Here is a 144,179-nt window from a genome sequence, read left to right as displayed (position 1 = left end):
GTAAAATAAAACAAATTGGAGCTGAAGTAAATTTTTTGTGAAAAAAAGTTAAATGCTCATTTTTATTTAAACATTCCAAAAATTCCTGTGAAGCACCAGAAGGGTTAATAAACTTCTTGAATATGGTTTTGAGCACCTTGAGGGGTGCAGTTTTTAGAATGGTGTCACACATGGGTATTTTCTATCATATAGACCCCTCAAAATGACTTCAAATGAGATGTGGTCCCTAAAAAAAAATGGTGTTGTAAAAATGAGAAATTGCTGGTGAACTTTTAACCCTTATAACTCCCTAACAAAAAAAAATTTTGGTTCCAAAATTGTGCTGATGTAAAGTAGGCATGTGGGAAATGTTACTTATTAAGTATTTTGCATGACATATCTCTGTGATTTAAGGGCATAAAAATTCAAATTTGGAAAATTGCAAAATTTTCAAAATTTTTGCCAAATTTCCATTTTTTCTGCAAATAAACGCAGGTAATATCAAAGAAATTTTACCACTATCATGAAGTACAATATGTTACGAGAAAACAATGTCAGAATCGCCAAGATCCGTTGAAGCGTTCCAGAGTTATAACCTCATAAAGGGACAGTGGTCAGAATTGTAAAAATTGGCCCGGTCATTAACGTGCAAACCACCCTTGGGGGTGAAGGGGTTAAAGAGGATCTTTTTTGGATTTTTAACATAAACTTGAATACCAAAGGGGCAACGAAGAAAAAGAAAAAGAAAAAGAAGAATAAAACTGTTCCAGAATGAGTGAAAAAGTGGCAATTTAAGGATGTATTCAGTTTAATAAAAAAATCCAGTGAAAAGTCATCTTTAATTCTTCAATCTTCTACCTCTAGAATACGCAATCTTATAGCCATATACAGTGGGGCAAAAAAGTATTTAGTCAGTCAGCAATAGTGCAAGTTCCACCACTTAAAAAGATGAGAGGCGTCTGTAATTTACATCATAGGTAGACCTCAACTATGGGAGACAAACTGAGAAAAAAAAATCCCGAAAATCACATTGTCTGTTTTTTTATCATTTTATTTGCATATTATGGTGGAAAATAAGTATTTGGTCAGAAACAAAATTTCATCTCAATACTTTGTAATATATCCTTTGTTGGCAATGACAGAGGTCAAACGTTTTCTGTAAGTCTTCACAAGGTTGCCACACACTGTTGTTGGTATGTTGGCCCATTCCTCCATGCAGATCTCCTCTAGAGCAGTGAAGTTTTTGGCTTTTCGCTTGGCAACACGGACTTTCAACTCCCTCCAAAGGTTTTCTATAGGGTTGAGATCTGGAGACTGGCTAGGCCACTCCAGGACCTTGAAATGCTTCTTACGAAGCCACTCCTTCATTGCCCTGGCGGTGTGCTTTGGATCATTGTCATGTTGAAGGACCCAGCCACGTTTCATCTTCAATGCCCTTGCTGATGGAAGGAGGTTTGCACTCAAAATCTCACGATACATGGCCCCATTCATTCTTTCATGTACCCGAATCAGTCGTCCTGGCCCCTATGCAGAGAAACAGCCCCAAAGCATGATGTTTCCACCACCATGCTTTACAGTAGGTATGGTGTTTGATGGATGCAACTCAGTATTCTTTTTCCTCCAAACACGACAAGTTGTGTTTCTACCAAACAGTTCCAGTTTGGTTTCATCAGACCATAGGACATTCTCCCAAAACTCCTCTGGATCATCCAAATGCTCTCTAGCAAACTTCAAACGGGCCCGGACATGTACTGGCTTAAGCAGTGGGACACGTCTGGCACTGCAGGATCTGAGTCCATGGTGGCGTAGTGTGTTACTTATGGTAGGCCTTGTTACATTGGTCCCAGCTCTCTGCAGTTCATTCACTAGGTCCCCCCGCGTGGTTCTGGGATTTTTGCTCACCGTTCTTGTGATCATTCTGACCCCACGGGGTGGGATTTTGCATAGAGCCCCAGATCGAGGGAGATTATCAGTGGTCTTGAATGTCTTCCATTTTCTAATTATTGCTCCCACTGTTGATTTCTTCACTCCAAGCTGGTTGGCTATTGCAGATTCAGTATTCCCAGCCTGGTGCAGGGCTACAATTTTGTTTCTGGTGTCCTTTGACAGCTCTTTGGTCTTCACCATAGTGGAGTTTGGAGTCAGACTGTTTGAGGGTGTGCACAGGTGTCTTTTTATACTGATAACAAGTTTAAACAGGTGCCATTACTACAGGTAATGAGTGGAGGAAAGAGGAGCCTCTTAAAGAAGAAGTTACAGGTCTGTGAGAGCCAGAAATCTTGATTGTTTGTTTCTGACCAAATACTTATTTTCCACCATAATATGCAAATAAAATGATAAAAAAAACAGACAATGTGATTTTCTGGATTTTTTTTTCTCAGTTTGTCTCCCATAGTTGAGGTCTACCTATGATGTAAATTACAGACGCCTCTCATCTTTTTAAGTGGTGGAACTTGCACTATTGCTGACTGACTAAATACTTTTTTGCCCCACTGTATATATACACTGCTCAAAAAAATCAAGGGAATACAAAGAACAGAATATAACTTCAAGTAAATCAAACTTCTGTGAAATCAAACTGTCCACTTAGGAAGCAACTCTGTTTGACAATCAATTTCACATGCTGTTGTGCAAAAGGAATAGACAACAGATGGAAATGATTGGCAATTATCAAGACACACTCAATAAAGGAGTGGTTCTGCAGGTAGGGACCACAGACCACATCTCAATACCAATGCTTTCTGGCTGATGTTTTGGTCACTTTTGAATGTTGGTTGTGCTTTCACACTCGTGGTAGCATGAGACAGACTCTACAATCCACACAGTGCAGCTCATCCAGTATGGCACATGAATGCAAGCTGTGGCAAGAAGGTTTGCTGTGTCTGTCAGCGTAGTGTCCAGAGGCTGGAGGTGTGACCAGGAGACAGGCCAGTACACCAGGAGATGTGGAGGGGGCCGTAGGAGGGCAACAACCCAGCAGCAGGACCGCTACCTCAGCCTTTGTGAAAGGAGGAACAGGAGGAACACTGCCAGAGCCCTGCAAAATGACCTCCAGCAGGCCATAAATGTGCATATGTCTGCAGAAATGGTTAGAAACCGACTCCATGAGGATGGTCTGAGTACCCGACATCCACAGATGAGGGTTGTGATTTCAGCCCAACACTGTGCAGGATGCTTGGAATTTGCCAGAGAACACCAGGATTGGCAAATTCACCACTGGCACCCTGTGCTCTTCACAGATGAAAGCAGGTTCATACTGAGCACATGTGACAGACGTGACAGAGTCTGGAGACGCCGTCGAGAGCGATCTGTAGCCTGCAACATCCTTCAGCATGACCGGTTTGGCAGTAGGTCAGTAATGGTGTGGGGTGACATTTCTTTGGAGAGCCGCACAGCCATGTGCTCACCAGAGGTAGCCTGGCTGCCATTAGGTACCGAGATGAGATCTTCAGACCCCTTGTGAGACCATATGCTGGTGTAGTTGCCCTGGGTTCCTTTTACTACATGACAATGCCAGACCTCATGTGGCTGGAGTGTGTCAGCAGTTCCTGCAAAATGAAGCCATTGAAGCTATGGACTGGCCCTCCTGTTCCCTAGACCTGGATCCGATTGAACACATCTGGGACATCATGTCTCGCACCATCCACCAACATCACATTTCACCACAGACTGTCCAGGAGTTGATACACTAGCATATCTGTCCTGGGCCTCCAGGGCGAGGGGGAGGGGACAGCTTAAGGAATAACAAGAGAACAGTAAGGCTGGTGGCCCAAACCTCCTCATCTTTAGAGTTACCTTTTGAAGCAGGTATAGATAGGGCCCCAGTCCTAGGGATTATTCAGAACCCCTTTCCCTAATCACGTACAGTCACTGTATGACACCAATGTCACATTGCACCACAGACTGTACAGGAGTTGACTGATTCTTTAATCCAGGTCTGGAAGGAGATCCCTCAGGAGAACATCCACAGCCTCATCAGGAACATGCCCAGGCATTGTAGGGATATCATACAGGCACGTAGAGGCCACACACACAAAAACAGAACATCATTTCCTTGTCTTGAGGCATTTCCACTGAAGTTGGACCGGCCTGTAATTTGATTTTCCACTTTGATTTTGAGTATTATTCCAAATCCAGACATCCATGGAATATTAATTTTGATTTCCATTGATCATTTTTATGTTTTATTGTTCTCAACACATTCCACTATATGATGAATAAAAATTTGCAACTGAAATATTTCATTCAGTGATATCTAGGATGTGGTATTTTAGTGTTCCCTTTATTTTTTTGAGCAGTGTATATAAATATGTAACATGTTACACAACTCCAATGATGACAGATGTAAAAGTTTAGGTATTTAGAAGGTTCTACAAACATTTCTATGTCCATCTTGGGATATTTTTGCTGTCGCAACCTTTACATTCACAGACATCAGTGAATATACAGTAACTATGAAGTTGACAGATTTTATCTGCCAAATTATGCAAAGTTTGCCCTGCGCCATCAGTGAGACAGATGTTTCATTTAATGCTCCTCACGATATAATGTTGTGTATTGGGTTATATTTTCTGAGCCGGGGAAAAAAAGTGACTTGCTAGTGATATGGACACTCGCAGCCAGCCAGATGGACAGAAACGCAGAATTGTTTATAAGAAACAAGGAATCGTCTTACAGCGAAGAAAGAAGTCCTAGTCTAATTATTTATGACTGCAAGGTAAACATGAGATGGTGAATAAAGAAGAAGTCTCTGAACTTCAGAAAGCTTCTCATGATGAAGTGTTTACCTATGTAATACATCTGGAGACAAAGAATCCCTCATTTCAGTAGTCTGTGTTTGGGGTGATATTGAACGCATCTCAAATACTGCAGCTGCCTTTCAAAAGCACTTCTCTGAGAAGCATTAATGCGAAGAAACGCTTTTTACACACAACTTAATGTGACTCATAACTATTTTTGCATTTTAGAAAAAGCTGTTGAGCCAAGTGGTATTTGCAGTGTGAAATATATTCAGTATAAAAACACTAAAAAAAAGTCTGTAATACCAGAACTGGACCATATATATACAGGCACTATTTCTAAAAATCTATATGTGGTAGGCATACCTCCCAACTTTTGAAGAAGGCAAAGAGGGACAAAGGTAGGTATTGAGCATCATGTGTGGCCATTAGGGTTGAGCGAAACGGATCAGACAAATTCAAAAATCGCCGACTTTCGGCAAAGTCGGGTTTCTTTGAAACCCGACCCGATCCTAGTGTGGGATCAGCCATGCGGTCGGCGATCTTCGCGCTAAAGTCGCGTTTCGTATGACGCGTTCAGCGCCATTTCTCAGCCAATGAAGGAGGACGCAGAGTGTGGGCAGCGTGATGACATAGGTCTCGGTCCCCACCATCTTAGAGAAGGGCATGACAGTGATTGGCTTGCTTTCTGCGGCGTCACAGGGGGTATAAAGGGGCGTGCACGCCGCCATCTTACTTCTGCCGATCTTAGCATAGGGAGAGATTGCTGCAGCTTCGTCAGAAGAAGGGCTATAGTTAGGGAGGGAAGATTAACCCCCAAACCACTTGTGCTGTAGCGATTTCCACTGTCCAACACCACCTTTTTTTGCAGGGACAGTGGAGGCTATTTTTTTGTGCATCAGCTCTGTAGCTTATTAGGCTGCCTTATAAGGCGCCCTGATACCTGCATTGCTGTTTGCACGCTGCTGTGCAAACCAACTGCTTTTTAAAAAGCAAAAATCCTGTTGCTCCTTTCTGCAGTTATCTTGTTTATTTGTCCACACTTTTGTGTGCAGCAGTCCTTTTTGTTGCTGCCATACTTGTCCTGAGATCATTGTAGGGAGATTGAAATTGTACTACAGTCCTTGGATTTTTTCAGATATCTTCCAGCCACTTTCTGCCACTTACAATGTGTTGTGTTACACACTGGGCCTGAGTTGTGGTGCTGTCTCCCCCCCAAAAAAGGGAGATTCAAATTGTCACAAAGTGGATATACGTCAGTTCTGTTAGTTTGTCGTATATCAGCCAGCCACGTTCTGCCACTTACATTGTGTTGTAAAATACACTGGGCCTGAGTTTGGGTTCAGTCTCCCCCCCAAAAAAGTGAGATTCAAATTCTCACAAAGTGGATATACCTCAGTCCTCTTAGTTTCTCGTGTTTCAGCCAGCCACTTGCTGCCACTCACATTGCGTTGTAAAATACACTGGGCCTGAGTTTGGGTTCAGTCTCCCCCCAAAAAAGTAAGATTCAAATTCTCACAAAGTGAATATACTAGAGTCCTGTTAGTTTGTGGTATATCAGCCAGCCACTTTCTGCCACGTACATTGTGGTGTTTTACGCACAGGGCCTTTTTTTTTGGTGCAGTCTCCTCAAAAAAAGGAGATTCAAATTCTCACAAAGTGGATATACTAGAGTCCTGTTAGTTTGTGGTATATCAGCCAGCCACTTTCTGCCACGTACATTGTGTAGTGTAATACATTGGGCCTGAGTTTTGGTGCAGTCTCCCCCCAAAAAAAGGGAGATTTAAATTGCCACTAAGTGGATCTACGTCAGTTCTGTTAGTTTGTCGTATATCTTCCAGCCACGTTCTGCCACTTACATTGTGTAGTGTGATACACTGGGCCTGAGTTTTGGTGCAGTCTCCCCCCCAAAAAAGGGAGATTTAAATTGCCACTAAGTGGATCTACGTCTGTTCTGTTAGTTTGTCGTATATCTTCCAGCCACATTCTGCCACTTACATTGTGTAGTGTAATACACTGGGCCTGAGTTTTGGTGCAGTCTCCACCCCAAAAAAGGGAGATTTAAATTCTCAACGAGTTTATATACACCTTCTACCTTGTTTTACAGTACCATATAACGGTTGTTATTTTGGTTACACTTTCCCAAAAATGAGGAAGTCTGGTGGAAGAGGCCGTGGGCGGTCGTTGCCAGCTGGTAATGATGGTGGTGGTGGTGGTGGTGGTGCATCTGGTGGTAGTGGGAAAAGCAAAATAGCACCTAAGTCTCGAGGTGTTGAGCCAGCGTCATCGTCTGGCTACACAACGCCTCGAAGGCTCCCTTTTCTGGGAGTAGGAAAACCGCTTTTAAAGCCGGAGCAGCAGGAAAAAGTTTTGGCTTTCCTTGCTGACTCAGCCTCTAGCTCTTTCGCATCCTCTTCCGAAAGTTTGAAATATAAAAGCAGCATGTCGTCAGTGGATGCTTCCGGTCAGGAACAAGTCGCTTCCTTGTGTCCTTCACCCAAACCAAAAGTGAAGGATGCGGCAGGCAACACTGCAGTTTACTCCATGGAGCTCTTTACACATACCGTGCCTGGGTTAGAAAGGGAAATTAACAGCCCATTACAAAATGAATCGGACATGGAGTGCTCAGATGCACAGCCACAGCTAGATTATTATGCTGTTCCATTAACTTAGATCACTACATTGCCCTCGCAGTGTACTGAGCCAGAATCTGACCCTGATGAGACTATGGTGCCCCGTCCCGAACGCTATAGCACCTTACACGGTGACACAAAGGAAGCTGCACATGACATTGAAGAGGAGGTGATAGATGACCCAGTTGTTGACCCAGATTGGCAGCCATTGGGGGAAGAGGGTGCCGCTGCCAGTAGCTCAGAAGCGGAGGAGGATGATCCGCACCAGCCATCTACATCGCAACAGCTGTCATCTGGCAGGCCCATATCAGGCCAAACACGTTTTGTCAAAAACAAAAACAGTTTTAGGACAGCGTGGCCATCCGGTGAAAGTAGCACAGCGTGCAATGCCTGAAAATATTATCCATAGTAGGAAGAGTGCAGTGTGGCAATTTTTTAACCAAGATCCGAATGATCACTCAAAAGTTATCTGTAAGAAATGCTCAAAGACCTGTAGCAGAGGGAAGAATCCCCAAAATTTAAAAACAACGTGCATGCATAGACATTTAACCAGCATGCACTTGGAAGCCTGGACTAACTACCAAACATCCCGTACCATTGGTGCACCCGCTCAGAATGAAAGTAGTCAGCAATGCTACATTGCTTCCCTCACTGTAAGCCCACCTGTTAGGACACCACCAGCAGCAAATGTGGAGGTATCATCGCAAGGCCAAATCAGTCAGGGAATCACAAGGTTCTTGGTAGGAAACACTGTATGTAGGCCAACATCAAGAATACCATCACCAACCCTCTCTCAATCTGCCATGTCCACCACTACCCCTGCTAGTTCCACCATATGCAGCTCTCCAGTCCAGTTCACCCTACAAGAGACTCTTGTTAGGAAAAGGAAGTACTCATCCTCTCATCCGCGTACACAGGGTTTGAAAGCCCACATTGCTAGACTAATCTCGTTAGAGATGATGCCCTACCGGTTGGTTGAAAGCGAAGCTTTCAAAGCCCTGATGGCCTATGCTGTACCACTCTATGACCTACCCAGTCGACACTTCTTTGCGAGAAAAGCCATCCCAGCCCTCCACCAGCATGTCAAAGACCGCATTGTCCATGCACTGAGGCAATCAGTCAGTAGAAAGGTGCACCTCACAACAGATGCATGGACCAGTAGGCATGGCCAGGGACGTTACGTGTCCATCACGGCACACTGGGTTAATGTGGTGGATGCAGGGTCCACAGGGGACAGCCATAGAGGGACAGTTCTGCCTAGCCCGCGATCTAGGAAACAGTTGGCTGTAGGCGTTCGCCACCCCTCCTTCTCCTCCTCCTCCTCCAGAAGCGAAAGCTCGTCCACAGAGCGCAGTCTCACGACCACTCCATCCGCAGCTGCCAGTGTTGCACACAAGGTGTCCCATTATGGAACAGCTAGTGGTAAGCATCAGCAGGCTGTGTTGGAAATTAAGTGTTTGGGTGACAGCAGACACACCGCGGAAGTACTGGCCGAGTACTTGCAGCAAGAAACTCAGTCATGGCTGGGCAGTGTACATCTTGAGGCAGGTGTCATGAATCCCCAATGGCTAGGGATAGCACAGGACAAGCAAAGTACAAATAAATAACGGACGAGCTCTAGGGTGATGGAACCTGGGCTGACCGCTGCCCTACGCCTGACAAACGCAACTAGAGATAGCCAGGGAGCGTGCCTAAGTTGGTTCTAGACGCCACGCACCAGCCTAAGAGCTAACTAGTACTGCAGAGAAAATAAAGACCTCACTTGCCTCCAGAGGAATGAACCCCAAAAGATATAGTTGCCCCCTCACATGTATTGACGGTGAAATGAGAGGAAGGCACACACATAGAGATGATATATATAGATATAGCAAATTGAGGCCCGCTGTAAACTAGAAAGCAGAACGATACAAAAGGGGACTGAGCGGTCAGCAAAAAACCCTAATCAAAAAACCATCCTGAGATTACAAGAACCCATGTGCCAACTCATGGCACATGGGGAGAACCTCAGTCCACTAGAGCTACCAGCTAGCATAGAGACATAATAAGCAAGCTGGACAAAAAACCAAACAACTGAAAATCAGCACTTAGCTTATCCTGAAAGATCTGGGAGCAGGTAGGCAGGAACCAAACAGAGCACATCTGAATACATTGATAGCCGGCAAGGAAATGACAGAAAGGCCAGGTAAAATAGGAAACACCCAGCCTCTGATGGACAGGTGGAAACCAAAGGCCGCAACCCACCAAAGTCACCCAGTACCAGCAGTAACCACCAGAGGGAGCCCACAAACAGAATCCACAACAGGCAGGCAAGGTAGTCTGTGATAACGGAAGGAATTTTATGGCTGCCATAGCCCTTTCAGAACTGAAACACATACCTTGCCTGGCTCACACCTTGAACCTGGTGGTGCAGTGCTTCCTGAAAAATTATCCGTGGTTAACAGCCCTGCTCCTGAAGGTTCGAAGACTTTGCTCGCACATCCGCCGGTCGCCCGTACACTCCAGCTGCATGCTGAAACATCAGCGATCGCTGAATCTTCCCCAGCACGGCCTAATAATCGACGTTGCAACAAGGTGGAACTCCACACCGCCTATGCTTCAGAGGCTGTGTGAACAGAGGGGTGCAGTAATTTAGTTGTGGGAGGATACACATACACGGGCAGTCACTTGGATGGGAGACATGGAGTTGTCTGGTGTGCAGTGGCCGAAGCTACAAGACCTCTGTCAAGTCCTTCAGTGTTTTGAGGAATGCACACGGCTGGTAAGTGCAGACGACGCCATCATAAGCATGAGCATCCCACTAATGCGTCTGCTGATGCAAAGTTTGACGCACATTAAGGAGCAGGCGTCTGCAGCCGAGGCGGAGGGAAGCCTTGATGACAGTCAGCCATTGTCTGCTCAGGGAACTCTCCTGGACAAAGTGGCGGACGAAGAGGAGGAGGAGGAGGATGATGGGGATGAATATTTATGGGATGAGGATGCTTCTCAGGGGGCAATAGAAACTGGTGGCGTTGCAAGGTCAAGTACAGGGTTTTTGCGGGACACAAGTGATGTTGATTTGCAAGAAAGTGCTCCTCAACCCAGCTCAAGCAGTGCATTGACACCTGGAACATTGGCCCACATGGCTGAGTATGCCTTGCGTATCCTAAAAAGGGACCCCCGCATTATCAAAATGATGACCGATGACGATTACTGGTTGGCCTGCCTCCTGGATCCACGATATAAAGGAAAATTGCAAAATATCATGCCACATGAGAACCTTGAGCAAATATTGGCTACCAAACAAGCAACTCTTGTAGACCGTTTGGTTCAGGCATTCCCAGCACACAGCGGCGGTGATGGTTCTCACATGAGCTGTAGGGGGCAACATGGCAGCGGTGTTACATGTGCGCAAATACAAAGTGGCGTTGGACAGAGGGGTTTTATGACCAGGTTGTGGAGTGATTTCGCAATGACCGCAGACACGACAGGTACTGCTGCATCGATTCAAAGTGACAGGAGACAGCATTTGTCCAGTATGGTTATGAACTATTTTTCCTACCTTATCGATGTTCTCCCTCACAGGTCATTCCCTTTTGATTATTGGGCATCTAAAATAGACACCTGGCCTGAATTGGCAGAATATGCATTACAGGAGCTCTCTTGCCCAGCTGCTAGTGTGCTATCAGAAAGTCTTTAGTGCTGCTGGTTCAATACTGACCGAAAAAAGGACACGTCTGGCTACCCGAAATGTTGATGATCTAACCTTCATTAAAATGAACCAATCATGGATTTGAAATTATTTTGCCCCACCTTCCCCTGCTGACACGTAGCTTGCCTGAAAAATGTCTTGCTTTTGGCTTCCTCTTACTGACTGCTCCAATTCCACCATTTGCAGCTGCTGACTGTCCACCATAGGCCATTTTTATACCTCCCTAAATGGGCTGACTCCCCCCACAGGGCCGTGGTCACCATTTGGCGCAAGCACCCGTGCGAGTGCCATTTGCCTGGACAGGTGGGTGTGCCCACTCTTGGGTGACGGCACTGGCACAGGGTCCCTCATAGTACAATGAAGTATCTCTGACGGTGGTGGTGCACAACCAACGTCAGACAAACCATCGTAATATGAGGGGCCCTGTGCCAGTACCGCCGCCCATGAGAGTGTTCCCCCCAGCTCAAACAGTGCTCTACCACTTGCAAAACTTACTTCTCCCTGCTCCACCACTGTGTAGTCTGTGCAGTTAAATCCTTCAATGGCACTGCCAATACAAATTTGTTCAAATGATAGATGATAGTAAAAATATACAGGGGCCCTGGCCTCCATTTAGACCAGTTAATACTTTGCACCAACTACCACTGTCTGCTACTCAGCAGAGGAGCCCACCCCTGTACCTAGCTATGCCACCTGTTTATTTATGAACATTTTTTTGGCAGACATTTAGCCTACTTACTTATTTGGGCCTAGTAACTGTGTCAGCCAGTCCTTACAGTTGTCCTCCACTGAACAAAGCTATGCCACCTGTGTACTCCTGTTACCAATTTTGAACTGCATTTAGCCTATTTTTTTATTTTAGGCCTACTACCTGTGTCTGTCTGCACCAGTCCTTACAGTTGTCCTCCACTGAACAAAGCTATGCCACCTGTGTACTCCTGTTACCAATTTTGAACTGCATTTAGCCTAATTTTTATTTTAGGCCTACTACCTGTGTCTGTCTGCACCAGTCCTTAGGCTACGTTCACATTAGCGGCGGGCGCCGCAGCGGCGGGCGCCGCAGCGGCGCCGCATGCGTCATGCGCCCCTATATTTAACATGGGGGCGCATGGACATGCGTCGCACTTGCGTTTTGCGCCGCATGCGTCGCTGCGGCGCCCGCGTCCGGGCGCAGAGGACGCAGCAAGTTGCATTTTTGCTGCGTCCAAAATCAATTAAAAAAAGGACGCATGCGGCGCAAAACGCAGCGTTGTGCATGCGTTTTGCTGCGTTTTTGTTTGCGTTGTGCGCTGCGGCGCCGACGCTGCGGCGCACAACGCAAATGTGAACGTAGCCTTACAGTTGTCCTCCACTGAACAAAGCTATGCTGCCTGTGTACTCCTGTTACCAATTTTGAACTGCATTTAGCCTACTTACTTATTTGGGCCTAGTAACTGTGTCAGCCAGTCCTTACAGTTGTCCTCCGCTGAACAAAGCTATGCCGCCTGTGTACTCCTGTTACCAATTTTGAACTGCATTTAGCCTACTTTTTTGTTTTAGGCCTACTACCTGTGTCTGTCTGCGCCAGTCCTTACAGTTGTCCTCCACTGAACAAAGCTATGCTGCCTGTGTACTCCTGTTACCAATTTTGAACTGCATTTAGCCTACTTACTTATTTGGGCCTAGTAACTGTGTAAGCCAGTCCTTACAGTTGTCCTCCACTGAACAAAGCTATGCCGCCTGTGTACTCCTGTTACCAATTTTGAACTGCATTTAGCCTACTTTTTTATTTTAGGCCTACTACTTGTGTCTGTCTGTGCCAGTCCTTACAGTTGTCCTCCACTGAATAAAGGTATGCCGCCTGTGTACTCCTGTTACCAATTTTGAACTGAATTTAGCCTACTTTTTTATTTTAGGCCTACTACCTGTGTCTGTCTGCGCCAGTCCTTACAGTTGTCCTCCACTGAACAAAGCAATGCCGCCTGTGTACTCCTGTTACAAATTTTTAACTGCAGTTAGCCTACTTACTTATTTGGGCCTAGTAACTGTGTCAGCCAGTCCTTACAGTTGTCTTCCACTGAACAAAGCTATGCCGCCTGTGTACTCCTGTTACCAATTTTGAACTGCATTTAGCCTACTTTTTTATTTTAGGCCTACTACGTGTTTCTGTCTGCGCCAGTCCTTACAGTTGTCCTCCACTGAACAAAGCTATGCCGCCTGTGAACTCCTGTTACTAATTTTGAACTGCATTTAGCCTACTTTTTTATTTTAGGCCTACTACCTGTGTCTGTCTGCGCCAGTCCTTACAGTTGTCCTCCACTGAACAAAGCTAGGCCGCCTGTGTACTCCTGTTACCAATTTTGAACTGCATTTAGCCTACTTACTTATTTGGGCCTAGTAACTGTGTCAGCCAGTCCTTACAGTTGTCCTCCACTGAACAAAGCTATGCCGCCTGTGTACTCCTGTTACCAATTTTTAACTGCTTTTAGTCTACTTTTTATTTTGGACCTATATCTGTGTTTCCTCCTCATCCTGCCCATTGCCCAGCCACTGCTAGATGAGTCTGCTGGTACATTGACCCAGACCACTACATTCCCCTTGCACTCTACACAGCCAGAATCTGACCCTGCTGAAAGTCAGGTTCCCCTTCCCGCATACTATACCACCTTACATGGGGACAAAGAGGAAGGTGCAGATGAAAGTGCAGGTTCCTTCATCAGGTGGGGGGCATACTCGTTGGCACTTGCACAGGGCCCCTAATAGTACACAAATGTGTCTCTGGCAGTGGGAGGTGCCGCCCACCGTCAAACACACCGCCGTACTATGAGGGGCCCTGTGCCAGTGCCAACTAGTGATCCCCCCTGCTTGCTCAGGATCACAGCACTTGCAAAGATGAAATACTTACCTCTCCCTGCTCCTCCGCCGTGACGTATTCCGCATTTTCTGGGCCCAAGAAAATCTTGAGCCAGCGCTACCCCCCCACAACTTTAGCCAAATGTCCCCGTTTTCAATGCGTAACTATTATTATAAAGTAAATTAAGATTGACAAGCTTAAGTAATAAGAATTGATGTTTTTGGCATTAAAATGGGCACTGTAGGTGTTTTCCTATCCTCCACTCACTGACGACTTTGATTCCCCATTGACTTGCATTGGGTTTCGTGTTTCAGTTGGCCCCCGACTTTACGCAATAATCGGCCGATTTCACCCGACCCGACTTTTGAGAAAGTCGGGTTTCGTGAAACCCGACTCGATCCTAAAAAAGTAAAAGTCGCTCAACTCTAGTGGCCATTATATAGTATGGAGCACTGTGTGGCCATTATACAGTATTGAGCATCATGTGGGGCCATTATAGCACGGTAGCTCAGTGGTTAGCACTGCAGCCTTGCAGCGCTGGAGTCCTGGGTTCAAATCGCACCAAGGACAACATCTACAAGGAGTTTATATGTTCTCCCCGTGTTTGCATGGGTTTCCTCCGGGTACTCCGGTTTCCTCCCACATTCCAAAGACATACTGATTGGGAATTTAGATTGTGAGCCCCATTGGAGACAGTGATGATAGTGTGTGCAAAACTGTAAAGAGCTGCGGAATATGTTAGCGCTATATAAAAATAAAGATTATTATACAGTATGGAGCACTATGGGGCTATTACACAGTATTGAGCATCATGTGGGGCCATTATACAGTATGGAGCACTGTGTGGCCATTATACAGTATGGATGACAATAGTCAATTTTTGGAACAAAAAAATGTTGTGAACTGCAGCAGAGAAAGCAATTTTTAAAAATTGTAAACCACTGTAATTACACACAAAGCAGGTTAAACTGTATGGATGACAATAGTCAATTTTTTAGAACAAAAAATGTGAGATGTAGCATGCCATGAGGTTTTTAAAAAATTTAAACCACAATCATTTTACACAAAGAACGTTAAACTGAATGATTGACAATAGTCAGTATTTGGAACAAAAAATTGGTGCCCGTAGCAGGCCAAGCAGTTTTTAAAAATCAATTTGACACAAAGAATGTTAAACTGTATTTATGACAGTAGTCAATTTTTGTAACAAAAAAATGTTGTGAACTGTAGCAGACCAAGCAGTTTTTAAAAATTTTAAACCACCGTTATTTCACACAAAGCATGTTTAACCGTGTGGATAACAATAGTCATTTTTTCACATGCCCAAACAAATATGGTCACCAGCAGAAGCTATATATTTAGCAATGGACTGCAAAGCCTTAAGCCCTGCCTTGATTCTGTAGTCAGCCACTCTCCCTGCTCCAGCTGTCCCTATGCTAAATGCAGAATGTATAGCATAGAAACAGCAAAACACAAGATTAGCCCTAAGAAGGACTTTTAGTATAATGGTTCAGCAAAATATCATCTCTAGAAGACTGATTCCTAAAACCATGCACACAAGCCTGGACAACTACTCTCTCCCTTCACTAACAACTGCCCCGGAGCTGTGTACTGGTGTCAGTGTGCCGAGCGTGGCGGTACCAATCCTTTTACAACCTCTGATTAGGTAATGCAGGAAAAACAGTTGGAAATAGCATCTTCAATATCACCTAACATCACCCCCCCGAATTATGTTATAAATATCCAAATGGCCCCTGCTCTTCGTCTAGAGGAAAGTGTTACGGAACTGCAACACAAAACTAGGGTAGAAGGGGGAAAACTGACCCTGCACTAAGACTAGGCTGATACCCCACGATGGAGTGGGCGACCCATTCCTTGTGACTAGACACCGACGATCCTAGGTTAATCTTAGCGAAGACCTATATATAGGGGGAAGGAGGTCCCTGAAAGATCTAAGGACTGGGTATAAAAAACAGGTCACCTCCTAATAGAAATCACAGAGAAGGCTGCAGAAACCAACTGAAAACAGAAACTAAGGATAGCAGAACCAGAGATCCCAGAACTGCATAAAATCCAACACAGAAAGCTATCAAAGCACCTAGCCAGAACTCTAGCGGATTAACATTGTTGTCCAGCAAAGAATGGGAGGCAGGTGCTGGGTAATAAAGGGTGATACAATCACCTGACCTAAGACAATCCAGCATCAGGGGAAAAAGACCAGCAGGCAGAAAACCACAACAAGATGGCGGATGGTCAAAAAACAAAACAGATCCTAACAGAATGAAGGTTTAATCATAGACTGCAATTCTTTACTGTAAGATGAGTGAAACTATGGAACTCTCTACCACATGATGTTGGAATGGTTGATTCACTACTAAAATTCAAGAAAGGCAAGGGTGTCTTTCTTGAAAAATATAATATTACAGGTTATGGGCACTAGATTCTGTGATGGGGAGTTGATCCAGGGATCTAGTCTGATTGCTGTATGTGTAGTGGGGAAGACATTTTTCCCCTAATATGGAGCTATTAGTGTTTGCCTCATGTGGTTTTGCCTTCCTCTGGATCAACATGTTAGGCTATAGGTTGAACTTACCTCTCCCTGCTCCTCCGCCGTGACGTATTCCGCATTTTCTGGGCCCAAGAAAATCTTGAGCCAGCGCTACCCCCCCACAACTTTAGCCAAATGTCCCCGTTTTCAATGCGTAACTATTATTATAAAGTAAATTAAGATTGACAAGCTTAAGTAATAAGAATTTATGTTTTTGGCATTAAAATGGGCACTGTAGGTGTTTTTCTATCCTCCACTCACTGACGACTTTGATTCCCCATTGACTTGCATTGGGTTTCGTGTTTCAGTCGGCCCCCGACTTTACGCAATAATCGGCCGATTTCACCCGACCCGACTTTTGAGAAAGTCGGGTTTCGTGAAACCCGACTCGATCCTAAAAAAGTAAAAGTCGCTCAACTCTAGTGGCCATTATATAGTATGGAGTACTGTGTGGCCATTAAACAGTATTGAGCATCATGTGGGGCCATTATAGCACGGTAGCTCAGTGGTTAGCACTGCAGCCTTGCAGCGCTGGAGTCCTGGGTTCAAATCCCACCAAGGACAACATCTACAAGGAGTTTATATGTTCTCCCCGTGTTTGCGTGGGTTTCCTCCGGGTACTCCGGTTTCCTCCCACATTCCAAAGACATACTGATTGGGAATTTAGATTGTGAGCCCCATTGGAGACAGCGATGATAGTGTGTGCAAAACTGTAAAGAGCTACGGAATATGTTAGCGCTATATAAAAATAAAGATTATTATACAGTATGGAGCACTATGGGGCCATTATACAGTATGGAGCATCATGTGTGGCCATTACACAGTATTGAGCATCATGTGGGGCCATTATACAGTATGGAGCACTGTGTGGCCATTATACAGTATGGATGACAATAGTCAATGTTTGGAACAAAAAAATGTTGTGAACTGCAGCAGAGAAAGCAATTTTTAAAAATTGTAAACCACTGTAATTACACACAAAGCAGGTTAAACTGTATGGATGACAATAGTCAATTTTTTAGAACAAAAAATGTGAGATGTAGCATGCCATGAGGTTTTTAAAAAATTTAAACCACAATCATTTTACACAAAGAACGTTAAACTGAATGATTGACAATAGTCAGTATTTGGAACAAAACATTGGTGCCCGTAGCAGGCCAAGCAGTTTTTAAAAATCAATTTGACACAAAGAATGTTAAACTGTATTTATGACAGTAGTCAATTTTTGCAACAAAAAAATGTTGTGAACTGTAGCAGACCAAGCAGTTTTTAAAAATTTTAAACCACCGTTATTTCACACAAAGCATGTTTAACCGTGTGGATAACAATAGTCATTTTTTCACATACCCAAACAAATATGGTCACCAGCAGAAGCTATATATTTAGCAATGGACTGCAAAGCCTTAAGCCCTGCCTTGATTCTGTAGTCAGCCACTCTCCCTGCTCCAGCTGTCCCTATGCTAAATGCAGAATGTATAGCATAGAAACAGCAAAACACAAGATTAGCCCTAAGAAGGACTTTTAGTATAATGGTTCAGCAAAATATCATCTCTAGAAGACTGATTCCTAAAACCATGCACACAAGCCTGGACAACTACTCTCTCCCTTCACTAACAACTGCCCCGGAGCTGTGTACTGGTGTCAGTGTGCCGAGCGTGGCGGTACCAATCCTTTTACAACCTCTGATTAGGTAATGCAGGAAAAACAGTTGGAAATAGCATCTTCAATATCACCTAACATCACCCCCCCGAATTATGTTATAAATATCCAAATGGCCCCTGCTCTTCGTCTAGAGGAAAGTGTTACGGAACTGCAACACAAAACTAGGGTAGAAGGGGGAAAACTGACCCTGCACTAAGACTAGGCTGATACCCCACGATGGAGTGGGCGACCCATTCCTTGTGACTAGACACCGACGATCCTAGGTTAATCTCAGCGAAGACCTATATATAGGGGGAAGGAGGTCCCTGAAAGATCTAAGGACTGGGTATAAAAAACAGGTCACCTCCTAATAGAAATCACAGAGAAGGCTGCAGAAACCAACTGAAAACAGAAACTAAGGATAGCAGAACCAGAGATCCCAGAACTGCATAAAATCCAACACAGAAAGCTATCAAAGCACCTAGCCAGAACTCTAGCGGATTAACATTGTTGTCCAGCAAAGAATGGGAGGCAGGTGCTGGGTAATAAAGGGTGATACAATCACCTGACCTAAGACAATCCAGCATCAGGGGAAAAAGACCAGCAGGCAGAAAACCACAACAAGATGGCGGATGGTCAAAAAACAAAACAGATCCTAACAGAATGAAGGTTTAATCATAGACTGCAATTCTTTACTGTAAGATGAGTGAAACTATGGAACTCTCTACCACATGATGTTGGAATGGTTGATTCACTACTAAAATTCAAGAAAGGCAAGGGTGTCTTTCTTGAAAAATATAATATTACAGGTTATGGGCACTAGATTCTGTGATGGGGAGTTGATCCAGGGATCTAGTCTGATTACTGTATGTGTAGTGGGGAAGACATTTTTCCCCTAATATGGAGCTATTAGTGTTTGCCTCATGTGGTTTTGCCTTCCTCTGGATCAACATGTTAGGCTATAGGTTGAACTCGATGGATTTAAGTCTACCTTCAACCTTAAAAACTGTGAAACAAGTTTTGTTTTTTTTTTGCATTTTTTAATATACTGTATACACATTGTAAATATTTATAGCCTAAAAGTATATGATTGTTATAATGATATATTTGTGTTTTCCTATAAGATTTTGACATGATTTATTATTTCCAGATTAGTATTATACGTGTTGCCCTTTAGTGGCCTGTTCCCATCTTGTCACATCTTATACTTTGCACATTTATCACTGTTCAGCACAGACCTCTTCTTTTAAAAGGTCACATATAGTACTGGGGCATTATGTGATACAGTCAGGTAAAAGAGATCTATTACCGAGGTCAGTGTAAGTGACTCTATGTCCTAAATCAAAGTGAGTCTCAGTGGCACAATTTGTATGACATTGATCAATGTGTGAGGTTTGAAGTCTGACAGGTTTAGGACAAAGAAAATCTGATTTACAATATTTTTACCCATGCTTCCTTCCAACTGATACAATGCAGACTGGCTGGTACTGACATTCATACATTAGATTCAATTAATTTAAGGGAACAGGATGTTTTTTTCTTCATTGCAAACTTGATCTGTATTTTTTTTCCTCTTCTTACACAGGTACAGTTTGATTTTAAAAAATACTAGCAAAAAGGCAGAGGTGCTCACCTGCCCAGGCCTCCAAACAAATGCACTATCAGGATCCAGTAGACCCATGTAATTAAGATGGCGACAACACAGGTGCAGAAATACCGATGAGGCAACCACTCACAACCTACCAATCCCAATGGAGGGGGTGGCTGCTTGGTATATTACTGCACATAAAAGACTTGCATGTGGCGCCGTTCACACAATGGAAATGCACAGCATCCAGGTTAACAGTCTATTAGTGACGCCACTTCTATTAGATCAGGCGGGCTGCCCAGCGCTATCTAAATGCATCCCATGTGTGACATGACGTGGGTTACGGGCTTGTATATTTTGGCCAAAATATTAACTAATACCTCACATATTTTTATATGTGTCTTTTGCACTTTTTTCGGGGTGCAGTTGGGCCCATTTGGTCTTGTTAACTGTGGTGTCTGTTCACATGGGAAGCATTTGGATAGCGCTGGGTAGGTTATGAGTGGTTGCCTCATCAGTATTTCTGCACCTGTGTTGTCGCCATCTTAACTACATGGGTCTACTGCATCCTGATAGTGCATTTGTTTGGAGGCCTGGGCAGGTAAGGATCTCTGTCTTTTTGCTAATATTTGAATTTTTTTAAGATCTCTAAACCCTCATTTGTGCTATATTTTTTACAGTTTGATTTTATCCTGTTGTTTAACTCTTCTAATATTTGCATCATCATCTCTGCCAGCTTATTGTTATGGCTCAATTTCGGGATTTGATCCAATGACCTTTTGCTGTGTGGTCGGTTTCCATCATTGCTGGGCTACAGTCCTTTTCATCTCTGTCCAAATGCTGATGGTTTATTTTGTCTTATTTTCTTCATTGGCTTCTCTCCCGGTGTTTTCCATTTTCCCTTTTGGCTCTGTTGTAGCATATGTTCATACGAAAATACAAATTTGGGATGGGCTTTATATGTTCACCTTTCACTTATCTCACTTGCTGGCTATACTTTCATGTAGATTGGTGTTTGGAGTTCCAGCTCCTCAGCTCCTCAGCTAAGGGAGCTAAGGGATTACTGTTCCAGTAATCCCAAGTTGCTTTTCCTGATGTGAATCTGTGAGTTTTTCTCCCCAGCAACTTTACCTTCTTTTCCACATTTGTGGGTCTGGGAGGTTTCATTCATTCTGTTTGTTGTTTTTTTTTTTGGTTCTCCTTATTTATCCCTGTATATCCTATGTGAACATATTTAAGATACTCATCCTGGGTTCTCGTGTCTTGCTTTCCCCTACCTTTGTTGGATTTGTATTGTGGCTTCCCCTATGGTTGCTTAGGAGGTATGAGAAATCTCTCAAAGGCCTTATATGGAGTGAGGTAAGAGGTGCTGTATTTAGTTGTGTGGCTGGGGCCTTTTCTACCTGTACCAGGTAGACCAGTTGGGTATACGTGTGGCTTCTTTCTTTTGTAGTTATTTCCCTCTTTAGTTACCCGTGTGTGTGAGAGCATGATCATAATGTTTATATAAAAAATAGTACAGCATATCTTCATGTTAGTGTAATGAAGGAACAAAGTTGTTGTCTAGCACCAATTGAAATAAAAATAACGCTTTATTTCAATCTTCAATAAAAATTCATATAAAAACATTGAACTTGATACATATATTGGCTATGACTACAAAGTCTTTGGAATTTAAAATGTGTGCATCAGCCATGTGCATCGAGTCCATGTCTTTGTACATGAATTTTTAATGAAGATGGAGATAAAGTCTTTTTTTTTTAAAAGAGGAGCTGGAAAACACATTTTTTTCAATCACCATTTACTAAGAAGAAGCATAATATAGGTCACCATGCGCCTAATAAAAAAGATTTCGTATTTCTCTACTTTTCCAGTGAACCTATACATTTTTTACATATATTACTGTTTCAATGTTCCTAATTGCTCTAAGGTTATCTCATTCACTTTTGGAAGCTGCTTTATCTTCACCAAGTTTTATGGTTCATCTATTCATCTAGCTATACAAATCTGTTTATTTCTACATACTATTGCTTCCTTTAGTCTTAAATTAGTTGTTTATTGAGTTATAGAGAACCTGTCCACATGATTTTGTAATCTAAAGTACATCATGGCTATAAAGGCACTGTAATACAGATGAAATTGATACCTTTGGTGATGAAATCCACTTTGTGGTTCTTCTTTAATTACCATTTGAAGTTTTCTGCTAATTAGATTTCAGTGCACGGGGCTGGACTGTGCACTAGGTCTCCTCCCTGACTTTGATTCCGTGGCCCCTCTGCCTGCCTCTGGTCTTTGAATGACAGGTCCTTGCTGAGATTTCAAACAGAAGAGGCAGGTCATTCACAAGACCAGAGGTAGGCAGAGGGGCTGGAGTATCATAGACAGAAAAAAATTATCATTTTGCATTTGTATCGTGCTGACGGGTTCTCTTTCAATTAGTCCTGTATCCAAGAAAATACCATATTTTTCGAACTATAAGATGCACTTTTTTCCCAAAAATTTTTGGAGGAAAATGGGGGTGCATCTTATAGTTCGGATGTACTTACCAAGAGTCTCATCCCAGGCTGATACGCGGCAGTTTCACAGATGCTCGGTGGTGCGGGGCTCCACCATCATTTCGTGAAAGCCCGGAGCCCCCGCACTTGCATTGCTGTAATGTGCTGGTCTCCAGGAAAATCGCCACCAGAGGCGCCATATGTGTAGATTGAGATCTCGTGAGGCAAGATCTCGGCACCAAGATCTCGTTTCCCGAGATCTCATTCTGCGCATTCTCTGGGATTTCACAAAATGTCGGCTGAGCCCCCGCACCACTAAGCATCTGCGAAACTGCAGCGCATCAGCCTGGGATGGATGTGTGGGGGCTTTCACAAAATTGCGGAGCCCCCGCACCACCAAACCTACTGCACCAGCCTGGGATGAGTCAGATCAACGCCAGACCACCGCACACCTCCTGTGACCCTGCTCCACCAGTGCTCCCGGTCACACCCTACCCCCGGCATGAGGGCCCCCTGACAAAGGACACTGAAACGTGCATTGTGGTGATGCACCAGCCCTGTTGGCCTGAGTGTGCTACTCACTAGAGGTAATTTTTTAGATCTCAGCACCCATTGTATGGCATATCTATAGTATGGTACTATTTGTGGTCCAGCTAACACAGTGATCCTACCTGGCTCACTTGAACTTATTCTTGTGCGTATATGGCAGGGGATATAAAACCACTTAGGTATACCCACGACTTGATATGACACACATATTTGGTGGGTCTTTGTAGTTGTATCTGTGCAATAATTTGATTGTCTATTTTGATTAATGCCACATTGGCTCCTTGGGCTGGGCTAGAGCGCCTTGTTTCTACAGCCGCACGTCTTTTACAATGGCTGCACCATATGTTAACCATCCTTGTCGTTTATCTGTCTAATATTTAATGTTTCAATAAAGTACTACTTTTTATACAAATGGACTTTTTGGTTGTATTGGTGTTTGTGGTCTCCACATCCTCTTTCCATGTCTAGCCCTTGCAGAAACTTAATATAATTGTCAATAAAAGTTTAAAAACTTATGAAATGCTTATAATTTTATTTCAGTAGCCATATACATAGCTAACTAAAAGATCTACAAATACTGAAGTGGTAAACTGTGTGAAAACTAAAATTAGTATCAGTTTCAAAACTTTGCGCCATGAGTGTGTGATGGATCAATCCCTTTAAAATATGAGGGTTATTAACTTATAGTATGTAACTCTTGAAAGACTCACATGTACTGTCTTTTGAACATTTATTCTCTACATCATATTTTGAAAAACCCCTTGCTGTAAAAAAAAGTGCTTGGCACTTCTCTGAAATCTGTCCTGATGGAATACACGCCTAACTAGACCCTGTCCGATCAGAAGGCTGCAGATAATGATTTACGGAACAAAAAATCAGCCAAAACACTTCAAAAACTTTTCAAAACATCTTAAAAAAAAATTCGTCCAAAATTTCCTAGAAGGAACATTTCTTAGAGCAGTTTCCACTAAAAAAAGTGTTGCTTTTGACCACTTCAAAAAACTATATGTACACATAGCCTAATAACTCTGGTAGTTTAATTTTGTAGTAAGACATTGAAAATGGATTTTGATTTTATTTGCCAAACAGATTAGAGTGATGAAGAAATATATTATCCCGGCAGCCTCAAGTTTTCAGATATAGGGGTAGGCTGGAGCATCTTCAGTCACCGTTCAGTGCCTAGTGAACGATGGCTGAACCACTGCCTGGACCTGACTGACATCCAGCTCTAATGATGAGCCGGCTGTCAGGCAGGGCTGGGGCGTGACACACCGACTGCGCCTCTATAACAGAAAGCCCGAGGCGGCTGGAAGGAATAAAAGTAATTTCCTCCCGGCAGTGGGGCTCTAAAATCGGGCATCAGGCAGCTTCAGAATGCTATTAACCTGTAAATTAACCCCATATCTGCAAGCTAATAACTTTTTTTACATGACAGGTTCCCTTTAAATAGATAATGAAATAAAATGAATAGTACAGCTATCAAAGCAAGTACGTCAGCTTCATCTGGTCTGAGACATCCATTTCATAATGTACGCAGACTGTATGGTGAAAATCTGGAGACAGAGAGATGTTAAGGCTATGCATACTATCCTACTCTTACATTTTCATTGTTTTACCGGATTTTATCAATTAAAATATTTCACATATTGTGTATCATGTTCTATTTTCCAAAAAATAACTGGAAATGACAGACCTATATGAGTGTCCCATCCGTAGAATTGTTGTGCTTCCATATCAGAGAATATTATCATTAATAGAACATGGTAGAACAGACGGCTGTCCTGTGAAGAGCCCGCGTGCACATGGCACTTCCAACGTCTGCCTTTAAGGCATAAAATGTCAGCTTGTAAATAATGATCTTTTTGTGACATGCATTTGATCATTTGTTAAATGCTGCCATATAAAATATGGAATTTTATGTGTAAAGCTACAAATCCCCAATCTGCCTGGAAAGGTCATTTAAAGCCTAAAAGAACTTGGCATTTTCTCTTTAAACATCTGACTCCTTGGCCCAGAATTAACAAAGGCTCAGTGTAAATGACCTTCACAGTTCACACAAAAGAAATTCCTGTAGAATATATAAAACACAGAGATATTAGTCCACAGAAGCATAGAGGAAAAACATATTTTCAGCTTTTCTTCTTTTTTTTAACATATGATTATTTCCATTAGAATTAAATTCACTATATTGTTGTTTTAATAAAAAACTTCACATACAGCATCGCATTACACAATTATTAGCTGTCATAACCATTCCTGCTATATGGAAAGTGCTCAGCGCTAACATAACATAGAAAAGTAGCTCTAAGGAAACATACCTTGAATACATTCTTCATCCAAGATTGACCTATTGTTTAACTCAAGTTATGTTACATAAATTTTCAAGGATAATTTTCCTTGTATTTTACATTTTTCATATCATTTAAATAAAATCCTGAAATCCTTCAGTTTTCACTCTAATTAGTGATAGGCTAATATTTCCTGTTCTGTAGGGATCACTTTTCATCAGTTTCATTATCCTCACTGACAGGATTAAAATGAAATGTAAAATATCTATATAGATGACAAACCAAATCCAACATTGACAATAGGTCACAGCTCTCATCCTCCCCCTTCATTGCACCGTGACTGCTGCACAAGCCTTAGAGCATTCCCACAAAACCTTCCCATAGAAATCAACATTTTCAGATCATACAGCAAATCAACAGAAACTCAGGTAAGATTGCTGCTTCCAAAGTCATGCAAAGAAGAAAAAAGGATATTAGAAAAAAAATAGTTTTGGTACATGGTTTTAGTTAGTAACAATAAGTGACAATTCTTTTTAAAAATATATATTAGTTGAAAAATCTGACTGAGTAGCGTCACTGTTCTCTGTACACCAGGTATTCTTACAACATGCACTGACAGTGCGCTCAGTTGCTGGCTCTTTGCTACTAATTACACATGCACTGACAGTGCGCTCTGTTGCTTGCTCGTTACTACTAATCCAAGCCGGAGAGAGAGCACAGAGTCATTGTGCACATTTGACTAGCACAGCCCCTGGAATGAAAGTCACACATAAATATATATATATATATATATATATATATATATATATACAGTGCCTAAAAGTAGTATTCAACCCCCTGCAAATTTAGCAGGTTTAGTAAGATGCAAATAAGTTAGAGCCTTCAAACTTCAAACAAGAGCAGGATTTATTAACAGATGCATAAATCTTACAAACCAAAAAGTTTTGTTGCTCAGTTAAATTTTTATAAATTTTAAACATAAAAGTGTGGGTCAATTATTCTTCAACCCCTAGGTTTAATATTTTGTGGAATAACCTTTGTTTGCAATTACAGCTAATAATCGTCTTTTATAAGACCTGATCAGGCCGGCACAGGTCTCTGGAGTTATCTTGGCCCACTCCTCCATGCAGATCTTCTCCAAGTTCTTTAGGTTCTTTGGGTGTCTCATGTGGACTTTAATCTTGAGCTCCTTCCACAAGTTTTCAATTGGGTTAAGGTCAGGAGACTGACTAGGCCACTGCAACACCTTGATTTTTTGCCTCTTGAACCAGGCCTTGGTTTTCTTGGCTGTGTGCTTTGGGTCGTTGTCTTGTTGGAAGATGAAATGATGACCCATCTTAAGATCCTTGATGGAGGAGCTGAGGTTCTTGGCCAAAATCTCCAGGTAGGCCGTGCTATCCATCTTCCCATGGATGCGGACCAGATGGCCAGGCCCCTTGGCTGAGAAACAGCCCCACAGCATGATGCTGCCACCACCATGCTTGACTGTAGGGATGGTATTCTTGGGGTCGTATGCAGTGCCATCCAGTCTCCAAACGTCACGTGTGTGGTTGGCACCAAAGATCTCGATCTTGGTCACATCAGACCAGAGAACCTTGAACCAGTCAGTCTAAGAGTCCTCCAAGTGATCATGAGCAAACTGTAGACGAGCCTTGACATGATGCTTTGAAAGTAAAGGTACCTTACGGGCTCGTCTGGAACGGAGACCATTGCGGTGGAGTACGTTACTTATGGTATTGACTGAAACCAATGTCCCCACTGCCATGAGATCTTCCCGGAGCTCCTTCCTTGTTGTCCTTGGGTTAGCCTTGACTCTTCGGACAAGCCTGGCCTCGGCACGGGAGGAAACTTTCAAAGGCTGTCCAGGCCGTGGAAGGCTGTTGTGAATTCCGCTCTTGGGCTCCCTCCGGTGGTTGTAAGTGGCATTTTTGTGAATTCTGTTCTTGGGCTCCCTCCTGTGGTTTTGAGTGGTATGGCTGCTTCTGGGATTTAGCATCAGCAGCTGTTTTCACTGATCGTCTTTCTGGCTCGGCTATATTAGTCTGGCCTGTTCTCTCATTCAATGCCAGTTGTCAATTGTTCCAGCCTGGAGTCACGGCTCTTTGGATTTCCCTGACACTCTGACCAGTTCAGCAAAGCTAAGTCCTTGCTTGTCCTTTTGCAGTTCACTTGTTGTGGACTTTGTTGTTCAGCACTTTCTATGTTTTGCTCATTTGTCCAGCTTATCAGTATGAACCTATTCCGCTAAGCTGGAAGCTCTGGGCAGCAGAATTTGCCCTCCACACCTTTAGTCAGGTGTGGAGATTTTTGCATTTCTCTGCGGTGGACTTTTTCTAGTTTTTATTACTGACCGCACAGTGTTCTGTCCTGTACTAATTCTATCTAGCTAGAAGTGGCCTCCTTTGCTAAATCTTGTTTCATACTACGTATGTCATTTCCTTCTCCTCTCACAGTCATTATTTGTGGGGGGCTGTCTTATCCTTTGGGGATTTTCTCTGAGGCAAGATAGCTTTCCTGTTTCTACCTTTAGGGGTAGCTAGTTCTCCGGCTGTGACGAGGTGTCCAGGGAGTGACAGGAACATCCCACGGCTACTGCTAGTGTCTGTGTTAAGATCAGGAACGGCGGTCTGTATAGTTACCACCTGCTCAGAGCTAGTCGCATGTCGCTCCTACATCACCAGACCATAACAGTACAACTGGCCAAAAATGAGCTGAATGCATCTCAAAAGAAGGAAAAGAAAAAAGTTCTGAGCCATTTTTTTTTCTTTAGTCTGTTTTGTCTTTATCCTTCCTCTTAATCTCTGGGTGATTCAGGATTTGGATGCGGGCATGGATGTTCAGGGGTTGTTTTCTCGTGTGGATCAGCTTGCTACAAGAGTACAGAGTATCCAAGATTATGTTGTTCAGACTCCGGCCTTAGAGCCTAGAATTCCTACTCCGGATTTGTTTTACGGGGATAGATCTAAGTTTTTGAACTTTAAAAATAACTGCAAATTGTTTTTTGCTCTGAAACCCCGTTCCTCTGGTGACCCCATTCAGCAAGTTAAAATAGTTATTTCTCTGCTGCGTGGTGACCCTCAGGACTGGGCATTCTCCCTTGAGTCAGGGAATCCGGCATTGCTTAATGTAGATGCATTTTTTCAATCGCTCGGATTATTGTATGACGAACCTAACTCTGTAGAGCATGCTGAGAAAACACTTTTGGCACTGTGTCAGGGTCAGGAAGCGGCAGAATTATACTGCCAGAAATTTAGAAAATGGCCTGTGCTCACTAAATGGAATGAGGATGCTCTGGCAGCAATTTTCAGAAAGGGTCTTTCTGAAGCCCTTAAGGATGTTATGGTGGGGTTCCCCACGCCTGTTGGTTTGAGCGAGTCTATGTCTCTGGCCATTCAGATTGATCGGCGCCTGCGCGAACGCAAAGTGGTGCACCATATGGCAGCGTCCTCTGAGCAGAGACCTGAGCCTATGCAATGTGATAGGATTTTGACTAGAGCGGAACAGAGGGGATACAGACGTCAGAATGGGCTGTGTTTTTACTGTGGTGATTCTGCTCATGCTATTTCTGATTGCCCTAAGCGTATTAAGAGGGTCGCTAGATCTGTTACCATTAGTACTATACAGCCTAAGTTTCTCCTGTCTGTGACCCTGATTTGCTCATTGTCATCTTTTTCTGTCATGGCATTTGTGGATTCAGGCGCTGCTCTGAATTTAATGGACTTAGAATTCGCCAGGCGCTGTGGCTTTTCTTTGCAGCCTTTGCAGAGTCCTATTCCCTTGAGGGGTATTGATGCTACACCGTTGGCCAAGAATAAACCTCAGTATTGGACTCAGCTGACTATGTGCATGGCTCCAGCACATCAGGAAGATTGCCATTTTCTGGTGTTGCATAATTTACATGATGTTGTTGTACTGGGTTTTCCATGGTTACAGGTGCACAATCCTGTGCTGGATTGGAAATCGATGTCTGTGACTAGTTGGGGTTGTCAAGGGGTACATAGTGATGTTCCTTTGATGTCAATTTCCTCTTCCCCCTCTTCTGATGTTCCTGAATTTTTGTCAGATTTCCAGGATGTATTCGATGAGCCCAAGTCCAGTTCCCTTCCTCCACATAGGGACTGTGATTGTGCTATTGACTTGATTCCTGGCTGTAAGTTCCCTAAGGGCCGACTTTTCAATCTGTCTGTGCCAGAGCATGCCGCTATGCGGAGCTATGTCAAGGAGTCTTTAGAGAAGGGTCATATTCGGCCGTCTTCGTCACCATTGGGAGCGGGATTCTTTTTTGTTGCCAAGAAGGAGGGCTCCTTGAGACCCTGTATTGATTATCGCCTTCTTAATAAAATCACGGTCAAATTCCAATACCCTTTACATTTGCTCTCTGATTTGTTTGCTAGGATTAAGGGGGCTAGTTGGTTTACCAAGATTGACCTTCGAGGGGCATATAATCTTGTTCGTATTAAACAGGGTGACGAATGGAAAACTGCATTTAATACGCCCGAAGGCCATTTTGAATACCTGGTCATGCCTTTCGGGCTTTCTAATGCTCCTTCTGTATTTCAGTCCTTTATGCATGATATTTTCCGCAATTATCTTGATAAATTCTTGATTGTGTATTTGGATGATATTTTGATTTTTTCCAATGATTGGGAGTCTCATGTGAAGCAGGTCAGGATGGTATTACAGATCCTTCGTGATAATGCTCTATTTGTGAAGGGGTCTAAGTGCCTATTTGGAGTTCAGAAGGTCTCTTTTTTGGGGTTTATTTTTTCTCCTTCATCTATAGAAATGGATCCTGTTAAGGTCCAAGCCATTCATGACTGGATTCAACCCACATCTGTGAAGATCCTTCAGAAATTTTTGGGCTTTGCTAATTTTTATCGCCGTTTCATTGCCAACTTCTCTAGTGTGGTTAAACCCCTGACCGATTTGACAAAGAAAGGCGCTGATGTGACAAATTGGTTCTCTGAGGCTGTTGAGGCCTTTCAGGAGCTTAAACGCCGATTTACTTCTGCCCCTGTCTTGCGTCAGCCGGATGTTTCTCTTCCTTTTCAGGTTGAGGTTGATGCTTCTGAGATTGGGGCAGGGGCCGTTTTGTCACAGAGGAATTCTGATGGTTCCTTGATGAAGCCATGTGCCTTCTTTTCCCGAAAGTTTTCGCCTGCGGAACGCAGTTATGATGTCGGCAATCGGGAGTTGTTGGCTATGAAGTGGGCATTTGAGGAGTGGCGACATTGGCTTGAGGGAGCAAAGCACTGCATTGTGGTCTTGACCGATCATAAGAATCTGATTTACCTCGAGTCGGCCAAGCGGCTGAACCCTAGACAGGCTCGGTGGTCCCTGTTTTTCTCCCGTTTTGACTTTGTGGTCTCATATCTTCCGGGATCTAAGAATGTTAAGGCGGTTGCCCTCTCTAGGAGTTTTTTGCCTGATTCTCCTGGAGTTCTTGAGCCGGTTGGCATTCTTAGGGAAGGGGTGATTCTGTCTGCCATCTCCCCTGATTTGCGGCAGGCGCTTCAGGAATTTCAGGCTGATAAACCTGACCGCTGTCCTGTGGGGAAGCTGTTTGTTCCTGATAGATGGACAAGTAAGGTAATTTCTGAGGTTCATTGTTCTGTGTTGGCCGGTCATCCTGGGATTTTTGGTACCAGAGATTTGGTTGCTAGGTCCTTTTGGTGGCCTTCCTTGTCCGCGGGATGTGCGTTCTTTTGTGCAGTCCTGTGGGACTTGTGCCCGGGCTAAGCCTTGCTGTTCCCGCGCTAGTGGGTTGCTTTTGCCTTTGCCTGTCCCGGAGAGGCCTTGGACGCATATTTCCATGGATTTTATTTCGGACCTTCCTGTGTCCCAGAGGATGTCTGTTATCTGGGTGGTTTGTGACCGGTTTTCTAAAATGGTCCATTTGGTGCCTTTGCCTAAATTGCCTTCCTCTTCTTATTTGGTTCCATTGTTTTTTCAGCATGTGGTTCGTTTGCATGGCATTCCGGAGAATATTGTGTCTGACAGAGGTTCCCAGTTTGTTTCCAGGTTTTGGCGGGCCTTTTGTGCTAGGATGGGCATTAATTTGTCTTTTTCTTCGGCGTTCCATCCTCAGACAAATGGCCAAACTGAGCGAACTAATCAAACCTTGGAAACCTATTTGAGATGCTTTGTGTCTGCTGATCAGGATGATTGGGTGGCTTTCTTGCCGTTGGCCGAGTTTGCCCTTAATAATCGGGCCAGTTCGGCTACTTTGGTTTCGCCTTTCTTTTGTAATTTTGGTTTCCATCCTCGTTTTTCTTCAGGGCAGGTTGAGCCTTCTGATTGTCCTGGTGTAGATTCCGTGATGGACAGGTTACAGCAGATTTGGACTCATGTGGTAGACAATTTGACGTTGTCTCAGGAAAAGGCTCAGCGTTTTGCTAACCGCCGTCGGTGTGTTGGTCCTCGGCTTCGTGTGGGGGATTTGGTCTGGTTATCCTCTCATCATGTTCCTATGAAGGTTTCTTCCCCTAAGTTCAAGCCTTGGTTTATTGGTCCTTATAAGATTTCTGAGATTATCAATCCAGTGTCTTTTCGTTTGGCCCTTCCAGCCTCTTTTGCCATCCACAATGTTTTCCATAGATCTTTGTTGCGGAGATATGTGGTACCCGTTGTTCCATCTGTTGATCCTCCTGCCCCGGTGTTGGTTGAGGGGGAGTTGGAATATGTGGTTGAGAAAATTTTGGATTCTCGTTTTTCGAGGCGGAGGCTTCAGTATCTTGTCAAGTGGAAGGGTTATGGCCAAGAGGATAATACTTGGGTGGTTGCCTCCGATGTCCATGCCGCCAATTTGGTTCGTGCTTTTCATTTGGCTCATCCTGATCGGCCTGGGGGTTCTGGTGAGGGTTCGGTGACCCCTCCTCAAGGGGGGGTACTGTTGTGAATTCCGCTCTTGGGCTCCCTCCGGTGGTTGTAAGTGGCATTTTTGTGAATTCTGTTCTTGGGCTCCCTCCTGTGGATTTGAGTGGTATGGCTGCTTCTGGGATTTAGCATCAGCAGCTGTTTTCACTGATCGTCTTTCTGGCTCGGCTATATTAGTCTGGCCTGTTCTCTCATTCAATGCCAGTTGTCAATTGTTCCAGCCTGGAGTCACAGCTCTTTGGATTTCCCTGACACTCTGACCAGTTCAGCAAAGCTAAGTCCTTGCTTGTCCTTTTGCAGTTCACTTGTTGTGGACTTTGTTGTTCAGCACTTTCTATGTTTTGCTCATTTGTCCAGCTTATCAGTATGAACCTATTCCGCTAAGCTGGAAGCTCTGGGCAGCAGAGTTTGCCCTCCACACCTTTAGTCAGGTGTGGAGATTTTTGCATTTCTCTGCGGTAGACTTTTTCTAGTTTTTATTACTGACCGCACAGTGTTCTGTCCTGTACTAATTCTATCTAGCTAGAAGTGGCCTCCTTTGCTAAATCTTGTTTCATACTACGTATGTCATTTCCTTCTCCTCTCACAGTCATTATTTGTGGGGGGCTGTCCTATCCTTTGGGGATTTTCTCTGAGGCAAGATAGCTTTCCTGTTTCTACCTTTAGGGGTAGCTAGTTCTCCGGCTGTGACGAGGTGTCCAGGGAGTGACAGGAACATCCCACGGCTACTGCTAGTGTCTGTGTTAAGATCAGGAACTGCGGTCTGTATAGTTACCACCTGCTCAGAGCTAGTCGCATGTCGCTCCTACATCACCAGACCATAACAGAAGGCTAACAGTAGTTCCATAAGCCTTCCACTTCCGGATGATGCTCCCAACAGTGGAGACAGGTAGGCCCAACTCCTTGGAAAGGGTTTTGTACCCCTTGCCAGCCTTGTGACCCTCCACAATCTTGTCGCTGATGGCCTTGGAATGCTCCTTTGTCTTTCCCATGTTGACCATGTATGAGTGCTGTTCACAAGTTTGGGGAGGGTCTTAAATAGTCAGAAAAGGCTGGAAAAAGAGATAATTAATCCAAACATGTGAAGCTCATTGTTCTTTGTGCCTGAACTACTTCTTAATACTTTAGGGGAACCAAACAGAATTCTGGGGGGTTGAGGGGTTGAATAATAAATGACCCTCTGAAAAAACTTTTCACAATTTAAAAAAAAAAATAAACAAAGAAATAACATTCTTTTTTGCTGCAGTGCATTTCACACTTCCAGGCTGATCTACAGTCCAAATGTCACAATGCCAAGTTACTTCCAAATGTGTAAACCTGCTAAATCTGCAGGGGGTTGAATACTACTTGTAGGCACTGTATATATATATATACAGTATATTCCAGTCCAATAGAAAAAATGGAATGCACTCACCGATCCTGATAAAATCCATCCTTTATTGGGACATCTGTAGCCTTAGATCGGGAGAATGTGAAAAAAGGCAGACGATGGCCATTTTGCGCTACCACGCTTCCACGGCCATTGAGGACCCGTGGAAGCGCGGTAGTATGAAACAGCCGTCGTCCGTCTTTGTTCACTTTCTCCTGATCTAAGGCTACCGATGTCCCAATAAAGGATTGATTTTATCGGGATCGGTGAGTGCATTCCATTTTTCTATTGGACTGGACTATGTATGCAGCTACAGGATTTTGCACCCGAGTATCCCGAACTTTTTGGGCAATATTAACATCAGCAGCTGAGCATGGCTTAGTGCAGGAAGGTCATAGATATATACATATATATATATCTAGGGCAGCACAGTGGCTCAGGAGTTAGTATTGTACCCTGCAGCACTGGGGTCCTGGGTTCAAATCCCACCAAAGACAATATCTGCAAGGAGTTTGTATTGTTGTGAAATTGGATTCTGGGCTCCCCCGGTGGCCACTTGTGGAATTTAACTTGTGTGCATCATCCCCTCTGTTCACCTGCTCCTATCAGGATGTGGGAGTCGCTATATAACCTTGCTCCTCTGTCAGTTTCATGCCGGTCAACAATGTAATCAGTAGCCTTTCTGTGCATGTTCCTGCTACTAGACAACTCCCAGCTAAGTTGGACTTTTGTCCTTGTGTGTTTTTGCATTTTGTTCCTGTTCACAGCTGCTGTTTCGTTACTGTGTCTGGAAAGCTCTTGTGAGCGGAAATTGCCACTCTGGTGTTATGAGTTAATGCTAGAGTCTTAAAGTAATTTCTGGATGGTGTTTTGATAGGGTTTTCTGCTGACCATGAAAGTGCCCTTTCTGTCTTCATGCTATCTAGTAAGCGGACCTCGATTTTGCTAAACCTATTTTCATACTACGTTTGTCATTTCATCTAAAATCACCGCCAATATATGTGGGGGCCTCTGTCTGCCTTTTGGGAAAATTTCTCTAGAGGTGAGCCAGGACTGTCTTTTCCTCTGCTAGGATTAGGTAGTTCTCCGGCTGGCGCTGGGCATCTAGGGATAAAAAAACGTAGGCATGCTACCCGGCCACTTCTAGTTGTGCGGCAGGTTTAGTTCATGGTCAGTATAGTTTCCATCTTCCAAGAGCTAGTTCTCATATATGCTGGGCTATGTTCTCTCGCCATTGAGAATCATGACAGTTTGACCGGCCCAAAAAAGGGTTAAATTACTGGCTGAGAAAGGAGAGAAAAAAGAAGTCTGCTACAATTTTTTTTTTTTTTTCCCTCTAGTTCTGAGTGTGCTCTTAATTGAATCACTTGCTAGTCTGCCTATACTGCAGCCTTCCTCTCTTCCTCTCCTTCTAATCCTTGAATGGCCTTGATGTCCTTGTCTCAGGGGCAAGATGAAGCTGAAATATACTGCCAAAAATTCCGCAAATGGTCTGTGCTTACTCAGTGGAATGAGTGCGCCCTGGCGGCGATTTTCAGAGAAGGTCTCTCTGATGCCATTAACCCCTTCACCCCCAAGGGTGGTTTGCACGTTAATGACCGGGCCAATTTTTACAATTCTGACCACTGTCCCTTTATGAGGTTATAACTCTGGAACGCTTCAACGGATCTTGGCGATTCTGACATTGTTTTCTCGTGACATATTGTACTTCATGATAGTGGTAAAATTTCTTCGATATAACTTGCGTTTATTTGTGAAAAAAACGAATATTTGGCGAAAATTTTGAAAATTTCGCAATTTTCCAACTTTGAATTTTTATGCCCTTAAATCACAGACATATGTCACGCAAAATACTTAATAAGTAACATTTCCCACATGTCTACTTTACATCAGCACAATTTTGGAACCAAAATTTTTTTTTGTGACGGAGTTATAAGGGTTAAAAGTTGACCAGCAATTTCTCATTTTTACAACACCATTTTTTTTTAGGGACCACATCTCATTTGAAGTCATTTTGAGGGGTCTATATGATAGAAAATACCCAAGTGTGACACCATTCTAAAAACTGCACCCCTCAAGGTACTCAAAACCACTTTCAAGAAGTTTATTAACCCTTCAGGTGTTTCACAGGAATTTTTGGAATGTTTAAATAAAAATAAACATTTAACTTTTTTTCACACAAAATTTGTTTCAGCTCCAATTTGTTTTATTTTACCAAGGGTAACAGGAGAAAATAGACCCCAAAATTTGTTGTACAATTCATCCTGAGTACGCTGATACCCCATATGTGGGTGTAAACCATTGTTTGGGCGCAGGGCAGAGCTCGGAAGGAAAGGAGCGCCATTTGACTTTTCAATGCAAAATTGACTGGAATTGAGATGGGACGCCATGTTGCGTTTGGAGAGCCCCTGATGTGCCTAAGCATTGAAACCCCCCACAAGTGACACCATTTTGGAAAGTAGACCCCCTAAGGATCTTATCTAGATGTGTGGTGAGCACTTTGACCCAACAAGTGCTTCACAGAAGTTTATAATGCAGAGCCGTAAAAATAAAAAATCATATTTTTTCACAAAAATGATCTTTTCGCCCCCAATTTTTTATTTTCCCAAGGGTAAGAGAAGAAATTGGACCCCAAAAATTGTTGTGCAATTTGTCCTGAGTACGCTGATACCCCATATGTGGGTGTAAACCATTGTTTGGGCGCAGGGCAGAGCTCGGAAGGGAAGGAGCGCCATTTGACTTTTCAATGCAAAATTGACTGGAATTGAGATGGGACGCCATGTTGCGTTTGGAGAGCCCCTGATGTGCCTAAACATTGAAACCCCCCACAAGTGACACCATTTTGGAAAGTAGACCCCTTAAGGAACTTATCTAGATGTGTGTTGAGCACTTTGACCCAACAAGTGCTTCACAGAAGTTTATAATGCAGAGCCGTAAAAATAAAAATCATATTTTTTCACAAAAATGATCTTTTCGCCCCCATTTTTTTATTTCCCCACGGGTAAGAGAAGAAATTAGACCACAAAAGTTGTTGTGCAATTTGTCCTGAGTACGACGATACCCCATATGTGGGGGTAAACCACTGTTTGGGCGCATAGCAGAGCTCGGAAGGGAAGGAGCGCTATTTTACTTTTCAATGCAAAATTGACTGGAATTAAGATGGGATGCCATGTTGCGTTTGGAGAGCCCCTGATGTACCTAAACATTAAAAAACCCCACAAGTGACACCATTTTGGAAAGTAGACCCCCTAAGGAACTTATCTAGATGTGTTTTGATAGCTTTGAACCCCCAAGTGTTTCACTACAGTTTATAACGCAGAGCCATGAAAATAAAAATTATTTTTTTTTTTTTCACAAAAATGATTTTTAGCCCCCAGTTTTGTATTTTCACAAGGGTATCAGGATAAATTGGACCCCAAACTTTGTTGTCCAATTTGACCTGAGTACGCTGATACCCCATATGTGGGGGGGAACCACTGTTTGGGTGCATGACAGAGCTCGGAAGGGAAGGAGTGTCATTTGGAATGCAGACTAAAATGGATTGGTCTGCAGGCGTCACGTTGAATTTGCAGAGCCCCTGATGTACCCAAACAGTACAAACCCCCCACAAGTGACCCCATATTGGAAACTAGACCCCCCAAGGAACTTATCTAGATGTATTGTGAGAACTTTGAACCCCCAAGTGTTTCACTACAGTTTATAACGCAGAGCCGTGAAAATAAAAATTCTTTTTTTTTTTTCACAAAAATGATTTTTTAGCCCCCAGTTTTGTATTTTCACAAGGGTATCAGGATAAATTGGACCCCAAAAGTTGTTGATCAATTTGTCCTGAGTACGCTGATACTCCATATGTGGGGGAGAACCACTGTTTGGGCGCATGACAGAGCTCGGAAGGGAAGGAGCGCCATTTGGAATGCAGACTTAAATGGATTGGTCTGCAGGCGTCACGTTGCATTTGCAGAGCCCCTGATGTACCCAAACAGTACAAACCCCCCACAAGTGACCGCATATCGGAAACTAGACCCCCCAAGGAACTTATCTAGATGTGTTGTGAGAACTTTGAACCTCCAAGTGTTTCACTACAGTTTATAACGAAGAGCCGTGAAAATAAAAATTCTTTTTTTTTTCACAAAAATGATTTTTTAGCCCCCAGTTTTGTATTTTCACAAGGGTATCAGGATAAATTGGGCTCCAAAAGTTGTTGTCCAATTTGTCCTGAGTACGTTGATACCCCATATGTGGGGGGGAACCACTGTTTGGGTGCATGACAGAGCTCGGAAGGGAAGGAGCGTCATTTGGAATGCAGACTTAAATGGATTGGTCTGCAGGCGTCACGTTGCATTTGCAGAGCCCCTGATGTACCCAAACAGTACAAACCCCCCCCAAGTGACCCCATATTGGAAACTAGACCCCCAAAGTAACTTATCTAGATGTGTTGTGAGAACTTTGAACCCCCAAGTGTTTCACTACAGTTTACAACGCAGAGCCGTGAAAATAAAAAATCTTTTTTTTCCCACAAAACTTATTTTTTGGCCCCCAGTTTTGTATTTTCCCAAGGGTAGCAGGAGAAATTGGACCCCAAAAGATGATGTCCAATTTGTCCTGAGTACGCTGATACCCAATATGTTGGGGTAAACCCCTGTTTGGGCACACGGGAGAGCTCTGAAGGGAAGGAGCACTGTTTTCCTTTTTCAACGCAGAATTGGCTGGAATTCAGATCGGATGCCATGTCCCGTTTGGAGAGCCCCTGATGTGCCTAAACAGTGGAAACCCCCCAATTATAACTGAAACCCTAATCCAAACACATCCCTAACCCTAATCCCAACGGTAACCCTAACCACTCCTCTAACCCAGACACACCCAACCCTATTCCCAACCGTAAATGTAATCCAAACCCTAACCCTATCTTTAGCCCCAACTCTAACTGTAGCTCCAACCCTAACCCTAGCCCTAACCCTAGCAATAACCCTAGTCCTATCACTAGCCCTAACACTAGCCGTAACACTAGCCCTAACCCTAGCCCTAACCCTAGCCCTAACCCTATCCCCAACCCTAGTCCTAACCCTAGCCCTAACCCTATCCCCAACCCTAACCCTAGCCCTAACCCTAGCCCCAACCCTAGCCCTAACCCTAGCCCTAACCCTAGTCCTAACCCTTGCCCTAACCCTAGCCCTAACTCTAGTCCTAACTCTAGCCCTAACCCTAGCCCTAACCCTTGCCCTAACCCTAGTCCTAACTCTAGCCCTAACCCTAGCCCCAACCCTAGCCCTAACCCTAGCCCTAACCCTAACCCTAGCCCTAACCCTAGCCCTAACTCTAGTCCTAACTCTAGCCCTAACCCTAATGGGAAAATGGAAATAAATACATTTTTTAAATTTTTTTATTTTTCCCTAACTAAGCGGGTGATGAAGGGGGGTTTGATTTACTTTTATAGCGGGTTATTTAGCGGATTTTTATGATTGGCAGCTGTCACACACTGAAAGACGCTTTTCATTGCAAAAAATATTTTTTGCGTTACCACATTTTGAGAGCTGTAATTTTTCCATATTTGAGTCCACAGAGTCATGTGAGATCTTGTTTTTTGCGGGACGCGTTGACGTTTTTATTGGTAACATTTTCGGACACGTGACATTTTTTGATCGCTTTTTATTCCGATTTTTGTGAGGCAGAGTGATCAAAAACCAGCTATTCATGAATTTCTTTTGGGGGAGGCGTTTATACCGTTCCGTGTTTGGTAAAATTGATAAAGCAGTTTTATTCGTCGGGTCAGTACGATTACAGCGATATCTCATTTATATCATTTTTTTATGTTTTGGCGCTTTTATACGATAAAAACTATTTTATAGAAAAAATAATTATTTTGGTATCGCTTTATTCTCAGGACTATAACTTTTTTATTTTTTTGCTGATGATGCTATATGGCGGCTCGTTTTTTGCGGGACAAGATGACGTTTTCAGCGGTACCATGGTTATTTATATCCGTCTTTTTGATCGCGTGTTATTCCACTTTTTGTTCGGCGGTATGGTAATAAAGCGTTGTTTTTTGCCTCGTTTTTTTTTTTTTTTCCTTACGGTGTTTACTGAAGGGGTTAACTAGTGGGCCAGTTTTATAGGTCGGGTCGTTACGGACGCGGCGATACTAAATATGTGTACTTTTATTGTTTTTTTAATTTTATTTAGCTAAAGAAATGTATTTATGGGAATAATTTTTTTTTTTTTTTCTTTATTTAGGATATTTTTTTTATTTTTTTTTTATACACATGTGGGGAATTTTTTTTTTTACTTTTTTACTTTGTCCCAGGGGGGGACATCACAGATCATTGATCTGGCAGTGTGCACAGCACTCTGCCAGATCTGCGATCTGCTGTGCAGGGCTGCAGGCTTACCAAGCGTCTGCTCTGAGCAGACACTCGGTAAGCCACCTCCCTCCCTGCAGGACCCGGATGCCGCGGCCATCTTGGATCCGGGACCTGCGGCGAGGAGGGAGGTAGGAGACCCTCAGAGCAACGCGATCACATCGCGTTGCTCCGGGGGTCTCAGGGAAGCCCGCAGGGAGCCCCCTCCCTTCGCGATGCTTCCCTATACCGCCGGTACACCGCGATCATGTTTGATCGCGGTGTGCCGGGGGTTAATGTGCCGGGGGCGGTCCGTGACCGCTCCTGGCACATAGTGCCGGATGTCAGCTGCGATAGTCAGCTGACGCCCGGCCGCGATCGGCCGCGCTCCCCCCGTGAGCGCGGCCGATCGGCTATGACGTACTATCCCGTCGAGGGTCAGATAGGCCCAGGTCACCTCGACGGGATAGTACGTCCAAGGTCACAGAGGGGTTAAGGATGTTATGGTGGGGTTCCCTGTGCCTGCGAGTCTGAATGAGTCCATGACGATGGCTATTCAGATCGATAGGCGTCTGCGGGAGCGCAAACCTGTGCACCATTTGGCGGTGTCTACTGAGAAAACGCCAGAAAATATGCAATGTGATAGAATTCTGTCCAGAAGCGAGCGGCAGAATTTTAGACGAAAAAATGGGTTGTGCTTCTATTGTGGTGATTCAACTCATGTTATATCAGCATGCTTTAAGCGTACTAAGAAGCCTGACAAGTCTGTTTCAATTAGCACTTTACAGTCTAAGTTTATTCTATCTGTGACCCTGATTTGTTCTTTGTCATCTATTACCGCGGACGCCTATGTCGACTCTGGCGCTGCTTTGAGTCTTATGGATTGGTCCTTTGCCAAACGCTGTGGGTATGATTTGGAGCCATTGGAGGCTCCGATACCTCTGAAAGGGATTGACTCCACCCCATTGGCTAGTAATAAACCACAATACTGGACACAAGTGACTATGCGTGTTAATCCGGATCACCAGGAGGTTATTCGCTTTCTGGTGCTGTATAATCTACATGATGTTTTGGTGCTGGGATTGCCATGGCTGCAATCTCATAACCCAGTCCTCGACTGGAGAGCTATGTCTGTGTTAAGCTGGGGATGTAAAGGAACTCATGGGGACGTACCTTTGGTTTCCATTTCATCATCTATTCCCTCTGAGATTCCTGAATTCTTGTCTGACTTTCGTGACGTTTTTGAAGAACCCAAGGTTGGTTCACTACCTCCGCACCGGGAGTGCGATTGTGCCATAGACTTGATCCCGGGTAGTAAATACCCTAAGGGTCGTTTATTTAATCTGTCTGTGCCTGAACACGCTGCTATGCGAGAATATATAAAGGAGTCCTTGGAAAAGGGACATATTCGTCCTTCGTCATCTCCCTTAGGAGCCGGTTTTTTCTTTGTGTCTAAGAAAGACGGCTCTTTGAGGCCGTGTATTGATTATCGACTTTTGAATAAAATCACGGTTAAATATCAATATCCGTTACCACTGCTTACTGATTTGTTTGCTCGTATAAAGGGGGCCAAGTGGTTCTCTAAGATTGATCTCCGTGGGGCGTATAATTTGGTGCGAATCAAGCAGGGGGATGAGTGGAAAACCGCATTTAATACGCCCGAGGGCCATTTTGAGTATTTGGTGATGCCTTTTGGTCTTTCAAATGCCCCTTCAGTCTTCCAGTCCTTTATGCATGACATTTTCCGCGATTATTTGGATAAATTTATGATTGTGTATCTGGATGATATTCTGATTTTTTCAGATGACTGGGACTCTCATGTCCAGCAGGTCAGGAGGGTTTTTCAGGTTTTGCGGTCTAATTCCTTGTGTGTGAAGGGTTCTAAGTGTGTTTTTGGGGTTCAGAAGATTTCCTTCTTGGGATACATTTTTTCCCCCTCTTCCATCGAGATGGATCCTGTCAAGGTTCAGGCTATTGGTGATTGGACGCAACCCTCTTCTCTTAAGAGTCTTCAGAAATTTTTGGGCTTTGCTAACTTTTATCGTCGATTTATTGCTGGTTTTTCTGATGTTGTTAAACCATTGACTGATTTGACTAAGAAGGGTGCTGATGTTGCTGATTGGTCCCCTGATGCTGTGGAGGCCTTTCGGGAGCTCAAGCGCCGCTTTTCTTCCGCCCCAGTGTTGCGTCAGCCTGATGTTGCTCTTCCTTTTCAGGTTGAGGTCGACGCTTCTGAAATCGGAGCTGGGGCGGTGTTGTCGCAGAGAAGTTCCGACTGCTCCGTGATGAGACCTTGTGCTTTTTTTTCCCGTAAATTTTCGCCCGCCGAGCGGAATTATGATATTGGGAATCGGGAGCTTTTGGCCATGAAGTGGGCTTTTGAGGAGTGGCGTCACTGGCTTGAGGGGGCCAGACATCAGGTGGTGGTATTGACTGACCACAAAAATTTAATTTACCTTGAGTCTGCCAGGCGCCTGAATCCTAGACAAGCGCGCTGGTCGTTGTTTTTCTCTCGGTTTAATTTTGTGGTGTCTTACCTACCGGGTTCTAAGAATGTTAAGGCGGATGCCCTTTCTAGGAGTTTTGAGCCTGACTCCCCTGGTAATTCTGAGCCCACAGGTATCCTTAAAGATGGAGTGATATTGTCTGCCGTTTCTCCAGACCTGCGGCGGGCCTTGCAGGAGTTTCAGGCGGATAGACCTGATCGTTGCCCACCTGGTAGACTGTTTGTTCCTGATGATTGGACCAGTAGAGTCATCTCTGAGGTTCATTCTTCTGCGTTGGCAGGTCATCCTGGAATCTTTGGTACCAGGGATTTGGTGGCAAGGTCCTTCTGGTGGCCTTCCCTGTCACGAGATGTGCGAGGCTTTGTGCAGTTTTGTGACGTTTGTGCTCGGGCCAAGCCTTGTTGTTCTCGGGCTAGTGGATTGTTGTTACCCTTGCCTATCCCGAAGAGGCCTTGGACGCACATCTCGATGGATTTTATTTCGGATCTGCCTGTTTCTCAGAAGATGTCTGTCATCTGGGTGGTGTGTGACCGTTTCTCTAAGATGGTCCATCTGGTTCCCTTGCCTAAGTTGCCTTCTTCTTCCGAGTTGGTTCCTCTGTTTTTTCAAAATGTTGTTCGTTTGCATGGTATTCCGGAGAATATCGTTTCTGACAGAGGGACCCAATTCGTGTCTAGATTTTGGCGGGCATTCTGTGCTAGGATGGGCATAGATTTGTCTTTTTCGTCTGCTTTCCATCCTCAGACTAATGGCCAGACCGAGCGGACTAATCAGACCTTGGAGACATATTTGAGGTGTTTTGTGTCTGCGGATCAGGATGATTGGGTTGCTTTTTTGCCTTTGGCGGAGTTCGCCCTCAATAATCGGGCCAGCTCTGCCACCTTGGTGTCCCCGTTTTTCTGTAATTCGGGGTTTCATCCTCGATTTTCCTCCGGTCAAGTGGAATCTTCGGATTGTCCTGGAGTGGATGCTGTGGTGGAGAGGTTGCATCAGATTTGGGGGCAGGTGGTGGACAATTTGAAGTTGTCCCAGGAGAAGACTCAGCTTTTTGCCAACCGCCGTCGTCGTGTTGGTCCTCGGCTTTGTGTTGGGGACTTGGTGTGGTTGTCTTCTCGTTTTGTCCCTATGAGGGTTTCTTCTCCTAAGTTTAAGCCTCGGTTCATCGGCCCGTACAAGATATTGGAGATTCTTAACCCTGTGTCCTTCCGTTTGGACCTCCCTGCATCCTTTTTGATTCATAATGTTTTTCATCGGTCATTGTTGCGCAGGTATGAGGTACCAGCTGTGCCTTCCGTTGAGCCTCCTGCTCCGGTGTTGGTTGAGGGTGAGTTGGAGTACGTTGTGGAAAAGATCTTGGACTCTCGTGTTTCCAGACGGAAACTCCAGTATCTGGTCAAATGGAAGGGATACGGTCAGGAGGATAATTCTTGGGTCACTGCCTCTGATGTTCATGCCTCCGATCTTGTCCGTGCCTTTCATAGGGCTCATCCTGATCGCCCTGGTGGTTCTGGTGAGGGTTCGGTGCCCCCTCCTTGAGGGGGGGTACTGTTGTGAAATTGGATTCTGGGCTCCCCCGGTGGCCACTTGTGGAATTTAACTTGTGTGCATCATCCCCTCTGTTCACCTGCTCCTATCAGGATGTGGGAGTCGCTATATAACCTTGCTCCTCTGTCAGTTTCATGCCGGTCAACAATGTAATCAGTAGCCTTTCTGTGCATGTTCCTGCTACTAGACAACTCCCAGCTAAGTTGGACTTTTGTCCTTGTGTGTTTTTGCATTTTGTTCCTGTTCACAGCTGCTGTTTCGTTACTGTGTCTGGAAAGCTCTTGTGAGCGGAAATTGCCACTCTGGTGTTATGAGTTAATGCTAGAGTCTTAAAGTAATTTCTGGATGGTGTTTTGATAGGGTTTTCTGCTGACCATGAAAGTGCCCTTTCTGTCTTCATGCTATCTAGTAAGCGGACCTCGATTTTGCTAAACCTATTTTCATACTACGTTTGTCATTTCATCTAAAATCACCGCCAATATATGTGGGGGCCTCTGTCTGCCTTTTGGGAAAATTTCTCTAGAGGTGAGCCAGGACTGTCTTTTCCTCTGCTAGGATTAGGTAGTTCTCCGGCTGGCGCTGGGCATCTAGGGATAAAAAAACGTAGGCATGCTACCCGGCCACTTCTAGTTGTGCGGCAGGTTTAGTTCATGGTCAGTATAGTTTCCATCTTCCAAGAGCTAGTTCTCATATATGCTGGGCTATGTTCTCTCGCCATTGAGAATCATGACATTGTATGTTCTCCCCATGTTTGCGTAGGTTTTCTCTGGGTTTTTCAGTTTCCTCCCATACTCCAAATATATGATAGGGGATTTAGATTGCGAGCCACAATACAGACAGCAATGTACCGTATTTTTCGAACTATAAGATGCACCGGACCATAAGACGCACCTAGGTTTTAGAGGAGGAAATTAGGAAAAAAATGAAGCAAAAAATGTGGTTGATTCTGTACTTAATATCCCCTATCCTGGTATATATGGTCCCCTCATCCCCATCCTGATACACATGGTCTCCTCACCCCTACCCTGGTATGCATGGCCCCCTCATCCCTATCCTGGTATGCATAGCCCCTCATCCCTATCCTGGTATGCATAGCCCCCTCATTTCTATCCTGGTAGGAATGGTCCCCCTCATCCCTATCCTTGCAGGAATGATCGCCCTCATCCTAGGATAGTAGTATGCATGACCCCATCCCTATACTGGTATGCATGGCCCCCATCTTGTACTAGTATGCATGGCCCCCATCCTTATCCTGGTATGCAGAGCCCCCATCTTGTCCTAGTATGCATGGCCCCATCCCTATTCTGGTATCATTGGCCCCCATCCCGGTCCTAGTATGTATGACCACATCCTTATAATTGGCCCCCACCCCCATCCTGGTATACATGGCCCCATCCTTAAAATGGGCCCCACCCCATCCTGGTATGCATGGCCCCATCCTTATGAATGGCCCCCACCCCCATCCTGGTATGCGTGGCCCCATCAGAAAACATTAAAAAAAACAAATTATTAAACTTACCTTCCCTGCACTCCCCTGCAGCATCCTGCTCCATTGCCAGCATACTAGGACCAGGGTTGGGGGCCAATAATACCTAGACGCTATTAAAGAGAAATTAATATTCATTGCTCTCCACGCCCATGGGCGTGGAATGCAGTGAATATTCATTTCTCTTTAGCAGCGGGCACAGGAGTTAGCCACAGCTGTCGGCTCCAGCTTCTTGTGACCCGCTGCTTCGCCGATGCTGCTCCCTCACCTACCCAGCACAGCCAGCCAGAGCTAGCTGTTACATCTGCACTATAAGACACACTCCCCATTTTCCCCCACATCTTAGGAGAAAAAAGTGCATCTTATAGTCCAAAAAATACGGTATGTAAAACAATGCGGAATATGATAGCACTATATAAGCATAATAATATCTATATATCGATTTTATTGAGAGTATTTTCTATGACTTTATCTACAAGTCATGTGCACTATTTCCTATGTGCCAACATGATTACTTTTAATTTATTGTGTTTATAATTAAATGAGGTTTCTGCATTGCAGATAATAAATGTAAGAATAAATTAACATTTTAATGCTTGACACAATGATTTCAATTATTGTCAAAGGGCACAAGTCACGGATATTAAAAAATAATCATTGCACCTTTACAACTTGCATATTCTACTATTTGTAGCTTTCATGGACAGGAAGCAATAAATTGGTCTATTCCCTAAGTTGATTCTTTGATTGCCTTGCTGTTATCTTAGGAACTAGTCTTAATCAAATGAACACTGTGCTCCTTGTACTAATAGGTGTAGAAATGAAGTTTCAGACAGTGGAGTACATGGGGATTCAGATGAAATTAAAGCGAAGGTGAATTAAGGGGAGTATATTAAATGACCGTATCGCTTAAATATCAACTTGAGGGCCCCTGGGCTAAACTGGTTTATTAAGAAAGACAAACTAAAGTCCATGTCAAAAAGTTGTGTCAAATGCACGGTTGGCACATCGAGACCGAAGCTACAGTACAGACCAAAAGTTTGGACACACCTCATTTAAAGATTTTTCTTTATTTTCATGACTATGAAAATTGAACATTCACACTGAAGGCATCAAAACTATGAATTAACACATGTGGAATTATATACTTAACAAAAAAGTGTGAAACAACTGAAATTATGTCTTATATTCTAGGTTCTTCAAAGTAGCCACCTTTTGCTTTGATGACTGCTTTGCACACTTTTGGCATTCTCTTGATGAGCTTCAAGAGGTAGTCACCGGGAATGGTTTTCAATTCACAGGTGTGCCCTGTCAGGTTTAATAAGTGGGATTTCTTGCCTTATAAATGGGGTTGGGACCATCAGTTGTGTCGTGCAGAAGTCTGTTGGATACACAGCTGATAGTCCTACTGAATAGTCCTACTGAATAGACTGTTAGAATTTGTATTATGGCAAGAAAAAAGCAGCTAAGTAAAGAAAAACGAGTGGCCATCATTACTTTAAGAAATGAAGGTCAGTCAGTCCAAAAAATTGGGATAACTTTGAAAGTGTCCACAAGTGCAGTGGCAAAAACCATCAAGCACTACAAAGAAACTGGCTCACATGAGGACCGCCCCAGGAAAGGAAGACCAAGAGTCACCTCTGCTTCTGAGGATAAGTTTATCCGAGTCACTAGCCTCAGTAATAGCAGGCTAACAGCAGCTCAAATTAGAGACCAGGTCAATGCCACACAGAGTTCTAGCAGCAGACACATCTCTATAACAACTGTTAAGATGAGACTTTGTGCAGCACGCCTTCATGGTAAAATAGCTGCTAGGAAACCACTGCTAAGGACAGGCAACAAGCAGAAGAGATTTGTTTGGGCTAAAGAACACAAGGAATGTACATTAGACCAGTGGAAATCTGTGCTTTGGTCTAATGAGTCCAAATTTGAGATATTTAGTTCCAACCACCATGTCTTTGTGCGACGCAGAAAAGGTGAACGGATGGACTCTACATGCCTGGTTCCACCGTGAAGCATGGAGCAGGAGGTGTGATGGTGTAGGGGTGCTTTGCTGGTGACACTGTTGGGGATTTATTCAAAATTGAAGGCATACTGATACAGCATGGCTACCACAGCATCTTGCAGCAGCATGCTATTCCATCCGGATTGCATTTAGTTGGACCATCATTTATTTTTCAACAGGACAATGACCCCAAACACACCTCCAGTGTGTAAGGGCTATTTGACAAAGACAGAGACTGATGGGGTGCTACGCCAGATGAACTGGCCTCCACAGTCACCAGACCAGAACCCAATCGAGATGGTTTGGGGTGAGCTGGACCACAGAGTGAAGGCAAAAGGGCCAACAAGTGCTAAGCATCTCTGAGAACTCCTTCAAGATTGTTGGAAAACCATTCCCGGTGACTACCTCTTGAAGCTTATCAAGAGAATGCCAAGAGTGTGCAAAGCAGTCATCAAAGCAAAAGGTGGCTACTTTGAAGAACCTAGAATATAAGACATAATTTCAGTTGTTTCACACGAATTGGGAAGTATATAATTACACATGTGTTAATTCATAGTTTTGATGCCTTCAGTGTGAATGTTCAATTTTCATAATCATGAAAATAAAGAAAAATCTTTAAATGAGAAGGTGTGTCCAAACTTTTGGTCTGTACTGTAGCTTCGGTCTCGATGTGCCAACCGTGCATTTGACACAATTTTTTGACATGGACTTTAGTTTGTCTTTCTTAATAAACCAGTTTAGCCCAGGGGCCCTCAAGTTGATATTTAAGCGATACGGTCATTTAATATACTCCCCTTAATTCACTTTCGCTTTAATTTCATCTGAATCCCCATGTACTCCACTGTCTGAAACTTCATTTCTACACCTATTAGTACAAGGAGCACAGTGTTCATTTGATTAAGACTAGTTCCTAAGATAACAGCAAGGCAATCAAAGAATCAACTTAGGGAATAGACCTATTTATTGCTTCCTGTACATAGAACGTAACAGTAAGGCCATGTGCACACGTTGCGGATTTCTTGCAGAAATTTCCTGAAGAAAACCAGAAATTTTCTGCAAGAAATCCGCATTTTTTTTTTTGCGTTTTTTTTCCGTTTTTTTCGCGTTTTTTTAGCATTCTGCAAGCGTAATTAGCTTGCAGAATGCTAAAGTTTTCCAAGCGATCTGTAGCATCGCTTGGAAAACTGACTGACAAGTTGGTCACACTTGTCAAACATACTGTTTGACAAGTGTGACCAACTTTTTACTATAGATGCAGCTTATGCAGCATCTATAGTAAAAGATAGAATGTTTAAAAATAATAAAAAAAATAAAAAAATGCTTATACTCACCCAGACATCTCATCAGCGGCGTCCGTTCGTCTTCCTATAGCTGGTCTGTGCGCACAGGGCCTTCCGTGACGTCACGGTCACGTGAGCGGTCACATGACCGCTCATGACCAATCACAGGACAGTGACGTCATCGGCAAGGTCCTTCGCCGCACATCAGCTACAGGAACCGAACGGCAGCGTGCAGCGGTGAGGCGGGAACACTGCGCGGGACATCGAGGGTGAGTATAGGCCTATTTTTTATTTTATTTCTTATTTTTTGACCACTTATATGGTGCCCAGTGCGTGGAGGAGAGTCTCCTCTCCTCCACCCTGGGTACCAACCGCACATAATCTGCTTACTTCCCGCATGGTGTGCACAGCCCCGTGCGGGAAGTAAGCAGATCAATGGACTCCTAGGTGTGCGGAATCCCTGCAATTCCGCATTTGTAATGAACATGTTGCTTTTTTTTCCGCTATGCGATTTTTTCGCGGAAAAAATCGCAACATTTGCACAAAAAATGCGGAATACCTTGTAAATAATAGGAGGCATATGTTAGCGTTTTTTTCGCGTTTTTATCACGTTTTTATAGCGAAAAAACGTGAAAAAAACGCTAAAAATCCTGAACGTGTGCACATGGCCTAAACTAAGCTCAGTTCACAGAATGGTGTGAGCACCGCATTACAACTAAAGGAGACTACAGTAAGACCAGTACCATATACCGCAACATTGCCACATCTACAGTAGATCGAAATGCCGGGGCTAAATAGTGCATGCAAATGAAAAGATTTTAATCTTGAACAGTGTCGGACTGGGGTGCCAAGGGCCTACCAGTAACCCAACTACAGGGCTGTTATGATCCCAGTAGCAGAGGATCCGAAAACCTGACCTGCTAAGTACTAAACAATAGACCAGCTCTGGGGTGGTGGTAACTGGACTGACCGCATACCTGATCCTAACCACACACAACTATAGGTAGCCGTGGAATGTGCCTAAAATCCTAGACGTCTCGTCACGGCCTGAGAAACTGACTACTCCTAGAGAGAAAGCAAGACCTCCCTTGCCTCAGTGGAAATGATCCCCAAAGATAAAGAAAGGCCCCCCCACAGATAATAACGGTGAGTTAAGGGGAAAATACAAACACAGAGATTAATCAGATTTAGCAAAGGAGGCCCGCTAATACTAGATAGCAGAAAATAGAAAGGGATCTATGCGGTCAGTAAAAAACCCTCTAAAAAATCCACTCAGAGAATGCGCGAGCCCCTCACACCAGCTAACGGTGTGAGGGGAGCAAGTCTGAACCCCAGAGCTACCAGCAAGCAGGAAATCACATGTTAGCAAGCTGGATTAAACTCATCATACACAAAGCACATATTGATAACTGATGAGAGAACCAAACTGAAAAGCAAAACTTAACTTGACTTGGAAAGACTGAGACCAAACGTAGCCAGATGAAATCAGAATAGGTCTGAACACATTGACAGCAGGCAACAAGTGAAGTTGCAGCTGAGCTAAATAGAAAACCTCACTGGTGGATAACGAGACAGCTGATCCTGCCTCAAACCCGCAGGAAGATAAACAAAACCACCAGAGGGAGCCCAAAGAAAACACTCACACAGTACCAGTTGTGACCACAAGAGGGAGCCCACTAACAGAGTTCACAACAGTACCCCCCCCTTGAGGAGGGGTCACCGAACCCTCATCAAAACCCCCAGGGCGATCAGGATGAGCTACATGGAAGGCACGAACCAGATCGGCCGCATGAACATCAGAGGCGACAACCCAGGAATTATCTTCCTGACCATAGCCCTTCCACTTAACCAAATACTGAAGCCTCCGTCTTGAAATACGAGAATCCAAGATCTTCTCCACCACGTATTCCAATTCTCCCTCAACCAGCACCGGGGCAGGAGGCTCAACAGAAAGAACCACAGGCACCACATACCTCCGCAACAATGACCTATGGAACACATTATGAATGGCAAACGATACTGGGAGGTCCAAACGAAATGACACAGGGTTAATAACTTCCAAAATCTTATAAGGACCGATGAACCGAGGCTTGAACTTAGGAGAAGAAACCTTCATCGGGACAAAACAAGAAGACAACCACACCAAATCCCCAACACAAAGTCGGGGACCCACACAGCGACGGCGGTTTGCAAAGCGCTGAGCCTTCTCTTGTGACAACTTCAAGTTGTCCACCACATGGCTCCAAATCCGCTGCAACCTATCCACCACAGAATCCACCCCAGGGCAGTCAGAAGACTCCACCTGACCCAAGGAAAAACGAGGATGAAAACCAGAATTACAAAAAAAAGGCGAAACCAAAGTAGCAGAACTAGCCCGATTGTTAAGGGCAAACTCGGCCAATGGCAAAAAGGTCACCCAATCATCCTGATCAGCAGAAACAAAACATCTCAAATAGGTCTCCAAGGTCTGATTAGTTCGCTCAGTTTGGCCATTCGTCTGAGGATGGAAGGCTGACGAAAAAGACAAATCAATGCCCATCTTAGCACAAAAGGTCCGCCAAAACCTGGACACAAACTGGGATCCTCTGTCAGACACAATGTTTTCAGGAATCCCGTGCAAACGAACCACATTCTGAAAAAACAGCGGAACCAAATCAGAAGATGAAGGCAACTTAGGCAAGGGCACCAAATGGACCATTTTAGAGAAACGATCACAAACAACCCAGGTGACAGTCATTCTCTGAGAGACAGGAAGGTCCGAAATAAAATCCATGGAAATGTGCGTCCAAGGCCTCTTCGGAACAGGCAAGGGCAAAAGCAACCCACTGGCATGAGAACAGCAAGGCTTAGCCCGAGCACAAACCCCACAGGACTGCACAAAGGAACGCACATCCCGCGACAAAGAAGGCCACCAAAAGGACCTGGCCACCAACTCTCTGGTACCAACAATTCCAGGATGACCTGCCAAGACTGAGGAATGAACCTCGGAGATAACTCTGCCGGTCCATCTATCTGGGACAAACAGTCTTCCTGGTGGGCACCGGTCAGGTCTGTCTTCCTGAAATTTCTGCAGCACACGTCGTAAATCTGGGGAAATAGCAGACACAATCACCCCCTCTCTGAGAATACCAGCCGGCTCAGAATCTCCAGGGGAGTCAGACATAAAACTCCTAGAAAGAGCATCAGCCTTCACATTCTTCGAACCAGGCAGGTACGAGAACACAAAATTGAAGCGAGAGAAAAACAACGACCAGCGAGCCTGTCTAGGATTCAAGCGCTTGGCAGACTCAAGATAAATCAGATTCTTGTGATCAGTCAAGACCACCACACGATGCTTAGCTCCCTCGAGCCAATGTCTCCATTCCTCAAATGCCCACTTCATTGCCAACAACTCCCAATTACCAACATCGTAATTCCGCTCGGCAGGCGAAAACTTTCTTGAAAAGAAAGCACATGGCCTCATCACAGAGCCATCAGAGCTTCTCTGCGACAAAACAGCTCCTGCTCCAATCTCCGAAGCATCCACCTCGACCTGGAAAGGAAGAGAGATATCTGGCTGACACAAGACAGGAGCAGAAGAAAACCGGCGCTTCAGCTCCTGAAAAGCCTCCACAGCCGCAGGAGACCAATTAGTCACATCAGAACCCTTCTTGGTCAAATCCGTCAAAGGCTTAACAACACCAGAAAAATTGGCGATGAAGCGACGGTAAAAATTAGCAAAACCCAAGAACTTCTGAAGACTCTTAACAGATGTAGGCCGAGTCCAGTCATGAATAGCCTTGACCTTATCTGGGTCCATCTCAATAGCAGAAGGAGAAAAAATGAAACCCCCCAAAAAAACCTTCTGGACTCCAAAAAGACATTTTGAACCCTTCACAAATAAGGCATTAGCCCGCAGGACCTGAAATACCATCCTGACATGCTTCACATGGGACTCCCAATCATCAGAAAAGACCAAAATATCATCCAGATACACAATCATGAACTTATCCAGATATTCACGGAAGATGTCATGCATGAATGATTGAAACACAGAAGGAGCATTAGAGAGTCCAAAAGGCATCACCAAGTACTCAAAATGGCCTTCGGGCGTATTAAATGCTGTTTTCCATTCATCGCCCTGCTTGATACGCACAAGGTTATACGCACCACGAAGATCTATCTTGGTGAACCAACTAGAACCCCTAATCCGGGCAAACAAATCAGATAACAAAGGCAAAGGATACTGAAATTTGACCGTGATTTTATTTAGAAGGCGATAATCAATACAAGGTCTCAGCGAACCATCCTTCTTAGCCACAAAAAAGAACTCCGCACCAAGAGGAGAAGAGGACGGCCGAATAAGTCCCTTCTCAAGAGACTCCTTTATATAACTCCGCATGGCAGCATGTTCTGGCACAGACAAATTAAAAAGTCATCCCTTAGGGAACTTACTACCAGGAATCAAATTTATAGCACAATCACAATCCCTATGAGGAGGTAGGGAACTGAGTTTGGGCTCATCAAATACATCCTGGTAGTCTGACAAAAACGCAGGGACTTCAGAAGGAGTGGAAGAAGCAATTGACACCAAAGGAGCATCATCATGAATACCCTGGCAACCCCAACTTAACACAGACATTGCTTTCCAATCCAGTACTGGATTATGAGTCTGTAACCATGGCAGACCCAAAACTACAACATCATGCAGATTATGCAACACAAGAAAGCGAATCACCTCCTGATGCACAGGAGTCATGCACATGGTCACCTGAGTCCAGTACTGAGGTTTATTCTTGGCCAATGGTGTAGCATCAATTCCCCTCAGTGGAATAGGGAATTTTAATGGCTCCAAGACAAAACCACAGCGCTTGGCAAATGACAAATCCATTAGACTCAGGGCAGCACCTGAGTCCACAAAAGCCATAACCGGGTAGGAAGAAAGGGAACAAATCAAGGTAACAGACAAAATGAACTTAGACTGTAAAGTACCGATGGTGACAGATTTATCGATCTTTTTTGTGCGTTTAGAGCATGCTGAGATAACATGAGTAGAGTCACCACAGTAAAAACACAACCCATTCTGACGTCTATAATTTTGCCGTTCATTTCTGGTCAGAATTCTATCACATTGCATAGACTCAGGTCTTTCCTCAGAAAACACCGCCAAATGGTGCGCTGGTTTGCGCTCCCGCAAATGCCGATCAATCTAAACGGCCAAAGTCATGGAATCATTCAGACTAACAGGCGTGGGGAACCCCACCATGACATCTTTAATGGCTTCAGAAAGACCTTTTCTGAAATTTGCAGCCAGAGCACACTCATTCCATTGAGTATGCACCGACCACTTACGAAATTTCTGACAATACACCTCTACTTCATCTTGACCCTGAGAGAGAGCCAACAAAGCCTTTTCTGCCTGGTTCTCAAGATTAGGTTCCTCATAGAGCATTCCAAGCGCCAGAAAAAATGCATCCACATTAAGCAATGCAGGATCTCCTGGCGCCAGTGCGAAGGCCCAATCCTGAGGGTCGCCACGCAAGAAGGTAATAACAATTTTAACCTGCTGAGCGGAATCACCAGAGGAACGAGGTTTCAAAGAGAGAAACAACTTACAATTGTTCTTAAAATTCAGAAACTTAGATCTATCTCCAGAAAATAATTCAGGAATAGGTATTTTCGGCTCTGACATAGGACTGTGAACAACAAAATCCTGAATACTTTGTACCCTTGTAGAAAGATGATCAACACTAGAAGTCAAACTTTGAATATCCATGTCTGCAGCTGAACTCAAAGCCACACAAAGATTAAGGGGAGGAGAGAAGCTAGACAAGCTAGACACACTGCAGCAGAGGAGGAGGAAAAAAAACAAAAAAAACTCCAGGCTTCTCTTTATCCCGCTTCTGCAATGCATTAACACTTGGCCTGCTGTACTGTTATGATCCCAGTGGCAGAGGATCCGAAAACCTGACCTGCTAAGTACTAAACAATAGACCAGCTCTGGGGTGGTGGTAACTGGACTGACCGCATACCTGATCCTAACCACACACAGCTATAGATAGCCGTGGAACGTGCCTAAAATCCTAGACGTCTCGTCACGGCCTGAGAAACTGACTACTCCTAGAGAGAAAGCAAGACCTCCCTTGCCTCAGTGGAAATGATCCCCAAAGATATAGAAAGGCCCCCCACAGATAATAACGGTGAGTTAAGGGGAAAATACAAACACAGAGATGAATCAGATTTAGCAAAGGAGGCCCACTAATACTAGATAGCAGAAAATAGAAAGGGATCTATGCGGTCAGTAAAAAACCCTCTAAAAAATCCACTCAGAGAATGCGCGAGCCCCTCACACCAGCTAACGGTGTGAGGGGAGCAAGTCTGAACCCCAGAGCTACCAGCAAGCAGGAAATCACATGTTAGCAAGCTGGATTAAACTCATCATACACAAAGCACATATTGATAACTGATGAGAGAACCAAACTGAAAAGCAAAACTTAGCTTGACTTGGAAAGACTGAGACCAAATGTAGCCAGATGAAATCAGAATAGGTCTGAACACATTGACAGCAGGCAACAAGTGAAGTTGCAGCTGAGCTAAATAGAAAACCTCACTGGTGGATAACGAGACAGCTGATCCTGCCTCAAACCCGCAGGAAGATAAACAAAACCACCAGAGGGAGCCCAAAGAAAACACTCACACAGTACCAGTTGTGACCACAAGAGGGAGCCCACTAACAGAGTTCACAACACAGGGCCCTACTTTTCAGCTTCATACGTGGTAAAAATTGTTGGTAGCCCTCGTTTAATAACAGAAAAACACACAATGATCACAGAAATAACTTGAATCTGACAAAAGTAATAATAAATAAAAAATCTATGAAAATGAACAATTGAAAGTCAGACATTGCTTTTCAATCATGCTTCCACAGAATGAAAAAAAAAATAAAACTCATGAAATAGGCCTGGACAGAAATGATGGTACCCTTACCTTAGCATTTTGTTGTACAATCTTTTGAGGCCATCACTGCAATCAAACGACTCCTGTAACTGTCAATGAGACTTCTACACCTCTCGACAGGTATTTTGGCCCACTCCTCAAGAGCAAACTGCTCCAGTTGTCTCGTGTTTGAAGGTTACCTTTTCCAGATGGCATGTTTCAGCTCTTTCCAAAGGTGTTCAATAGGATTTAGGTCTCATAGAAGGCCACTTCATAATAGTCCAGTGTTTTCCTCTTAGCCATTCTTGGGTGTTTTAAGCTGTGTGTTTTGGGTCATTATCCTGTTGCAAGACCATGACCTGCAACAGAGACCAAGCTTTGTGACACTGGGCTTTACATTTCTCTCTAGAATCCCTTGATAGTCTTGAGATTTCATTGTACCCTGCACAGATTCTAGATATCCTGTGTCAGATGCAGCAAAGCAGCCACAGAACATAACAGAGCCTCCTTCTTGATTCACAGAATGGGCAGTGATCTTTTCTTGATATGCTTTATTTTTCCGTCTGTGAACATAGAGCTGATGTGCCTTGCCAAAAAGTTACATTTTTGTCTCATCTGTCCAAAGGACATTCTCCCTGAAGCAATGTGGCTTGTCAACATGAAGTTTGGCAAATTCCAGTTTGGCATTTTTATGATTTTTTTTTCAACAATGGTGTCTTCCTTGGTCATCTCCCATGAAGTCCACTTTGGCTCAGACAACGACAGATGGTGCAATCTGACACTGATATTCCTTGAGCTTGAAGTTCACCTTTAATCTGTTTAGAAGTGTAGGGTTTGTGGGACTCCTAGGGTGAACCCGGTGGACCACGGCAATGAACCTCCCTAGGGTGAGCTGGCCTGGAAAACCACCCCCTATTCAGGGAGCGTCAGGGGCAGGCCCAAAGGAGACTATTACCGCGGACGCTGATACCTGGGGACAGGACATAGGAGAAACACAAGAGGCAGGCGGGGAAAACAGGTAGCAGAGGCAGGAGATACCGGGAGGGATAGATGTGGCACAGAACGAGGAAGATGGATGGAGGATATTCAGGAGACACGAAAAATGGAAAACAAACAGGGAGAGGGCACGGACGGACGAAAGGCACAAAGGGGACATGCAGAGAGATAACAAAGCAGGAGAGAGCTGGATAGGAGATGCACAGAATACTGAACAGACTGGCCGAGAACAAGAGGAGCCAGGAAGTGAGGGACCTGATTCTAGTGCGGAGAACAATAGACAAACAGGCAAAGGAGAGAGGGAGAGGCTACCTGATAAAGGAAGCATCCAGTAGAACTTCTGGGTCAGGAAACCAGCAGCATCATGGAAAAGAGGAGCGGGACGAACAAAGGCCGGCCAGAGGGAGTGGGCGTGCGCCGCTGGAGCCGGAGAGAGGAGTGCACACGCCTCACCGCCGGGAACCAGGAGCCAGCGAGGAGACCGGAAGTGAGGAGGCCAGGTGGCGCGCGGACACACCGGGGACGCGCAGAGCCGGACAAGCGCGCCGGGAGCAGGAAGAAAACCCAGCCGGAGCGGCAGCAGCGGAAAAAGCGCGCCGGGAGAGGTAAGTGTACTGCAAACCAGGTAGAGGTGCGGCAGGCATCACAAGAAGTTTTTCTAGGTTCTTTTGTTACCATTCGTAAGATCCATTTCTTTGATTTGTCATCAATTTTCCTCCTGTGGCCACATCCAGGGAGGTTGGCTACAGTGCCATGGATCATAAATTTCTGAATAATATGTGCAACTGTAGTCACAGGAACATCAAACTGCTTGTAGATGGTCTTATAACTTTTGCCTTTAACATGTTTGTCTATACTTTTCTTTCTAAGCTCCTGACACAACTTTTTCTTTTGCTTCCTCTGGTCCATGTTGAGTGTGATACACACCATGTCACCAAACAGCACAGTGAGTATCTGTAGCCCTATATATAGGCCCACTCACTGATTCCAAGATTGTAGACACCTGTGATGCTAGTTAGTGGACACACCTTGATTTAACCTGTCCCTTTTGTCACATTATTTTCAGGGGTGGCATCATTTCTGTCCAGGCCTATTTCATGAGTTTTATTTTTTTCTTAAATTCTGTGGAAGCAAAGCATAGTTGAAAAGCAATGTCTGACTTTCATTTGTTCATTTTCATAGATCTTTTATTTATTATTACTTTTATGAGATTCAAGTTATTTCTGTGACCATTGGGGTTTTTTCTGTCATTAAACGAGGGGTACCAACAATTTTGACCACGTGTATACATGCAAATGTGACATTATCCTCAATCACAAATTTCTATAGAAATGATCTGGGTAGATTGTGAAATGAGTAAGATGCTGCCTGTGCAGTAAGTACTGCAGTGCGCTGGTGCTGGGAAAGGTCAGAGAGGCCCGGCACCTGCGCACTGCAGTACTTTGCTCTGCCTTCAACAGGGCAGACAAAGTACGCCTGCGCCGGAGCCGCAGCGTGAAGACCAGAAGAGGACGTCATCTGATGAAGACACCCATCGGACCAGACCGGGACCTCCCCTGGGTGAGTATAATCTAACCTCTTTTTCTTATCTTTCAGGATGCATTGGGGGCTTATCTACAGCATTCCAGAATGCTGTAGATAAGCCCCTGATGCTGGTGGGCTTAGCTCACCCTCGATTTTGGGGGTGACAGGTTCCCTTTAAACCCTGCTCCCTTTCAAAACATAAAATACTGTAAAACCTGGCCGTGGCCGCATTGGTGACTTGTATAAAAGCCTGGTCCCCGGAGGCTTTTCTGGCCTGCTACCAATCATTGACAGGTCTTGTTCTATACAGACACGCATGGAGAAGCTGCTAAGGACCAGCCTTTCCAAATAGTCTCCCATACGGGTCAGTAACCAGCGGCTTTTAAAGTATATTATTCTCTGAAACGTTGCAGAATTTCAGAATTAAACATATCTGGCTGAGATCAAGAAGCCGGCGCCTGATACATGCTGCCCGTGGTATGTGTTTAATAAAGATAGTTTTATTCACGAAAAATATATCAAAAAATGCTGTAAAAACGCAGCAAAACCTATTTTTGTCAGCATTTTAGCACATTTTTTATTGTTTTCTATGTGTGAAAAAACATTGCAAAAATGCTGAAAGAATTTACATGCTTCAGTCTGGAAAAAAAACAAGCATTTGTATGAGATTTCTGAAACTTCAATGCTTTGTAACTGTAAGGCCATGTGCACATGTTCAGTATTTTTCGCATTTTTTTCGCGTTTTTTCGCTATAAAAATGTGATACAAATGCGGAAAAAATGCGAAAAAAACGCTAACATATGCCTCCCATTATTTTCAGGGTATTCCGCATTTTTTGTGCAAATGTTGCATTTTTTTCTGCGAAAAAATCGCATCGCGGAAAAAAAAGCAACATGTTCATTAAATTTGCGGAATTGCGGGGTTCCGCACACCTAGGAATGCATTGATCTGCTTACTTCCCGCACGGGGCTGTGCACACCATGCGGGAAGTAAGCAGATTATGTGCGGTTGGTACCCAGGGTGGAGGAGAGGAGACTCTCCTCCACGGACTGGGCACCATATAATTGGTAAAAAAAAAAAAGAATTAAAATAAAAAATAGTGATATACTCACCCTCTGATGGCCCCGGAGTCTCAGCGGTGCATGCTGCCGCTTCGGTTCCTATAGCTGGTGTGTGGTGAAGGACCTGCAATGATGTCGCGGTCTTGTGATTGGTCGCGAGACCGGTCATGTGACCGCTCACGTGACCGCGACGTCATCGAAGGTCCTGCACACACACATCATCTATAGGAACGGACGCCGCTGAGGAGATCGGCTGTCTGCAGGTGAGTATAACCATTTTTTTTTTTTTTATTATTACTTTTAAACATTCTATCTTTTACTATTGATGCTGCATAGGCTGCATCTATAGTAAAAAGTTGGTCACACTTGTCAAACGCTATGTTTGACAAGTGCGACCAACCTGTCAGTCAGTTTTCCAAGCGATGCTACAGATCGCTTGGAAAACTTTAGCATTCTGCAAGCTAATTTCGCTTGCAAAATGCTAAAAAAAAAACGGGAAAAAAACGCAAAAAAAAAAATGCGGATTTCTTGCAGAAAATTTCCGGTTTTCTTCAGGAAATTTCTGCAAGAAATCCTGACGTGTGCACATACCCTAAAAAGCAGCTTCGTTTCTGCAGAAAAAAATGGAGCAAGAAAAAAGTAAACAAAAACGCTGCATATGAATATAACCTAAGGACTCCTTCACATGTCTGCTTAAAAAAACGCATGAGGGTCCGCTTTTACTATCTGTGTGGTTTTCTGTTGGCTGTGCCATCCATGTGTACCCTCCATAGGATATCAGTGTGCCCGCCGTGTGATATGTACCAGAATAAAATGCAGAATAGGAATTGCAGATTTTTATGTGTTAAAGATGCACAAAGATAAGAGATAGATAAATAGATATCCGTCATATATATATAATTAGTATCTTGTGTTTATAGCTAACTGTACATGTATTAACCTAATAAATAAAAAATGACAACCCTTCTCAGCCTAAAAATACAAGCCCACAAGCGACTCTGATAAGCGGTAATGTTACTGATGTCATCACTTTTCAGAATCTCCGGGTCTTGCACCGTGCTCAGTAACCTAGAAGTGGCTGTTTGCAGAGAATTTGTAGTGTCAGAATGAAGCTCTACAGGCTTTGTATGGAGCATTCACATCTTCAGATTCGTTTGGATTATGACAGATTTGGGGAACTACCTCGGACCTGTGATGGAACTTTTTTTTTTAGTGATGTGGTGAACGAGGGAAGGTATCTGTTTTATTTCTCTGGGTGTTGTGTGTTTATTCTTTTCAGGTTTCCATTCGCTGGACTACGTTGGATTCTGTGGTCTACAGTGGACCACTGAGGAATTTTTTCTGTAATAAAGTAGTGAACCCAGGAAAGTGTCGGGGAGTGTTTATATAAATAAAGTGTTTTTTTGTGTGCTATTCTTTTTTTTATGGCTTAGTAATGGAGAGGTGTTTATCAGACACCCTTATTACTAACACCAGGGCTTAATGTCAGCTGTGTTTTAGGACAATTCACAGCTGACATCAACCCCAAGCCCCATTACCCCAATTGCTAACGCACTAGAGCAGTCAGGAAGAGCAAAAGCGCCAGAATTGGAGTATGTCATATGATGCTCCACTTATGGGGTGGCCACAGGCTTGTATTTTTAGGCTGGGAAGGGCCCAATAACCAGCTGTCTGCTTTACCTTTGCTGGCTACAAAAAAGGGTTGGACTCCATGGCATTTATTCATGTATTTATTTATTTATTAGGTTAATACATGTACAGTAAGCTTTACATGCAAGGCACAAATTATATATGTGATGGATATCTATTTATCTATCTGTAGTATCTATCTATTTTATTTATCTATCTCATAGCTGTTGTGAATTTGGATTCTGGGCTCCCCCGGTGGCTACTGGTGGAATTGAACTGGTGTCTTCATCTTCCCTGTTCACCTGTTCCCATCAAGATGTGGGAGTCGCTATATAACCTTGCTGCTTTGTTAGTTGCTTGCCGGTCAACAATGTTATCAGAAGCCTCTCTGTGCTTGTTCCTGCTCCTAGACAACTACTAGATAAGTTGGACTCTTGTCCATGTTTGTTTTTGCATTTTTGTTCCAGTTCACAGCTGTAGTTTCGTTACTGTGTCTGGAAAGCTCTTGTGAACAGGAATTGCCACTCTGGTGTTATGAGTTAATGCCAGAGTTTTAAAGTAATTTCTGGATGGTGTTTTGATAGGGTTTTCAGCTGACCATGAAAGTGTTCTTTCTGTCTTCTGCTATGTAGTAAGTGGACCTCAAATTTGCTAAACCTATTTTCATACTACGTTTGTTATTTCATCTCAACTCACCGCCAATACATGTGGGGGGCCTCTGTCTCCTTTCGGGGTATTTCTCTAGAGGTGAGCTAGGACTAATATTTTCCTCTGCTAGCATTATTTAGTCCTCCGGCTGGTGCTGGGCATCTAGAATCAACGTAGGCATGCTACCCGGCCACTGCTAGTTGTGTGTTAGGTTTAGTTCATGGTCAGCTCAGTTCCCATCTTCCAAGAGCTAGTTCCTATATATGCTGATGCTATGTTCTCTTGCCATTGAGATCATGACAGTTTGACCGGCCCACAAAGTGTTAATTGTTTGGGCTGAAGCAGGAGATAGAGAAGTGTTAAGGGAAATTTTATTTTTTTTTATTTTTTTCCCTTCAGAGTTTTGCTGCCTAGCCCTTAATTGCTGTCTAGCTGCTTCTTACCTCCTCTTAACCCTTGAATGGCTCTGTGTCCACCTGTTTGTAATGGATCTTCAGAGTGTAACTGCAGGTTTGAATAATCTCGCCACGAAGGTACAAAATTTGCAAGATTTTGTTTGTCATGCACCTGTATCTGAGCCGAGAATTCCTTTGCCGGAATTTTTCTCGGGGAATAGATCTGGGTTTCAGAATTTTCGAAATAATTGCAAATTATTTTTGTCCCTGAAATCTCGCTCTGCCGGAGACCCTGCACAGCAGGTCAGGATTGTGATTTCCTTGCTCCGGGGCGACCCTCAAGACTGGGCTTTTTCATTGACACCAGGGGATCCTGCGTTGCTCAATGTGGATGCGTTTTTTCTGGCCTTGGGGTTGCTTTATGACGAACCTCATTTGGAGCTTCAGGCAGAAAAAACTTTGATGTCCCTATCTCAGGGGCAAGATGAAGCGGAAATTTACTGCCAAAGATTCCGTAAATGGTCTGTGCTTACTCAGTGGAATGAGTGCGCCCTGGCGGCGACTTTCAGAGAGGGTCTCTCTGATGCCATTAAGGATGTTATGGTGGGGTTCCCTGTGCCTGCGGGTCTGAATGAGTCCATGACAATGGCTATTCAGATCGATAGGCGTTTGCGGGAGCGCAAACCAGTGCACCATCTGACGGTGTCCACTGAGAAGTCGCCAGAGAGTATGCAGTGTGATAGAATTCTGTCCCGAAGCGAGCGGCAGAATTTTAGACGGAAAAATGGGTTGTGTTTCTATTGTGGTGATTCTACTCATGTTATATCAGCATGCTCTAAACGCACTAAAAAGCTTGGTAAATCTGTTTCCATTTGCACCTCACCGTCTAAGTTTATTCTATCTGTGACCCTGATTTGCTCTTTGTCATCTATTACCACGGACGCCTATGTCGACTCTGGCGCCGCTTTGAGTCTTATGGATTGGTCCTTTGCCAAACGCTGTGGGTATGATTTAGAGCCTTTGGAGACTCCTATTCCTCTGAAGGGGATTGACTCCACCCCATTGGCTAATAATAAACCACAATACTGGACACAAGTAACTATGCGTATTAATCCGGATCACCAGGAGATTATTCGCTTTCTGGTGCTGTATAATCTACATGATGATTTGGTGCTAGGATTGCCTTGGCTGCAATCTCACAACCCAGTCCTCGACTGGAGAGCTATGTCTGTGTTGAGCTGGGGATGTAAGGGGGCTCATGGGGATGTACCTGTGGTTTCCATTTCATCATCTATTCCCTCTGAAATTCCTGAGTTCCTGTCTGACTATCGTGACGTCTTTGAAGAATCCAAGCTTGGTTCGTTACCTCCGCACCGAGAGTGCGATTGTGCCATAGATTTAATCCCGGGTAGTAAATACCCAAAGGGTCGTTTATTTAATCTGTCTGTGCCTGAACATGCTGCTATGCGAGAATATATAAAGGAGTCCTTGGAAAAGGGACATATTCGTCCATCGTCATCTCCCTTAGGAGCCGGTTTTTTCTTTGTGTCAAAAAAAGACGGCTCTTTGAGACCATGTATTGATTATCGGCTTTTGAATAAAATCACTGTTAAATATCAATACCCATTGCCGTTGCTGACTGATTTGTTTGCTCGCATAAAGGGGGCCAAGTGGTTCTCTAAGATAGATCTCCGTGGGGCGTATAATTTGGTGCGAATCAGGCAGGGGGATGAGTGGAAAACCGCATTTAATACGCCCGAGGGCCACTTTGAGTATTTAGTGATGCCTTTTGGTCTTTCAAATGCTCCGTCAGTTTTCCAGTCCTTTATGCATGATATTTTTCGCGATTATTTGGATAAATTTATGATTGTGTATCTGGATGATATTCTGATTTTTTCGGATGACTGGGACTCTCATGTCCAGCAAGTCAGGAGGGTTTTTCAGGTTTTGCGGTCTAATTCTTTGTGTGTGAAGGGTTCTAAGTGTGTTTTTGGGGTACAGAGGATTTCCTTTTTGGGATATATTTTTTCCCCCTCTTCCATTGAAATGGATCCTGTCAAGGTTCAAGCTATTTGTGATTGGACGCAGCCCTCTTCTCTTAAGAGTCTTCAGAAATTTTTGGGCTTTGCTAACTTTTATCGTCGATTTGTTGCTGGTTTTTCGGATATTGCTAAGCCATTGACCGATTTGACTAAGAAGGGTGCTGATGTTGCTGATTGGTCCCCTGATGCTGTGGAGGCCTTTCGGGAGCTTAAGCGCCGTTTTTCCTCTGCCCCTGTGTTGCGTCAGCCTGATGTTGCTCTACCTTTTCAGGTTGAGGTCGATGCTTCTGAGATCGGAGCTGGGGCAGTGTTGTCGCAGAAAAGTTCTGACTGCTCCGTGATGAGGCCTTGTGCCTTCTTTTCCCGTAAATTTTCGCCCGCTGAGCGGAATTATGATGTTGGGAATTGGGAGCTTTTGGCCATGAAGTGGGCTTTTGAGGAGTGGCGCCATTGGCTTGAGGGGGCCAGACATCAGGTGGTGGTATTGACGGACCACAAAAATTTGATTTATCTTGAGACCGCCAGGCGCCTGAATCCTAGACAGGCGCGCTGGTCATTATTTTTCTCTCGGTTTAATTTTGTGGTGTCATACCTACCGGGTTCTAAGAATGTTAAGGCGGATGCCCTTTCTAGGAGTTTTGAGCCTGACTCGCCTGGTAACTCTGAGCCCACAGGTATCCTTAAGGATGGAGTGGTATTGTCAGCCGTTTCTCCAGACCTGCGGCGGGCCTTGCAGGAGTTTCAGGCGGATAGACCTGATCGTTGCCCACCTGATAAACTGTTTGTTCCTGATGATTGGACCAGTAGAGTAATCTCTGAGGTTCATTCTTCTGCGTTGGCAGGTCATCCTGGCATTTTTGGTACCAGGGATTTGGTGGCAAGGTCCTTCTGGTGGCCTTCCCTGTCACGAGATGTGCGAGGCTTTGTGCAGTCTTGTGACGTTTGTGCTCGGGCCAAGCCTTGTTGTTCTCGGGCTAGTGGATTATTGTTGCCCTTGCCTATTCCTAAGAGGCCTTGGACGCACATCTCGATGGATTTTATTTCAGATCTGCCTGTTTCTCAGAAGATGTCTGTCATCTGGGTGGTGTGTGACCGTTTCTCTAAGATGGTCCATTTGGTTCCTCTGCCCAAGTTGCCTTCTTCTTCCGAGTTGGTTCCTCTGTTTTTTCAAAATGTTGTTCGTTTGCATGGTATTCCTGAGAATATCGTTTCTGACAGAGGGACTCAATTCGTGTCTAGATTTTGGCGGGCATTCTGTGCTAGGATGGGCATAGATTTATCTTTTTCGTCCGCTTTCCATCCTCAGACGAATGGCCAGACCGAGCGGATTAATCAGACCCTGGAGACATATCTGAGGTGTTTTGTGTCTGCTGACCAGGATGATTGGGTTGCTTTTTTGCCATTGGCGGAGTTCGCTCTCAATAATCGGGCCAGCTCTGCCACTTTGGTGTCCCCGTTTTTCTGTAATTCGGGGTTTCATCCTCGATTTTCCTCTGGTCAGGTGGAATCTTCGGATTGTCCTGGAGTGGATGCTGTGGTGGACAGATTGCATCAGATCTGGGGGCAGGTGGTGGACAATTTGAGGTTGTCCCAGGAGAAGACTCAGCTTTTTGCCAACCGCCACCGTCGTGTTGGTCCTCGGCTTTGTGTTGGGGATTTGGTGTGGTTGTCTTCTCGTTTTGTCCCTATGAGGGTCTCTTCTCCTAAGTTTAAGCCTCGGTTCATCGGCCCGTATAAGATATTGGAGATTCTTAACCCTGTTTCCTTCCGTTTGGACCTCCCTGCATCCTTTTCTATTCATAACGTTTTTCATCGGTCATTATTGCGCAGGTATGAGGTACCGGTTGTGCCTTCCGTTGAGCCTCCTGCTCCGGTGTTGGTTGAGGGTGAGTTGGAGTACGTTGTGGAGAAAATCTTAGACTCTCGTGTTTCCAGACGGAGACTCCAGTATCTGGTCAAGTGGAAGGGATACGGCCAGGAGGATAATTCTTGGGTGAATGCATCTGATGTTCATGCCTCTGATCTGGTTCGTGCCTTTCATAGGGCTCATCCTGATCGCTCTGGTGGTTCTGGTGAGGGTTCGGTGCCCCCTCCTTGAGGGGGGGGTACTGTTGTGAATTTGGATTCTGGGCTCCCCCGGTGGCTACTGGTGGAATTGAACTGGTGTCTTCATCTTCCCTGTTCACCTGTTCCCATCAAGATGTGGGAGTCGCTATATAACCTTGCTGCTTTGTTAGTTGCTTGCCGGTCAACAATGTTATCAGAAGCCTCTCTGTGCTTGTTCCTGCTCCTAGACAACTACTAGATAAGTTGGACTCTTGTCCATGTTTGTTTTTGCATTTTTGTTCCAGTTCACAGCTGTAGTTTCGTTACTGTGTCTGGAAAGCTCTTGTGAACAGGAATTGCCACTCTGGTGTTATGAGTTAATGCCAGAGTTTTAAAGTAATTTCTGGATGGTGTTTTGATAGGGTTTTCAGCTGACCATGAAAGTGTTCTTTCTGTCTTCTGCTATGTAGTAAGTGGACCTCAAATTTGCTAAACCTATTTTCATACTACGTTTGTTATTTCATCTCAACTCACCGCCAATACATGTGGGGGGCCTCTGTCTCCTTTCGGGGTATTTCTCTAGAGGTGAGCTAGGACTAATATTTTCCTCTGCTAGCATTATTTAGTCCTCCGGCTGGTGCTGGGCATCTAGAATCAACGTAGGCATGCTACCCGGCCACTGCTAGTTGTGTGTTAGGTTTAGTTCATGGTCAGCTCAGTTCCCATCTTCCAAGAGCTAGTTCCTATATATGCTGATGCTATGTTCTCTTGCCATTGAGATCATGACACATAGCTATCTGTTGGGAATTCTGCTCTTGGGTTCCCTCCGGTGGTTGTTGGTAGTAATGCAGTTGTCCCTGGGTTGCAATCCTGGGCAGGTGTCCCTGCTGATTGCAGCTCTGACTGGGATATTTAGGTGTGCAGGATTCATTAGCCCTTGCCAGTTGTCCATTGTTCTTGGAGGTTTTGCATCTCTGTCTGGTTCCTCCTGCCCTTCTGCCAAATCAGCAAAGATAAGTGTCTGGTTTTGTTTCTACAGCACACATGCTGTGTGCTTTACAATTCAGTACTATTCAATGTTTTTTCTTGTCCAGCTTAGAGTGTGTTTGGATATTTCAGTCTAGTTGGATTCTCAGGAGATGCAAATATACATTCCATGTCTTTAGTTAGATGGTGGAATTTTTGTATTATCTGCTGTGGATATTTTTAGGGTTTTAATACTGACCGCTTAGTATTCTGTCCTATCCTTTCCTATTTAGCTAGTGTGGCCTCTTTTGCTAAATCCTGATTTCTGCCTGCGTGTGTCTTTCCTCTAATACTCACAGTCAATATTTGTGGGGGGCTGCCTATCCTTTGGGGTTCTGCTCTGAGGCAAGATAGAATTCCCATTTCCATCTATAGGGGTATTTAGTCCTCCGGCTGTGTCGAGGTGTCTAGGATGTGTTAGGTACACCCCACGGCTACTTCTAGTTGCGGTGTCAGTTTAGGGTTTGCGGTCAGTACAGGTTCCACCTACTCCTGAGAAATTCCATGCGGCTCCAAGGTCACCGGATCATAACAGTACAACTGGCCAACAATGAGTTAAATGCATCTCAGAAGAAGGGAAGAAAGAGCCATTTTTTTTTCTGTAGCCTGCTTTGTCTTTTCTTCCCTCTTTTTCTCTGGGTGGCTGAGGAGTCTTGTGCTAGCATGGATGTTCAGGGATTAGCTTCTCGTATAGACCAGCTTGCTGCTAGGGTACAGGGTATTTCTGATTATATTGCTCAGACTCCAGTTTTAGAGCCTAAGATTCCTACTCCTGATTTGTTTTTTGGGGACAGGTCCAAATTTTTGAGTTTTAAAAACAACTGTAAACTGATTTTTGCTCTGAGACCTCGATCCTCTGGTGATTCCATTCAGCAGGTTAAAATTGTCATCTCCCTGCTGCGTGGTGATCCTCAGGATTGGGCATTTCCCCTGGAATCTGGGAATCCGGCCTTGCTTAATGTAGACGCCTTTTTTCAGGCTTTAGGATTATTATATGATGAACCAAATTCTGTGGATCAAGCGGAGAAGACCTTGTTGGTCCTGTCTCAGGGTCAAGAAGCGGCAGAATTATATTGTCAGAAATTTAGAAAATGGTCTGTGTTGACTAAATGGAATGAGGATGCTTTGGCGGCAATTTTCAGAAAGGGTCTTTCTGAATCCATTAAAGATGTTATGGTGGGGTTTCCCACGCCTTTCGGTCTGAGTGATTCTATGTCTCTGGCCATTCAGATTGATCGGCGTTTGCGGGAGCGCAGAACTGTGCGCGCTGTGGCGTTGTCCTCAGAGCAGATGCCTGAGTCAATGCAGTGTGATAGGATTCTTTTTAGAACGGACCAACAGGGATTCAGACGTCAGAATAGGTTGTGTTTTTATTGTGGCGATGCTTCTCATGTCATTTCAGTCTGTCCTAGGCGTACAAAGAGAATCACTAGTTCAATTACCATCAGTACTGTACAACCTAAATTTTTATTATCTGTGTCCTTGATCTGCTCATTATCATCATTTTCTGTCATGGCGCTTGTGGATTCAGGCGCCGCCTTGAACTTAATGGACTTTGAGTTTGCCAGGCGTTGTGGTTTTCCCTTGCAGTCTTTGCAGAACCCTATTCCTTTAAGGGGCATTGATGCTACACCTTTGGCTAAAAATAAACCCCAGTTCTGGACACAGGTGACCATGTGTATGGCGCCAGGACATCAGGAAGATTCTCGATTTCTGGTGTTGCATAATTTACATGATGCTATCATGCAGGGTTTTCCGTGGTTGCAGGCACATAATCCTGTGTTGGATTGGAAGTCTATGTCTGTGACTAGTTGGGGATGTCAGGGGGTTCATAATGATGTTCCTTTGATGTCAATCTCCTCTTCTTCCACTTCTGAAATTCCAGAGTTTTTGTGTGATTTTCAGGATGTATTCGATGACCCAAGTCCAGTTCCCTTCCACCGCATAGGGACTGTGATTGTGCGATTGACTTGATTCCAGGCTGTAAGTTTCCTAAGGGCCGACTTTTTAACCTGCCTGTGCCTGAACATACCGCCATGCGGAGTTATGTTAAGGAGTCTTTGGAGAAAGGACATATTCGGCCATCTTCTTCACCGTTGGGAGCAGGTTTTTTTTTGTTGCTAAGAAGGATGGCTCCTTGAGACCCTGTATTGATTATCACTAGGGTTGAGCGAAACGGATCGGTCATTTTCATAAGTCGCTGACTTTTGGCAAAGTCGGCGTCTCATGAAACCCGACCCGATCCCTGTGTGGGGTCGGCCATGCGGTACGCGACTTTCGCGCCAAAGTCGCGTTTCAATGAAGCTCAAAGCGCCATTTCTCAGCCAATGAAGGTGGACGCAGAGTGTGGGCAGCGTGATGACATAGATCTCAGTCCCCACCATCTTAGAGAAGGGCATTGCAGTGATTGGCTTGCTTTCTGCGGCGTCACAGGGGCTATAAAGGGGCGTTCCCGCCGACCGCCATCTTACTGCTGCTGATCTGAGCATAGGGAGAGGTGCCGCTTCGTCAGAAGCAGGGATAGTGTTAGGCAGGGTACATTCACCCCCAAACCGCTTGTGCTGTAGCGATTTCCACTGTCCAACACCACCTTTTGTTTGCACGGACAGTGGAAGCTACATATTTTTTTCCTCAGCGCTGTAGCTCATTGGGCTGCCCTAGAAGGCTCCCTGATAGCTGCGTTGCTGTGTGTGTACGCCGCTGTGCAAACCAACTGCTTTTTTCAAAGCACAAATCCTGTTGTTCCTTCCTTTCTGCACAGCTATCTTGTTTGTTTGTCCACACTTTTGTGTGCAGCAGTCCTTTTTATAGCTGCCTGCCATACTTTTCTGAGATTACTGCAGGGAGATAAAGATTGGCAAGTCTGCCTCTGTGCCAGTGCTGTGTGTGGCATCTGTTTCTCATTGTGTGCCACAGAAAACCTAGTGTGTAATACTGGGCCATTTTTTTTTTTTATTCTCCCTGAAAAAAAAAATAGTGGGAGATAAAGATTGGCAAGTCTGCCTCTGTGCCAGTGCTGTGTGTGGCATCTGTCTCTCATTGTGTGCCACAGAAAACCTAGTGTGTAATACTGGGCCATTTTTTTTTTTTTATTCTCCCTGAAAAAAAAAAATAGTGGGAGATAAAGATTGGCAAGTCTGCCTCTGTGCCAGTGCTGTGTGTGGCATCTGTCTCTCATTGTGTGCCACAGAAAACCTAGTGTGTAATACTGGGCCATTTTTTTTTTATTCTCCCTGAAAAAAAATAAATAAATAGTGAGAGATAAAGATTGGCAAGTCTGCCTCTGTGCCAGTGCTGTGTGTGGCATCTGTCTCTCATTGTGTGCCACAGAAAACCTAGTATGTAATACTGGGCCATTTTTTTTTTATTCTCCCTGAAAAAAATAAATAAATAGTGGGAGATAAAGATTGGCAAGTCTGCCTCTGTGCCAGTGCTGTGTGTGGCATCTGTCTCTCATTGTGTGCCACAGAAAACCTAGTGTGTAATACTGGGCCATTTTTTTTAATTCTCCCTGAAAAATAAAATAAATAGTGGGAGATAAAGATTGGCAAGTCTGCCTCTGTGCCAGTGCTGTGTGTGGCATCTGTCTCTCATTGTGTGCCACAGAATACCTAGTGTGTAATACTGGGCCATTTTTTTTTTTTTATTCTCCCTGAAAAAAAAAATAGTGGGAGATAAAGACTGGCAAGTCTGCCTCTGTGCCAGTGCTGTGTGTGGCATCTGTCTCTCATTGTGTGCCACAGAAAACCTAGTGTGTAATACTGGGCCATTTTTTTTTTATTCTCCCTGAAAAAAATAAATAAATAGTGGGACATAAAGATTGGCAAGTCTGCCTCTGTGCCAGTGCTGTGTGTGGCATCTGTCTCTCATTGTGTGCCACAGAAAACCTAGTGTGTAATACTGGGCCATTTTTTTTTTTTATTCTCCCTGAAAAAAAAAAATAGTGGGAGATAAAGATTGGCAAGTCTGCCTCTGTGCCAGTGCTGTGTGTGGCATCTGTCTCTCATTGTGTGCCACAGAAAACCTAGTGTGTAATACTGGGCCATTTTTTTTTTATTCTCCCTGAAAAAAAATAAATAAATAGTGAGAGATAAAGATTGGCAAGTCTGCCTCTGTGCCAGTGCTGTGTGTGGCATCTGTCTCTCATTGTGTGCCACAGAAAACCTAGTATGTAATACTGGGCCATTTTTTTTTTATTCTCCCTGAAAAAAATAAATAAATAGTGGGAGATAAAGATTGGCAAGTCTGCCTCTGTGCCAGTGCTGTGTGTGGCATCTGTCTCTCATTGTGTGCCACAGAAAACCTAGTGTGTAATACTGGGCCATTTTTTTTTTATTCTCCCTGAAAAATAAAATAAATAGTGGGAGATAAAGATTGGCAAGTCTGCCTCTGTGCCAGTGCTGTGTGTTGCATCTGTCTCTCATTGTGTGCCACAGAATACCTAGTGTGTAATACTGGGCCATTTTTTTTTTTTTATTCTCCCTGAAAAAAAAAATAGTGGGAGATAAAGACTGGCAAGTCTGCCTCTGTGCCAGTGCTGTGTGTGGCATCTGTCTCTCATTGTGTGCCACAGAAAACCTAGTGTGTAATACTGGGCCATTTTTTTTTTTTATTCTCCCTGAAAAAAAAAAATAGTGGGAGATAAAGATTGGCAAGTCTGCCTCTGTGCCAGTGCTGTGTGTGGCATCTGTCTCTCATTGTGTGCCACAGAAAACCTAGTGTGTAATACTGGGCCATTTTTTTTTTTATTCTCCCTGAAAAAAATAAATAAATAATGGGACATAAAGATTGGCAAGTCTGCCTCTGTGCCAGTGCTGTGTGTGGCATCTGTCTCTCATTGTGTGCCACAGAAAACCTAGTGTGTAATACTGGGCCATTTTTTTTTTTTATTCTCCCTGAAAAAAATAAATAAATAGTGGGAGATAAAGATTGGCAAGTCTGCCTCTGTGCCAGTGCTGTGTGTGGCATCTGTCTCTCATTGTGTGCCACAGAAAACCTAGTGTGTAATACTGGGCCATTTTTTATTTTTTTTATTCTCCCTGAAAAAAATAAATAAATAGTGGGAGATAAAGATTGGCAAGTCTGCCTCTGTGCCAGTGCTGTGTGTGGCATCTGTCTCTCATTGTGTGCCACAGAAAACCTAGTGTGTAATACTGGGCCATTTTTTTTTTTTATTCTCCCTGAAAAAAAAAATAAATAGTGGGAGATAAAGATTGGCAAGTCTGCCTCTGTGCCAGTGCTGTGTGTGGCATCTGTCTCTCATTGTGTGCCACAGAAAGCCTAGTGTGTAATACTGGGCCATTTTTTTTTTTTATTCTCCCTGAAAAAAAAAAAATAAATAGTGAGAGATAAAAATTGGCAAGTCTGCCTCTGTGCCAGTGCTGTGTGTGGCATCTGTCTCTCATTGTGTGCCACAGAAAACCTAGTGTGTAATACTGGGCCTTTTTTTTTTTTATTCTCCCTGAAAAAAATAAATAAATAGTGGGACATAAAGATTGGCAAGTCTGCCTCTGTGCCAGTGCTGTGTGTGGCATCTGTCTCTCATTGTGTGCCACAGAAAACCTAGTGTGTAATACTGGGCCATTTTTTATTTATTTTTTTTTATTCTCCCTGAAAAAAAAAAAATTTTTGGGAGATAAAGATTGGCAAGTCTGCCTCTGTGCCACTGCTGTGTGTGGCATCTGTCTCTCATTGTGTGCCACAGAAAACCTAGTGTGTAATACTGGGCCATTTTTTTTTTAATTCTCCCTGAAAAAAAAAAATAAATAGTGGGAGATAAAGATTGGCAAGTCTGCCTCTGTGCCAGTGCTGTGTGTGGCATCTGTCTCAAATTATTGGGGCACAGAAAACCTAGTGTGTAATACTGGTCTATTTTTTTTTTTTAAATTCTCCCTGAAAAAAAAAAGTAGTGGAAGATTAAGATTGGCATTTCTGCTTGAGTGCCGGTCCTGTGTGTGCCATCTGTCTCAAATTATTGGGGCACAGAAAACCTAGTGTGTAACATTGGGCATGGTTTTCCTTTCAGTGTCAGCCACCTCTAAAGGTGTATATAAATCCTACAGAAGTTAGAGTTCACCTTATAAGTTGTTTTACAGTAACAAATACCGTTACTTTGGTTACGTTTTGCAAACAATGAGGAAGTCTGGTGGAAGAGGTCGTGGCCGTGGGCGGTCATTGTCAGCTGGTAATGATGGTAGTGGTGGTGGAGCATCAGGTGATCGTGGTAAAAGCAGTACAGCACCTAAGTCTCGAGTTGTTGAGCCAGGTTCGTCGTCTGGCTACACAAGGCCTCGAACGCTCCCTTTTCTGGGAGTAGGAAAACCGCTTTTAAAGCCGGAGCAGCAAGAACAAGTTTTGGCTTTCCTTGCTGACTCAGCCTCTAGCTCTTTTGCCTCCTCTTCTGAAAGTGCTAAATGTAAAAGCAGCACATCGTTAGTGGATGTTCACGGTCAGGAACAAGTCGATTCCTTGTCTTCTTCACCCAGAACAAGAGAGAAGGATGCGTCAGGAGACACAACGGGTTACTCCATGGAGCTCTTTACGCATACCGTTCCTGGGTTAGACAGTGAAACAGTTAACAGGCCATGCCCATTAGAAGTTGAATCGGACATGGAGTGCCCAGATGCACAGCCACAGCCAGATTACTATGCTGTTCCTTTGACTCAGACCAGAACATTGCCCTCGCAGTGTACTGAGCCAGAATCAAACCCAGCTGAGACTATGGTGCCCCGTCACGAACGCTATACCACCGGCTTACACGTTGACACAGACAAAGTTGCACACGAGATAGAAGAGGAGGTCACAGATGACCCAGTTGTTGACCCCGATTGGCAGCCATTGGGGGAACAGGGTGCAGGCGGCAGTAGTTCTGAAGTGGAGGAGGAGGAGGAGCTGCAGCAGGCATCAACATCACAACAGGTTCCATCTGCCGGGCCCGTATCTGGCCAAAAACGCGTGGCAAAACCAAAACCAGTTGGAGGACAGTGTGGCCATCCGGTTAAAGAAGCTCAGTCTGCAATGCCTGAAAAGGTATCCGATAGTAGAAAGAGTGCAGTCTGGCATTTTTTTAAACAACATCCAAATGATCAGCGCAAAGTCATCTGTCAAAAATGTTCAACTACCTTAAGCAGAGGTCAGAATCTTAAAAGTCTAAATACAAGTTGCATGCATAGACATCTAACCACCATGCATTTGCAAGCCTGGACTAACTACCAAACGTGCCTAAAGGTTGCAGCACCCTCGGCCAATGAAGCTAGTCAGCAACGCTACATCCCTTCCCTCACTGTAAGCCCACAATTTCCCGCACCACCTGCAGTATCTGTGCAGCTTTTGTCTCCAGGCCAAAGCAGTCAGGGAATCACCATGTTCGTAGTAGGAAACACTGCATGTAGGGCACCGGCAAGAATACCATCTCCAATCCTCTCTCAGTCCACCGGCACCACCGCTAGTTCCACGATCTCCAACTCTCCAGTCCAGCTCACCCTACATGAGACTCTTGTTAGGAAAAGGAAGTACTCATCCTCGCATCAGCGTACACAGGGTTTGAACGCCCACATTGCTAGACTAATCTCATTAGAGATGATGCCCTACCGGTTAGTTGAAAGCAAAGCTTTCAAAGCGCTGATGGACTACGCTGTACCACGCTACGAGCTACCCAGTCGACACTTCTTTTCTAGAAAAGCCATCCCAGCCCTCCAACAGCATGTTAAAGACCGCATCGTCCATGCACTCAGGCAGTCTGTGACTACAAAGGTGCACCTGACAACAGATGCATGGACCAGTAGGCATGGCCAGGGACGTTACATGTCCATCACGGCACACTGGGTGAATGTGGTGGATGCAGGGTCCACAGGGTACAGCAATATTGGGACAGTTCTGCCTAGCCCACGGTCAAGGAAACAGTTGGCTGTAGGCGTTCGCCCCCTTCTCCTCTTCCTCGTCCTCCTGCAGAAGCGAGAGCTCGTCCACAGACCGCAGTCGCACATCCACTCCATCCGCAGCTGCCACTGTTGCACACCAGGTGTGCCATTATGGGACAGCTAGTGGCAAGCATCAGCAGGCTGTATTGGCAATGAAATGTTTGGGCGACAACAGACACACTGCGGAAGTTCTGTCCGAGTTCTTGCAGAAAGAAACTCAGTCATGGCTGGGCACTGTACATCTTGAGGCAGGCAAGGTAGTGAGTGATAATGGAAGGAATTTCATGGCTGCCATAGCCCTTTCCCAACTGAAACACATTACTTGCCTGGCTCACACCTTAAACCTGGTGGTGCAGTGCTTCCTGAAAAGTTATCCAGGGTTACCCGACCTGCTCCTCAAAATGCGCAGACTTTGCTCGCATATCCGCCGTTCGCCCGTACTCTCCAGCCGTATGCAGAACTATCAGTGGTCTTTGAACATTCCCCAGCATCGCCTAATCATCGACGTTGCAACAAGGTGGAACTCCACACTGCACATGCTTCAGAGACTGTGCGAACAGAGGCGTGCTGTTATGTATTTGTGGGAGGATACACGGGCAGGCAGTTGGATGGCAGACATGGAGTTGTCAGGTGTGCAGTGGTCGAAGCTACAAGACCTGTGTCAAGTCCTTCAGTGTTTTGAGGAATGCACATGGCTGGTTAGTGCAGACAACGCCATAATAAGCATGAGCATCCCCCTAATGCGTCTGCTGATGCAAAGTTTAACGCACATAAAGGAGCAGGCGTCTGCAGCCGAGGAAGAGGAAAGCCTTGATGACAGTCAGCCATTGTCTGGTCAGGGCCATGTAGAGGACGCGGTAGCGGGCGAAGAGGATGAGGAGGACGAGGAGGATGATGGGGATGAGTACTTTTTTAATGAGGAAGCTTCTCCTGGGCCAACAGAAATTAGTGGCGTTGCAAGGCCGGGTTCTGGTTTTTTAAGGGAGACAAGTGACGTAGATTTGCCTGTAACTGCCCCTCAAACCAGCACAACCGCAGATTTGACAACTGGAACTTTGGCCCACATGGCGGATTATGCCTTACATATCCTCAAAAGGGACCCACGCATTATTAAAATGATGACCGATGACGATTACTGGTTGGCCTGCATCCTTGACCCTCGCTATAAAGGCAAATTGCAAAATATTATGCCACATGAGAACCTCGAACAAATATTAGCAACCAAACAAGCAACTCTTGTAGACCGTTTGATTCAGGCATTCCCAGCACACAGCGCCGGTGATGGTTCTCACACGAGCTGCAGGGGGCTACAGGGCAGAGGTGTTAGAGGTGCACAAATCAGAAGTGGCGTTGGACAGAGGGGTTTTCTGACCAGGTTGTGGAGTGATTTCGCAATGACCGCAGACAGGACAGGTACTGCAGCATCTATTCAAAGTGACAGGAGACAACATTTGTCGAGTATGGATACTAACTATTTTTCATCCCTTATCGATGTTCTCCCTCAACCGTCATTCCCATTTGATTACTGGGCATCCAAATTAGACACCTGGCCTGAATTGGCAGAATATGCATTGCAGGAACTTGCTTGCCCAGCAGCTAGTGTGCTATCAGAAAGAGTATTCAGTGCTGCTGGTTCAATATTAACCGAAAAAAGGACTCGTCTGGCTACCCAAAATGTGGATGATCTAACCTTCATTAAAATTAACCACTCCTGGATTTCAAATTATTTTGCCCCACCTTTCCCGGCTGACACCTAGCTTTCCTATAAAAAGGTCTTGCTTGTGGACTGGTCTTACTGAGTGTTCCAATCTCTTAATTTGCAGCAGCTGTTTGTCCAGCATACGACATGTTTACACCTCCCTCAATGGGAAAACTCCCCCCACGGGGCCGTGGTCTCGCCACTTGGCGCAAGCACCCGTTAGAGTGCCGTTTGTCTGAAGAGGTGGGTGTGCCCGCTTTTGGTCGACGGCACTGCCACTGGGTCCCTCATAGTACAATAAAGTTTCTCTGGCGGTGGTGGCACGCACCCAACGTCAGACACACCATTGTAACATGAGGGGCCCTGGGACGGTACCGCCGGCCACAAGAGAGTTCACCCCCCCCAGCTCAAACTGTGCTCTACCACGTGCAAAATTATCTCTCACAGCTCCACCAATGTTTAGTCTATGCGCTGACATCATTCAATGCCTGGCACTGACAATACCAATTTGTTGACATCTATGATGCTAGTTAAAATAGTCTGGGTCAGTGTCCTATATTGACACCAGTGAATACTTACTGCCAAATTACTATGTCAGAAACTCAGCAGATGAGCCCACCCCTGTACCTAAGTATGCCACACTTTTGTTTTTTTGTTTTGTTGTTTTGCGAGACCTTAACATCTATTTATTTTTTGGGAGTACTAACTGTGTCAGACACTCCTTGCAATCGTCCTCCGCTGACCACACCAATGCTGCCTGTGTACCCATGTAACCTATTTAAAGCTGCATAGAGCCTATTTATATTTATTTTAGGCCCAGTAAGCCTGTCTGCGGTCACCCCTTCCAATCCTCCTTCGCTGACCACAACAATGCTGCCTGTGTACCCCTGCGAGATAACTCTAAGTGCCTTGAGCCTATTTTTATTTATTTTAGGCCTAGTAAGCCTGTCTGCGGTCCCTCCTTGCAATCCTCCTCCACTGACCACAACAATGCTGCCTGTGTACCCCTGTGAGATAACTCTAAGTGCCTTGAGCCTATTTTCATTTATTTTAGGCCTAGTAAGCCTGTTGTGGATTCTGTTTGTGGGCTCCCTCTGGTGGTTACTGCTGGTACTGGGTGACTTTGGTGGGTTGCGGCCTTTGGTTTCCACCTGTCCATCAGAGGCTGGGTGTTTCCTATTTTACCTGGCCTTTCTGTCATTCCCTTGCCGGCTATCAATGTATTCAGATGTGCTCTGTTTGGTTCCTGCCTACCTGCTCCCAGATCTTTCAGGATAAGCTAAGTGCTGATTTTCAGTTGTTTGGTTTTTTGTCCAGCTTGCTTATTATGTCTCTATGCTAGCTGGTAGCTCTAGTGGACTGAGGTTCTCCCCATGTGCCATGAGTTGGCACATGGGTTCTTGTAATCTCAGGATGGTTTTTTTGATTAGGGTTTTTTGCTGACCGCTCAGTCCCCTTTTGTATCGTTCTGCTTTCTAGTTTACAGCGGGCCTCAATTTGCTAAAACTATATATATCATCTCTATGTGTGTGCCTTCCTCTCATTTCACCGTCAATACATGTGAGGGGGCAACTATATCTTTTGGGGTTCATTCCTCTGGAGGCAAGTGAGGTCTTTATTTTCTCTGCAGTACTAGTTAGCTCTTAGGCTGGTGCGTGGCGTCTAGAACCAACGTAGGCACGCTCCCTGGCTATCTCTAGTTGCGTTTGTCAGGCGTAGGGCAGCGGTCAGCCCAGGTTCCATCACCCTAGAGCTCGTCCGTTATCTATTTGTACTTTGCTTGTCCTGTGCTATCCCTAGCCATTGGGGATTCATGACATAAGCCTGTCTGCGGTCCCTCCTTGCAATCCTCCTCCGCTGACCACAACAATGCTGCCTGTGTACCCCTGCGAGATAACTCTAAGTGCCTTGAGCATATTTTTATTTATTTTAGGCCTAGTAAGCCTGTCTGCGGTCCCTCCTTGCAATCCTCCTCCACTGACCACAACAATGCTGCCTGTGTACCCCTGCGAGATAACTCTAAGTGCCTTGAGCCTATTTTTATTTATTTTAGGCCTAGTAAGCCTGTCTGCGGTCCCTCCTTGCAATCCTCCTCCGCTGACCACAACAATGCTGCCTGTGTACCCCTGCGAGATAACTCTAAGTGTCTTGAGCCTATTTTTATTTATTTTAGGCCTAGTAAGCCTGTCTGCGGTCCCTCCTTGCAATCCTCCTCCGATGACCACACCAATGCTGCCCGTGTACCCCTGGAACCTATTTAAAAGTTCATAGAGCCTATTTATATATTTTATTTAATATTAATAAAGCCATGATGGACTACGCTGTACCACGCTACAAGCTAACCAGTTGACACTTCTTTTGCGAGAAAAGCCATCCCAACCCTCCACCAGCATGTAAAAGACCGCATTGTCCATGCCCTCTGGCAATCTGTGAGTACAAAGGTGCACCTGACAACAGACGCATGGACCTGTAGGCATGGCCATGGAAGGTTACGTGTCCATTACGGCGCAATGGGTTAATGTGGTGGATGCATGGTCCACAGGGGATAGCCTACTAAGTCTGTCTGCAGTCCCTAATTAAAATTGTCCTCAATTCAGGTTTTCGGGCTTTTTTAAAAAATAGGAAACTGCATTTGGGCTACTAGTTTGGTTGGGGCCTACTAGTGATGTCTGCCGCTCCTGGGTGTTCTCCTCCTCCTTGGTGTTCTCCTCCAGGTTTCCTTGTCTGAGCTTCAACCTTCTGGCTCTCATTAAGTATCTGTTGGTAAAAATTGGTGGTTGGGGCCTACTAATGGTGTCTGCCGCTCCCTGGTGTTGTCCTCCACTGTCTAAATCTGAGCTTCAACCTTCTGGCTCTCATTAAGTGCTGTTTTTTAAAAATTTGGTGGTTGGGGCCTACTAACGGTGCCGCACCTTGGTGTTGTCCTGTGTTATTTTCCTGACCTTTAATCTTCAGGCTTTCGGCCTTCATTTGTAATATTAAACTGCATAGGGCCTATTAGTTGGGTTGGGCCTACTAACGGTGTCTGCCGCTCAAAGGTGTTCTCCTCCACTGAACAAAGCAGTGCCGCCTGTTTACTCCTGTTACCAATTTTGAACTTTATTTTGCCCACTTTATTATTTGGGCCTACTAACTGTGTCTGCCTCTCATTACAGTTGTCCTCCACTGAACTAAGCAATGCTGCCTGGTTAGTCCTGTTACCAATTTTGAATTGCATTTAGCCCACTTTATTATTTGGCCCTATATCAGTGTTTCCTCCTCATCCTGCCCATTGCCCAGCCGGTGCTACATGAGTCTTGTGGTACTTTGACCCAGACCACTGTCTAAATCTGAGCTTCAACCTTCTGGCTCTCATTAAGTATCTGTTGGTAAAAATTGGTGGTTGGGGCCTACTAACAGTGTCTGCCGCTCCCTGGTGTTGTCCTCCACTGTCTAAATCTGAGCTTCAACCTTCTGGCTCTCATTGAGTATCTGTTGGTAAAAATTGGTGGTTGGGGCCTACTAACGGTGTCTGCCGCTCCCTGGTGTTGTCCTCCACTGTCTAAATCTGAGCTTCAACCTTCTGGCTCTCATTAAGTATCTGTTGGTAAAAATTGGTGGTTGGGGCCTACTAACGGTGTCTGCTGCTCCCTGGTGTTGTCCTCCACTGTCTAAATCTGAGCTTCAACCTTCTGGCTCTCATTAAGTATCTGTTGGTAAAAATTGGTGGTTGGGGCCTACTAACGGTGTGTGCCGCTCCATGGTGTTGTTCTCCACTGTATAAAGCTGAGCTTCAGTCTTAAAGCTCTCGTTAAGTAGTTGTTTTTAAAATGTGTGGTTGGGCCCTTAAAACGGTGTCTGACGCTACTGGGTTTTCTCCTGTTTTGTTGTCCCGACCTTCAATGTTCAGGCTTTCGGCTTACATTTTAAATAATTAAACTGCAGTTGGCCTACTACTTTGGTTGGGCCTAGTAACGGTGTGTGCCGCACCTTGGTGTTGTCCTGTGTTATTTTCCTGACCTTTAATCTTCAGGATTTCGGCCTTCATTTGTAATATTAAACTGCATAGGTCCTACTAGTGTGGTTCGGCCCTACTAATGGTGTCTGTCTGCCGCTCCTGGGTTTTCTACTCCACTGAGCTAAGCAATGCCACCTTGTTAGTCCTGTTACCAATTTTGACCTGCATTTTACCCACTTTATTATTTGTGCCTATATCAGTGTTTCTGCCTCATCCTGCCCATTGCCCAGCCGGTGCTAGATGAGTCTTGTGGTACTTTGACCCAGACCACTACATTCCCCTTGCACGCTACACAGCCACAATCTGACCCTGCTGAAAGTCAGGTTCCCCTTCCCGCATACTATACCAACTTACACAGGGACAAAGAGGAAGGTGCAGATGAAAGTGCAGGTTTCTTCAACAGGTAGGGGGGCATACTCGTTGGCGACGTCCCAGGCACAGGGCCCCTCAGAGTACGCAAAAGTGTCGCTGCCGGTGGGAGGCGCCCCCGCCGTGCAAACATACCACCGTACTTTGAGGGGCCCTGTGCCAGTGCCAATGCGAACGAGTGGGCCTCCCTGCTTGCTCAGGATCACAGCACTTGCAAAGTTGAAATACCTCTCACTGCTCCACCGCTGTGACGTAGTCCACGTTTCCTGGGCCCACTAAAACCTTGAAGCAGCCCTACCCCCCACAACTTTTGCCAAATGACCCCCAATTTCCAATGCCCAACTATTATTATAAAGTTTATTAAGATTGACAAGCTTCAGAAACAAGAATGGATGTTTTTGGCATTAAAATGGGCACTGTAGGTGTTTTCCTGGCCTCCACTCACTGCCGACTATGCTTCCCCATTGATTTGCATTGGGTTTCATGTTTCGGTCGATCCCCGACTTTTCGCGATAATCTGCCTACTTCACTCGACTCGACTTTGGACAAAGTCGGGTTTCGCAAAACCCGACTCGATCTTAAAAAAATGAAAGTCGCTCACCCTAATTATCGCCTCTTGAATAAGATCACGGTCAAGTTTCAATACCCTTTACCTCTGCTTTCCGATTTGTTTGCTAGGATCAAGGGGGCTAGTTGGTTTACTAAGATTGACCTTCGAGGGGCATATTATCTTGTTCGTATTAAGCAGGGTGATGAATGGAAAACTGCGTTTAATACGCCCGAAGGCCATTTTGAATACCTTGTGATGCCATTCGGGCTCTCTAATGCTCCATCTGTTTTTCAGTCCTTCATGCACGACATCTTCCGGACTTATCTTGATAAATTCATGACTGTATATTTGGATGACATTTTAATTTTTTCCGATGATTGGGAGTCTCATGTGAAACAGGTCAGGATGGTATTTCAGATCCTTTGTGATAATGCTTTGTTTGTGAAGGGGTCTAAGTGTCTCTTTGGAGTGCAGAAGGTTTCTTTTTTGGGCTTTATTTTTTCTCCCTCATCTATAGAGATGGATCCAGTTAAGGTACAGGCCATTCATGATTGGATTCAACCCACATCTGTGAAGAGCCTTCAGAAATTTTTGGGCTTTGCTAATTTTTATCGCCGTTTCATTGCTAACTTCTCCAGTGTGATTAAACCCTTGACCGATTTGATGAAGAAAGGCGCTGATGTGACGAATTGGTCCTCTGCGGCTGTCTCTGCCTTTCAGGAGCTTAAACGCCGATTTACTTCTGCCCCGGTGTTGCGTCAACCAGATGTTTCTCTTCCGTTTCAGGTTGAGGTTGACGCTTCTGAGATTAGGGCAGGGGCCGTTTTGTCTCAGAGGGATCCTGTTGGTTCCTTGATGAAACCGTGTGCCTTCTTTTCCCGTTTTGATTTCGTGGTCTCGTATCTTCTGGGTTCTAAGAATAGTAAGGCTGATGCCCTTTCTAGGAGTTTTTTGCCTGATTCTCCTGAGGTCCTTGAACTGGTCGGCATTCTGAAAGAAGGGGTGGTCCTTTCTGCCATTTCCCCTGATTTACGACGGGTTCTTCAGGAATTTCAGGCTGACAAACCTGACCGCTGTCCAGTGGGGAAACTGTTTGTTCCTGATAGATGGACTAGTAGAGTGATTTCTGAGGTTCATTGTTCTGTGTTGGCTGGCCATCCTGGTATTTTTGGTACCAGAGATTTGGTTGGTAGGTCCTTTTGGTGGCCTTCTTTGTCGCGTGATGTGCGTTCTTTTGTGCAGTCCTGTGGGACTTGTGCTCGGGCCAAGCCTTGTTATTCCCGTGCTAGTGGGTTGCTTTTGCCTTTGCCGGTCCCTGAGAGGCCTTGGACGCATATTTCTATGGATTTTATTTCTGATCTTCCGGTTTCCCAGAAGATGTCTGTCATCTGGGTTGTTTGTGACCGGTTCTCTAAGATGGTCCATTTGGTGCCTTTGCCTAAATTGCCTTCCTCTTCTGATTTGGTTCCGTTGTTTTTTCAGCATGTGGTTCGTTTGCATGGTATTCCGGAGAATATTGTGTCCGACAGAGGGTCCCAGTTTGTTTCTCGGTTTTGGCGGGCCTTGTGTGCTAAGCTGGGCATTGATTTGTCTTTTTCTTCCGCATTTCATCCTCAGACAAATGGCCAGACCGAGCGAACTAATCAGACTTTAGAAACTTATCTGAGATGCTTTGTGTCTGCTGATCAGGATGATTTTGTGGCTTTCTTGCCATTGGCTGAGTTTGCCCTTAATAATCGGGCTAGTTTGGCTACCTTGGTTTCGCCCTTCTTTTGTAATTTTGGTTTTCATCCTCGTTTTTCTTCGGGGCAGGTTGAGCCTTCTGACTGTCCTGGTGTGGATTCTGTGGTTGACAGGTTGCAGCAGATTTGGGCTCATGTGGTGGACAATTTGGTATTGTCTCAGGAGGAGGCTCAACGTTTTGCTAACCGTCGTCGGTGTGTTGGTTCCCGGCTTCGGGTTGGGGATCTGGTCTGGTTGTCTTCCCGTCATGTTCCTATGAAGGTTTCTTCCCCTAAGTTTAAGCCTCGCTTTATTGGTCCTTATAGGATTTCTGAGATTATTAATCCGGTGTCTTTTCGATTGGCCCTTCCGGCTTCTTTTGCTATCCATAATGTCTTCCATAGATCTTTATTGCGGAAATATGTGGTGCCCGTTTTTCCCTCTGTTGATCCTCCGGCCCCTGTGTTGGTTGATGGGGAGTTGGAGTATGTGGTTGAGAAGATTTTGGATTCTCGCTTTTTGAGGCGGAGGCTTCAGTACCTTGTTAAATGGAAGGGTTATGGCCAGGAGGTTTTTGCCTTCTTGGGTTTTTGCCTCTGATGTCCATGCTGCTGATTTGGTCCGTGCCTTTCATCTGGCTTGTCCTGATCGGCCTGGGGGCTCTGGTGAGGGTTCAGTGACCCCTCTTCAAGGGGGGGGTACTGTTGTGAATTCTGCTCTTGGGTTCCTTCCGGTGGTTGTTGGTAGTAATGCAGTTGTCCCTGGGTTGCAATCCTGGGCAGGTGTCCCTGCTGATTGCAGCTCTGACTGGGATATTTAGGTGTGCAGGATTCATTAGCCCTTGCCAGTTGTCCATTGTTCTTGGAGGTTTTGCATCTCTGTCTGGTTCCTCCTGCCCTTCTGCCAAATCAGCAAAGATAAGTGTCTGGTTTTGTTTCTACAGCACACATGCTGTGTGCTGTACAATTCAGTACTATTCAATGTTTTTTCTTGTCCAGCTTAGACTGTGTTTGGATATTTCAGTCTAGTTGGATTCTCAGGAGATGCACATATACATTCCATGTCTTTAGTTAGATGGTGGAATTTTTGTATTATCTGCTGTGGATATTTTTAGGGTTTTAATACTGACCGCTTAGTATTCTGTCCTATCCTTTCCTATTTAGCTAGTGTGGCCTCTTTTGCTAAATCCTGATTTCTGCCTGCGTGTGTCTTTCCTCTAATACTCACAGTCAATATTTGTGGGGGGCTGCCTATCCTTTGGGGTTCTGCTCTGAGGCAAGATAGAATTCCCATTTCCATCTATAGGGGTATTTAGTCCTCCGGCTGTGTCGAGGTGTCTAGGATGTGTTAGGTACACCCTACGGCTACTTCTAGTTGCGGTGTCAGTTTAGGGTTTGCGGTCAGTACAGGTTCCACCTACTCCTGAGAAAGTCCATGCGGCTCCAAGGTCACCGGATCATAACAGCTATCTATCATCTATCTCAATCTTTGCACATCTTTAACACATAAAAAATCGGTAATTTCTATTCTGCATTCTATTCTGGTACATTTCACACGAACTGTACACAGATGTCACACGGATGTCATCCGTGTGCTGTACATGTATTACGTGGACCCATATACTTTTAATAGCTATCGTCATCGGTGCTGCTAGAAAAAAACAGACATGTCTACATGTGGGTCATGCGGACAAATGGAATGCACTGCCCCATGGATACATGTCTTTGGTACGTGTAAAAATGGATGCTACTTGTACCGGAGACATGTACATATGAAGAAGGCCTTACACATGATGTAACAACCAGAAAATGTGTATCGAATATTGTGCAAAAAAGTGACTTCTGCACGTAGCAGTAATACAAATACAGTATTCGGAAGATGCCCAATTAATCAGTCTTGATTCATGCTCAGAAAGTTATCAACGATTTATATGTCTTTGTGAAAGTTAACTTATAAGTTGAATAATTTATTAATATGTCATTAAGATAAATAAGTTTCCCTGGTTGAGAGTAATCTCTTGCCAACAACAGATATAACATTTAGAATAGGGGCCAAGCCCACACAAATTGTTAAATTGGCTAAATTGTTCTTCCTTTTTTCTTTAACCCTAATTCTCTTCTTTCCTTCCCCTAAAACCCCCTTGGTGGAGATGGCGAGTTATATAGAAGGGTCTCTTACTGGTGGTAACTCACTATGGTTGGTCATATGCAAGCAACATCTACAGCGTCTTATAATGTGAGAGGACTGAACTCTCTGATTAAAAGATCACAAGTTGTGAGTCGCCCAGCCAGGGCAATGGGTTGCTCGGTACCGGGTCTCGTCTGCAGGGGGATGTCACGGTGGCTGTGACCCGGTCCGTGGCCCTGGGGCTCAATGTTAAAGGGGAATGGTCTTTAAGGTGGAAAATGTTCAAAGTCTGTCGTGATGGCACCTGTGGTGTTCGGTCAGTAGTGGGACCGATGCTGCATTGAAGGGGTCCCCTGGGGGATGCTGCGGCAGCATGGGTGTTACACTTCCCACAGATGAAGTGGGGTACCCAGGGGTCCTATGGTGTAAGGCGTGGATGGTATGTGCCAGTGAATAAATGGAGGAGACAAATTGTAAGTCTTTACCTGGTTTACTGTCAGTTGCTGGCCACAGTCCAAGGTACCAGGCATGGATGGTGGTGGTCCGGCCAGCTCAGAGGCAATGGAGGGTCCCCTTCTCAGGTGAGGTCCATGAGCCTTTCCTCTAGCACCGTTTAAGGTGAAGTCCCTGCTGCCTGAAGCTTCCTACAAGGTCCTTCAGTTTCCCCCCTGTCCTAAGACAGGTACCTGCACGATGGGCAGCTTGAGCCGTTTTACAGGGACACTAACATGCCCCGGGCTCCTTAGTTACTGCTGCGTCTCAGGCATGGTGTGGGCTAATTACCTACAGTTCCTAGCCCTCCGGTTCTGATCTGTGTCCTAGAGTCCCACAAAAGCCTTGGGCTCCCAGTTCCCGGTACTGCGCTTCAGCTCTTAGGGTGCTCTGACACAGTTCCCCTCTGAGCTCTGGTCCTCTCCTTCGCTCCTTTCCTCTCTAGGCACTCCACAATCAACCCTTGAAAGATATTCTGAATAAAGGCTCAGAAAATTTTTTTATGAATTGGAAGCATCAGTTATTTGCACATGGTGAGAAGGTATCAAAATTCACGGTCTCCCTAATTAAAAAGAGGAAAGCATGGTTGCTTATTTACACTTTAAAAGGTCCAAATAATACCAAGCTCAGAGACCCAGACAGTATAGCAGAAGCCTTTCACAACTTCTACTCCTCCATATATAATTTACGCACACACGAGAGTGAGGAAAAACTAAAGAACAGACGCACAGACATATGAGAATTATTAAGTAACCTCAATCTCCCGAACCTTTTAGAGAAGGAACAGCTAAGAATTAATATCCCCTTCACTATGCAGGAGCTCCAGTCTGCCCTGTCGAGATGCCCAACAGGAAAAAGCCCCGGACCAGATGGTCTTCCTACCTCCTACTATAAAGCTTTTCAAGAGATTTTAAGTCCTCATCTTCTGAGACTCTTTAAAGTGAATCTGTCACTTAATATTGGGCCTATACAGTTGTGGCCAAAAGTATTGACATCCCTGCAATTCTGTCAGATAATACTCAGTTTCTTCCTGAAAATGATTGCAAACACAAATTCTTTGTTATTATTATCTTCATTTAATTTGTCTTAAATGAAAAAACACAAAAAAGAATTGTCCTAAAGCCAAATTGGATATAATTCCACACCAAACATAAAAAAGAGGGTGGACAAAAGTATTGGCACTGTTAGAAAAATCATGTGATGCTTCTCTAATTTGTGTAATTAACAGCACCTGTAACTTACCTGTGGCACCTAACAGGTGTTGGCAATAACTAAATCACACTTGCAGCCAGTTGACATGGATTAAAGTTGACTCAACCTCTGTCATGTGTCCTTGTGTGTACCACATTTAGCATGGAGAAAAGAAAGAAGACCAAAGAACTGTCTGAGGACTTGAGAAACCAAATTGGGAGGAAGCATGAGCAATCTCAAGGCTACAAGTCCAGAACAAACAGGCTTTGTTGGAGGCAGGGAGGGCAGAGACAATTCAATAAGAGTATTACATCTGATGCGGCATGCGACAGTACATCGCAGACCCTTGATTCTGCTGGGAACGGAAGCAGAGAAAGCATTCGACAGGGTAGACTGGACCTATATGCGAGAAACTCTAGAGAAATTTGGCTTCCCCTAAATAATAATAGATGCTTTCTTTCAAATGTACAATTGCCCAACCACGAGAGTGAAAGCAAATGGAGGTTTATCCACATCTTTCTAGATAGGGAATGGTACTCGGCAGGGCTGCCACCTGTCCTCATCATTATATATTCTGACTATGGAAACTTTAATCCAAATCATAGAGGGTATCCAGATAGCAGGAACGTTGCATGTGATGGCAGCCTTCGCAGACGACCTCCTGTTATTAACTAATCCTAATAAAGAATTACCAGCAGCACTGGGAATATTTGAGAAGTTTAAGGAAATGTCAAATTTTAAGATTAATCTAGATAAATCAGAAGCGATGAGCTTAAACATCCAAAACTCGACCTTACAGGAAATTGAAACTAAATTCCCAATCAGATGGGCTTTACAGTATATTAAATATCTGGGAATTAAACTAAGTCATCAATGGCATTCACTATTCACACTCAATTTCCTCCTCCTCTTGAACTCCACACTAGAGACAATTAAGTCATGAGGTGCACCATTTGTCTCCTGGATGGGGTGCAAAAACTTACATAAAAGCTTTATACTACCCAGATTTAGCTATATCTCACAGATGCTCCCCATAAAAGTCCCGACTACATTCTTTGACAAAACACCTTCTATATTTGGAAACATATTTGGAAGTGATTGAAACCTAGACTTAACTTTAATACCGTTTCATTGCCTAGAGCAAAAGGAGGAATGGGAATACTGGATCCACTAAAATATCATACAGCTGCCATACTGTAATAATTATAGGGGATAACTCAGGATACTCTTTGCGAGGAACAAGACAACTACAGGACACAGTTTTATAAGTGGTAAAGTCTATATTATCACACGGTGATTCAAACAGGTGCAGAGAGAAACTCAAGTCCACAACATTTGGTGCAAATATCAAATGCAGCTCAGCAGTCTATAGGAAACTTCAGAGGAAAATGCAATCACGCAGAAAGTCTATGAAGCACAATTATTCTTGAGGATACTTGACACGAATAAGTCCTTGCTTAGTCCAAAACACAGATAGATATGCTTATAAGGCAGTTCAAATAATATCTTAGCTCAACCAGGGAGGTCTGGGTAATAGTCTCAGGTTCTTGCAGAGCAGAAACAGCTTACATGTACAGCAAATGCAGATGGAAGCAAACACGAGCAGCAGATGAAGGAGGATTACTGGAACTGGTGTATGCAGCAGGAACTCAGAGCAGAGTAGCAGGATAACCCCACAGGTTCACAGGAGCAGGTATATAGCCAGGGAGTCACCAGAGGTCAGGAGCTGGATGCAAGGCAGAATACTCTAGCACAGACTGAAGGCTGGGGTGGAGTTTTATAGCAGGAAGACACAGTGCACATGAGACCAAAGACGCCATCTTGGAAAAGGGCAGTAATGCACAAAAAGGTAATAAAAAATGTTCAGAGTCCTGAAATTACTCCTTCCTTAGAAGCGGCCTCAGGACGATCCTGGACCTGGTTTCTCAGGGAATCTCTGATGAAAACGAGAAATCTTCTGTTGGGCATTGATGTTTTCCACAGGTTCCCAAGAATCTTCCTCAGGGGGATATCCCTGCCATCTTGTCAGATATTGGAGCCGATTCCTGCGAATCCTGGAATCAACAATTTCCTCCACCACAAATTGTTCTTGCCCATCAATCACCACAGGCTGCGGAGGTGGCACAACACGTCCCTGGAAGGTATTAAGAGATACAGGCTTTAATAAAGATACATGAAAAACTGGGTGTACCTTCATAGTCCTAGGCAGCTTCAGCCGGCAGGCCACAGAGCTCACAATACCGTTGATCTTGAAAGGGCCAATGAATTTCTGTCCAAGTTTTTGTGAAGGAACGTTTAACTTCAGATTCTTAGTTGCTAACCACATGGAATTTCCTACCTTGAACATGGGTGCAGGTTTACAGAATCTATCAGCCGATCTCTTATAACGTTCTTGAGCTGTGGTCAGGGATTCCTTCAGAACCTCCAGATTTTGCCTCATCGCAGTCAGCCTTTCCTCCACTGCTGGAATCGGAGAATTAATTGGAGACCTAGGTAAGATACACGGATGATAACCCAGATTGGCAAAGAAAGGTGTAAATTTAGTGGAGGCGATCTGAGAATTGTTATATGAAAATTCGGCTAAGGGCAGCAACTCCAACCAATCATCCTGGAGATGGCTGACATAGCATCTTAGATATTGTTCCAGCGTCTGGTTGGTACGCTCAGTCTGACCATTTGTCTGGGGATGGTAAGCGGAAGAGAGACAGACATTAATATTGAGTGCAGAGCAAAACCCCTTCCAGAATCTTAAAGTGAACTGCACTCCACGGTCAGAGATGATCTCATCCGGAACCCCATGCAACCGAAAGACATTCTGTATAACCAAGTTCACTGTATCTTTAGCTGAGGGGAGGCCGGTGCACAGAACAAAATGAGCAGCTTTAGTCAGGCGATCAACTACCACCATGATTGTATTCATGCCCCCCGATGTAGGCAGCTCCACAATAAAGTCCATTGATATAGACCCCCAAGGGCGGGACGGAACAGGTAATGGTTGAAGAAGACCCATAGGTGCCACATGAGGAGTCTTGTAACAAGCACATACCTCGCAAGAGAGAACATAGTCCTTGGTATCCTTCAGGCAAGTTGGCCACCAGAAGAATCGGCTAAGGAACTTGTGCTCTTGTGTCTTCTCTACCCCCCTGTGACCAGACAACTTGGAGTCATGTACCAACTTGAGGATCTGCAGACGGACGACCTCAGGGACGTAGATACGTCGATCTCTGAACCACATTTCTGGGTTGGCTAGAAATACATCACCGTCATAGGTTTCCCTGCACTCCTTCCACAAGTCCTGATCGTGGATAACTCCGATGAAATTGGCATCAGATAGAATGGTCTTGGACGGGGCTCCAGGTACGGAATCCACAGCATGGATTCGGGATAAAGCATCAGCCTTCCCATTACGAGAACCTGGACGGTACGAGATAACAAAGTTAAATTGATTTAATAATAAGTTCCAACGATCCTGACAAGGAGAAAGACATCTAGCGGATCTAAGGAACTCTAAATTGTGATGGTCAGTTAGCACTATGATCTGTTGTGCAGCTCCTTGCAGATGATGCCTCCATTCTTTGAAAGCCGCAATAATAGCCAGCAATTCCTTGTCTCCCATGTCGTAATTCTTCTCTGCTGAGGTTAGTCTATGGGAAAAGAAAGCACAAGGATGTAGCAGACCCTTCTCTCCAGTTCTTTGGGTGAGAATAGCCCCCAAAGCATTATCAGAAGCATCCACCTCCACAATGAAAGAAAGTGTTGGATCTGGGTGTATCAACAGCGGTGCTGAGGTGAAACAGATCTTAAGCCGATCAAAAGCTTCTTGAGCCTGTGATGACCACTTAAAGGGCTTTTCCTTCTTTGTCAAGGAAGTAATGGGACGGACAATATCAACAATATCAGAAAAATTTCGAATGAAGCGTCTGTAGAAATTTGCAAAACCAATAAAATGTTGGACCTCCTTAACGTTCTTGGGTACCGGCCAGTCAAGGATAGCCTGAATCTTACCAGATTCCATGTTCAGCCCCTGGGGAGAGATGATATAACCTAAGAACTGTATCTCAGAATGATGGAACTCGCATTTCTCCGGCTTAATATACAGATGGTTCTCTTTCAGACGTCTTAAAACATTTTTGACATGTTCTTCATGTTCCTGTAGAGAGTCAGAAAAGATTAGTATATCGTCCAAATAGATCACTACAAACTGGTCCAACAAATCTCTGAAAATGGCATTAGCAAGGTGTTGAAACATTGCAGGGGCGTTACAAAGTCCGAAGGGCATCACAAGAGATTCAAAGTGTTCATACCAGCATCTGAATGCTGTCTTCCACTCATCTCCTGGACGAATACGCACCAAATTATAAGCCCCACGAAGATCCAGTTTAGAGAACACCTTAGCATGGCGGACTCTTTCCAGTAATTTGGGAATCAGAGGCAAAGGGTAATGGTTTCGTACGGTTACCTTATTGAGTTCCCGATAGTCAACACAGGGTCTCAGGGTCCCATCCTTCTTCATTACAAAAAAGATAGGTGCCCCTGCTGGTGAGGAAGAAGGATGTATGAAGCCTTTGGCCAGATTTTCATCAATATACTCCTTTAAGGCTTGAAGCTCAGGTGCCACCAAAGGGTATACGTTACCAAAAGGAATAGCTGCCCCAGGAAGCAACTCAATGGGACAGTCATAATGCCTGTGTGGAGGAAGCTGATCTGCATTCTTCTTGTCACAGATGTCAGAGAACTCTTTATATGCTGGAGGTAAAGAAAATACCTGTACATGTGGTTCCATAGCCGTGGACTCAGGGACAGCTTCTGTTAACGCTGAGTTGCTCCTTGTTGGAAAGATAATCTCCTTGGTCTCCCAGCTGATAATTGGGTTCTGAGAACGCAACCAAGGAATGCCTAAAATCACAGGAAAATGAGGAGAAGAAATTAGCAAGAAAGAAAGTTGCTCCTGATGATTAGGCTCCAACAAAATTTCAAGGGGTACAGTCTCCTGATCCACAGGCCCAGAGATTAAAGGTGACCCATCTACTGTTTCCATGGTAATTGGAGAGGCTCTTTGCTGAATTTCAATACCATGTTCTTTGGCAAATGCGATATCCATGAAATTGCCACCTGCACCAGAGTCAATCATAGCTGCACTGGAATTCCACAGTCCTGAACACAGGATCTTAATAGGGAGAGAACAGTGAGAGTTCTTTTCCTTAAGCTCCTTGGGGGGGTGAAGTCATAGAAAGTGAATGGAATACAGCGTTTAAAGGCAGGCTACATTCAGAGATGTCAGATTCATCATCACAGTTGTCATACTCCCCTACTGCTGCTAGCACCTTGTTAGGCCATCTAGGACACTTAGGACAATTGATCAAGAAGTGGTCAGACTGGCCGCAGTAGAAACATAGACTTTCACGAAGGCGATGCTCCCGGTGCTTATTGATCTCGCGCCTCTGAACGGAATCAATTTGCATGGGCACCTCCTCCACCTCCCGAGATGTTTTACCTGCAGACTCTTTGGAAGGAAGGGAAAAGTTAGAAATATGGTTATATGCAGCAAACTTCTCCTGCCTACGCTCAGTAAGGCGAATGTCAATGCGCACACAATGCTGTATAAATGTCTCTAGCACTTGTGGTGACTCAGAGCGAGCTAGTTCATCTTTTACAATACTAGACAGACCCCTTTTAAAAATAGTCAATTGTGCATAACTGTCCCAATTGGTATCTACCGCTAATCTCCTGAATTCAGTAGCATACTCAATAACAGAACGTTTTGCCTGGCGTAAAGACAATAAAGCAGATTCAGCGGTTGCACGGCGATTAGGATCATCAAACATTAATGCCATAGCGGGCAAGAAATCATCCAAGTTATTTAACCGTGGGTCACGAGACTCAATCATCGGATTCGTCCAGGTGAGCGCTCGTGCGGTCAGCAGCATTATTAGACACAATACTTTGGATCTATTATTAGGAACACGTTCAGCATGCACATGAAAATATAGCATACATTGATTCACAAAGCCACGAAATTTGTCACGATCACCATTAAATCTGAATGGGGGCAACTTAGGTGGGCTAGCTGGTGGCGGTTGCCCAGAGGGAAAAGTCGCTTGTGCAGCTATTTGCGTGCTTATGTCCTGAAAAGCCCATCCATACTGGGTTTCTATGCCAGCAAGTTTGTTTTTCTGGGCTGCCATGCGGGTGCTTAAGTCCTGCAAAGTCTGTCCAAACACTTGTTGATTGAGTTCAAAGCTTCCAAACTTCTTTTGCAGACCTTCCACATCTTTCTGCAGTGATCTAATAATGGAAAACACCTGCTCTAGTCTGCTTTCTGCAGTCCTTGTTACAGCAGTCTCCTTTTTTTTTTTTGGCTAGAGTATCCTGTAATAATTATAGGGGATAACTCAGGAGACTCTTTGCATGGAACAAGACAACTACAGGACACAGTTTTATAAGTGGTAAAGTCTATATTATCACACGGTGATTCAAACAGGTGCAGAGAGAAACTCAAGTCCACAACACTTGGTGCAAATATCAAATGCAGCTCAGCAGTCTATAGGAAACTTCAGAGGAAAATTCAATCACGCAGAAAGTCTATGAAGCACAATTATTCTTGAGGATACTTGACACGAATAAGTCCTTGCTTAGTCCACAACACAGATATATATGCTTATAAGGCAGTTCAAACAATATCTTAGCTCAACCAGGGAGGTCTGGGTAATAGTCTCAGGTTCTTGCAGAGCAGAAACAGCTTACATGTACAGCAAATGCAGATGAAAGCAAACACGAGCAGCAGATGAAGGAGGATTACTGGAACTGGTGTATGCAGCAGGAACTCAGAGCAGAGTAGCAGGATAACCCCACAGGTTCACAGGAGCAGGTATATAGCCAGGGAGTCACCAGAGGTCAGGAGCTGGATGCAAGGCAGAATACTCTAGCACAGACTGAAGGCTGGGGTGGAGTTTTATAGCAGGAAGACACAGTGCACATGAGACCAAAGACGCCATCTTGGAAAAGGGCAGTAATGCACAAAAAGGTAATAAAAAATGTTCAGAGTCCTGACACATACTTTCTACAATTGTTGATTGGGGAAGAGGCCATAAAGATAAGCTATGGACAAAAATAGCAGATGACTCGATTCCCATACTGATAAATACGGTTCTACATGCACCTAAGGAGTTCATACATAAATTAGAAATCCCGAATACGTTTACCAGGCACATTCTACATACTTGAGATAAACACTCTAAATTATTGATGCCCCTCCCTTCTCCTTTACCTAGAGTAATGGATTTGCCAGGGCTCTACCTGGATCAGACCAGGATGAGGTCAATGGACGCCCTTCATATAATCAAGACTAGAGTTGAGGCACTATTAACAGATGGTGTATTGCCATTACTTTCGGAAATCGAAACCACTCTATCAGATCACCCAACCACCTTTCTCCATTTTTCCAGGCTTAAAAACGCTATAGACACATATAGCACATTTTAAACAACCCAAAGGCGTTCTAAGTTTTAACAAGCAATTTTAACTGATTCAATGGCTATGAGGCGAGCCTTTATATCACTTTTGGAGAATTACCTGGGTCTTAAGTTGAGGGATTGTGATGTAGAACACATTTATAAAAATTCATTTGGTCCATCCAAATGCATTAGAGTTCAAGAAAACTGCTACAAAATCGTCACAAGATGGTATACTACACCAGATAAAATACACATCTGGTTTCCTAACATCCCCCCAATATGCTGGCGCTGTGGACTGGCTAATAAAACGTTCCTACATATATGGTTGTTGTGTGAGAAGATAAAGCCGTTTTGGAAAGATGTCTTAAAAATCACTGCTAAGTTGTGCTCACTTTCTGAACCCCCAAAAGTGAGTCTTATCTTCCTTAACTGGTCTGAAAGTACTCTACAAACTAGACATAAAACATTACTACTATTCTTATTGGCGGCAGCTAAGCTTTTAATACCCCCAAAGTGGAGTACGCAAAGCTGCCCGAACACTTCGGAATGGATTCATAAGATTGATCAACTCTATTATATTGAAGAAGTGGCGGCTTATGCCCACTTCTCACATAACAAATTCAGTAAAATCTGGACCCCATGGACAGTATACCGGAAGTCAAAAGAATATATAGAACTGTTAGGGATTCAACCCTCCACCTCCACATGAATCGTTTACTTTTAAACAAACAATTATAATTATAACTAATGGTCATCACCAAAATGCTTTCTCACTATACTCTCAGAGAGTAATAAAGTTATCAGTGTGAATCGCCATTTTCTTCCCCTTCCCACCCCTCCATATCTATCCTTATACTTGATAGGCATCTGAATTACCTGTCTTTTATATTTTTTCTATCTTACTTCCTTATGTTATTTACTCTATATGTTTTTCATGTTTGTAAATATGCAATGTATTTGGAAAATATGAAAATCGGAATTGAAGACATCCTACTTTTAAAGCAGGATCAGTGCTGGCAGTATACACTAACGCGAATGGAGATACCGGATGACGTCTGCCGGCAGAACAGACCATTAATATTATTAAGACTGAGTTAAGCAGGGGTCTTCAGGCTTTGACTATTATAAAACATTTTGGTGTCCTGAACCCTGATAGGGAGTGGGATGCCTAATATCATACAAATTCTTTTGTTTATTGTCATGTTATGCAATCACATATGATGCATTCAATTATTTGTATTGTCTTATTTGTTTTTTAAAACTTAATATAAAGATTATTTAAAATAAAATAATCAGTCTTGATGTTGGATATTAAATGTTTCCATATACAACTAAATAGTGCAGAATTACTGGCCAAGTCATACCAATACATAGACCAACCAGTAATGGAATCAACAACCCAAATTCCATATTTGCACACATATTTTTAAACACACAAAGAAATTGGCTAAAGAGCATAATCTTACTATATGGAAATTACAGTAGGACACTGTAATCTCTTGGCCGACAATGTAACTTTAAGTCTTTCTCAATAAATATGGGTGCCTTTAAAGTAAAACATCGACCAATTAAAACAATATGCACTTGTGATTATGTGCCTCTGCCGCCCATCATGAGTTTTGAACAACTAATGCATTTAACAGAAACATGCTGGGGCTGTGAAAGAAATAATTAGTTGCCATCTTTGGATAATAGAGTATTTTAAAATCAATTAACCTTAATGGGCAGACTTCTCTAATTTTCTCCTTATTTCACTGTTTGACACAATGTGTTGTTGAATTGATGCCTCACTGACAAATAGTAGCCCAGAATCTCGCACAAAATGTAATCTTCTCCAGGAGGATGAAAATAGCATTTTGTGGAAATATGTTTGTAATTATTTCAAGAGACTTCATTTATAGAGGTGAAACTTCAGTTTTTTTGTGCAGTTTATTGTTGGCTTTCTCTATGGTGTCCAGCTGGGTAATAAAATGCTGAATCAATGGTTATGCTGGTCCCTTGCTTTTGTCATGGGCTAAGAATTGATCATGGCAACAACTAGGAGTCTGTAGAGTAAAATCCAACGCTATGATTAGAGTAGAAGCATGTCTTCCATTTGTTGGAGCCATTATGGCTATGCTTTATCTATATTCAAGGTTACTGGCAAATCCAGGTCCTTTGGGGCTACAATAGGGTTCAAGTACTTTTACCAGGAAGACTGACGGAAGCCATGAAAAGCCTAGAGGCTATACCACTCTTTCAGTCTCTGCCATGATGGAGAATATCTTTTACAGTAAATGACAGACAAGTGTCAACACAGACTAGTTCTTAAATTAAAATACAAAATTAACCTGACAACACATTTTAATATGAAAAAAACTAAAATGACCAAATAAAAGTTATACAAAAGCAAAAGGAACACGTAGAATAAAATCATTGTCAGCCATCATCAATTATTATGCCCCAAGTATGTGGAAAGTTAGATCTTCCCGATGTTCTCATATTCTACAATACCCCACCAACGATAGTCTTTCTGTGAAATTAGTCCAAACATATGATATGTGTGTCTATTTTGGAAAAATATATTCTAAGTTGAATTTAAGGAGTTAGTCTCAACATCACTAATGGTTAAATGTTTGTCAAACACAAAAACGTTGCAATTTACCTCTTATTAAAAATCCTCTCCATTCTCGAGAATGTTTTATTTTTTATTTTATTGTTTAATGCTTGCTGTTTAGGTTAATGGAAACACACCTAGAACCACAATCAATGTAACTCGGCCTAGTCAGAAAAATAATATATATAGCACCAATAGAAATGATCATGAACCAAATGGAAAATATTAACCCCTTCCCGACCCATGACGCCACGTAGGCGTCATGAAAACCCGTGCCAATCCGACCCATGACGCCTATGTGGCGTCATGGAATGATCGCGTCCCTGCAGATCGGGTGAAGGGGTTAACTCCTATTTTACCCGATCTGCAGGGAGAGGGGGAGTGGTACTTCAGCCCAGGGGGGGTGGCTTCACCCCCCCGTGGCTACGATCGCTCTGATTGGCTGTTGAAAGTGAAACTGCCAATCAGAGCGATTTGTAATATTTCACCTAAAAAACTGGTGAAATATTACAATCCAGCCATGGCCGATGCTGCAATATCATCGGCCATGGCTGGAAAACCTGAAGTGACCCCCCCACAGCCACCGATCGCCCCCCCAGTCCTCCGTTATGGGGTCCGGTCCCCTCCGTCCGCCTGCCGGCTCCCCCGTCCTGCTGTCCGCTCCCCCCTGTGGTCCGATCACCCCCCCTGTGGTCCGATCACCCCCCCTGTGCTCCAATCCACCCCCCCACCACCCCTTCATACTTACCGATCCTCCCGGTGTCCGGCCGTCTCTTCGCTGGGCGCCGCCATCTTCCAAAATGGCGGGCGCATGCTCAGTACGCCCGCCGCATCTGCCAGCCGGCAGATTCCTTACAAGTACATTTTGATCGCTGTGGTAGGTTCTACCACAGCGATCAAAATAAAAAAAATAATAAATAAACCCCCCCCTTTATCACCCCCATAGATAGGGACAATAATAAAATAAAGAAAATATTTTTTTTTTTTCCACTAGGGTTAGGGTTAGAACTAGGGTTAGGGTTAGAACTAGGGTTAGGGTTATGGGTAGGGTTAGGGTTAGGGGTAGGGTTAGGGTTACAGGTAGGGTTAGGGTTAGGGGTAGGGTTAGGGTTATGGCATGTGCGGATTTGGCTGCGGATCCGCAGCAGATTGGCCGCGGATCCGCAGCGGATTGGCCGCGGATCCGCAGCGGATTGGCCGCGGATCCGCAGCGGATTGGCCGCGGATCCGCAGCGGATTGGCCGCGGATCCGCAGCGGATTGGCCGCTGCGAATTCGTAGCAGTTTTCCATCAGGTTTACAGTACCGTGTACACCTATGGAAAACCAAATCCGCTGTGCCCATGATGCGGAAAATTCCGTGCAGAAACGCTGCGTTGTATTTTCCACAGCATGTCAATTCTTTGTGCGGATTCCGCAGCGTTTTACACCTGTTCCTCAATAGGAATACGCAGGTGAAATCCCCACAAAAAAACACTGGAAATCTACTGTAAATCCGCAGGTAAAACGCAGTGCCTTTTACTTGCAGATTTTTCAAAAGTCGTGCGGAAAAATCTCACACGAATCCGCTACGTGGGCACATACCCTTAGGGTTAGGGTTGGAATTAGGGCTAGGGTTGGAAATAGGGTTAAGAATAGGCTTGTGGTTAGGGTTACGGATAGGGTTAGGGGTGTGTTGGGGTTACAGTTGTGGTTAGGGTTGGGATTAGGGTTAGGGTTGGGATTAGGGTTAGGATTAGGGTTGGAATTAGGGTTACGGGTGTGTTGGGGTTAGGGTTGTGGTTAGGGGTGTGTTGGGGTTAGGGTTGGGATTAGGGTTATGGCTACAGTTGGGATTAGGATTAGGGGTGTGTTGGGGTTAGTGTTGAAGTTAGAAATGAGGGGTTTCCACTGTTTAGGCACATCAGGGGTCTCCAAACGCAACATGGCGCCACCATTGATTCCAGCCAATCTTGCATTCAAAAAGTCAAATGATGCACCCTCCCTTCCAAGCCCCGACGTGTGCCCAAACAGTGGTTTACCCCCACATTTGGGGTACCAGCGTACTCAGGACAAACTGGGCAACAACTGTTGGGGTCCAATTTCTCCTGTTACCCTTGCAAAAATAAAAAATTACTTGCTAAGACATAATTTTTGAGGAAAGAAGAATTATTTTTTATTTTCACGGCTCTGCGTTGTAAACTTCTGTGAAGCACTTGGGGGTTGAACGTGCTCATCACACATCTAGATAAGTTCCTTGGGGGGTCTAGTTTCCAAAATGGGGTCACTTGTGGGGTGTTTCTACTGTTTAGGCACATCAGGGGCTCTGCAAATGCAACGTGACGCCCGCAGACCATTCCATCAAAGTCTGCATTTCAAATGTCACTACTTCCCTTCCGAGCCCTGACGTGCGCCCAAACAGTGGTTTACCCCCACATATGGGGTATCACTGTACTCACAACAAACTGGGCAACAAACATTGGGGCCCAATTTCTCCTGTTACCCTTGTGAAAATAAAAAATTGCTTGCTAAAACATCTTTTTTGAGGAAAGAAAAATGATTTTTTATTTTCACGGCTCTGCGTTGTAAACTTCTGTGAAGCACTTGGGGGTTGAACGTGCTCATCACACATCTAGATAAGTTCCTTGGCGGGTCTAGTTTCCAAAATGGGGTCACTTGTGGGGTGTTTCTACTGTTTAGGCACATCAGGGGCTCTGCAAATGCAACGTGACGCCCGCAGACCATTCCATCAAAGTCTGCATTCCAAAACGTCACAACTTCCCTTCCGAGCCCTGACGTGTGCCCAAACAGTGGTTTACCCCCACATATGGGGTATCAGCGTACTCAGGAGAAACTGGACAACAACTTTTGGGGTCCAATTTCTCCTGTTACCCTTGCAAAAATAAAAAATTCTGGGCTAAAAAATATTTTTGAGGAAAGGAAACATTTATTATTTTCACGGCTCTGCGTTATAAACTTCTGTGAAGCACTTGGGGGTTCAAAGTGCTCACCACACATCTAGATAAGTTCCTTGGGGGGGTCTAGTTTCAAAAATGGCGTCACTTGTGGGGAGTTCCTACTGTTTAGGCACATCAGGGGCTCTGCAAACGCAACCTGACGCCCGCAGAGCATTCCATCAAAGTCTGCATTCCAAAACGTCACTACTTCCCTTCCGAGCCCCGGCATGTGCTCAAACAGTGGTTTACCCCCACATATTGGGTATCAGCGTACTCAGGAGAAACTGGACAACAACTTTTGGGGTCCAATTTCTCCTGTTACCCTTGCAAAAATAAAAAATTCTGGGCTAAAAAAATATTTTTGAGGAAAGGAAACACATTTATTATTTTCACGGCTCTGTGTTATAAACTTCTGTGAAGCACTTGGGGGTTCAAAGTGCTCACCACACATCTAGATAAGTTCCTTGGGGGGTCTAGTTTCCGAAATGGAGTCACTTGTGGGGAGTTCCTACTGTTTAGGCACATCAGGGGCTCTGCAAACGCAACCTGACGCCCGCAGAGCATTCCATCAAAGTCTGCATTCCAAAATGTCACTACTTCCCTTCCGAGCCCCGGCATGTGCCCAAACAGTGGTTTACCCCCACATATTGGGTATCAGCGTACTCAGGAGAAACTGGACAACAACTTTTGGGGTCCAATTTCTCCTGTTACCCTTGCAAAAATAAAAAATTCTGGGCTAAAAAAATATTTTTGAGGAAAGGAAACACATTTATTATTTTCACGGCTCTGCGTTATAAACTTCTGCGAAGCACTTGGGGGTTCAAAGTGCTCACCACACATCTAGATTAGTTCCTTGGGAGGTCTAGTTTCCAAAATGGGGTCACTTGTGCGGGAGCTCCAATGTTTAGGCACACAGGGGCTCTCCAAACGTGACATGGTGTCCGCTAATGATTGGAGCTAATTTTCCATTCAAAAAGCCAAATGGCGTGCCTTCCCTTCCGAGCCCTGCCGTGCGCCCAAACAGTGGTTTACCCCCACATATGGGGTATCATCGTACTCAGGACAAACTGGACAACAACATTTGGGGTCCAATTTCTCCTATTACCCTTGGAAAATTAAAAAATCCTGGGCTAAAAATCATTTTTGAGGAAAGAAAAATTATTTTTTATTTTCACGGCTCTGCGTTATAAACTTCTGTGAAGCACCTGGGGGTTATAAGTGCTCACTATGCATCTAGATAAGTTCCTTGGGGGGTCTAGTTTCCAAAATGGGGTCACTTGTAGGGGAGCTCCAATGTTTAGGCACACAGGGGCTCTCCAAACGCGACATGGTGTCCGCTAACGATTGGAGCTAATTTTCCATTCAAAAAGTCAAATGTCACGCCTCCCCTTCCGAGCCTTGCCGTGCACCCAAACAGTGGTTTACCCCCACATATGAGGTATCAACGTACTCAGCATAAATTGCCCAACAAATTTTAGGATCCATTTTATCCTGTTGCCCATGTGAAAATGAAAAAATTGAGGCTAAAAGAAATTTTGTGTGAAAAAAAAGTACTTTTTCATTTTTACGGATCAATTTGTGAAGCACCTGAGAGTTTAAAGTGCTCACTATGCTTCTAGATAGGTTCCTTGGGGGGTCTAGTTTCCAAAATGGGGTCACTTGTGGGGGAGCTCCAATGTTTAGGCACACAGGGGCTCTCCAAACGTGACATGGTCTCTGCTAGCGATGGAGATAATTTTTCATTCAAAAAGTCAAATGGCGCTCCTTCCCTTCCGAGCCTTACCATGTGCCCAAACAGTGGTTTACCCCCACATATGAGGTATCGGCGTACTCAGGAGAAATTGTCCAACAAATTTTAGGATGCATTTTATCCTGTTGCCCATGTGAAAATGAAAAAATTGAGGCTAAAATAATTTTTTTGTGAAAAAAAAGTACTGTTTCATTTTTACGGATCAATTTGTGAAGCACCTGGGGGTTTAAAGTGCTCACTATGCTTCTAGATAAGTTCCTTGGGGGGTCTAGTTTCCAAAATGGGGTCACTTGTGGGGGAGCTCCAATGTTTAGGCACACGGGGGCTCTCCAAACGCGACATGGTGTCCGCTAAAGATTGGAGCCAATTTTTCATTCAAAAAGTCAAATGGCGCTCCTTTCCTTCCAAGCCCTGCCGTATGCCCAAACAGTGGTTTACCCCCATATATGAGGTATCAGCATACTCAGGACAAATTGGACAACATCGTTTGTGGTCCAGTTTCTCCTTTTACCCTTGGGAAAATAAAATAATTGTTGCTAAAAGATCATTTTTGTGACTAAAAAGTTAAATGTTCATTTTTTCCTTCCATGTTGCTTTTGCTGCTGTGAAACACCTGAAGGGTTAATAAACTTCTTGAATGTGGTTTTGAGCACCTTGAGGGGTGCAGTTTTTAGAATGGTGTCACTTTTGGGTATTTTCAGCCATATAGAACCCTCAAACTGACTTCAAATGTGAGGTGGTCCCTAAAAAAAATGGTTTTGTAAATTTTGTTGTAAAAATGAGAAATCACTGGTCAAATTTTAACCCTTATAACTTCCTAGCAAAAAAAAAATTTGTTTCCAAAATTGGGCTGATGTAAAGTAGACATGTGGGAAACGTTATTTATTACCTATTTTGTGTCACATAACTCTCTGGTTTAACAGAATAAAAATTCAAAATGTGAAAATTGCGAAATTTTCAAAATTTTTGCCAAATTTCCATTTTTTTCACAAATAAACTCAGAAATTATCGACCTAAATTTACCACTAACATGAAGCCCAATATGTCACGAAAAAACAATCTCAGAATCGCTAGGATCCGTTGAAGCGTTCCTGAGTTATTACCTCATAAAGGGACACTGGTCAGAATTGCAAAAAACGGCAAGGTCATTAAGGCCAAAATAGGCTGGGTCATGAAGGGGTTAAAAACATTATTGAAACCAATATAATATACTGTATTACAAAAATCATGTAAATAGAGAGGCAGCAAATAGTGAGGCTAAAGGTAGGTACACTTGAGAACAATTACAATTGACCCCTTGATGAAGCATTCCTTGCAAAATGTGTGTCAGGAGAGTTGATCTCCCAGCTCTCTCAGTTTCAGGTATATATCCCTGCTCAGCTGTAAATATTTAAACTCTGGAGGCATATGTATTTTTGTTGAATGGTTTTGGGTATGGTATTATGAAAATTCTACTATTCTGTCCCACTTTGGTTTTAATTTTATTACTTTTACTTTTTGTCATCCAGCTTGATGTCATTCATATACAGTACTTGATACCAGATGCATAATATGCATATTAGGACTATAGGGAATATACGGTATATAATTGTGCTCAGGTGTCTCCCATCTTTAAGCTCACTGTGTGCTGCCTCATTATTACATACTTTTTATATTTATTATATTTGTTTTAATAAAGTTATTAATATTTTACATGGCCTTTTCTCTGTTCTCATCCTTTTTGGCTGCTGTTTTGGTTAATTTTGCATTTTGTCGTAGCTCTCACCCCTACAGGTACAGTAGCAACTCACAGAAGTTGCTCAGGTAGTGCAGCTCATCCAGGATGGCACATCAATAGGAGCTGTGGGAAGAAGGATAGCTGTGTCTGTCAGCACAGTGTCTAGAGCATGAAGGAGATACTAATAGACAGGCCAGTGCACCAAGAGATGTGAAGGAGTCCGTAAGAGGACAACAACCCAGCAGTAGGACCACTACCTCCTCCTTTGTGCAAGGAGGAACAGAAGGCCTGCCAGAGGCCTGCAAAATGACCTCCAGCAGGCCACTAACATCCATATAAACATAAGGATGAATGACCTCGGGGAGATCAAAACATCCAACACCGCAGAGACACCATCACGTGTTTCTCAACGTAGTGATCCAGAACACTGCCCCCATCCCTTAAGGGAAATATGCAAATGCATGTAGAAATAAGCAATAAATAGCCAGGTCTTTGCACCGGGAAGGAACAACCATGGGAAGGTGTTGTGAATTCGGTTTGTGGGCTCCCCCGGTGGTCTGTTATGGTAGTGTCTCTTATGTGCCTTCCTCCATCTCTGATTACCTGTCGCCACCCTCTTGGGGAGTTTCCTATTTAAGGCTGCTTGGCTGTTAGTCACATGCCGGCCAACAATGTGCTAGTAGCATTCTGTTGCATTCACCTGCCTCAAGTTCCAGTTCAGCTAAGTTGAATTTTTGTTTCTTGTTTTGCTATTTTTGTCCAGCTATCTGCAATGTGACTCTTCAGTGCTGGAAGCTCTTGTGGACAGAAAATTACTACTCCAGTGGCATGAGTTGTCACTGGAGTTTAAAGTAATTTCTGGATGGTGTTTTTGAATAGTGATTTTTAGGTCGACCGTGAAGTAACTCTTTCCTGTCCTTCTGCTATCTAGTAAGCGGACCTCACTGTGCTAAATCTGCTGTTCATCCTACGTATGTCATTTCCTCTGAACTCACCGTCAATATCTGTGGGGGCCTACTATCATCTTTTGGGGTTCCTCACTGGAGGTAAGGCAGGCCTGTATGTTCCTCTTATAGGGGTAGTTAGATCTCCGGCTGGCGCGTGGTGTCTAGGGCATCGTAGGTACATCCCCCGGCTACTGTAAGTGTTGGGTCAGGTTCAGGTCACGGTCGACCTTAGTTTCCATCACCCGAGAGCTAGTCCGTTTTGTATTTTTTTCCCATGGTCATTGGGGTAACCATAACAGTTTGGCCGGCCTGTAAAAAATCTATGTGTTAAAATATGCACTAAAGTAGGAAGGAGAAGAAAAGGTTTTTTTTTTTTTCTGTGTTTGAAAGTGCACCTTAGTTTGATCATTTGTATTCCTTGCTTAAACTGCAGTCTTCAGCCTTTTTTTTTCTCCTCTCCTCTTAACCTCTGAATGCTTGGGTTACACCCATTTGAAACATGGATCCACAGAGTTTAGTTGCGGGTTTGAATAACCTTGCGACAAAAGTACAGAACCTACAAGATTTTGTTATACGTGCTCCAATGTCTGAACCTAAGATTCCTCTGCCTGAATACTTTACCGGAGACAGATCCCGGTTTTTGAGTTTCAGAGAAAATTGCAAATTGTTTTTGTCTCTGAGATCTCACTCTGCTGGTGATCAGACTCAACAAGTTAAAATTGTTATCTCTCTACTGCGCGGCGACCCACAAAGTTGGGCATTTGCATTATCGCCAGGGGATCCTGCGTTGTTAAATGTAGATGCGTTTTTTCAGGCTTTGGGGTTGCTTTATGAAGAACCTAATTTGGAGATTTTGGCTGAGAAAGCCTTGATAGCTCTTTCTCAAGGGCAAGATGAAGCTGAGATATACTGCCAGAAATTCCGTAAATGGTCGGTGCTTACTAAATGGAATGAGTGCGCTTTAGCAGCTAATTTCAGAGAAGGTCTCTCTGATGCCGTGAAGGATGTCATGGTGGGGTTCCCTGTGCCTACAGGTCTGAATGATGCCATGAAATTGGCTATCCAGATTGATCGGCGTTTGCGGGAGCGCAAATCTGTGCACCATATGGCGGGGTCTTCTGAGGAAGAATCTGTGCACCATATGGCGGTATCTTCTGAGCAAAAACCTGTGCACCATATGGCGGTGTCTTCTGAGCAAAGACCTGTGCACCATTTGGCGGTGACCTCTGAAAAGGCATTAGAGCATATGCAATGCGATCGTGTTTTGTCTAGAGGCGAACGTCAAAATTACAGGCGCAAAAATGGATTGTGCTTCTACTGTGGAGATCCAGCTCATGTTATATCAGCATGCTCTAAACGTATAAATAAGGTTGATAAAAAGGTTGATAAATCTTTTTCTACAGGTACCTTGCAGTCAAAATTTCTTTTGTCCGTGACATTGATTTGTACCTTATCATCTGTGACTGTGAATGCTTATGTGGATTCTGGCGCCGCTCTGAGTCTCATGGATTGGTCCTTTGCCAAGCGTTGTGGGTTTGATTTGGAGCCGTTGGAAGTTTCTATTCCCCTGAAGGGTATTGATTCTACACCTTTGGCTAGCAATAAACCACAATATTGGACACAAGTGACTATGCGTCTTACCCCAGACCATCAGGAGATTATTCGTTTCCTTGTATTATATAACCTACATGATGTCTTAGTGCTTGGATTACCATGGTTACAGATTCATAATCCCGTCTTGGACTGGAAATCTATGTCTGTGTTGAGCTGGGGATGTCGGGGTATTCATGGGGATGCACCTTTGGTTCCTATTTCTTCATCTACTCCCTCTGAGATCCCAGCATTTCTGTCAGATTTTTATGATGTCTTTCAAGAGCCTAAAGTTGATTCTCTCCCTCCCCACAGAGAGTGTGACTGCGCTATTGAATTGATCCCCGGTAGTAAGTTTCCTAAGGGTCGCTTGTTTAATTTGTCTGTACCTGAACATACTGCTATGCGGGAGTATATCAGAGAATCCTTGGAAAAGGGTCATATTCGCCCCTCGTTGTCTCCACTAGGGGCAGGATTTTTCTTTGTAGGTAAAAAGGATGGTTCATTGAGACCTTGTATCGACTATCGACTTTTGAATAAGATTACAGTTAAATACCAGTACCCGTTACCTTTACTGACTGATCTGTTTGCTCGTATAAAGGGGGCTAAGTGGTTCACTAAGATCGATCTACGTGGTGCGTATAATTTGGTGCGGATTAAGCAGGGGGATGAGTGGAAGACCGCATTTAATACGCCTGAAGGCCATTTTGAGTATTTGGTAATGCCTTTCGGTCTCGCAAATGCCCCTTCCGTTTTTCAGTCCTTTATGCACGATATTTTCCGTGAATATCTGGATAAGTTTATGATTGTGTATTTGGATGATATTCTTGTTTTTTCGGAGGACTGGGAATCTCACGTTCAACAGGTCAGGAGAGTTTTTCAGGTTTTGCGAGTTAATTCTCTTTTTGTAAAGGGCTCAAAGTGTAGTTTTGGAGTTCAGAGAATTTCCTTTTTGGGATATATTTTTTCCCCTTCATCTATGGAGATGGACCCTGTCAAGGTCCAGGCTATTTGTGATTGGATGCAACCTACTTCTTTGAAGAGTCTGCAAAAGTTCTTGGGTTTTGCTAATTTCTATCGCCGATTTATAGCGGGTTTTTCTGCCATTGCTAAACCTTTGACTGATTTGACCAAAAAGGGTGCTGATGTTGCTAATTGGTCCTCTGCGGCTGTGGAGGCCTTTCAAGAGCTTAAGCGCCGCTTTTCTTCCGCTCCTGTGTTGCGCCAACCTGATGTGTTACTTCCGTTCCAGGTTGAGGTGGATGCTTCGGAGATCGGAGCAGGTGCAGTTTTGTCGCAGAAAGATCCTGACTGCTCAGTAATGAGACCATGTGCGTTTTTCTCCCGAAAATTTTCGCCCGCTGAGCGAAATTATGATGTGGGAAATCGGGAACTTCTGGCCATGAAGTGGGCGTTTGAGGAGTGGCGTCATTGGCTTGAGGGTGCTAGACACCAGGTGGTGGTCCTCACTGACCACAAGAATCTAATTTATCTTGAGTCGGCCAGGCGTCTGAATCCTAGACAGGCGCGCTGGTCGTTGTTTTTCTCCCGATTTAACTTTGTGGTGTCATATCTGCCTGGGTCCAAGAATGTGAAGGCGGATGCCCTCTCTAGGAGTTTTGAGCCTGACTCGCCTGGTGATTCCGAACCTACCGGCATCCTGAAGGATGGGGTGATATTGTCAGCTGTCTCCCCAGACCTGCGGCGTTCTTTGCAGGAGTTTCAGGTGGATAGGCCTGATCGCTGTCCGCCTGGTAGACTGTTTGTCCCTGATGATTGGACCAGTAGAGTTATCTCGGAGGTTCATTCTTCCGCGTTGACAGGTCATCCTGGAATTTTTGGCACCAGGGATTTGGTGTCTAGGTCCTTCTGGTGGCCTTCTTTGTCTCGAGATGTGCGCATGTTTGTGCAGTCTTGTGATGTTTGTGCTCGGGCCAAGCCCTGCTGTTCTAGGGCCAGTGGGTTGTTGTTGCCCTTGCCTATTCCTAAGAGGCCTTGGACGCACATCTCTATGGACTTTATTTCTGACCTTCCGGTTTCTCGTAGGATGTCTGTCATCTGGGTGATTTGTGACCGTTTTTCCAAGATGGTTCATTTGGTACCTTTACCCAAATTGCCCTCCTCCTCTGAGTTGGTTCCTCTATTTTTTCAGAATGTGGTGCGTTTGCATGGTATTCCTGAGAATATAGTGTCTGACAGGGGTACTCAGTTTGTGTCTAGATTTTGGCGGACGTTCTGTGCCAGGATGGGTATCGATTTGTCTTTTTCGTCTGCATTCCATCCTCAGACTAATGGTCAGACTGAGCGTACTAATCAGACCTTGGAGACTTACTTGAGGTGTTTTGTGTCCGCTGATCAGGATGATTGGCTTGACTTTTTGCCATTGGCAGAGTTTGCCCTTAACAATCGGGCTAGTTCTGCCACTTTGGTTTCTCCATTTTTTTTGTAATTCAGGGTTTCACCCTCGGTTTTCGTCCGGTCAATTGGAGTCTTCGGATTGTCCTGGAGTGGATGCTGTGGTTGATAGGATGCATCAGATTTGGGGACAGGTTGTGGACAATCTGAAGTTGTCCCAGGAGAAGACTCAACAGTTCACTAATCGTCATCGGCGTATTGGTCCTCGTCTTTGTGTTGGGGACCTGGTGTGGCTGTCTTCTCGATTTGTTCCTATGAAGGTCTCGTCTCCTAAGTTTAAGCCTCGGTTTATCGGCCCTTATAGGATTCTGGAGGTTCTTAATCCTGTGTCCTTTCGTTTGGACCTCCCAGCATCTTTTAATATCCATAATGTTTTCCATCGGTCATTATTGCGGAGGTATGAGGTACCGGTTGTTCCTTCTGCTGATCCACCTGCTCCTGTGTTGGTTGAGGGTGAATTGGAGTATGTGGTGGAAAAGATCTTGGACTCCCGTGTTTCCAGACGGAAACTTCAGTATCTGGTTAAGTGGAAAGGTTATGGCCAGGAGGATAATTCTTGGGTGACAGCATCCGATGTTCATGCTCCCGATTTGGTTCGTGCATTTCATAGTGCTCATCCAGGTCGCCCTGGTGGTTCTGGTGAGGGTTCGGTGCCCCCTCCTTAAGGGGGGGGTACTGTTGTGAATTCGGTTTGTGGGCTCCCCCGGTGGTCTGTTATGGTAGTGTCTCTTATGTGCCTTCCTCCATCTCTGATTACCTGTCGCCACCCTCTTGGGGAGTTTCCTATTTAAGGCTGCTTGGCTGTTAGTCACATGCCGGCCAACAATGTGCTAGTAGCATTCTGTTGCATTCACCTGCCTCAAGTTCCAGTTCAGCTAAGTTGAATTTTTGTTTCTTGTTTTGCTATTTTTGTCCAGCTATCTGCAATGTGACTCTTCAGTGCTGGAAGCTCTTGTGGACAGAAAATTACTACTCCAGTGGCATGAGTTGTCACTGGAGTTTAAAGTAATTTCTGGATGGTGTTTTTGAATAGTGATTTTTAGGTCGACCGTGAAGTAACTCTTTCCTGTCCTTCTGCTATCTAGTAAGCGGACCTCACTGTGCTAAATCTGCTGTTCATCCTACGTATGTCATTTCCTCTGAACTCACCGTCAATATCTGTGGGGGCCTACTATCATCTTTTGGGGTTCCTCACTGGAGGTAAGGCAGGCCTGTATGTTCCTCTTATAGGGGTAGTTAGATCTCCGGCTGGCGCGTGGTGTCTAGGGCATCGTAGGTACATCCCCCGGCTACTGTAAGTGTTGGGTCAGGTTCAGGTCACGGTCGACCTTAGTTTCCATCACCCGAGAGCTAGTCCGTTTTGTATTTTTTTCCCATGGTCATTGGGGTAACCATAACAGGAAGGGCAGCATCCAATAAAAGAAAACCACCTATGCCAAAACATGGTATCCATCCACAGACAGCTGTTTCGGGGTATTTGCCCCTCATCAGTGTGGAGTAGGAAACTGGCTATTAGGAGCAGTGACTAGTGAAAAGACTATAAACATAAGGATGAATGACCTCGGGGAGATCAAAACATCCAACACCGCGGAGACACCATCACGTGTTTCTCAACTCAGTGATCCAGAACACTGCCCCCATCCCTTAAGGGGAATCTGTCTCTTCTGTGCTCTGGTTCGACGGACAACCCGAATCCTTTTTTTGTCGGCTTACCCCCTCTGGGAGTACCGCTGAACTCTGTGTCTGTTGCTGCGTCTTACCCTGGTGAAGCTGATATCACCTCACTTCCTTCCGGTTGCTGTATTATATCTAATGAATATAGCCACGGATCCGGTATCCGTCTCTGCGCCTATTCTGGGTAGAGGTTATTGCTACCCGGTTCTCACAATGTCCTTTTTCTCTATTCCTCTTTTCCTACTATGGGTATTACAGGCCTATAATCCGTCATCGGGCTGTTAGGAGTTCAGTTATACGACCTCTCACTTTCAGCTCCTCAACCCAACTGCCAATCCTTTTCTCAGACCAGAATAGATCAAGGGGAGTCTCTGGAGCTCCCCCTTCTGGCCGGAGATGGTAGTGCAGTCTTGCTATTTTAATATTTGTATTTGGTGTCAATAACTATTTTTTGTGGCAAACACCCCTAGGGGCGCCACATTATGGTGTCTCCGCGGTGTTGGATGTTTTGATCTCCCCGAGGTCATTCATCCTTATGTTTATAGTCCTTTCACTAGGCACTGCTCCTAATAGCCAGTTTCCTACTCCACACTGATGAGGGGCAAATACCCCGAAACAGCTGTCTGTGGATGGATACCATGTTTTGACATAGGTGGTTTTCCTTTATTGGATGCTGCCCTTCCCGTGGTTGTTCCTTCCTGGTGAAAGACCTGGCTATTTATTGCTTGTGTTGAGAAACACGTGATGGTGTCTCTGCGGCTTTTATACATGCACTAACATCCATATGTCTGCTCAAACTGTCAGAAACCAACTCCATGAGGATGTTAAGAGGGCTGGACATCCACAAGTGCTTACAGCCCCACACTGTGCAGGGTGACTGTCATTTGCCAAGAACACCAAAATTGGCAGACTCGACATTAGTACCTTTTACTCTTCAAGGTTGAGAGCAGCATGACAGAGTCTGGAGATGCTGTGGAAAACATTCTGCTGCCTGAAACATCCTCCAGCAAGACCGGTTTGGCAGTGGGTCAGTAATGGTGTGGAGAGGCATCTTTGGAGGGTCTCACAACCCTCAATGTGCTAGCCAGAGGTTCCCTGACTGCCATTAAGTATTGGGATGAGACCCATTGTGAGACCATATGTAGGTGCACTGGGCCCTGTGCTCCTTCTGATGTATGACAATGCTAGGCCTCATGTGGCTGAAGTGTGTCAGCAGTTCCTGCATCATGAAGGCATTGATGCAATGGACTGGCCTGCCAGTTTCCCACACCTGAATCCAATCGAGCACATCTGGGACATCCTGTTTCATTCCATCCACCCACTGTCACGAGTGGGTCACGTCCTCCTGGGAGATCTGGGGTTAGAAACTCACTACGCATAATGAATCGCAGATCTTCAATTTAGTCAATGTGTTTATGTTCCATATTAAATGGATTTAGTTTCCTTTGGTGCTGAAAAGGTTAATGACCCTTTCTATGCTGGTTAAAAAATTGCAGGTCCATCTCACAGCTGTTCCTGACTTAGTCATTTCCTCTCCCTATAAAATCTGGTCAGACCTTCTCTTCCTTGCCAGTGAAAGCTGTTTTTGGGTGTATGCTTTCCTCATTGTCCTATTCCCATTTGCTTAGAACATAAGCAATCCTTCCCTATATACCTCTCTACCTTTGGTGAGTGTTTGTATGTTTGTTGATTTCTGTTATTCTTGCTGTCTTACGTGTTGATACACTAGCATATCTGTCCTAGGCCTCCTGGGCAAAGGGGAGGGGACAGCTTAATGAATAACACGAGAACAGTAAGGCTGGTGGCCCAAACCTCCTCACCTTTAGAGTTACCTTTGGAAGCAGGTATAGTTAGGACCCCAGTCCTAGAGATGAATCAGGCTGCCAAACCACGGTGCTGTTAAAAAGGAAATTGGGAGAATGGGAGTGGAGCCTGCAATATGAAATGTAAGAACAACCCTTTAAAGATGTGGTTTGAAATGCAAATTGATTTTCATCCTAAAACTCTATCTAATGCCATAATCTAAACTATTTTCTAATATACATGATTTAAAAATTCCCTAACCTTCAATAACTACACTATCTATTTGCTTTTATTTTCCTACTTCCTTTTTGACGATGCTTCTTTAAGAATCCCAGCGCATGCTGAGATACTCAAATGAAGTATCATCAGGGGGCAGAGGCTTCGGTCACTGCCACAGCCCCTGCCCCCTCCCAGAAGTAAAGCCTCATCAGTGACACTTGTTTTAGGGACTGGGCTAGTCCCTATGTGATGTGCCCTGTGCGATGTGCACAATGACAGTGTGCTCTCTTGCCTGCTCAGATCTGCTGCAATGTGCTGACAACTGAGTGTATTGTCAGAATACCTGGCGTGCAGAGACAAGCACTGCCCCCACAAATGACTTTAAGTCAATAGATTTCATAGATTTTTTTTATTAAAGGGGTTTGTCTGGTGACATAAATATAACATATCTCTACAGTTGCTAAGCACACATTGTCTAAGTAGAAATGACTTCTACAATTATTTTTGTGCTATCCTTTCTTATACTCTTACATTTATGTTATGGGAGTTGAATACATTTGATTTCATGGGTTTACGGTGACAGAGAGGGGCAAGAAGACCACAGCGTTTGATTTCACATACTCCTACACTGATAAGAAGCATTTCTCCTTCATATTAAATGGTGCAGGTTTCTGTTAACACTGCAGGGGTTAAACTGTTCATATTAGAGTCTCTGACGCCTTCCTGCTTGGATGATCTCAGCTGTTCAATATTGGCCACTTCTCTCTGTTGTATAATTGCCTGTGGCAATCTAGATTTCCAGTGTTAGTCTTGTACTGCCTGGTGTGGAGTGGAGGAGTCAATTGTTGGGAGAGGCATTTGGAATGTTGATCTGTGACTGTTGCTTTGGTGTCTCAGCTGTGTGCAAATCCTAATCCTCTCCTATTTAGTTTTTCATTCCTTTTCTTCCCGGTGTTCCTCTCTGTTGTCTGTGAGTGTAGATTTACATGTTTGGTATTTAATTTATCCCTGTACGTCCTCCCTTGTTAGCCTGGTTTGTGTATATACATATACTATTACTCCCCACTTCCCTGGGTAGTGGATGCTGGACTGATGTAGGGCTGGTTCAGGAGTTCAGTAAGGTACGTGGCCCCAGCGTCTTCACCATCACAAGTAATGCGGGAAGCAGGGATAGCTAGGGCACCCCTAGCATTAGGGACAGGAAAGGAGCCCCTGGACCCGGGTATTCCGACAAAAGAGTTGTGACATGTGAACTGTATGCAATGGATATAGCTTTTTTATTGCTATATTGGCAAGAAATTTCAATTTTAATCATAACAAAAATATGAATATAAACATAAATGCAAGTCTTGAAAGGGAAAGTCCTTTCAGACTAGAAGAGCAGCTGCAATCAATTGATCACTGAGAGTCTAGCTACTGGCTGCTCGCATGGCAGGGAAAATGTAGTATTGCATAGCAATTAGTTGGCCCGTGCGAAGTTTTTGCACATTGGTTGTCGGGGGCACAGGCAATTTCAGGAAAATTAAGGTGGTCAAATATAAATGTATTTAATGAGATGATGAACACAGAGAGGTATATGTGTCACTGATTATATATATATATATATATATATACAGTATATATATATATATATATGTTTTCACGAATATTTGAGCCCATGGATCCATTATACGTCCATTTTGCAAGCCAGCGAGAAAATCTCGCCATACGGATGTCATATGGATGTCACACGGATGCTTACATGCAAAAGAATCGCATCCTCGCATTGCACATGCATGACATATGGATCACTGTTCAGGGAACATTTCTGCGATTCCCGTCCGTGTAAAAGGAGATCCCCCAACATTAAACATAATGGTATTTTACTTACTGATCAGAAGGGGTCTGATTGTCAAGACCTTGCAAAAGAACAGGGGCAGCAGCATTTTGTTCCCCTCCACAGCAGCACTGTCATCTATCTGCAGTGTAGGGAAATGCAACACAGCCCTATGTATGTGAACGGAGCAGCTCCCTGTACAGCAGTGCAGCTTTGACAGTAAAAATGATGAAGGAGAAGTGACCCCATAACTGAGCGTATTTACACCATTGTATAAGAATTGGGCATATCCCTTTAAAAAAAGTAATATCTGCAGATTATTTTACCTTTTTATTCCCTAAGGTTGGATTTTTTTTTTAATTTTTGAAATGTTGTTTCCACCAATCTCTCCCATCGGGAAACAATGTACAGTCTGAGTTATGTCAACGCTGCAGTTTTTTACTTGGAACCAGAGGTGACTCCAGGTCACCAATAAGCTGCAGCCTTAGAAGGAAGATAGACTTTTCAATGACTGTCCAATAATAAGGAAAATCTGATGGTTCAGAACCTGTCCAGTCCCATTTAGGCTGCATTCATTTATATCCTCAGTTTTAAAGCTGAAGTCTTCAACAAATAAAGTTTTACTTTTATTCTACTTCCACATATGTAGCAAATATTTTATATGTACCTGCCTGAAATCAACTGGGCAAGGAGTTCGGCAAGCTGGAATGCCCCCAAGGCAAATGTTAGGATTTTTTTCAGCTTTAGGGTAGTATGCTTTGGGGTAGTGTGGTGTCACCTGCAGGTCATTTTTCCTTACTGCCGATTTATGAAAATTAATGTTTAAAGTGTATTTTGTGATTACACTGTGGATGTGTGGTTTGTTTGGCTACTTTCTTGCTGAAGGGGGCAAGTTTACCTTTCAAATGATGTATCATTCGTGTGTGTGGGTGCAGTATGAACGGAGATACAAAGTGATCACCGAAAAAGAGTGTTTTGAAATAATATAGAAGGATCATTCAGGTGAAAAGTGATCCATTTACTACTAAGGGTTACTAAAGCAGGAGACAATCCATAGAGATATTCTCTGTCCTGGATCTAGAGATGTTCCTAGCAGGTAACCTGTTATGACCCCAATGGCGAGGGTCTCAGAGGAACGTGGAAGTCTGCAGAATACAAAAATCCAGCTCATAGGGCAGTGGTAACTGGGTTGACCATATATCTACTCCTAACGCCAACACTAGAAGTAGCCGGGGATCATTCCTACGTTGATTCTAGATGACACGCGCCAGCCGGAGAATCTAGCTACCCCTAGTAGAGGAAAACAAAGACCTTTCTTGCCTCCAGAGAAGGGGACCCCAAAGCTGGATAGAAGCCCCCCACAAATAATGACGGTGAGGTAAGAGGAAATGACAAACACAGAAATGAACCAGGTTTAGCACAGAGAGGCCCGCTTACTGATAGCAGAATAAAGAAAGGTAACTTATATGGTCAACAAAAACCCTATCAAAATCCACACTGGAAATTCAAGAACCCCCGAACCGTCTAACGGTCCGGGGGGAGAACACCAGCCCCCTAGAGCTTCCAGCAAAGGTCAGGATATAGATTAGGAACAAGCTGGACAAAAATACAAAACCAAAACAAATAGCAAAAAGCAAAAGGCAGACTTAGCTGATATAACTGGAACCAGGATCAGTAGACAAGAGCACAGCAGACTAGCTCTGATAACTACGTTGCCAGGCATTGAACTGAAGGTCCAGGGAGCTTATATAGCAACACCCCTAACTAACGACCCAGGTGCGGATAAAAGGAATGACAGAAAAACCAGAGTCAAAAAACTAGTAACCACTAGAGGGAGCAAAAAGCAAATTCACAACAGTACCCCCCCCTTAGTGATGGGTCACCGAACCCTCACCACGACCACCAGGACGATCAGGATGAGCGGCATGAAAGGCACGAACTAAATCGGCCGCATGAACATCAGAGGCGACCACCCAGGAATTATCCTCCTGACCATAGCCCTTCCACTTGACCAGGTACTGAAGCCTCCGCCTGGAGAGGCGAGAATCCAAGATCTTCTCCACCACGTACTCCAACTCGCCCTCAACCAACACCGGAGCAGGAGGCTCAGCAGAAGGAACTACAGGCACAATGTACCGCCGCAACAAGGACCTATGAAATACATTGTGAATAGCAAACGACACAGGAAGATCCAGACGAAAAGATACAGGATTAAGGATTTCCAATATCTTGTAAGGCCCAATAAAACGAGGTTTAAATTTGGGAGAGGAGACCTTCATAGGAACAAAGCGGGAAGAAAGCCATACCAAATCCCCAATGCGTAGTCGGGGACCCACACCGCGGCGGCGGTTGGCAAAGCGCTGAGCCTTCTCCTGTGACAACTTCAAGTTGTCCACCACATGATTCCAGATCTGCTGCAACCTATCCACCACAGAATCCACCCCAGGACAGTCAGAAGGCTCCACATGACCCGAAGAAAAGCGAGGATGGAAACCAGAGTTGCAGAAAAAAGGCGAAACCAAGGTGGCGGAACTAGCCCGATTATTAAGGGCAAACTCAGCCAACGGCAAGAATGTCACCCAATCGTCCTGATCAGCAGAGACAAAACACCTCAAATAAGCCTCCAAAGTCTGATTGGTTCGCTCCGTCTGTCCATTAGTCTGAGGATGGAAAGCAGACGAAAACGACAAATCAATGCCCATCCTACTACAAAAGGATCGCCAGAACCTGGAAACGAACTGGGATCCTCTGTCTGACACAATATTCTCAGGAATGCCGTGCAAACGAACCACGTTCTGGAAAAACACAGGAACCAGATCGGAAGAGGAAGGCAGCTTAGGCAAAGGAACCAAATGGACCATCTTGGAGAAGCGATCACATATCACCCAGATAACGGACATGCCCTGAGATAGCGGAAGATCAGAAATGAAATCCATGGAGATATGTGTCCAAGGTCTCTTCGGGACAGGCAAGGGCAAGAGCAAACCGCTGGCACGAGAACAGCAAGGCTTAGCTCGAGCACAAGTCCCACAGGACTGCACAAATGACCGCACATCCCTTGACAAGGAAGGCCACCAAAAGGACCTGGCCACCAGATCTCTGGTGCCAAAAATTCCCGGGTGACCTGCCAACACCGAGGAATGAACCTCGGAAATGACTCTGCTGGTCCACTTATCCGGGACAAACAGTCTGTCAGGTGGACAAGACTCAGGCCTATCAGCCTGAAATCTCTGCAACACACGTCGCAGATCCGGAGAAATAGCTGACAAGATAACTCCATCTTTAAGAATACCAACAGGATCAGCGACTCCAGGAGCATCAGGCACAAAGCTCCTAGAAAGAGCATCGGCCTTCACATTCTTTGAACCTGGTAAATACGAGACAACAAAATCAAAGCGGGAGAAAAACAATGACCAGCGGGCCTGTCTCGGATTAAGGCGTTTAGCAGACTCGAGATACATCAGATTTTTGTGATCAGTCAAGACCACCACACGATGCTTAGCACCCTCGAGCCAATGACGCCACTCCTCAAATGCCCATTTCATGGCCAACAACTCCCGATTGCCAACATCATAATTTCGCTCGGCAGGCGAAAACTTCCTAGAGAAAAAGGCACAAGGTTTCATAACAGAGCAACCAGGGTCTCTCTGCGACAAAACGGCCCCTGCCCCAATCTCCGAAGCATCCACCTCAACCTGAAAGGGAAGTGAGACGTCAGGCTGGCAAAAAACAGGCGCCGAAGTAAACCGGCGTTTCAACTCCTGGAAAGCCTCCACGGCAGCAGGAGCCCAGTTAGCTACATCGGAGCCCTTCTTGGTCATATCCGTCAAAGGTTTCACAATGCTAGAAAAATTAGCGATAAAACGACGGTAGAAGTTAGCGAAACCCAAGAACTTCTGAAGACTCTTAACTGACGAGGGCTGAGTCCAATCAAGAATAGCTCGGACCTTGACTGGGTCCATCTCCACAGCAGAAGGGGAAAAAATGAACCCCAAAAAGGGAACCTTCTGTACACCAAAGAGACACTTTGAGCCCTTGACAAACAAAGAATTTTCACGCAAAATTTTAAAGACCAACCTGACCTGCTCCACATGCGAATCCCAATTATCAGAAAAAACCAAAATATCATCCAGATAAACAATCAAAAATGTATCCAGATACTTCCGGAAAATGTCATGCATAAAGGACTGAAAAACTGAAGGCGCATTGGAGAGCCCAAAAGGCATCACCAAGTACTCAAAATGACCTTCGGGCGTATTGAATGCGGTTTTCCATTCATCACCTTGCTTAATGCGCACAAGGTTGTACGCACCACGAAGGTCTATCTTGGTGAACCACTTGGCACCCTTAATCCGGGCAAACAAGTCAGACAACAGCGGTAAAGGATACTGAAATTTGACAGTGATCTTATTTAAAAGCCGATAATCAATACAAGGTCTCAAAGATCCGTCCTTTTTTGCCACAAAAAAGAATCCCGCACCAAGAGGGGAAGAAGACGGACGAATATGTCCTTTCTCCAGAGACTCCTTGATATATGAACGCATAGCGGTATGTTCAGGTACCGACAGATTAAACAGTCTTCCCTTAGGAAATTTACTGCCTGGGATCAAATCTATAGCACAGTCACAGTCCCTATGAGGAGGCAGTGCACTGGACTCAGACTCACTGAAGACATCCTGATAATCAGACAAATACTCCGGAACTTCCGAAGGCGTAGAAGAAGCAATAGACACAGGCAGGGAATCCCCATGAATACCACGACAGCCCCAACTTGAGACTGACATAGCCTTCCAGTCCAGGACTGGATTATGGGTCTGTAACCATGGCAGCCCTAAAACAACCAAATCATGCATTTTATGTAAAACCAGGAAACGTATCACCTCGCGGTGTTCAGGAGTCATGCACATGGTAACCTGTGTCCAATACTGCGGTTTATTTGCTGCCAATGGTGTAGCATCAATACCCCTAAGAGGAATAGGATTTTCTAATGGTTCAAGAGTAAAACCACAGCGCTTAGCAAATGAGAGATCCATGAGACTCAGGGCAGCACCTGAATCTACAAACGCCATGACAGGATAAGATGACAGTGAGCAAATCAAAGTTACAGACAGAATAAATTTAGGTTGCAAATTACCAACGGTGACAGGACTAACAACCTTAGCTATACGTTTAGAGCATGCTGAGATAACATGTGTAGAATCACCACAGTAGTAGCACAAGCCATTCCGGCGTCTATGAATTTTCCGCTCATTTCTAGTCAGGATTCTATCACATTGCATTAAATCAGGTGTCTGTTCAGACAACACCATGAGGGAATTTGCGGTTTTTCTATCACATTGCACCGAATTAGGTGTCTGTTCAGACAACACCATGAGGGAATTTGCGGTTTTGCGCTCCCGCAACCGCCGGTCAATTTGAATAGCCAGTGCCATAGTATCATTCAGACCTGTGGGAATGGGAAAACCCACCATAACATTCTTAATGGCTTCAGAAAGGCCATTTCTAAAATTAGCGGCCAGTGCACACTCGTTCCAATGTGTCAGCACGGACCATTTCCGAAATTTTTGGCAATACATTTCAGCCTCATCCTGCCCCTGAGACATAGCCAGCAAGGCCTTTTCTGCCTGAATCTCAAGATTGGGTTCCTCATAAAGTAAACCGAGCGCCAGAAAAAACGCATCAAGATCAGCCAATGCCGGATCTCCTGGCGCCAGCGAAAAAGCCCAATCCTGAGGGTCGCCCCGTAAGAACGAAATAACAATTTTTACTTGCTGAGCAGAATCTCCAGATGAACAGGGTCTCAGGGACAAAAACAATTTACAATTATTCACGAAATTCCTAAACTTAAACCTGTCTCCGGAAAACAGTTCAGGAATCGGTATTTTAGGTTCTGACCTAGGATTTCTGATAACATAGTCTTGTATGCCCTGCACACGAGTAGCCAGCTGGTCCACACTTGTAATCAAGGTCTGGACATTCATGTCTGCAGCAAGCATAGCCACTCTGAGGTAAAGGGGAAGAAGAAAAAAAAAAAAAAAAAAAAAACTCAGAATCTTCTTTCTTATAATCCCTCTTCTGCAATGCATTAAACATTTAATACTGGCCTGGCAAACTGTTATGACCCCAATGGCGAGGGTCTCAGAGGAACGTGGAAGTCTGCAGAATACAAAAATCCAGCTCATAGGGCAGTGGTAACTGGGTTGACCATATATCTACTCCTAACGCCAACACTAGAAGTAGCCGGGGATCATTCCTACGTTGATTCTAGATGACACGCGCCAGCCGGAGAATCTAGCTACCCCTAGTAGAGGAAAACAAAGACCTTTCTTGCCTCCAGAGAAGGGGACCCCAAAGCTGGATAGAAGCCCCCCACAAATAATGACGGTGAGGTAAGAGGAAATGACAAACACAGAAATGAACCAGGTTTAGCACAGAGAGGCCCGCTTACTGATAGCAGAATAAAGAAAGGTAACTTATATGGTCAACAAAAACCCTATCAAAATCCACACTGGAAATTCAAGAACCCCCGAACCGTCTAACGGTCCGGGGGGAGAACACCAGCCCCCTAGAGCTTCCAGCAAAGGTCAGGATATAGATTAGGAACAAGCTGGACAAAAATACAAAACCAAAACAAATAGCAAAAAGCAAAAGGCAGACTTAGCTGATATAACTGGAACCAGGATCAGTAGACAAGAGCACAGCAGACTAGCTCTGATAACTACGTTGCCAGGCATTGAACTGAAGGTCCAGGGAGCTTATATAGCAACACCCCTAACTAACGACCCAGGTGCGGATAAAAGGAATGACAGAAAAACCAGAGTCAAAAAACTAGTAACCACTAGAGGGAGCAAAAAGCAAATTCACAACAGTAACCCTCTCCACAACCCTTCAGATATCAGTAATTCATCCTGTCTGAGCCAAAATAATCCTTTGCAACTTGGTCTAAAGGCTATAAATAATAATTGTAACAGTAATTACCCTACAGTATGTACTGTTGTTAGCCACTGCACAAGCAAAGATTGTAGTGGGATGGTAGGAAGGTCAGCATGCAGTATGCATGGCCACTCAGCCAACCATCAGGCTAAATAAGATCCTTGGCTGGCTATTCAGAGGGTAGTCCGATTACAGAGTTTTATGTTGTATGAATCTGCTGTTTTTTAATGTCAGCAGTGTCAGTTAATAGTGATATATTCCCTAACCTGGACTCTTCTAGATCATTATTACAAAACAACAGAACGGAGTATACAAGTCCCAATACGCATTTTATTTAAAAATTGTATAATTTTATTTATATTATCAAAATATATAATTCAAACTGAGTAATCAAATATAAATACAATACATATAAATAACAGGATTAGTGGAGGAGGAAACACTATAATAGTGGCGGAGCGGATGACAACACCTATCACATCATATCACAAGGACTGCTATTGTGGGAGCCATAGTATGAAAACAGTCTGTGGCAATAGCCCTAATCATCATAGCTATATTGCTCAAAAAGAAAAAAAAAAAAAAAAAAAAAAAAAGGTTGCAACAGTGCAGGTTATATCACTAGCTAAAGTGCCATAGTGCCTACAGGACTCATCACCTCATATCATATAAAGCAGCTTACCCATTAGGTCTGAGATGTCTCACCACGCTCCACACACCACCCCCTTGACGCACGTTTCGCGGTCGCTTTCTCAAAAAGGGGGTCACAAACCCCTTTTTGAGAAAGCGACCGCGAAACGTGCGTCAAGGGGGTGGTGTGTGGAGCGTGGTGAGACATCTCAGACCTAATGGGTAAGCTGCTTTATATGATATGAGGTGATGAGTCCTGTAGGCACTATGGCACTTTAGCTAGTGATATAACCTGCACTGTTGCAACCTTTTTTTTTTTTTTTTTTCTTTTTGAGCAATATAGCTATGATGATTAGGGCTATTGCCACAGACTGTTTTCATACTATGGCTCCCACAATAGCAGTCCTTGTGATATGATGTGATAGGTGTTGTCATCCGCTCCGCCACTATTATAGTGTTTCCTCCTCCACTAATCCTGTTATTTATATGTATTGTATTTATATTTGATTACTCAGTTTGAATTATATATTTTGATAATATAAATAAAATTATACAATTTTTAAATAAAATGCGTATTGGGACTTGTATACTCCGTTCTGTTGTTTTGTATTTATTGGGGAGTTTCCTAGACTGTCCTATTGTTTCGGACAGAAATATTGGGAGGGATATAACAATCCTTGTCTCTCGGCCACGCATATGTATTAATTTTTGTGAGTTTTGTATTAGATCATTATTACAGTATATAGACTTGGCTAGCTTTCTGACTTTGCTATTGGATTAGCCATTTCTATTTGAAACAATCAAGTTCTGATCTCTGGCTAGTATTATTATTATTTATTATTATAGCGCCATTTATTCCATGGCGCTTTAAATGTGAGGAGGGGTATACATAATAAAAACAAGTACAATAATCTTACACAATACAGGTCACGACTGGGACAGTAGGAGAGAGGACCCTGCCCGCGAGGGCTAACAATCTACAAGGGATGGGTGAGGATACAATAGGTGAGGGTAGAGCTGGTCGTGCAGTGGTTTGATGGTTATTGCAGGTTGTAGGCTTGTTGGAAGAGGTAGGTCTTCAGGTTCCTTTTGAAGGTTTCCATGGTAGGCGAGAGTCTGATATGTTGTGGTAGAGAGTTCTAGAGTAGGGGGATGCACGGGAGAAATCTTGTATGTGATTGTGGGAAGAGGAGATAAGAGTGGAGTAGAGAAGGAGATCTTGTGAGGATCGAAGGTTGCGTGCAGGTAAGTACCGGGAGACGAGGTCACAGATGTATTGGGGAGACAGGCTGTGGATGGCTTTGTATGTCGTGGTTAGGGTTTTGTACTGGAGTCTCTGGGCAATGGGGAGCCAGTGAAGGGATTGACAGACGGGAGAGGCTGGGGAACAGTGGAGGGACAGGTGGATTAGTCGGGCAGCAGAGTTTAGAATAGATTGGAGGGATGCGAGAGTGTTCGAGGGGAGGTCATAGAGCAGGAGGTTGCAGTAGTCGAGGCGGGAGATGATGAGGGCATGGACTAGGGTTTTTCCAGATTCTTGGTTTAGGAATGTACGGCTGAAATATATTTGAGTTGAAGTCGGCAGGAAGTGGAAAGGGTTTGGATATGTGGTTTGAAGGAGAGATCAGTGTCAAGGATTACCCCGAAGCAGCGAGCTTGTGGGACTGGGGAAAGTGGGCAGTCGTTTACTGTAATTGATAGGTTCGTTGGGGGTCGCGTGAGATGGGGGAAAGATGATGAATTCTGTTTTGTCCATGTTAACTTTTAGAAATCTAGCAGAGAAGAAGGATGAAATAGCAGACAGACATTGAGGGATTCTGGTTAGTAGGCTGGTGGTATCTGTTGGTGGTGATAGGCTGGTGATAGGATAGTATCTGATCATGTTTTGACTGATCCTCTGACTTCACAACTGCATTCACTAGTGTCACACTCTTACTCCTGGTTCTGACTCAGCTACTCCTTGCAATGCACCTGTTCTGACCATCAAAGTCAGATTTCACAATACAAACTCAAAACATTAATATATAGCTCTCAGTCCCAATAATGAGGCTGTAGGTACTTCGAAAATCCATGTAAGAATGGCTGGTAAATCCTCTATGAAAGTATAAATCCAATCTCTGTCCATCTAACCCGATTGACAGCTCCTCAGTGACCCTCCTCTCTCCTGCTGCTGAGATCTCATTCTGCTCAGTACAAGCTGCAGCTATCAGTCAGGCTATCGGCAAAGCATGAATTCACTTGGACTATGGGCTATTTCATTCTATTGCTGAACTTATAAGATGCTCCGGATCATACACAGCCATTCTGACATAAATTAATAATTATAAATATATAATGACTAGTGTTGAGCGATACTTTCCGATATCGGAAAGTATCGGTATCGGAAAGTATCGGCCGATACCGTCAAAATATCGGATCCAATCCGATACCGATACCCGATCCCAATGCAAGTCAATGGGACGAAAATATCGGAATTAAAATAAACCCTTTATAAACTTGTAGGTTCATTCTACATGAAGGAAAACAACTAAGAATAATGTAGGATGTATTGGGGGACGTGGCGGAGATATTAAAGGGACAGAGGTTTAGCCCAATGTAATAGAATAGCAGGATTTTTAATTTTTTTTTATGAAGTTCGGCGTTAGAAAGAATTTGACTATGTTATTTTTTTTTTTTTTTATGTCAGATATTGATGTTTCACTACTTCCACGCCCTTCACCTTCTTTTTTACTTCTCCCACGCTTTCTTCTTAATTATCCTCATCATCAGCTTCTTTGACATCAACTTCTTCACCTTATTCATCTTCTTCTTCATCTTCTACCTATTATTTTTTGGGTTACATTGTTCATATTCTTTTTATTTTACTATTATCTTCATCATATTCAACTTCTTCATCATATTCTTATTTGTGACAGGCATTCCCGTAGTTGTTATCTATAAAAGTTTGAAGATTACACCTTCCGTTCTGCCTGTCACAAACCAGTTACATTTGTCCGCGTTCAGTTTGGCCTGCAGCATCAGGCTTTATCCAGGGGCACCACGAGGAGGAACGGACTCACCCCCATACACTGCTTAGTCTTCTTCTGCTTATAATTTACATAATATTTTTTTGCTCTGATATTTTGTGTTATGCTTAATGTCCTTCTGCTCTTTGTTCTGCAGCCTCTTGTTCTTCTGCTTCTCGGTCTTCCAGGTCGTCGTCGTCTCCAGGGTCGTCGTCTCCGGGGTCGTCGTCATCGGGGTGGTCTCCGGGGTCGTCGTCATCGGGGTGGTCTTCAGGGTCATCGTCTCCAGGGTCGTCGTCATCACGGTGGTTGTCGTCTCTGGTGTCGTCGTCATCTTAGGGGTGTTCTTCCGGGTCATCGTGTTTAGTCTCTTGAACTTGGAAATGTAGCAGAAGGTACAAGAAGGCTGAGAAAATGCCGAGAACCAGCTGATGGAACTGGAACTCGGATGGCTACCCGAAGGTCCAAGAGCCAATGGAACTACCGAGGACCAGCTGACGTTACTGGAACCCGGTTACTAAGCAGGAGGTACCCGTGCCTGAAAGCACTACCAAGGACCACCTGACGTTGGTGGAACTCGGATACCCAGAGGGAGGCACCTAAGCCAAAGGCTCTGCCCGGAACCAGCTGACGGTACTGGAACCAGGATGGGGAGCAGAAGGTACAAGAGCAAAAGACACTGCCGAGAACCAGCTGACGGTGCTGGAACCCGGATGGGTAGCCGAAGGTCCAAGAGCCAATGGAACTACCGAGGACCAGCTGACGTTACTGGAACCCGGTTACTAAGCAGGAGGTACCCGTGCCTGAAAGCACTACCAAGGACCACCTGACGTTGGTGGAACTCGGATACCCAGAGGGAGGCACCTAAGCCAAAGGCTCTGCCCGGAACCAGCTGACGGTACTGGAACCAGGATGGGGAGCAGAAGGTACAAGAGCAAGTGTCTGCGTGGCTTTTGCAGGACACGTTGCCGGCTGCACAGCAGGGGAACAGCTGGCGGTGCTGGACCCCACTGACACATTGGCGAGGTGTTTGGCTCTGTGCAGCCAGCACTTCCGGACAGCAACGAGCGGTGTTGTAGCCCGGGCTCTGCAGGGGGAGCAGAGTGTAGGCCGAAGCCTACTTGAACCAATTTCAAAGGTAACCTTTAACCCCCCCTCAGGGGTTAGAAAGTAGAAGAGCCACAGCTTATGCAGCAGTAGTGCTGCACAAGTCAAAGGTTGCTCTTTTAATTTCGCTCCTTGCACACGCTGAATGAAACACGTATAACATTTAGCCCTTTATACAGTCAAACTGTGTAATGGAGGCGAGAGTTCCCTTTGTAATGAGACGCAGCACAGGTGTCAAGAATCCCACCTTGGTGCTGGGTGCAGCCTCCCGAGCGTTGTTATTTGCTGTACAGGAGTCTGCGCTGTCGTGTTATCCCCTGGCCTAGCGCCGTTAGCGCTGCCCATCTTCTGGCATCATGTAATGTCGGCCGGTGCGGTTCGCGATGACCATGAATCCCAGCCCCGCAGTGTCTTAACATTGTTAAAACACTGCGGGGCTGGGATTCAGGGCCTGGCGCAGCACATATGTTCGCCTCTCACACTCGGGTCCTTACACCCGCTTCAGACTGTGCGGCGTCATCTGATCCCTTATCGCATGCCACGGCCATGAAGCCGCACAGTCCGAAGAAGGCGGAAGGAGAGGAGGGACAGGCGAACTGATGCACTGATCCTGCCCATCAATCACACCCTCGCAGTCCCAATAAATAAGACACCGAGGGGCGTTGTGCGGGTCAGGGCGGCCGCAGAGGCGCAGGCAGCCAAACCATGATGCCAGAAGACGGGCAGCGCTACCAAGGGGGTTGCAGCGTGTCATTACAAAGGAAAGTCACACCACCGGGACGGTTAAATGGTCACACAGAGGACACATTTTAGACGTGTTTTCAGTTCCACATGTGCGAGGAGAATACGTTTCTGAGCCACCTTGCACACATGCAGCATTACCGCTGTACAAGGTGGCTGGATAACGTAAAAACGCCTGGGGGAGGGGGGACAGGTTCCCTTCAATTTCAGTTCTTGTGTCTGCGTGGCTTTTGCAGGACACGTTGCCGGCTGCACAGCAGGGGAACAGCTGGCGGTGCTGGACCCCACTGACACATTGGCTGGTGTTTTTCTCTGTGCAGCTAGCACATCTGGGCAAAAACTGGCGGTGTGTTAGAGCCCAGGGACAGCAGGAGGAGGAGCAGGAGGAGGAGGAGCAGGGGGAGGGGAGTGTAGGCCGAAGCCTGCACAGGCGGCAGCTTTGGGTGTGTTGTGTCTGCGTGGCTTTTGCAGGACACGTTGCCGGCTACACAGCAGGGGAACAGCTGGCGGTGCTGGACCCCACTGACACATTGGCGAGGTGTTTGGCTCTGTGCAGCCAGCACTTCCGGACAGCAACTAGCGTTGTTGGAGCCCGGGCTCTGCAGGTGGAGCAGAGTGTAGGCCGAAGCCTAATTGAACCGATTTCAAAAGTCACCTTTAACCCCCCCTCAGGGGTTACAAAGTAGAAGAGCCACAGCTTATGCAGCAGCAGTGCTGCGCAAGTCAAAGGTTGCTCTTGTAATTTCTCTCCTTGCACACGCTGAATGGAACACGTATAACATTTAGCCCTTTATACAGTCAAACTGTGTAATGGAGGCGAGAGTTCCCTTTGTAATGAGACGCAGCACAGGTGTCAAGAATCCCACCTTGGTGCTGGGTGCAGCCTCCCGAGCGTTGTTATTTGCTGTACAGGAGTCTGCGCTGTCGTGTTATCCCCTGGCCTAGCGCCGTTAGCGCTGCCCATCTTCTGGCATCATGTAATGTCGGCCGGTGCGGTTCGCGATGACCATGAATCCCAGCCCCGCAGTGTCTTAACATTGTTAAAACACTGCGGGGCTGGGATTCAGGGCCTGGCGCAGCACATATGTTCGCCTCTCACACTCGGGTCCTTACACCCGCTTCAGACTGTGCGGCGTCATCTGATCCCTTATCGCATGCCACGGCCATGAAGCCGCACAGTCCGAAGAAGGCGGAAGGAGAGGAGGGACAGGCGAACTGATGCACTGATCCTGCCCATCAATCACACCCTCGCAGTCCCAATAAATAAGACACCGAGGGGCGTTGTGCGGGTCAGGGCGGCCGCAGAGGCGCAGGCAGCCAAACCATGATGCCAGAAGACGGGCAGCGCTACCAAGGGGGTTGCAGCGTGTCATTACAAAGGAAAGTCACACCACCGGGACGGTTAAATGGTCACACAGAGGACACATTTTAGACGTGTTTTCAGTTCCACATGTGCGAGGAGAATACGTTTCTGAGCCACCTTGCACACATGCAGCATTACCGCTGTACAAGGTGGCTGGATAACGTAAAAACGCCTGGGGGAGGGGGGACAGGTTCCCTTCAATTTCAGTTCTTGTGTCTGCGTGGCTTTTGCAGGACACGTTGCCGGCTGCACAGCAGGGGAACAGCTGGCGGTGCTGGACCCCACTGACACATTGGCTGGTGTTTTTCTCTGTGCAGCTAGCACATCTGGGCAAAAACTGGCGGTGTGTTAGAGCCCAGGGACAGCAGGAGGAGGAGCAGGAGGAGGAGGAGCAGGGGGAGGGGAGTGTAGGCCGAAGCCTGCACAGGCGGCAGCTTTGGGTGTGTTGTGTCTGCGTGGCTTTTGCAGGACACGTTGCCGGCTACACAGCAGGGGAACAGCTGGCGGTGCTGGACCCCACTGACACATTGGCGAGGTGTTTGGCTCTGTGCAGCCAGCACTTCCGGACAGCAACTAGCGTTGTTGGAGCCCGGGCTCTGCAGGTGGAGCAGAGTGTAGGCCGAAGCCTAATTGAACCGATTTCAAAAGTCACCTTTAACCCCCCCTCAGGGGTTACAAAGTAGAAGAGCCACAGCTTATGCAGCAGCAGTGCTGCGCAAGTCAAAGGTTGCTCTTGTAATTTCTCTCCTTGCACACGCTGAATGGAACACGTATAACATTTAGCCCTTTATACAGTCAAACTGTGTAATGGAGGCGAGAGTTCCCTTTGTAATGAGACGCAGCACAGGTGTCAAGAATCCCACCTTGGTGCTGGGTGCAGCCTCCCGAGCGTTGTTATTTGCTGTACAGGAGTCTGCGCTGTCGTGTTATCCCCTGGCCTAGCGCCGTTAGCGCTGCCCATCTTCTGGCATCATGTAATGTCGGCCGGTGCGGTTCGCGATGACCATGAATCCCAGCCCCGCAGTGTCTTAACATTGTTAAAACACTGCGGGGCTGGGATTCAGGGCCTGGCGCAGCACATATGTTCGCCTCTCACACTCGGGTCCTTACACCCGCTTCAGACTGTGCGGCGTCATCTGATCCCTTATCGCATGCCACGGCCATGAAGCCGCACAGTCCGAAGAAGGCGGAAGGAGAGGAGGGACAGGCGAACTGATGCACTGATCCTGCCCATCAATCACACCCTCGCAGTCCCAATAAATAAGACACCGAGGGGCGTTGTGCGGGTCAGGGCGGCCGCAGAGGCGCAGGCAGCCAAACCATGATGCCAGAAGACGGGCAGCGCTACCAAGGGGGTTGCAGCGTGTCATTACAAAGGAAAGTCACACCACCGGGACGGTTAAATGGTCACACAGAGGACACATTTTAGACGTGTTTTCAGTTCCACATGTGCGAGGAGAATACGTTTCTGAGCCACCTTGCACACATGCAGCATTACCGCTGTACAAGGTGGCTGGATAACGTAAAAACGCCTGGGGGAGGGGGGACAGGTTCCCTTCAATTTCAGTTCTTGTGTCTGCGTGGCTTTTGCAGGACACGTTGCCGGCTGCACAGCAGGGGAACAGCTGGCGGTGCTGGACCCCACTGACACATTGGCTGGTGTTTTTCTCTGTGCAGCTAGCACATCTGGGCAAAAACTGGCGGTGTGTTAGAGCCCAGGGACAGCAGGAGGAGGAGCAGGAGGAGGAGGAGCAGGGGGAGGGGAGTGTAGGCCGAAGCCTGCACAGGCGGCAGCTTTGGGTGTGTTGTGTCTGCGTGGCTTTTGCAGGACACGTTGCCGGCTACACAGCAGGGGAACAGCTGGCGGTGCTGGACCCCACTGACACATTGGCGAGGTGTTTGGCTCTGTGCAGCCAGCACTTCCGGACAGCAACTAGCGTTGTTGGAGCCCGGGCTCTGCAGGTGGAGCAGAGTGTAGGCCGAAGCCTAATTGAACCGATTTCAAAAGTCACCTTTAACCCCCCCTCAGGGGTTACAAAGTAGAAGAGCCACAGCTTATGCAGCAGCAGTGCTGCGCAAGTCAAAGGTTGCTCTTGTAATTTCTCTCCTTGCACACGCTGAATGGAACACGTATAACATTTAGCCCTTTATACAGTCAAACTGTGTAATGGAGGCGAGAGTTCCCTTTGTAATGAGACGCAGCACAGGTGTCAAGAATCCCACCTTGGTGCTGGGTGCAGCCTCCCGAGCGTTGTTATTTGCTGTACAGGAGTCTGCGCTGTCGTGTTATCCCCTGGCCTAGCGCCGTTAGCGCTGCCCATCTTCTGGCATCATGTAATGTCGGCCGGTGCGGTTCGCGATGACCATGAATCCCAGCCCCGCAGTGTCTTAACATTGTTAAAACACTGCGGGGCTGGGATTCAGGGCCTGGCGCAGCACATATGTTCGCCTCTCACACTCGGGTCCTTACACCCGCTTCAGACTGTGCGGCGTCATCTGATCCCTTATCGCATGCCACGGCCATGAAGCCGCACAGTCCGAAGAAGGCGGAAGGAGAGGAGGGACAGGCGAACTGATGCACTGATCCTGCCCATCAATCACACCCTCGCAGTCCCAATAAATAAGACACCGAGGGGCGTTGTGCGGGTCAGGGCGGCCGCAGAAGCGCAGCCAGCCAAACAATGATGCCAGAAGACGGGCAGCGTTACCAAGGAGCTTGTTGCGTGTGTCAATACAAAGTCAAATCACACCTGAGGGACGTTTTAATGGTCACAGAGGACACATTTTAGACGTGTTCACTTCAACATGGGCAAGGAGAATAAGTTTCTGAGCCACCTTGAACACATGCAGCATTACTGCTGTTCAAGGTAGCTGTAAAACATAGAAACACCTGGGGGAGGGGGGACAGGTTCCCTTCAATTTCAGTTCTTGTGTCTGCGTGGCGGTCGCAGGACACGTTGCCGGCTACACAGCAGGGGAAGAGCTGGCGGTGCTGGACCCCACTGACACATTGGCTGGTGTTTTTCTCTGTGCAGCTAGCACATCTGGGCAAAAACTGGCGGTGTTAGAGCCCAGGGTCAGCAGGAGGAGCAGGGGGAGCGGAGTGTAGGCCGAAGCCTGCACTCGAGCAAGTTGAAAGGAAACCTTTAACCCCCCCCCCCCCAGGCGTTTGTAGCTGAAAGAGCCATTGTGTACAGCACTAATGCTGGAAAAGGTAAACTTAGCTCTTTTAATTATGGTCCTTGTACATGCGGAACCTAACATTTATGAAATGTGTCCCCACACAGCGTTAAACCGTCCGGTAGGTGGAACTTTCCTTTGTCGTGTGACGCAGCACAGCCATCATTTTTACCCCCTTGTCGCCGTTCGCCCCCTCCTCAGCGTTGTTTGAATCTGTCCCGGAGCCTGCGCTGTTAGGTTAGCCCATGGCTATGCACACATGTTGCGCTGCCCGTCTTCTGACCTCATTTGGTGTCAGGCTGGCTGCGCCTGTGCGGGTGCGCTGGCCGAGATCCCGCCTCGCAGTGTCGTCTCATGTAATCCCACCGCGGGCCTGTGATCCGTGCCCGTGCGCAGTGCATATCCTCTCCTCTCACTCCCCTCCCTACGGCTTTTTCAGACTGTGCGGTGTCACGGCCGTGGCATGCTATTAGGGACCAGCTGACATCGCACAGTCTGAAGAAGCCGTAGGGAGGGGAGTGAGAGGAGAGGATATGCACTGCGCACGGGCACGGATCACAGGCCCGCGGTGGGATTACATTAGACGACACTGCGAGGCGGGATCTCGGCCAGCGCACCCGCACAGGCGCAGCCAGCCTGACACCAAATGAGGTCAGAAGACGGGCAGCGCAACATGTGTGCATGGCCAAGGGCTAACCTAACAGCGCAGGCTCCGGGACAGATTCAAACAACGCTGAGGAGGGGGCGCACGGCGCCAAGGGGGTAAAAATGATGGCTGTGCTGCGTCACACGACAAAGGAAAGTTCCACCTACCGGACGGTGTAACGCTGTGTGGGGACACATTTCATAAGTGTTTGGTTCAGCATGTGCAAGGAGCATCACGAAAAGAGGCACTTTTTCCCTTTGCATCATCATTACTGCTGCACAAGGTGGCTCCTTCAGTAACAAACGCCTGGGGGGGGGGGGGGTCAGGTTCCCTTACATTTAACTTGTTGTGTCTGCGTGGCGGTCGCAGTACACGTTGCCGTATACACAGCAGGGGAACAGCTGGCGGTGCTGAACCCCACTAACACATTGGCGAGGTGTTTGGCTCTGTGCGTACAGCACTTCTGGACGGCAACTGGCGGTGTTGGAGCCCAGGGACAGGTGGAGGAGGAGGAGGTTGGAGGAGGTAGGAGGGATTGCCACACACACAGCAGGGGAACAGCTGACGTTACTGAACCCCAATAACAGAGGAGGGACTGTTGACTGTGCGTACAGCACTTCTGGACGGCAACTGGCGGTGTTGGAGCCCAGGGACAGGTGGAGGAGGAGGAGGTTGGAGGAGGTTGGAGGAGGTAGGAGGGATTGCCACACACACAGCAGGGGAACAGCTGACGTTACTGAACCCCAATAACAGAGGAGGGACTGTTGACTGTGCGTACAGCACTTCTGGACGGCAACTGGCGGTGTTGGAGCCCAGGGACAGGTGGAGGAGGAGGAGGTTGGAGGAGGTAGGAGGAGGTAGGAGGGATTGCCACACACACAGCAGGGGAACAGCTGACGTTACTGAACCCCAATAACAGAGGAGCGACTGTTGACTGTGCGTACAGCACTTCTGGACGGCAACTGGCGGTGTTGGAGCCCAGGGACAGGTGGAGGAGGAGGAGGTTGGAGGAGGTAGGAGGAGGTAGGAGGGATTGCCACACACACAGCAGGGGAACAGCTGACGTTACTGAACCCCAATAACAGAGGAGCGACTGTTGACTGTGCGTACAGCACTTCTGGACGGCAACTGGCGGTGTTGGAGCCCAGGGACAGGTGGAGGAGGAGGAGGTTGGAGGAGGTAGGAGGAGGTAGGAGGGATTGCCACACACACAGCAGGGGAACAGCTGACGTTACTGAACCCCAATAACAGAGGAGCGACTGTTGACTGTGCGTACAGCACTTCTGGACGGCAACTGACGGTGTTGGAGCCCAGGGACAGGTGGAGGAGGAGGAGGTTGGAGGAGGTAGGAGGGATTGCCACACACACAGCAGGGGAACAGCTGACGTTACTGAACCCCAATAACAGAGGAGGGACTGTTGACTGTGCGTACAGCACTTCTGGACGGCAACTGGCGGTGTTGGAGCCCAGGGACAGGTGGAGGAGGAGGAGGTTGGAGGAGGTAGGAGGGATTGCCACACACACAGCAGGGGAACAGCTGACGTTACTGAACCCCAATAACAGAGGAGCGACTGTTGACTGTGCGTACAGCACTTCTGGACGGCAACTGGCGGTGTTGGAGCCCAGGGACAGGTGGAGGAGGAGGAGGTTGGAGGAGGTAGGAGGAGGTAGGAGGGATTGCCACACACACAGCAGGGGAACAGCTGACGTTACTGAACCCCAATAACAGAGGAGCGACTGTTGACTGTGCGTACAGCACTTCTGGACGGCAACTGGCGGTGTTGGAGCCCAGGGACAGGTGGAGGAGGAGGAGGTTGGAGGAGGTAGGAGGAGGTAGGAGGGATTGCCACACACACAGCAGGGGAACAGCTGACGTTACTGAACCCCAATAACAGAGGAGCGACTGTTGACTGTGCGTACAGCACTTCTGGACGGCAACTGACGGTGTTGGAGCCCAGGGACAGGTGGAGGAGGAGGAGGTTGGAGGAGGTAGGAGGGATTGCCACACACACAGCAGGGGAACAGCTGACGTTACTGAACCCCAATAACAGAGGAGGGACTGTTGACTGTGCGTACAGCACTTCTGGACGGCAACTGGCGGTGTTGGAGCCCAGGGACAGGTGGAGGAGGAGGAGGTTGGAGGAGGTAGGAGGGATTGCCACACACACAGCAGGGGAACAGCTGACGTTACTGAACCCCAATAACAGAGGAGCGACTGTTGACTGTGCGTACAGCACTTCTGGACGGCAACTGGCGGTGTTGGAGCCCAGGGACAGGTGGAGGAGGAGGAGGTTGGAGGAGGTAGGAGGAGGTAGGAGGGATTGCCACACACACAGCAGGGGAACAGCTGACGTTACTGAACCCCAATAACAGAGGAGCGACTGTTGACTGTGCGTACAGCACTTCTGGACGGCAACTGGCGGTGTTGGAGCCCAGGGACAGGTGGAGGAGGAGGAGGTTGGAGGAGGTTGGAGGAGGTAGGAGGGATTGCCACACACACAGCAGGGGAACAGCTGACGTTACTGAACCCCAATAACAGAGGAGGGACTGTTGACTGTGCGTACAGCACTTCTGGACGGCAACTGGCGGTGTTGGAGCCCAGGGACAGGTGGAGGAGGAGGAGGTTGGAGGAGGTAGGAGGAGGTAGGAGGGATTGCCACACACACAGCAGGGGAACAGCTGACGTTACTGAACCCCAATAACAGAGGAGCGACTGTTGACTGTGCGTACAGCACTTCTGGACGGCAACTGACGGTGTTGGAGCCCAGGGACAGGTGGAGGAGGAGGAGGTTGGAGGAGGTAGGAGGGATTGCCACACACACAGCAGGGGAACAGCTGACGTTACTGAACCCCAATAACAGAGGAGGGACTGTTGACTGTGCGTACAGCACTTCTGGACGGCAACTGGCGGTGTTGGAGCCCAGGGACAGGTGGAGGAGGAGGAGGTTGGAGGAGGTAGGAGGGATTGCCACACACACAGCAGGGGAACAGCTGACGTTACTGAACCCCAATAACAGAGGAGCGACTGTTGACTGTGCGTACAGCACTTCTGGACGGCAACTGGCGGTGTTGGAGCCCAGGGACAGGTGGAGGAGGAGGAGGTTGGAGGAGGTAGGAGGAGGTAGGAGGGATTGCCACACACACAGCAGGAGAACAGCTGACGTTACTGAACCCCAATAACAGAGGAGGGACTGTTGACTGTGCGTACAGCACTTCTGGACGGCAACTGGCGGTGTTGGAGCCCAGGGACAGGTGGAGGAGGAGGAGGTTGGAGGAGGTAGGAGGAGGTAGGAGGGATTGCCACACACACAGCAGGGGAACAGCTGACGTTACTGAACCCCAATAACAGAGGAGCGACTGTTGACTGTGCGTACAGCACTTCTGGACGGCAACTGGCGGTGTTGGAGCCCAGGGACAGGTGGAGGAGGAGGAGGTTGGAGGAGGTAGGAGGGATTGCCACACACACAGCAGGGGAACAGCTGACGTTACTGAACCCCAATAACAGAGGAGCGACTGTTGGGACTGTGCGTACAGCACTACCAGGCAACAACTAGCGGTGTTGGAGCCCAGGGACAGGTGGAAAAGCAGAGGAACACAATGTAGGCCGAAGCCTGAGAAAGTCGAAAGGGAACCTTTAACCCCCCCCCAAGGCGTTTGTAGCTGAAAGAGCCAGCTTGTGCAGCACAAAAGATGCAAAAGGAAAAGGTGGCTCTTTTCATCATGCTCCTTGCAAACACAGAACTAAACACTTATAAAATGTGTCCCCTGCAACCGTAAAACCGTCCCGGAGGTGGGACTTTCCTTCGTAATGTGACGCAGCCCAGCCGTCATTCCTACCCCCCCGGCGCCGCGCACCGGCTCCTCAGCGTTGTTTTATTCCGTCCAGGAGCCTGCGCTGTTATGTTATCCCGTGGCCAGGCACACTTAGCGCTGCCCGTCTTCTGGCATCATTTGGTGTCTGGATGGCTGCGCCTGTGCGGCCGCGCTGGCAGAGAGCCCGCCTCGCAGTGTCTTCTGATTTAATCCCACTGGGGGCCTGGGATCCATGGACATGCGCAGTGCATATCTGAACCTCCACCTCTCACTCATCTCCCTATGGCTTCTTCAGACTGTGCGGTGTCACGGCCGTGGCATGCTGTTAGGGACCAGCTGACACCGAACAGTCTGAAGAAGCCATAGGGAAATGAGTGAGAGGTGGAGGTTCAGATATGCACTGCGCATGTCCATGGATCCCAGGCCCCCAGTGGGATTAAATCAGAAGACACTGCGAGGCGGGCTCTCTGCCAGCGCGGCCGCACAGGCGCAGCCATCCAGACACCAAATGATGCCAGAAGACGGGCAGCGCTAAGTGTGCCTGGCCACGGGATAACATAACAGCGCAGGCTCCTGGACGGAATAAAACAACGCTGAGGAGCCGGTGCGCGGCGCCGGGGGGGTAGGAATGACGGCTGGGCTGCGTCACATTACGAAGGAAAGTCCCACCTCCGGGACGGTTTTACGGTATCAGTGGACACATTTTATAAGTGTTAAGTTCTGCGTGTGCAAGGAGCTAAACAAAAATAGCTACCTTTTCCTTGGGCAGCATTACTGCTGCACAAGGTGGCTCTTTCAGTAACAAACGCCTTGGGGGGGGGGGGACAGATTCCCTTACATTTCAGTTGTTGTGTCAGCGTGGCGGTCGCATGACACATTGCCGGCTACACAGCTGGGGATCAGCTGACGTTACTGAAACCCAATAACACTGGGTCGTATGTTTTGACTGTGCAGACGGCACGTCTGAGCCTCAACTGGCGGTGTTGGAGCCCAGGAATTTAAGTTCAGGTGGTAGAAAGATGAACACAACAGGAGACCTGGATAACGTATACAGTGACCTAATTATTCAATCAGGAGGAGGAGTGGCAAATTCCGGCGAGATCCAGGCCTTGTTCATTTTCAGGAAAGTAAGCCGGTCAACGTTATCGGAGGATAGTCGCATGCGACGGTCAGTTAGTACACCACCTGCAGCACTAAAGACACGTTCCGATAATACACTGGCCGCAGGGCAAGACAGCACCTCCAATGCATACTGGCTTAGCTCTGGCCATGTATCCAGCTTTGAGACCCAAAACTTGAAAGGGGAAGAGCCGTCTGGGAGTACAGCAAGAGGGCAAGACATGTAGTCTGTCACCATCTGACGGAACCGTTGCCTCCTGCTGACTGGAGCCGTCTGTGATGGTGTAGACTTTTGTGGCGGGCACAGAAAACTGTGCCACAGTTCGGCCATACTGGTCTTGCCTTGGGCAGAGGCACTGCTTCTGCTCCCTCTTTGTGCAGAGCCTCCACCACGGCCTGGACGCACTGAGCTGCTTTGGAATGCACTAGCAGCACTTCTCTCAGTTGGAATGGAGAAGATGATGGAATTGACCAGTGTGTCTTGGTACTCCCGCATTTTTCGCTCCCGGTTCAACGGTGTGATGAGGCTTTCTACGTTGTCCCGGTAGCGAGGATCGAGGAGGGTGAACACCCAATAATCAGACATGTTGAGAATGTGGGCGATGCGGCGGTCGTTTCTCAGGCACTGCAGCATGTAATCCACCATGTGCTGCAGACTGCCAACTGCCCAAGAAACGCTGTCCCCTGCTGGAGGCGTGATCTCTGCCCGCTCGTCATCACCCCACCCTCGCTGTACACACTGACTACTGGACAATTGTGTAACTCCCTCCTCTGGACGGATGTCTTCCTCCTCCATTGACTCCTCCTCATCCTCCTCACAAACGGTCCCCTGCCTACGCGTTTGTGAGGAACCACGTGGCGCTGACTGTCCAGAAGATGATGGAAATGGTGAATCCTCATCCTCCACCTCTTCCACAACATCATCCCTTAGCGCTTGCAGTGATTTTTCAAGCAGGCAGATAAGGGGGACAGTCATGCTGACTAGTGCATCATCTGCACTCGCCATCCGCGTGGAATAATCAAAGGGACGCAAAACCTGGCAGACGTCATTCATAGTGGCCCACTCTGTGGTTGTGAAGTCTGTACGGCGCTGACTGCGACTTTTTTGCGCCTGAAGCAGCTGGTACTCCATTACAGCTTGCTGCTGCTCACACAACCGCTCCAACATATGTAACGTGGAATTCCACCTGGTAGGTAGGTCACATATGATGCGATGTTCCGGCAGGCGGTGTCGGCGCTGCAGAGCCGCAATGCGCGCTTTTGCCGTGCTGGAACGCCGCAAGTGAGCACACTCTAGGCGGACCTTGTGCAGCAGTGCATCAAGATCCGGATAGTCCCTCAAAAAGCTCTGCACGACCAAATTGAGCACATGTGCCAGACATGGGATGTGAGTGAGGTTGCCGAGGCCCAGAGCTGCCACCAGATTTCGGCCATTATCACACACTACCATGCCTGGCTGGAGATTCGCTGGCACAAACCACACATCGCTCTCCTGCTTGATGGCATTCCAGAGCTCCTGCGCTGTGTGGCTACGATTCCCCAAGAAAATTAATTTCAAGACGGCCTGTTGACGTTTGGCCACGGCTGTGCTCATGTCGGTCGTAACAGGTACACGTTCATCACGGGTCCATGTGGAGGTGGACTGTGACGGCTCCTGCAGCGATGATTCTGAGGAACTGGTGTAAGAGGAGGAGTCAATGCGTACAGAATGGATTCCTGCAATCCTTGGAGTGGGCAGGACACGTCCTGCGCCACTCGCACGGTCTGTACCCGGCTCAACGACATTAACCCAATGGGCAGTGAGGGAAAGGTATCGCCCCTGTCCATGTTGACTGGTCCACGCATCGGTGGTGAGGTGGACCTTGCTACTGACGGCGTTCAGTAGCGCGTGTTTTATGTGTCCCTCCACATGCTTCTGCAGGGCAGGGACGGCTTGCCTGCTGAAGTAAAAGCGGCTGGGCACATTGTACTGTGGGACTGCCAATGACATCAAGTCACGGAAGCTGTCAGTCTCCACCAGCCTGAATGACAGCATTTCCAGTGACAGAAGTTTGGCAATGCGTGCAGTCAGAGCCTGTGCTCGTGGGTGGTTTGACGAGAAAGGCCGCCTTTTCTCCCATGCCTGTACTACCGATGGCTGTAGACTGGGCTGGGAGTGTGTGGATGACTGGGAAAGTGGCGCTGCGGGTGGAATGACAGCGGGTCTCTGGACAACAGGGGCAGAGGTTCTTCCACGGCGATCCTGGGAGGACGCCGAACCAGCTGCGTGTGAGGTAGAGGAAGAGGCAACACGAGCTGAAGAGGTGGTAGCTGCCGCTGTTGGTTGGCCTACCTCTTCAGTGTGTTTTTCTAACTCCGCCGGGTGCCTGTTGCGCACATGTTTCCACATGTTGGAGGTATTGAGGTTGCTGACATTTTTCCCTCTTTTGACTTTTTGATGACACACGTTGCATCTGACATAGCAAATGTCATCTGCAACTGTGTCAAAAAAGGACCAGGCACTGCAAGTCTTGGGAGCGCCCTTTTTGGCTTTTGGAAGAGACATGCTCCTAACGGGTGCCAAAGCGGAGGCTGCAGGATCCGCAGTCTTCCCCCTCCCTCTCCCTCTTTGGGCCGTACGGGGAATCTCTTCCTCAGAGCTGCTCCCACCACCTTCCTGTCCCTCACGCCAAGATGGGTCGAGGACCTCATCATCTACACTACCCTCTGCCCCCAACTGCTCCTCCTGGGTAGTCTCAGCAGCAGAGCACGCACCAGTAAGTGGCACCTGAGTGTCATCATCAGCTGATGCGGCCTGCGATGTGGTGACCGGAGCCACTGGCCCACCCGCCTCTTCAGAGGAAGACAGAAAAAGCTGTTGGGCATCACTGCACCCTGCCTCTTCTTCCATTTCTCCAATGCTGCTTGGCTGGCCCCCTGTTTCCAAGCCAAGAGATTCAGAGAACAGAAGTAGAGACGGCTCCTGTCCTGGGCTCTCTGTCTGCCTGGGCAATTTGGCAGGTGGTGAAGAGACAGATGGCTGCTCTCCAGTGCTCTGTGTCTGAGAGGATGTGGCACTAATGGAAGTTGATGCATTAGCTGCCATCCATCCGACAACAGCTTCAATTTGTTCTTCACGCAGCAGCGGTGTACGGCGCTCGGACACAAAGCTTCGCATGAACGACTGTTGCCTGGTGAAAGTGGGTGCTGATGAGTCACCGGTGCCCGCAGCAGGCACAGAATCCCCACGTCCCCTCCCTGCTCCGCGCCCACGCCCACGCCCACGTGCCTTACTCACTGCCTTCTTCATCTTGGTTGACTGATAAAGATAAGCAGAAAAGTACTAACGGATTTGTGTGCTTATTCCTGAGCAACTCCTCCTAACAGGTATAAGAAGCACTAATTATCTAAAGTGTGGACTAGACTTTAATATGAGCTAATGTGGCCTACAGAAATGTAAAGTGGTGTAACTGGTGTGTTTGGTGAACTTTATTATTTATTTATTTTTTGGGGGCTGAACTGACAACAGATAGAGCTGCAGTCACACGGAGACCGTGCAGACAGACGTAAACGGCGCTACAAGGCCCAAAAACCCTCCTCTACTTTATCCTATGTAGTGTTTTTCCACAAATTAGCTGGAGACGGGTGGAAAGACACTAATAGGATTTTTTTGAATAAATTAGCAGCAGACTACACTATTTGGAAAAAAAAGAAAATTGATTTGGCGGTATGACGCAGTGAAAAACCCTGAGCTGGAGACAACCAGGCTACAGCTGCTCACAGATTACAGGGCGAGCTGCAGTCACACGGAGACCGTGCAGACAGCCGTAAACGGCGCTGCAAGGCCCAAAAACCCTCCTCTACTTTATCCTATGTAGTGTTTTTCCACAAATTAGCTGGAGACGGGTGGAAAGACACTAATAGGATTTTTTTAAATTAATTAGCAGCAGACTACACTACTTTGAAAAAAAAGAAAATTGATTTGGCAGTATGACGCAGTGAAAAACCCTGAGCTGGAGACAACCAGGCTATAGCTGCTCACAGATTACAGGGCGAGCTGCAGTCACACGGAGACCGTGCAGACAGCCGTAAACGGCGCTGCAAGGCCCAAAAACCCTCCTCTACTTTATCCTATGTAGTGTTTTTCCACAAATTAGCTGGAGACGGGTGGAAAGACACTAATAGGATTTTTTTAAATTAATTAGCAGCAGACTACACTACTTTGAAAAAAAAGAAAATTGATTTGGCGGTATGACGCAGTGAAAAACCCTGAGCTGGAGACAACCAGGCTACAGCTGCTCACAGATTACAGGGCGAGCTGCAGTCACACGGAGACCGTGCAGACAGCCGTAAACGGCGCTGCAAGGCCCAAAAACCCTCCTCTACTTTATCCTATGTAGTGTTTTTCCACAAATTAGCTGTAGACGGGTGGAAAGACACTAATAGGATTTTTTAAAATTAATTAGCAGCAGACTACACTACTTTGAAAAAAAAGAAAATTGATTTGGCGGTATGACGCAGTGAAAAACCCTGAGCTGGAGACAACCAGGCTACGGCTGCTCACAGACTACAGGGCGAGCTGCAGTCACACGGAGACCGTGCAGACAGCCGTAAACGGCGCTGCAAGGCCCAAAAACCCTCCTCTACTTTATCCTATGTAGTGTTTTTCCACAAATTAGCTGGAGACGGGTGGAAAGACACTAATAGGATTTTTTTGAATAAATTAGCAGCAGACTACACTACTTGGGAAAAAAAAAAAAAAAGGAACAGTATGAGGCAATGAACCACCCTCCCTGAACTGAATACAACCAACTATGGATGGCCTATGTGGCTGCACTCAGACTGGAGACTGGGCTGCACTCACACACACACACACACAGACCCTGCAGATCGCTGTGAAAACAGCGCTACAAGGCAAAAGCAAGGTGAATAGTAGGTGAACACAGCGGTTGCTAAATTAGCCTTTGGAAAGCACAAAGAAGCAAATCGCTATCTCTAAACTGTCCCTCAGTCAGCAAACAGCGTCCTGTCACTAACTGAATTCACAGCAGAGTGATCGCAAAATGGCGCCAGCGACTTTTAAACTGCATCATGACATCATTACACCAGCCAATCACAGCCTTGCCAGTAGTTTCATGCCCTCCATGCTAAACAGGATGTGCCCACACTTGGAATCAATCTCATTGGCTGAATTTCTGCTTTTTGAATCTTAGAACTTCCGATTCCGGTATCCGATACGCGGCAAGTATCGGAATCCCGGTATCGGAATTCCGATACCGCAAGTATCGGCCGATACCCGATACTTGCGGTATCGGAATGCTCAACACTAATAATGACATATACCAGCCTCATCAGGTCTAAAATATCTATTTAATACTGTATACAGTTTGAATTGTGAAGGCTAGTAACAAACATGCTACAGTTAGAATCTGCTGTGTATCGCCTTGTGCTGTCCACAGTAAGAATTTTTCCATAGCTAGTCTTAGCTGAAGTGCTCTACAGATATTCTGAAGATTAACATATACAGTATAAAGAAATTATACTAATTGTGTGACTGTTGAACATACAAACCTACCAAATGAAACACAACTTGATGATAATTTAACTATTTATTAGAAAAAAAATTTGATATAAAAGGTACGTGATAGCAAATCTCTCAACAGGAGCAGATTGCGGGAGCCAGGTGATACAGGTATAGTTCAGCACAAAACATTTATTGCAGGGAGCAATATATAATGACAATTATGTAACTGCGCATAATATGAAATTAAAGCATATCAGGAATAAATTCAATAGACCGCAGTTTAAAAAGTACAATAATTACAGAAACATAATTGTACATGTGCACCCCAGCATAGGAAATTTAAAACATAGGTGGACAATCAATTGATAAATGAATCAATATATTGTACTTAATAATAAATAAATCTACCCCTATGTAATAGCAAAGATGGGGACACATTATGTTCTAATGTACAACGAAAATCATGTCTTGGGAAAAACCATACATGTGTAACAATAAATATATGGTCACACCTAACATAAAGTGCACCAGTGTCATAGTAGAGCAGAATTATAAAAGGTCATATTATAATTAATCGATCCCAAAACATGGTGGTACAAGGTTTCAGTGTCCTGGATAGGAACACTTATAGTATGTATATATCATAATGCAAAAAAGACACTAATGACTAAGCATAAAGTGACAAGTGCTGTAATAAAGTGCCAAGAGGAAAAGTAACCAGTGTACAAAATGGAAAAAATAATTAAAGCTCCATGATGTAATGGACTCCCTAGGAAAAGCTGTGGCGAAACGCGCGTTGGGCTCGGCGGTGAGTGCGGGTAAGCATTACCATTACATCATGGAGCGTTAATCATTTTTTTTAAATCATCACCCGACTCCCGCAATCTGCTCCTGTTGAGAGATTTGCTATCACATACCTTTTGCATCAGCAAAAATTCCTAATAAATATTTAAATTATCATCGTGTTTCATTTAGTAGGTTTTAAATATTTAAAGATATTAGGACTTCTTGGCAAAACATCTTCAAAAGGCGATAAAACTAGGAATTATTTGAGAAAAAAAAGGAAAGGAGATATATACACATCAGCTCACAAGCGGAAGCAATAAATCCTCAATCGGTGCAGTGCACGAAAAAAAGCCTTGGGACGATTCCCTGGTGAATGATGATTGTAAAAGGAGGAATTCAGCTAACGCAAAAATTGTATCGAACTATAAAAACATCTTTTATTGATATACTCCAAAATAAATAGTTAAAAAGTCAAAACACATGTAGAAGGCGTTTCGAGCATAAAACGTTCTTAACCATATTTATTTTAGAGTATATCAATAAAAGATATTTTTTAAAGTTATATAGAATTTTTGGGGTCGCTGGATACTTCTTTCTAAAACAAGGGATACCTTTGATTCCACACACCAAGTTGGCCAGCACCAAGACTAATGTAACACTTGGGTCTCCATGTGCATGATACAGAAGAGGGGTCGATACAGTATCATTCTGCTGATTGAGTGAGCGGCTAAAGAACTCATAAATTCTGTGAAAATAAACAAGGTACCGGTAATAAAAAATAAAAACCCTAGAAAGTGAATATGATGGACATTCGGCAGTATCCGATCATTACAATTAACCACGGATCTTGTGTATAATTCACATATCCTTTTCTTCCTCTGTGGTAACACTCGTACGTGTGTTGCATTTTGCAGAATGAAAAAGTGGCTGCACTGTTGTGTTTGTCAAAGAATCGCACCACTTGTTTTGCCTCTCTGAGAATTATTAATATGTATTTCTTTGTCCGCCGAGACCCCCACATATGACAAGAAGTTATTTTGTCATCCACACCTGACACCTCCAACTAGGACTGAAGTTTTCAAAAACCCCGTAGCATTTTACAAAGACATTGAATGTATGCTGTTTTGACCTTTACATTTCTATAATTTGATTACTTGACAGAAGCTTTTGTGCCCATAACTACCTCAGCAATAATTTTGAGAAAAATGGGCTCCAGCTGAGTCTTTTTATATTCTCCCTCACTAAATTCTTTGTCAGAAAGCGAAAATCTCGCAAACAATGCTGTGTAAGAAAAAAAAATAAGTTTAGAAGCTGATTGATCAAAATAACATATTTAAAAGGTTAACACATATTACATCACAGTCCAGGTATGTCACTCTGGTGCATTTAACATGATGAGACGTAGAAGAAAATAGACATGTATAAAACTGCACACTTCTACAGTGAAATTTAAGGACAAATTGCCTTTTTACGCATTTCTCAATGTTTTATTCCATTTGGACTGCTTCTGTACTCTGTACCTTTGGTTGCTTATTCCTATTAGGACTGATGATGTACAATGACAAATTGTATTGTGGTACCATGTTAGCCAGAAAAATCGATGTGAATACTTTTCTGCCCAATAATGACAAAAGTATTCTAGGAGTGATACCTTTATTGGCTAACCAGAAAAGGTATCACTCCTAGAATACTTTTGTCATCATTGG

Source organism: Ranitomeya variabilis, chromosome 6 (genome assembly GCF_051348905.1).
Source record: "Ranitomeya variabilis isolate aRanVar5 chromosome 6, aRanVar5.hap1, whole genome shotgun sequence".
Taxonomy (NCBI): domain Eukaryota; kingdom Metazoa; phylum Chordata; class Amphibia; order Anura; family Dendrobatidae; genus Ranitomeya; species Ranitomeya variabilis.
This window is presented reverse-complemented; position numbering follows the sequence as displayed.